We start from the raw sequence: 142,421 nt of genomic DNA, 5'->3' as shown, positions 1-142,421 counted from the left end.
CGCTTCTGCCAAGTAATGTGTACAGAAATGCTTAATACTGGGTTAAAATGTGCAATACTGAAAATAACCTACAAAAATGCATTTTATTTGGCAAAATTGTTTTGCAAAAACGTTTAGGAGAAATTCATGGTAAAATGGTGAAATTCCATGAAATAAAATGGAATAGAAATAAAATGGAATAAAAAATAATAATACTGCAAACTTGTGGAGAACTGAAGCTAAGATTGGAAGAAATGAGAAACATAGAAACCAAAATTGTCACATTTGTCCCTTTCTAATCAGGACAGAACTTTAGAAGAAAAGTCCAGGGCCCTGCTCTAAGGAGTAAGTGGGAGAGTCCTCAAATTTTTAATGGACAGAAATATTCTTGCAGACAGAGGGGTGGGAGTGTAAGCACACTTTTGGACCTGGAGCAAACCTTGTCAGGCATCGCTATCAGGTTTGAGAATTAAGCCAGCCAGAGATGACCAGTCAAAGCACAGGGGGCCAGAATGAATGCAGTGCTGGCCCATTAGGATGGCTTCACACATCCCACACAGTGTGGTTGTCATTATATCTGACATTCCTTCCGGCCCAAGTGCACCATCAGCCACACCTATTAACATCCTTTATTTAACAAGATGAAGGGGGGAGTTGGGAGCTGTCTGCCTATGTGAGTGACAGACCAGTTCACAATATTTCTCTGATGAAAATGTTTAGTTATTTAGTCGTGTCCGACTCTTCGTGACCCCATGGACCAGAGCACGCCAGGCACTCCTGTCTTCCACTGCCTCCCGCAGTTTGGTCAAACTCACGTTGGTAGCTTCGACAACACTGTCCAACCATCTCGTCCTGATGAAAATAGGGACATCCTGCTCCATAGTAATAATAATAATAATAATAATAATAATAATAATAATAATAATAATAATAATAATATTGTTTATACTCCCCCCATCTGACTGGCTTGCCCCAGTCACTCTGGGTGGCTTCCAACAAATATAAAAACTTAGTAAAACATTAAACTTTTTTTTATAAAAAAAAAACCTTCCTTATATGGAGCTGCCTTTAGCTGTCTTCTAAAGATTGTACAGTTACTTATCTCCTTGGCACAGGGGTCACTTAACTCCATACCTGCCAACATTTCTCTGATGAAATTGGGGGCATCCTAAGGAAAAGTGGGACATTCCTGGATCAAATCAGAAACTTGGTCGGCTTCTGTAAATCTGGGGCTGTCCCTGGGAAATAGGGACGCTTTGGAGGGTTTGAAAGAGTACATGTGGCACAAGTCCAAGCAAAAACGCTGCTTACACTGAGGTTGTTTTAGGCCTCAGAAGCACGGAGCTGGTCAATGTAGCTGGCCAAACTGTCTGGCTAGTGTGCAGGACAGGAAAGGAAGACCATCATACAGGCTTTTTGTGTTAAACAGGCCACAGCTTTATTTGAGGCTTTCGCAGGAGCATCATGGTTCAAGGTGTACAGGTTAGCAAGTCAGGAGCAATACAGTGGTACCTTGGGTTACAGACGCTTCAGGTTACAGACTCCACTAACCCAGAAATAGTACCTCGGGTTAAGAACTTTGCTTCAGGATGATAACAGAAATCGCATGGTGGCGGCATGGCAGCAGCAGGAGGCCCCATTAGCTAAAGTGGTACCTCAGGTTAAGAACAGTTTCAGGTTAAGAATGGACCTCTGGAATGAATTAAGTACGTAACCAGAGGTACCACTAATTGGTTATTCATCCAACATATTTCCCCCCTGTTCCCCAGATGCCATTAGCAACAACTTGTAAGACAATGCACATGCAGCAGGTTTGGGTTTTTTTAAGAATTTGCACTGATCTAAGAGGATAGCTGCATACGACCTTCACTTCAGAAATGAAGAAATGCAAACTCTAAGTAGGTTTCCCAAGAGCTGAAGTGGAGCCATCCTACACATTAGAACTGCTCAGAAAATGACCCACACTCTTGGGATCAGCATGCGAATTCTAGTGCTTCAGTTTCCACATTCAAACCCGGCTTCGCTTCTCTTCCCATCTCTCCTTGTCTCCTTGCCCATGGTGTGTCAAGGCACAGAACAGCTTGGCAGAGAGCAAACATCAGCAGCTGCATCAAACTCACAGCACATTCGTTAAGCTTAAAGAGATGACGGGAGGCAAAGTGAGGAAGGCCAAATAGGCTGACACCACATCCATGAGACAAACATCCGCTGGGGGCCAGAGGTCGGGAATCTTTCCCATCCCTGTGAATCAGAAGTGACCTCCCAAAGCATGCCAGGCCGTGTTGAAGGGTAGGAATGAGTACGGGAGGACCTGCCTCCCCACCCATCCAGTAGGGTTGCCATAAGCCTGGAATACTGCAGTTGGCAGCAGTGTCTGGGCAGAAACCAGAGAAATGTCTGGGAAAATCCGGGCGTATGGCAGCCCATGTCAGCAGGGCCGTTTTTGCCCTTTCTTCATAAAAATAGCTCAAAAAAGTCTTGGGGTGGTTTTTTGCAATTTTGCTCAAAAAGCTCAACAACTTTCACCGTTTGAAAAATGGCAACCCTAGACTGGCCAATAAGTTTTTGGTGTATGGTTTGAATTCTCCTTCCCCCCAATTGGTCTTTATTGTCGTCTCCTACAAAATCTGTCTCTGCTCACCCAACAAGGTCACCAGGCTCCCAATTTCCTGCACACACAAGCCCTGCATTCACACATATCATACAATCCCGCTTCCAGTAATCGCATTGCCACGCATATTAAAATTTTGAGGAGGAAGGTTCTATCGTTAGAATGTGCTTCGGGAAGCAGCACCGATGTGCAAGGGGAAGGCAGGGGCAATAGAAATACAAAATCTGGTACAAAACTGGGGCTGCAGCCAGAGCTAATCCGTCTGCTCACTGCGCACACCGGCAGCTGGTTTTAACTTGTTTATTAGAAAAGGGGAGAGCCAATCATGATTTGGTCATCAGCCTTTTAGAACATGTCAATGCCACAGTCTTGCAGAACGGATTGGCAAAAACATACTAAAAAGAAGCACTGCTGGGAATGTTAAGAATTGTATGTTGATGCTACGTGGCCACCTCCAGCTGTTGCTCCTTCTGTGGTGCTGTTTATGTGGCTTACGAAACTGAAGCCACAGAAAACAGACACAGTGCTTCCAGATAGGCTGTTTATTGGCACAAAATCTGACTGCCATTCCACACTTTTTTGTGCAATTATCCTGTTTGTTTGTTTTTCTAACTGCAAAAAGTCCAACAAGAAAAGAGATGGAAAATTGTGCGGGAAAGTGCAGGATAATAACTACTAACTGGCAATGCAATGAAACCTCTACCCAAAATTATCAGGATGAATGCTCAATAAACAGATGATGCATCAGATCCATGCAAGTTTGGTGCGAACATTATCAACATGAGTGCTCAATAAGCAGCCAGTCTGGAATCACCCACAATCCCACTGGGCAAAGTTCCTTCTAGCTTCACTTTACAATAAAGAAAGCGGTCCGTATCACAAGTGGCTTTAAAAAATTCTACTAGTATCTTAAAATTAAAGAGTAAAGTAGCTGGCATTTTTAAACCCAGGAAAGACCTCCTCAGGCAGTTTTGCTGGGGCTAGATAGGCCTGGGAATCCCCTCTCTGGAGGAATTTAGATCAGGCACCACAACTAAGCACTGAAGTGATATGATGTAAGAAAGATTTTCACAGGGATTGACACTTTCCCAACACATGATGACCGGCTTTGCTTCTAAAAGACAGAAAGTGTTGTATGATTGTAAAATCCAGAGCAGCGTGAACATGCAAAGGTAACAACTGTGGGTTCTGGGCAACTGGTTTATTTCTGTGTAGGCAAAAGACAATGAAAAACTCAGGCATGTCCATCTACAGATTTTAAGGCTTTCATGCAGGCTGTTCCAGTGTATCCAAGGCACTTTCACACAGAAATCTATTGTGGAGTTGGTACTGCTAATGCATGCACTATTTTTTTATGACATTCACATAACGGTCTCAAAATGCATCATTCCCCCCCCCTTTAATCTGTTTGAAGGGAAAGGATTACTTAACAGACTTTCCATAGAAACATTAATTTTGGATTAAATTGGAAGATAATGTAGGGCAGCATTTTGATGAGGGTGAAGTCACGTGGATGCTGCACAAAAGTTGCACGCATGCTTCCACAACAAGCTGCCATGTAGAAGGACTCCCTCCTCCATCAACAGGAGCTCCGTGGCTAGTATAAAGAACCCACAGCGGCGTATCCCATTCCTCACTAGGCAGACACATTTGCAAAGGCACTAAAATGAGAGTGCAACATATTTTCTGAGGGATAGACATCTCCCTGGTCCTCCCCACCCTTGACATTCTAATCACATTTTGCCTTCTTCCTGTCTGGCTAAAGGTACTTCCAGACATGGACTTCCCTGCAAACAGGTCACTGGCAACAGAAGAGAAAGAGATAGAGAGAATATTTTGCACAGAAACAGAATATCCTGATGAAATGGACTGGTTTTGGGATGCCGGCAACTTTTGGACACGACAAAACGTGTATCCATGAGGAACACCTGACCCACAAAAAGCACCCACATGGAAACACCCTCATATGAACCTACACCTAGTATTTTGTTGAGCTAGAAGCATCCCACAGACTTCACATTGTGATATGTGGGAGGGAATGTCCTCTTGTATGTTCTGTGTTCTGCTCCCCACCCACCCCACCAGAATCTCAAGACATTTTAAAATGTTAAAAGTGTTCACTGCATTTAGGACTGTGTCCAGTGTTCCCTGTCTGCTAACTCAAGTGGGTGGGGTGAGTTTAAATGTTTATTTACTTATTTATGTCATAAAATTTCTATATCTCTTGGTTGTAAATAATAATAATAATAATAATAATAATAATAATAATAACAACAACAACAACAACAACAACAACAACAACAACAACAATACCTTGAAGTGGTTTATGTTGCACTAGAGAGGAACCCAACCCAAAGGTTGTGCTAGCGGAACCTCAGTGTGCAATCTGTTGTGCGACAAATTAACTAAGAGCCTCTCTTAGTTAATTAGTTAATCCGTGCAGCAAAACATTTCACCTGTGGAACAAGTACCACTAGGTGACTTTAACTTAGTCCTACATTGGATACAACCCAAAGGAGCGTCTCATGTGGAATTTTCACACCTCCAGTGAGGTACTCCCAATGTGGAGCCAATCTGGCACCTTGTTTACGGAGGTGAATGTGAAAAATTTCACTTTGGACTTCAGTGTGGCGCACATGGCACACAAAGGGTTGGAGGAGAAATTTGATTCAGTTCACATTTAAAGGCAAACCTACCTAATTCTCACTTTCTCAAACAATGCACAAACCAGAACACATTCATCCTTTAAAATTCACACTAAAAAACCACATATACTAAGGTAAAATGTGCATATAAATGCATATATTATTGAAAATAGCATGCAAAAATGTATTATGTTAGGGGAAATTGCTTTGCAAAAAAATGTGTATATGAGACAAAATTGCATACAAAATATGTATATGCAGATAAAATTGCACTAAAAGGCAGATGAATATTCATGAGGTTGGTGGGGTATAAATATTATTATTATTATTAAAATCACAAACAGAGGTGGAATGTGAAGAACTGAGTGTAGAACTGGAAAAATTAGAAGCTGACATTGACAGATTCTGCCATCCCTATTCATAAGCCGTTTGGTCTGCTACCCCATCCCATTTCATAGCACTGAAAGTCACTCTCAGTGAAGCTACATAAGAACTGGAAATCCTTTCTTTCTCTTGAAGCTAGACTTTTGTATAATGGCTTACTGCACCATAAAGCTTTCTGTTCAAGCTAAGCAGCTTCCCATGAGGGGCCAGTGTACTGGGAGGAGTCTGCCACAGGATATGTTAAAGCTATGCAGGTTTCACTGAAGAGACTATGTAACAGGAGAAGTCTGGCAAAAGGTGTGTTTTTCTCCGTGTTTCCATTAACTTGTTCATGTTTATACACTGAATATGCTTGACTAGCTATGAAAAAGGACATGGCTTGATTCATGTGGGCTGGGGTGGGGATGTTCCCTTCATTGCAAGGTTACCCTTGGCTTCTTTCCCTGGGAACTATTTTGAAACAGTGGCAGTGCCAAAGGTGGCTCTGAAGGAGTAAGAATTAGCACATGTAACAGCTATTAAAGACAGCCCACCAAACAAGATGCAGAAGCGACAATGCACTCTCCACAAAACATTTCCTTTATATAAACACATCTCTTTCCTTCTGGACATTTCCTGTCTCAGCGACAAAATGGCAGCTTAAGGAGGCTGCCCAACCTCAAGGTATCAGGAAAGGAGTGACCAGTGCCATAATCAAAAGCACAGAAGTCTTAGCAAAAGTGTTGTCACGCATGCGAGACGTGGCACTGTTGTGATTGCTTCCGGTGGCTCCTGCGCCAGGGGCGATGTTAGCTGCTTCTGGAACATGCTTCAGCCAGAGTTTGGTTGGCATCGGCGCTTCTGGCTTCTGATCATATTTGCTTCTTTCCATGTGACGGATGAAATCACTGTACAGCTCCCTGCACATCTCCCGCGCCACTTGCGTCACCACCCTGGCTTCCACCTCATCTGCCGTTTGGTTTCCGGTGGGCTTTATGTAATAGTTTGTGGTGGCATTCTCACAATCACTCGCAAAGACATCCTTCGTAACAAGGTGGCTGTAGTTTGGGTAGAAAACGGGATGGGTCAAACGATTGCGATTTTCGCTCCACCACTGCTCCTCATCGCTGTCATTGAAATGCAGGTGCATGTTAGACATGGAGCTGCCCAATTGGTCTTTCGCCACAGCGCCTGTTATCGCTTCTTCCGCCACAGGCTTCACTTCCGGCTTGGCCAGCATAGGCCCCTCTGGCCTACTCCCAGGACGTCTGAAGTCGCCTCCTGCATGGCTAGAGTAGGTACGATACTGCTCTATACACATTTCACGCACCACGTGCGTCACAACCCTGGTTTCCATCTCATCTGCCGTTTGGTTTCCGCTGGGCTCCGTATACTCGCGCACCGTGATATTTGTGCAATCTCTCACAAAGATATCCTGCGGGACAGGCTGGTTGTACTGTGGGTAGTAAACCTGGTCGGAGTAACGGTTGCGGTTTTCATACCACCACCGCTCGTCATCACGGTTGTTAAAGTGAAAATTGACATTGGACATGGCGCGGCCTAAGAGGTAGCCACCCACGGCTCCTGCTGCAGCTCCCGCCAGAGCTGATCCTGCCATATGTTTCATACTGGGCTTGGGTGGCTTGGGCTTCCATGGCTTACTGTCATATTTGCCCCAGCTGCCTCCTTCTCCATACCTCGGGTAACCAGGGTTTTGTGGAAAGCCAGGATTTTGTTGGGGATAGCCAGGGTTGTGTGGGTTACCAGGATTGTTTGGAGGGTATCCAGGGTTTTGTGGCGGATAACCAGGATTGTGTGGGTTGCCAGGATTGTGGTGAGGGTAACCTGGGTTTTGTGGAGGATAACCAGGGTTGTGTGGGTTGCCAGGATTGTGGGGAGGGTAACCTGGGTTTTGTGGTGGATAGACAGGGTTGCCAGGGTTTTGTGGTGGGTATCCAGGATTTTGTGGAGGAGGGTTGCCAGGATTGTGTGGGGGATAAGCAGGGTTTTGTGGTGGGTAAGCAGGGTTACCAGGGTTTTGTGGTGGATAGGCAGGGTTACCAGGGTTTTGTGGTGGATAGGCAGGGTTTTGTGGTGGGTAAGCAGGGTTACCAGGGTTTTGTGGTGGATAGGCAGGGTTTTGTGGAGGAGGGTTGCCAGGATTGCGTGGGGGGTAGGCAGGGTTTTGTGGAGGGTAAGCAGGGTTTTGTGGAGGAGGGTTGCCAGGATTGCTTGGGGGCTTACCAGGATTTTGTGGTGGGTAAGCAGGGTTATATGGAGGAGGGTTGCCAGGATTGCTTGGGGGCTTACCAGGGTTTTGTGGAGGGTAAGCAGGGTTATATGGAGGAGGGTTGCCAGGATTGCTTGGGGGCTTACCAGGATTTACTGGGGGATAAACAGGGTTGTGTTGTGGGGGAGCAGGATTGTGTACAGGTTGGTTGTGTACAGGTTTGACAGGTCGATGTACAGGTTTGCTAGGTCGATGTTCCACAGGTTTGCTAGGTCGATGTTCCACAGGCTTGCTAGGTCGATGATGTTCCACAGGCTTGCTAGGTCGATGATGTGAAGGCTTGCTAGGCTTTCTACTACTTCTACTGGATGAGCTTTTTCCCAAAACCGAGACAATGACATCCGTCTGCAGAAGAATAAAGAGAATTGCTATCGCGCAGGTCAGCAAGTACTTCCCCATAATGGCTATTCTGTAAAACAAAGTAAAAGAATCAAGTTTTTTTTTAAGGAAAAAAAAGAGACAGGGAGGATATAACACAAAATGCAGAATATATAATTGCAAGTAGGTGGTGGTGGTATTTCCAAAATGATTCTCTCTCACATTATATGTTGAGCAGGCTTTGGATGTGCCAATAATGTGAATCTGACAACTGTCCAACAAGAGGAGAGACTGTAGCCCTATGGAAGATCACACACTTTGTATGTAGAAGGACCATGGGTCAAACCCTGGCATCTCCAGGTAGGACTGGAAAGGACCCTGTTTGAGTGCAGACAATCCTGAGCCTGAGGTACCAATACTCTGATGGGGTATTAGGCAACTTTCTGTGTTCCCAAGTTGATGCTTGCACCAGCTGACAAAAGTCTATACAACTTGCAAGGCAAGTTTTTTGGGGGGACGGGGAATATAAAACAGCCCAGGTGTTTAAGTACTTGACTTACAGGACACAATTACATCAGGCAGAAGTCAGAAGGTAGCTCCACTTCAGCTATATATGAGCAGCAAACTTCTCACTTTCATGCCAGTTAGGAGCTTTTAAAAATTGTGCCACTTTCTTTGATGAATAATTCTGAGTCACTTGAAAACTTGACCATTCCAGCATCAATAGTCCAGTGAAAACCACCGACTTGCCAACACTACTGCATATACCAAAATATATACCATAGTAAATCCTCGCCCCAAAGTCCTCCAGCTCAATCTATCTCCTAGTTATATAAATTCCTGTTGAAGCTGTAGCAGAATTTTATTTTAGAAAAACACCACATTATAACTGTGATAGTCAGTATATAGATCCCAAAGTTTCGCAACATTTGAGTGCATACACATATGAACCACTATGGATTATAGTGCAAATGATTAAGTGTGTTGGCAAAAAGGCAGCTCTGGCGATCAAATGGATCAAGTATCTCAAACTCACTACCCTCCATCTCTCATTGTTAAAAGCACGCTGTGAAACGAGGTCCTTTTACAGAATTGCAAATGCATCCACAGACAGGGGAACCAAAATATAATAAAAAAATACGTTGGAGACTTCCGGGTTGGCACCTCCGGCAATGGCGGAGCTCCTCCGATCGGGAGGAACTTGCTCCGTGAAAAGCAGGGTCTGACCACCACGGCGAAGGCGGAGACCCATTGAAATCACAAGCGGGAGAAGCTTGTGAACCTGGGATTCGGCTGGCACCTTTTGCGCCTCCCCTACTCGGGGGAAACCCAGTTTCGGGGATCCAGAGCAACGTGGGGTGAGTGGCGCGGTGCTTCGAATTGACTGCTTCTTTCACGGAGTGAAGCCGCATTGCTGTTGCCGGAGAGCGCTGACTTTTTCCTGTGGACAATTGGATTTTAAACAACTACCCATGAGTAGAATGGAAATTTGGATCTTTAAATACCTTAATTTGGCACTGAAACGGGGAAGGTCTTAAACAGGAAGTCCGCCTTCCCCTTTTGTAAATAGATTGAAGCAAAGACGTTATAAGCTAAAGTCTTTGAAAGCTTTTGGCAAAGGATTAAATTTTCATCAGTTAAAACTACAAAACCCCCCTTGGAAGCAGGAGAAGAGGGGGGGAAATTTGGACTTAGCAAGCCTGCAGGAGAGAGTGAAAAACCAAATTACCACTGCTCCGAACCTGGAAAGGGCTGCCAGAAAGAGTGAAGTTTTGGGAGAGTTCATTGACTGCAAACAAAACATTTTTGACAGCTAGTTAAATAAGAGAAAGATACTGTTTCCATTGTCCTCTTCTGCGTTTAAAAAGGAGGAAAAGTAACTGGAAATTGAAACTATTTTTATGGCTTGAATTGTGTCTGAAAGGATTGATACAAGTGGAGACTGTTTCCCTCTAGAGGGAGTTTTTGAAACTGTCACAGGAGTGCAACTGGGGAATCACCAGCTGCTAGATAAGTAATTGTGAGAACCAGAGATTGACCTTGGACCACTCAAAATGTTGACAGGAGAAGCCATTGTGACGGTATTATGCAAGATAAGCTACTCGCTGGAACAGCTTCATAAGAAGACGGATGACATGTCTTTTAAAATTGACAACTTGGATCAAAAAGTGACTAATTGGAGTCAAAAAGTGAGCACCAACACAGAAATAATTCAGGACTTGGTACAAGAATCTACCTTGGCAGGACAAATTGTGGAGGAGAAAGAGAAAGCTGTGGTTGTTGAGCCTAAAGTAATACAAGCGGGATCCTTAGTCTTACAGAAGCAAATTGAGGATTATAAGTTGAGGCCTTCTATGATTGAATCTAGAAAAAGCCAGATTTTGAGGATTGGATCCTGGCTTGGACGGAAGAAGGAAAGTTGGAAAGATCCCTCTATGCAGGGATTAACTGACTTTTGGGACATGGACTTGGGTCTGGAGGAGATTGGAGTTCTGGGGGCCTTTGGATTTGGAGGAATTTTGAAACATGTCATGAAACATCTTATAGACCTCAGCTTCAACCATGGAAATTTGGCTGACCTGCCTGGAAGGAATAAAAGCATTGTTAGGTTGGAGTCTTCCCGAGATCTGCTCTTTGGCATTAAAGAATATGAAGAAGACCTGCAGAAGGGACCTGGAAAAGAGTTAAGAGCCTCGGACATAAGATCTCCAGGTTGATGGCAGATCCGACTGGCAGAATCCGAAACCAGGGAGAGGAGATGGTGGAAGAAGATTAGAGGATTTAAAGTTTATATATAGAAATACTGTAAAATTAATGAATGATAGAAAAATGGTGGAAAGAAATTTTATGGCCTTAGCAGAAATGTTATATTGAGTTAAGCATATATAAGTATTTTAGTTCTAATGATAAAAAATATGTCAAGATATTTATAATATGACAGAAAATAGAGAAAGATGGAAAGGATTTGCTGAAACAATTAATAGAAGTGGAATACAAAAAGGGAGGTGAGAGGAAGTCGAGGAAACAAGGGAATGAAAGATAGAGTATGGAAAAGGTGTGATGTATGTTTTTAAATGGTTATTGTTTTGTTTTGTTTAGGGTTAAGGTGGGTTAGGGTTAGGGTTTTGTTTAGTTTAGTTTACTGTGTTTAGGTTGTGTTTTGTATTGTTTGCCGTATTTTTCGCCCTATAGGACGCACTTTTTCTCCTCCAAAAATGAAGGGGAAATGTGTGTGCGTCCTATGGGGCGAATGCAGGCTTTCGCTGAAGCCTGGAGAGCGAGAGGGGTCGGTGTGCACCGACCCCTCTCGCTCTCCAGGCTTCAGCGAAAGCCTTGGGAGCCCGGCGGGAGCTCCCACGGAAGGCGCCCACTCCGTCTCCGGCAGGGACGCGGCGCGCGGGGAGCCTCCGCCTGGGTGGGAGACGAGGCGATGCCAGGGCATCTGGCCGAGCTCCGCAGTGCCTGCAGCTGCACTTGCTGCTGCTTCTGGAAAGGCGAGCTGCTCCTGACGCGGGGAGAACCAGGGACATGCAGCCGATACCCCTCCGGCCCCAGCCAGGTGAGCTGGCGGGCAGGTTGGGCGGCCAAGCGGGGTTGGTTGGGGGAGCAGGCGGGCGCGCAGCGTGGGGCCACGGGGCCACCCAACGGGAGAGCCGAGCGCAGCCCCTGCAGGAGGACAGCAGGGCGCCGCCCATGGAGAGCCCCGCCGCGCTGGAGGACGCACTCCTCGGCTGCCCACCCACCTCGGGGCTGCCTGACGTTGTGCGCCCGGCTGCCCCTCTTTCCTTGGAAGCGGTGCAGGCTGCGAGGGAAGGGGGGATCCCAGATCTCTCCCCGGTACAGCAGGCCTGAGTCCCGGACGCAGCTGAGCTGGGGTGGGCGGCGGGAGGCACCGGGGAGAGAAGCCGGAGAGGTTCGGGGGGGATCTCCCAACTTATTTTCGGAGCGCTGCGGAGGGAGGGGGACTTGAGCGCTTAAGGCAGCAAAGAGCCACTTGCAAAACAACCGCTGATCTTTCGGCACTTTGCATTAGCAGAGGGGGTGGCGAGGGAAAACATCTGCCCAAGGAGCAGCGGGAGGGGAGGCATTGCTTGTTCTTGTTTCGTTAGCCTTCCGGATTTGCCTGCTTCTGGTGGCGCTTTGGGGCTGATCACCGCGCGCCTGCTTATCACTTGTGGACTTGTTGCTTGGAGACGCCTAGCTCCAGCTGTGCTAACTTTCTCCGCTGAAGTGCAGTGCGCCTGAGTCAGCTTCAGAGCAGACGAAGAGTTCTGCTTGCCGCCTGTGACTCACCCGGATGGCTCATTCACGGGCAAGTCACTGCAAAAAAACCGGGGATATGCCTTCTTAGCCCCGCCGGAGTACTTTTTAAAAGGCAGTGAGCCTTAAGGCTAGAGAGGTAAAGGAAGCAACACTCCAAGTGAACGACTGCAGACGTCTTTGCCTTTGCAAATGCATCATTTGTCAGACTTCTGAAATGTCAGTTTATGCATCATTGCTTTGGCTATGGTGCGGACCCCTCCCAAAGTTTTTATAAATAACACAAAACAATTTAAAGTGTTTGGTTGTCAGGGTGCTGCCTCATTTTCAGGGACTGTCTCTTAATTCTGGACATCACTGCCCCATAAGGAGCACGATCCCATATTCACAACTGCTAGGCACTGTAGAGACTTCTTAGGATGGAAACCTTATCAGTGCTGGTTGTGTATAAACTTTCTGAGCAGTCAATTATTTGTAGCAAAGCTGTGCTTTGTGGTTGCTTTTTTTTAAAGGGGGTTAAACTTAAGACTCTGTAAAAGGAAGGTTTTACCTGTGGGTTCTGAGATCTTTTTTCTGAATTTTTTTTTTCTTTATTTCCCCCCAAAAATCTAGGTGCGCCCTATGGGCCGGTGCGTCCTATAGGGCAAAAAATACGGTATATATTGTATTGTATTGGTTTTTTTCTTTCTTTGTTTTTTTCTCTTTTGTCTTTTTTCTTTTTCTTTTCCTTTTCTGTAATCTTTAAAAGTAATAAATATTATTTTTATTTAAAAAAAAAATACGTTGAACCCATTGGAAAATCAAGGCTTGGTAAATAAAGTATAACAGAGATACCTTAAGCACATGCAAAGTGCATTTCCCTTACCCCTGAGCAATCACAATATGCCCACCCATATTTGTATTGGAAAGACGCGTGCTCGCCTTAGAAATTAAGCACTGGAGAATCCTCTCAAGGAAAAAAAATACAGTTCCAGACTCTAATGCTCAGAAAGACCAAAGCCCCCTGCTTTGAGGCAGTGTGTTTTAGCGTACAAACAAAGCTCCATTCCTCTTCTCCTTCCAACCTTTTAAATTGTTCCAAAGGCTTTGGGGCCAGTGCCAATGAGCTGCTGCAGATTGCCCTTTCCCACAAATTCACCATAATCAGCTTACACTTTTCCGGCATGCAAAGTGGGATTTTCCAAGTCCTAGCATGCTTTACAGAGAACTTGCACCACCTCACCTCACCAAGCCTAGGGGGAAAGTGTTGTTGCAATCAGGCCCCGCTGTGGGCATCCCATGGACATCTGGCGACTGTGTGGACAGGATGCTGGGCTGCAGGTGCCGTTGGTCTGATCCTGCAGCCAAGCACTTCTGATGCTCTGATTTTCTCAACTGCAAGTTGCAATGAGATGCACGCAATCACTGTTGGCCACAGCAGGTTCACAGCTTTGCTTCACATCTACAGTGGTACCTTGGTTCTCAAACGCCTTGGTACTCAAACAACTTGGAACCCAAACACTGCAAACCTGGAAGTGTTCCGGTTTGCGAATTTTTCTCGGAAGCCGAACGTGCTCCATTTTGAGTGTTACGCTTCCAATTTGAGTGCCACACTTCCGTTTTGAGTGTTACGCTGAGGTCTGTCTGTTTTTGCTATTTATTTTGCGTTTTTGTGGCTTTTTGTTTTGTTTTTGGGACTGTGTGGAACCCAGTTCAGCTACTGATTGATTGATTGATTGATTGATTGATTGATTGATTGACTGACTGCTGTACATTGTTTATTGCTTTCATTTTATGGATCAATGGTCTCGTTAAATAGTAAAATTCATGTTAAATTGTTGTTTTAGGGGTTGTTTTTAAAAGTCTGTTGTTGTTGTTGTTGTTGTTGTTGTTGTTTAGTCGTGTCCAACTCTTCGTGACCCCCTGGACCAGAGCACGCCAGGCACTCCTGTCTTCCACTGCCTCCCACAGTTTGGTCAAACTCATGCTGGTAGCTTCAAGAACACTGTCCAACCATCTCGTCCTCTGTCATCCCCTTCTCCTTGTGCCCTCCATCTTTCCCAACATCAGGGTCTTTTCCAGGGAGTCTTCTCTTCTCATGAGGTGGCCAAAGTATTGGAGCCTCAGCTTCAGGATGTGTCCTTCCAATGAGCACTCAGGGCTGATTTCCTTAAGAATGGATAGGTTTGATCTTCTTGCAGTCCATGGGACTCTCAAGAGTCTCCTCCAGCACCATAATTCAAAAGCATCAATTCTTCGGTGATCAGCCTTCTTTATGGTCCAGCTAGACCATAAGTCTAGAACGGATTAAAAGTCAAGAACGGATTAATCCATTTTGCATTACTTTCTATGGGAAAGCACGCCTTGGTTTTGGAACGCTTTGGTTTTGGAACAGACTTCTGGAATAGATTAAGTTTGAGAACCAAGGTACCACTGCATTATTATTTAGCATGATTTGGAGGGATGCTTTATTGCTTTGTTCAGAGCCCACAAGCTGATTCAGAATCAGCACATTTGCCAGGGGTCTGTATCCCGCAAGAGCCCAGGAAGTTCTGTCTCCATTGAAGGCATTGGTCCAAAGAAAAAGCCTAGCATATCAGCTTGAATTTCCATGAGGGCAAGTTGGAAGCCAGTTCAACTCAACAGCCTCCCATTAGACCTTTCCACACACTTTGTCTTGGGTTTGACTAGCTCAGGCTAGTTAGAAGGCTGGAGGCGACTTGCAATTCCTTGGAATCAATTCCTTGGAATCATCCACAGCCCGTCTCTGATTTGGAGCGTAATTTATGTTCTGGGTTAATCATCGCTTGCCATATGGAGCCATAACAGGAATGTCAAGGGCAAAGTGAAGACAAAGTGGCCCTCCTTCTATGGGCAAGGAAGATAAGACAGTGCTGTGGGGTTTTATTCTAGACAGCAGGGCGTCCTTGTATCATCTTGGTATTCCAACTTCCACTCAGAGTAGCTGTCAGGAAGAGCTTGTTTTGATTGCATAATGTTCCCTCCTTCCTATGCACTGTTGCTCTCAATCCGCTGTTTATCCCGCTCCCTCACCCCCCTTTCTTTTCACTTGCACCCTCCTAACAATGGGGACACTGTATTCCACTAAAAGTTCCTCCAGGATTGCCAGCAGGGCAGATATTCTGTTTTCTGGTCATGCCTCCGCTTGTTGAAGAGAGTCGTCCATTCTTGGTAAACATGTGCTGGGCCTGGATGGGGTGGAAGGGAGGGCCTTTGGCACTTAGCACTAAAGAAGTGTCTAAACTGGAGCAGAGGCAAACAAGTTTACCTTCCCGTGGGCTGTGGATGGTGACAAGGAATTGGAAGTCGCCTCCAGCCTTCTAACTAGCCTGAGCTAGTCAAACCCAAGGTCTAATGGGAGGTTGTTGAGTTGAATTGGCTTCCAACTCGCCCTCATGGAAATTCAAGCTGATATGCTAGGCTTTTTGTTTGGACCTTGATTGAGTTCTGGGATTTAGAATTGACCAGGGCTGTTGATACAATTTCTCCTAACTGCCCTCTTCCACCGTCTTCATTTTCTAGGGAAGCTGACGGAGATGAGCCTCTTGGGACAATGGTTAGCAGAGGCACTGGGTTGCCACCAAGATGGGGTGGGGCTGGCACTCGTTGCACATGTGTGACATCACACATGGCGTGCATTGCACCCATATGATGGCGCATGCATGATACAAGGAGCCGAGCACTTGGGAGAAGCCGGCCACTGGACCTGTGGTGCATGCCAGATGGGTGCAATGTGTGTAGGACCAATAGAAGATGGAGAGGGCCAAGGTGTCTTTGGCATACCTGGTGGTTAGAGTGCAAGTGATCGAAAACTTGGCCTGAATCTGACTGGCTATGACTCATAACTCATCTGAGATTCTATTCTTTGATGATACCAGTGGCAAATAAATCTTATTTATTCACCAGCATGGTGCCTGCAGAGAGTGTTGACCAGTAGAAAAGCATTTTACTGGAAAGCATGGAGGGAACAGTTTACAAAAAAAAACCCCAAAATGTGAATTAATATGCCTCTTTTTTTAGAGATGGGGAAACTCGCCATTCCCCAGCAAGATTAGGGCATTGATTGTGAACAACAGCCACAACCTAATGCTCAACTCCAGCCACCCTCACGTATCCTACTTTTACCCCTCAGCCATACAACTGACCACAAATCCACAGAATCCCATTGAATGGACACACCTTTCCAACAAACGACCAGCTCATAACCATCCAAACCATCTGTGCAAGCCAAACTTGTTTAAAGTACTCAAAACATGCAAAAGAAGAACCTGCGACAGGAGTTTCTAGACCAGCTGCAAGATGTATACTCAGCCCTGCCCACACTCTGTAGAAACCTGACTCTTGTTTACTCTTCTGAGATTTTGGAGGAACCATAGAATAAACCTGCCAGAAGCACCTCTGTGCTGAGCTTAGCAGCAAGATCCATGAGGTCTGCTTGTCACTGTAATATAAACATGAACACTAATAGATGATACGTACAATACAGATATGCCAGAAGTCTGGCTTTTGCTCAAATAACTGAATTGCTTTTCAGCCAAGGAGAAGAAACTCCACCCGGCTCTCCAGATGAAAACCGTAGATTTGATCGCTCACAATCCGAGAGCAGGGTTTTCCAAGTGGCAAGTATGGCTTGCAAGGTTACATATGGCCTTTGTTACATATCTTTAAGCACCAGGCAAAAAAACATTCATCTTCTCCCAAGCCTTTGGCAAATTAAACAATCTATGGCCTTTTAAACTGGGGGGTATTGTTTTTCTTTGTTACTATGTGATGTGTTTTTCTGTTTTTATATTGTGAACCACCCCTGGATCCTTGGATGAAGGGCAGCATCAAAATTTAATAAATAAAACTAAAATAAAAATTTAGGCTTGCACAGGTGAAGTGGATGGAAGTGCCCTGTTGCCCTAGTGTGATGAACCAGCTTTTTGCAATTATGTAAGTTACAGGGGAATGCAAGAAAAATGGGTGGATGAACTAAGGATTAATGTGAAGACATGTGAATCCCCTGCAGGCAAATCAGGCCAAATTCTTATCCTGTGGTATAACCACCATGTAAAACAAACCAGAATGAATGTTCATTAAGGACTGGACACAATCTAACCATCACGTAAGTTTTGTGCAAACACATCGAGATGAATGTTGTGTATAAACAAGTCATTTATTGTGATGTGTGGGGATTTTTATTTTATTTTTAAAGTTAAACTTGATACTTAAAAGGGTGAATGAAACCCTAGATTTAGGGATTGCCAACCTTCTTGAGTCCATGGGCAAAGCGCGACCTGCGTGCAACAGCCCTCTACCCGCTTGTGATTCCTAGCATACTGCCTCTGACTGTGGAGGGACAACATATAGCCATGAGGGTTAGTAGCCACTGACAACCTGATCCTCCATGAATTTGTCAGATCCTATTTGAAAGCGTGGCGCTGTGGGTTAAACCACAGAGCCTAGGACTTGCCGATCAGAAGGTCGGCGGTTCGGGGTGAGCTCCCGTTGCTCGGTCCCTGCTCCTGCCAACCTAGCAGTTCGAAAGCATGTCAAAGTGCAAGTAGATAAATAGGTACCGCTCCGGTGGGAAGGTAAACAGCATTTCCGTGCGCTGCTCTGGTTCACCAGATGTGGCTTAGTCATGCTGGCCACATGACCCAGAAGCTGTACGCCGGCTCCCTCGGCCAATAAAGCGAGATGAGCACCGCAACCCCAGAGTCGGCCACGACTGGACCTAATGGTCAGGGGTCCCTTTACCTTTACCTATTTGAAAGCTATCAAAGGAGGTGACCATCACTGCCTCTGTGGGAGCAAATTCCATAGTTTAGCTATACGTATGGCATGTTAGGGGCGGATGGCTCTGTTAATTTTAGTTCTCTCTGTTTCTCATTTGTCTTTTGTCTGTTCTGGATTTTCCAAAATTCAGCTTCGTTGAATGTCCACAAATCCTAGTGGCGTGAGAGAGGGAGAAAAACATTTATCTGTTCCCTTTCTCCGCTCCTTATGCCATTTTATACACCTCTGTCATGAGGAGAGAGGTGATGAGGGAGAAACCCAAGCAAAAGGGGACTGCAGCAGATCAGCTCCCCAGACAGCCACGCCATAAAATATTATCTAATCGGTTTAGCCTCCCAGTTCCCCGAAATCATGTTGTCTCCTCCACTGTCTAAAATTAGATTGCAGGCACCTCAGGGTTCGTTTTGAGTTTGTTTGTTGCTTATGTTGCTCTGGAAATTGCACCAGTAGAGCTAGATTAATAATAGCATTTCCATCTAATTCTGCACTTAGGTTTGGAAGCAAAATGGAGCCACCAAAAAAAGTAAAAATAAAGTGCTTCTATAGAAAATAGATCTTCCCAGGTATCCACAAGTATATTAGTTTGCAGTGGCGTAGCGTGGGGGGTGCAGGGGGAGCCGGCCGCACCGGGCGCAACATCTGGGGGGGAGTGCGCTCGCACTCGCAGCTCTCTGCCCCTACTAAAATCCACAGGTTAGGGGGCGCAAATTACTTGCATTGCCCCGGGTGCTGACAACCCACGCTACACCACTGTTAGTTTGTAAAAATCAAAGAAGAAGAGATTTTAGGCAAAACACAGACACCACAACAGCCTGACAAGGACCTTCCAGGACCTGTTGAATGTTGACAGCAGTAGAGGTACAGCCTGTTGAGGATGGCAGATGAAAATGAAAATAGGAACTGGTTATCAGTTTTCCTTAACAATGTACAGGGAGTGTTCAGGTGGTAGAAATTTGCAGAGGTTCCCTACCTTTTGGAAAGCCAAGAAACTGTCATAAAACCAAAAGAAGAAAAATGTGATGCTCAGAACTCTTCCTCCAAAGCAGGGGTAGGCAACCTAAGGCCCGGGGGCCGGATGCGGCCCAATCGCCTTCTCAATCCGGTCCAGGAATCAGCGTGTTTTTAAATGTGTAGAATGTGTGCTTTTATTTAAAATGCATCTCTGGGTTATTTGTGGGGCATAGGAATTCATTCATTTCCCCCAAAAAAATATAGTCCGGCCCCACACAAGGTCTGAGGGACGGTGGACTGGCCCACGGCTGAAAAAGGTTGCTGACCCCTGCTCCAAAGCAAGCAGAACACCTACACACCCCACAAAAAAGCAGGGAGGCAGGCAGCACACAAACCACCAAGAACATCCCCTCCCCCAAAAAACTGATTTAAAGGGAGGGGCAGAGGGCACTGGTGATAATTGCGGGTGCCATGGTGACCATCAGTGCCATACTAGGGGGGAGGCATAATTAAAGGGTTGCCCACCAGGAAATAAAAAACTCCCACCATCCTTCTGCATAATCTGGTGAGACTTTGAAACTTTCTATAAACCTCCCATGTGCCACTTGCACCCAATAAAGTAGTAAGTTTCAGGGCTGGTAGTAAAGGTAAAGGGACCCCTGACCATTAAGTCCAGTCGTGGCCGACTCTGGGGCTGCAGCGCTCATCTTACTTTATTGGCCGAGGGAGCCGGCGTACAGCTTCCAGGTCATGTGGCCAGCATGACTGAGCCGCTTCTGGCGAACCAGAGCAGCGCACGGAAACGCCGTTTACCTTACCGCCGGAGGGGTACCTATTTATCTACTTGCACTTTGACGTGCTTTTGAACTGCTAGGTTGGCAGGAGCAGGGACCGAGCAACGGGAGCTCACCCCGTCACGGGGATTCGAACCGCCGACCTTCTAATCGGCAAGTCCTAGGCTCTGTGGTTTAACCCACAGCGCCACCCGCGTCCCTAAGGGCTGGTAATCGACTCCAAAACTGATCCCATTAACACTTCATAGCAGAGCAAGGGAAGGTTTCATGAGGATGGTAGAGGAAAAGAGGGCGTCTATTCCTCCTCTTGGAGCTCTTCCCACCATCAGTAGCAACACCAACCCAAATGGTGCCTTCTGTCTGAGGCTGGCTGGAGATCTTCCAGGAACACTCCTCTTAGGAGCTGGCAATGCACTGCACCATTTTGTTGCAGCCGGCCGCACTTGTTATTGTATCAATAACTCCACAGGCAGAGAAGAAATGCATTGAGACAGAAACCAGGAGAGCAAGCACAGTGGCGGAGCTTCATGCTCTGGTACCAGGGGCTGAGAGCAGGCGGGGGCATGGCTGGCGCATGTCCCGGGGGCGTGGCATGCTGCCCACAGGGGCAGGGTGCCCAGCATGGTGGGGCAGCCACGATGGCACCCCACCGGGGACGTGGTGCCGGGGGCTGTGCGCTCCCCCCCGCCCCCCCTCTTCCTCCTCCAGTGAGCAAGCGTCATCCTGTAAAGAATTGCTCTGGGAGGATCAACAAGTTTGTTGGCGCTGTATTGATCCATAGATCACCTGTAGATGCCAAGAGTCTGCACACAGCCTTCTTTCTTGTTACCCATTGGCTAATGTTCTGGCCAGTTAATGCTTTGTAGCTGTGGCTACTGGCTGAACCCTTAGATGAAGATATATACAGTGGTACCTCTGGATATGCGGCAGCTAGACTGGTGACTGGGAGCGGCTGCCGAGACCACATAACACCGGTCTTGAAAGTCCTACATTGGCTCCCAGTATGTTTCCGAGCACAATTCAAAGTGTTGGTGCTGACCTTTAAAGCCCTAAACGGCCTCGGTCCAGTATACCTGAAGGAGCGTCTCCACCCCCATCGTTCTGCCCAGACACTGAGGTCCAGCACCAAGGGCCTTCTGGCGGTTCCCTCGCTGCCAGAAGCCAAATTACAGGGAACCGGGCAGAGGGCCTTCTCGGTAGTGGCACCCGCCCTGTGGAACGCCCTCCCACCAGATGTCAAAGAGAAAAATAACTACCAAACTTTTAGAAGACATCTGAAGGCAGCCCTGTTTAGGGAAGCTTTTAATGTTCAATAGACTATTGTATTTTAATATTTTGTTGGAAGCCACCCAGAGTGGCTGGGGAAACCCAGCCAGATGGGTGGGGTAGAAATAATAAATTATTATAAATTGTTGTTGTTGTTGTTGTTGTTGTTGTTGTTGTTGTTGTTGTTGTTGTTATATGAACTCTTCTGGTTCCGGATGCGAACTTTGCCCCAGAATGTGAGTGGAAATCGTGTGCCAGAGGTGGCACCTCATGTTAAGAACAGTTTCAGGATAAGAACGGACCTCCTGAACAAATTAAGTTCATAACCAGAGGTACCACTGTAGTTCCTAAGAGCTAAGATGACAATCAAGCAGGGAATTATAGAAGGTCATTTTGCATAATCTGGAGACAGATTGTTGGGCGGTGGGGATGGTGAAGGGTATGGTGAATATATTGTAAGGTAAATGCATCAAATATAAACTGTGTCTAGAAGCAATACAAGCATGCCATTGAATACAACCCCACACTGGTGCCCTAATTGCGTGGCACACAATTGGTGGAAAAGCAGTAAGATTTGGTGTGTAATAACAGTGCGGAGGGGTGGGGTCAATTTCCTCCCATTTTTACAAAACCAGGATTAATCTAATCAAATTTTCCTGCAACTATTTGGAATGTGTGTGCATGCAGGCGTGTATTGTATATCTCAAAATGGTGGGAAAATAAAATGTGTAGAATTCTGCTCTTTCCCCTGAGTTTAGAAGCAGCTACAAAGGCAGGTTTTATTAAAAAACCAAACTGAAGGAACCTTGTGGTCATGTTTATATGTCATGCTCTATCTTACCTTCCATTTTTTCCTTGATATAAAAGGAGTTCCTCTTTGCTCAGAAGTCTCTACAATCCGACATTGTTTCAGAAATTTCTTGCACCCCATATATGCTATCATTTTGGGATATGTTTATAACAGCTGGTGACGATAACAAGGATTTAAACATCCTGTCAACAGCTGCCTTAAAAGCTTTGTAAATGCAGAGCACTCAAAGAATAAACCCCCAGACGGTTTATCTGTTGCGTTATGCAATGAAATACGACCGCCTCAAACAGCAAACCAAGGGAAATCCTTTTGCCTCCATTGCTCATTTAGATGCTATGAGATCATTAGGCAACCCGGCACTCTGATCCTAACATGAACGGACACCCTTGCAAATAATGTCTCCATTCGGAGTAGCTTAAAAATAAAAAGAAATTGGCAGACATGTCTACGATTTATGCAACACAGCAGCTGCAAGGAGTCAATTTAATTTAATGAAGCAGATTTAATAAATATGAACATTCAGGACCTAGAGAATGACAGCAGAATGTTGAAGAAAACCACAGCGTCTAGAATATCAGCCTCTTCTGCTGCTGACAACTGAACTGTAAGTATCTAAGAGGTAGAAATTAAGAGTAGCCAGGATGTGACTGAGCAGCTGTAAGCCCTGTAAATTCATTTTAAAAGATGAAACAACTTACCCTTATTTGGACTGTCTGGACGAGCTTTTCAAAGACCCTCTTCTTTTGTACGTCAGGTCTCTCTGTGTGCCCGGAAATCTATGCGCCTCTCAAAATAAGTAGCAGTAGGTGGGGCGTGCTGAACGCCTAACAAGAACAGTTGTTTTTCTTGGGAGATACGTCACTTGAGAGCAGCCTCTGAGTCAGCCCACCCTTCTACCAGTAAACGCATTAGGAAATTAGAGTTTCTGGATGGTGGGAGGGAGCAGGGGAGCAGAAACCTCCCCAGTCAGACTCGGGCTTCAGGAAAAAGTTGTGCTTTCAGAACTGGCTTCTAACTTTCAAACATGAAGTTGAACAAAGTCCACATTTTCCAGTAGGATTCTAAAACTAGGACTATATTCCATGCAGTGTGTGATCACTGACTGTGGACATCAAAATCTTTTTTGCACTCTTATCAGCTTCTGGTAGAATTCTACCTTGTTTCAGATTGATTCAGCCTCTATTTAAAAATGGATGTTTTCTCCCCTCTGGTGGTAAGTGTGTTTCAGTATGAAAGGGAGAATGTTTGCCGCTGACCACTGTCAAAACATGCCATTGGTGGTCCTTAGGATATTTTATTCCATGAGCTCTCAAAACATTTTCCTCTGGGCCACACACTCAGAATAAAGATTTGCTTGTGCTGCACTGATTTTCTAATTGATAATAAATAACATTGGAAAACAAAAAGAAACAACAACTAGCAGTGCTTGATTTATAACATAGAACACAAATACTTTATAGTGTTTAAATGTTTCTTTGATTGTTGTCAAATCTTCCCTTGCCATCCTCTCCTCCCACATCCTCTGAGAATTACAGTTCTGAAGCAAAATGGGCAGAAGCGGGCCTGGTTTTAGTCAACAAGTGAAATCACCACCGTGACTGGTGGGTAGGGAATGGATATACTGCATTTGTCCATTTCAGTTCCTTTTGGTTTCTCAGTTTTTTCAGTCTTAAATCCAGTCCCCCACATTACTGTAGTAGAGCTTTGGGGCGGGGGGGAAGGGGGAGAGAATCTTCATGAATTTTTGTCAGCATTTTTGTGTGCAATTTTCCAAGGAAACATGTTATGTACTGAGTTGAATAGGATCCAAAAGGCAGCAGTCTGATTGGTCCTAGAACAATAGGATCCAAAATGCAGCAGTCTGATTGGTCCTAGAACAATAGGATCCAAAATGCAGCAGTCTGATTGGTCCCAGAACAATGCAGCAGTATGATTGGTCTGCAGGAGCCACCCAATCCAGCTCCAGGTGGAAGTGAATCCACAACCTGATTGGCCTACAGGAGAATTCCGGAATTAGCCAATCACGTGCAGCCCATTGTGTAAATAATGAATATAAGGTAGATACTTTGGGGAAACTTTTATTCTTCCTCACCACTATGAGCTGAATAAAGAGCATGAAATCCACTATTGACTCTGAGTATATTTCAAAACACATCTTTGTATGCATTTTGGGATAATATATATATTATATATTATATAATACATATATATGTGTGTGTGTGTGTGTGTGCGCGCGCGCGCGCAATCAGTTTTTCCCAGGGAAAGGTGGTGTATTTGCAGATGAAGAATGTGAACAGTAGCAAGTAATTTCTGAAGTGTCCTGTCTCCCACACAGGAGTGATTTAGAATGTTCAGATCCTGAGCAACTTTGCTAGCTGTCGCCCATTGCTTCTGGTATAGTACAAAACCTCTGGCAGCAATCACATCTCTCTCACCACACTTGCAAGCTAAAATAATTGTTTCCTTCCTGCATAAGCTTATAGTGGTTGACACATAAAAGTGTATAACAGCTCTGAATGGCATTGATATAGTTGAGTCTAACCTTCCACTGTGCATTATAACTGAACCATTCAGATTTCATTTAGATTAATCTTATGGCCTTAGATCTTACAATAGTCTTGAAAAACCTTTAGTGTTTTCTCAAGATAAATTTCTTGATTTTTCACTATTAGCAGTACATTGTCAGCAATAAAGGCTGGCCTTACAGATGTTGGTTCCTATTCTAAGACCTTCATTCTCTTAGCTAAATCTTACATTCTCTACCAATGACTCTATCATAGTATTGAACAACCAGGGGGATAATGGACATCCCTGTATTGCTACTCTAGACTGCCTTTTTTATCTTCTGCTGTCTACACATACAGTAGCAACTGGATTCCTGTATATTAACTTAACCCAAATAACAAAAGTAGGTCCCAGTCCCAGTTCTGCTTAATTTGAACCTGTTATTCCCAGTTGACTCAGTCAAATGCCTTTTCAGCAGCAATAAATACTAAGCCAAGTGGATCCTGTTTATTATTACAGGCAACTCCTGATTTACGCGGGTCCAACTGACATGCAACTGCGACTGCATGCACTGTGCCAAATCCAGAAGTGACTTTAAAAATGGCCCTCAAAGAGCCCAGAATGGGCAAAAAGGCACAAAAACAGTGCCTAGCAATCCCACGATACTTTGCAAGTGCAATCCCAGAAGCCCTTGCACTGACCATTGAGGCTGACCATTGTGGCTGGACTTTCCAGACTGATAATGCTTTCCTTTTTCCCATTTATTTTTTTATTTGCATTTTCAAAAACAGGAAAAGAGCATATTTAACCCCCTCCCCTCCTCCTGTCCTACTTACAACTTTGTACAAAATACAGCATGTATACATATACCATATAACTTCCCTTCCACCCTTTTCCTGGTTCCTTTGCTTTTCTACTACTCCGCATAATCCACATCTTTTTAATCATCCAATTTGTTACCTATTAAAAACTCTATCTATTTCAATTCCGCTGGATTTACGTGAGACCTGCTAAGCTATGTACCGGTATTTGTTTTTAAAATATTCGATAAACATTTTCCCTTCCTCCTTGTATTCCTCATCTTTTTCTCTTATCCTGTTCGTCAAATCAGCCAGTTCAGCATATTCAAATATTTTATACTGCCATTCTTCCTTAGTGGGTACTATACTAGTTCTCCACTTTTGTGCCAATAAGGTTCTAGCTGCAGTGGTGACATATAGTAATAAACCCTTTTGGTTTTGGGGGGACCTTCGTTGTTACCATTCCTAAGAGAAAAATCTCAGGTGTTTTAGGGAAAGTTTTTTAAAAATATCTTTTTAAATTCATTATATATAATTTCCCAACATTCCTTAATTATTTTACAGGACCACCACATGTGAAAAAAGAACCCTTATTTTCATTACACTTCCAACATATACCTTTTTCTTTTTTATACATTTTTGCCAATCTGGTGAGTGTTAAATACAGATAATGCTTTCCAATGCTCTTTAAAAAACAAAACTTTGACATTTAAGTTCCAGCTTTAACTGACATATATTGGTGGCCCATTAACTCATGTTCATTCTGCTCATTAAAAAAAAATATGAACTAATGTTTCCCAAATGACTTTGTGGTTCTAAAGTTTCTAATTACTTTTAAAACATTTAAACATTTAAAACATTTTTTAAATAGCACTTAACAGTAATATCTGGGATTCTAGTTGCTTTTACAGGTTTTTAGCCACTTTTACATGGCGCTGTGGTCTAAACCACTGAGTCTCTTGGGCTTGCTGATCAGAAGGTCAGCAGTTTGAATCTGCACGACAGTGGTGAGTTCACGTTGCTCTGTCCCAGCTTCTGCCAACCTAGCAGTTCGAAAGCATACCAGCGCAAGTAGATAAATAGGTATTGCTGTGGCGGGAAGGTAAATGGCATTTCTGTGTGCTCTAGTTTCCGTCATGGTGTCCTGTTGCGCCAGAAGTGGTTTAGTCATGCTGGCCACATGACCCGGAAAGCTGTCTGTGGACAAATGCTGGCTCCTTTGACCTGAAAGCAAGATGAGCGCCACAAACCCATAGCCACCTTTGACTGGACTTAACCATCCAGAGGTCCTTTAGCTTTTTTTGCATGTAAAGGTAAAGATGCCCCTGACCTTTAGGTCCAGTCATGGACGACTCTGGGGTTACGGCGCTCATCTCGCTCTATAGGCCGAGGGAGCCGGCGTTTATCCGCAGATAGCTTCCGGGTCATGTGACCAGTGCCACCCGTGTCCCTTCTTTCTTTTTACCTTAAGGTCCATAAATAGCAGCACCCTAGAGGTCCTGGGCTCTAAGAAAGTTAGATTAGCCTCAACCAGAGCCAGGGCCTTTTCAACACTGGCTCCAGCCTGGTGGAACGCTCTGCCTCATGAGACCAGGGCCCTGCGGGATCTGATTTCTTTCCGCAGGGCCTGTAAGACAGAGCTGTTCCACCTGGCCTTTGGCTTGGAGCCAATTTGATTCCCTCCCTCTCTTTCTTTTTTTCTTTCTCCTTCTGTGTTGGAACTCCTATTTGGGGACTTCCCTGGCTTTTTTCTGGCCCATGTAGGACCAGTCTGGATAGTTAGCCTTGGTGGAGACTTGACGTTTTTATCCCCAAAAAAGTTTTTGATTGAGTTTCCACTGAAATGAGGCTGCATTTTAATGTTTTAATGTTGTATTTTAATCTTGTTTTTTAAGCAGTATTTCAATCAATTGTTTTTATATTTGGTGTTAGCCGCCCTGAGCCCAGTCTTTGCTGGGGAGGGTGGGGTATAAATAAAATAATTTATTATTATTATTATTATTATTATTATTATTATTATTATTACATGTAACAGCAGCTAAAAACAAGCAAAAGGTCTTTAGAAGTATGTCTGTAGGAGGGGAAATATTATATAGAAAAGGCACTAAGTATCATGAAGATAGCTGTTCCACCAGCATTTTCTTCAAGCAGAAACAAATCAAAGAAAGGACTAGTTGATAACGCCACAAATTATTGTCAAATGCTGCTTGCTTGGGTATATACACCCCCAAACCTAAAGGAATATATGCCAGAAACATAGGCTCAGATTATTTGGGGGTGGTTCAGAAAGATGGCTGGTCTAGCTAATGTGCAACAAACAAACAAGCAAACAAACAACCCTGACAACAAAAAGTTAGAAATGTGATCTGTTTTTGCAGCTGCTTCTGTTCTAATGCAGAAGCCAGGAACTTCCATCCCATGGGTCTAATTAGGTCCACCAGGCCTCTGCATTTGGCCTGCAAGGCTATTTTGGCCAAGCCACCCCCACTTGCTTTACAAGTAAAGGCACAGCCACAGCTGGGCAAAAAGGGGGCTTGCAGGCATAATCCACTGGTGTATCTGACTTTAATTCTGCACGTGCTCAGTAAACAGACAGCTGCCACCATATGAGCCAAGGTTACTTAAAAGGTAAAGGTACCCCTGCCCGTACGGGCCACTCTTGACAGACTCTGGGGTTGTGCGCTCATCTCACTCTATAGGCCAGGGGCCAGCGCTGTCCGCAGACACTTCCGGGTCACGTGGCCAGCGTGACAAGCTGCATCTGGCGAGCCAGCGCAGCACACGGAACGCCGTTTACCTTCCCGCTAGTAAGCGGTCCCTATTTATCTACTTGCACCCGGCGGTGCTTTCGAACTGCTAGGTTGGCAGGTGCTGGGACCGAGCAACGGGAACGCACCCCGCAGCGGGGATTCGAACCGCCGACCTTTCGATCGGCAAGTCCTAGGCGCTGAGGCTTTAACCCACAGCGCCACCGCGTCCCCAAGGTTACTTACCTCTGTGCAATTAGGATAATCCCTCAGCCTCTCCCCTCTGCAACACCCTAAACCCTTAAGAACCAGTTAGCTGTGGGGTTTCCCTTAAAGTTCTGAATTTCCCAATATTGTACAGTACGTTCCTTGTCTGTTTATGTTCTTTTATGTTAGGGCCTCTCTGCACTTGCCACTTATAGTCATATACAGTGGTACCTTGGGTTAAGAACTTAATTCGTTCAGGAGGCCCGTTCTTAACCTGAAACTGTTCTTAACCTGAAGCACCACCGGAGCATGATTTCTGCTCTCATCCTGAAGCAAAAGTTCTTAACCCGAGGTACTATTTCTGGGTTAGCGGAGTCTGTAACCTGAAGCGTATGGAACCTGAAGCGAATGTAACCCGAGATACCACTGTAGTTGCTTGCTTGATCTGACATTTTTAAGAATGAATTTGCTGCCAATGATCTGCCCCTTTGGCTGCATGTTGCTGTTATCAGAGAATGAGCAGAGATATAGTGGGCAGGGTTGAAGGGGGGGGTCAAATATCTGTTACTATTTTTGCAGTGCAGTTTGTGCTGATTGGAGCCAGTCATAGTGAAAGGAACTGAGTCATCCACAGATAATTTGCTCCTAGGGTCACTCTGGAGAAGGTGTGTGCGGAGAACACTTAATTGTTCTGTGCGCTTCAAAGCTAGGTATTTAGGAACACTGGAAACACAAGGTGCTTCAATTTCAAGAGCATGGTGTGCAAGTTCTGTTGTGTACTATGGAACATTGGGGGGACGGAACCACAACTTAAGTCACTCTGAAAGAAGATACAGTCATACCTCATGTTACAGACGCTTCAGGTTACGTGTTTTTGGGTTGCGGACTGCAGGAAACCTCGAAGTACCGGAATGGGTTACTTCCGGGCTTTGCTGCTCGCGCATGCGCAGAAGCGCCAAATTGCACCGGCGCAGACATCCAAGGTTCCACTGTATTGGGCACTCCAAATCATTTGCCCACATATGTGTACAGAAAATAGTAGAAATAGATCTATTTAAAGGATACTTGCAAAACCATATTGAAAAATCAGAACTCCTATTAGAATAAACAAGTTCCGTTTTAAATACTGAAATACTAAAAAAAGATGGATAACAATGTGTAATAGAAAAAGAAGCATGAAATTAGGTTAAAGGTGTGTGAAAGAAAGTAATAGAAGTGGAAAGAAATTGCAATTGAGTAGATTGGAAGTCTAACACAAAGCTGGGGTGAGGGGTGGTGGATGGTGATGGGAAAAGGAATTATCTGTGGGACTGAATGTAGGTATGTTTGTATATATTGAAGGATTGTATGAAATGTATGTTTGTATGCTTGTATATTTGCAATATGTGTGTATTTTATAATAAAAATTTAAACAAACAAAAAAGATCTACATCGATTGTTGCAATGCATCCTTAATTTCCCCAGAATGGCTGGAGAAACCCAACCAGATGGGAGGGGTATATTATTATTATTATTATTATTATTATTATTATTATTATTATTATTATTATTATTATACAGTTGTTGTTTTGTTGTTGTTGTTGTTGTTGTTGAATGTGTGGCCCATGGATTCTATGTGGAAATATTCTTGTGGCCCACTTTTTTTGAAAAATTGGCTGTTCTACATCCAAGTGTTCATAGCAGACCAGCTTTTTTCAGCTGGTCCACATCACCCCCTGGTGTTCAGAGTGCTTATTACAGTGAAATGTGAACCCAATGGGATTTATTCCCAGCTAAGTGCATATCAGATTGCACCCTTAAACATTTTAAATATATTGATAGCTTCTTTAACTGAACTGTTTGGAGTTGCAAGATTTAATTAAATACTTTGATTCCACATGATTAATGGACACCAAAAACATTCAGCAAATATTTTTATTTCCTCTGCTGATTATACGTATTCTGCTGTTCTAGACCTTTGTATTTGAAGATACATTAATTCTGCCAACATCATGTATCAAAGGACAAGTTTCTCAAATATGCACAGCTCTCATTTCTCAATTATTCCTTGACTGCTTTGAAGTCAGTATGTGAACAGGATTTGTGGGAAGAAATTGATAAGATGATCCACAAAAATGGTCCACAAAACAATTCTATTTAGTCTCAGCCTCTATTATAGAAAACTCGATGAAAATTGTTCATAAATGGTTCCTCCCTCAGTGTTGGAAGTACAGGGATCAATCAGTTAGTAACCTAAGGGTTAATTCTGTTTACATTCAGCCAACTGAAGTGGGGGTGAAGGTGTTGCCTAGCAACCACTCAGAATGACATGATCCTTGCTGGGATAACTTGTGCTCTGATTGGCTCTGTATATCTGAGAAAGTTTCTCCACTGTATGAGTTGCCCTGCTGTAGACAAGGCCTGAACTGCTAAGAAAGACAAAACATTTCTGTTTGTTTCTTCTCATATTATCTACCCTTTTTGTTCAGTTTACCCAATAAAGTATGGTCAATTTCTTTTCTCTCTGGACTCCATCTGCTTTATTCAAGTCACCCTGTTAACAATCAGTTTGATTTGGGTACTGAAAACAAGCCTCCAGTCCCAGAATGTGCTCACAGAGAACCCCCGTTTTCTAATTCTAACTGTATGCCTTTTGCACTGGGTGGTAGATCTTGTGGTTCTACTAAAAAAAATCCCCCCAAAATAAGGTAGATCCAGGAAGGCTGATGTTAAGTTGTGGGTGTGTCAACATATCAGATGACACAGCGATTCTTCAAACAGCTCTTGTTTATTCACAGGCCAGAACAGAACTGAACTGAAGGGTTCAGCCAACCTGCTTATATAGAGCTCCACTAGAATGCAACAGTAACCATTTTCTGTAACTATCCAATCACTGAACATCACTTTCGATCCCTTATTTGCATATGTGGACCTGAACTATCTACAGTATCCCCCTGCTGGCCCAGGGTGGGAACTTCAGTACATAACACCCCTCCCCACCGAGATAAGGTGTTAGTTAACAATCGTAACGGTTTCCTTATATACAGCACTACACGTAATGGTTCAATTAGGCACAGAAGCATATCAATTACATTTCACCTACTTCCATTAGACCGACAGTATTACATGTCCAACAACATAGTCCTTTAAATAAGTTGGGCACTTGGAAACTCTACCAGACCGCCAGGGAGCGGTAACCAGGTCCGGAGGGCCGCCCGATTCTTGCTGAGGCTGTGGCGCGACCCTAGGTGGCGTTGAAACCAAGTCCCCTGGATCCGCTGCTGTGGGTGGAACCTCCGCAAGTGGAGTTGATGGAATGTCAGGCACGGCAGTGGTCTGAGTCTGTGGTAAGTCTGGCAGACCCTCTGAAGTGGCTTGGTTCGGCTCCACGCCGGCAGTTTGTGAGAGAGGTGTAGGTGGAGCCTCACCATCTGTAAGTGTCTCTTCCGGAGCCACGAGCACAGTTGGGGGCACCACAGTAGTGTCCAAGTCCCCAACCCTGCGCCTAAGCTGGTCTATGTGCCAGTGCCACAAGCGTCTGTCTTCGAGTGCCACCTGGTACGAGTGAGGTCCAGTGACTCCCACTACTGTGGCTGGCACCCAAGGAATGTCCCCCACAAAATTCCGGGCAAAACCTGTTTTCCTGGAACAAAGGACCGTGGCGCGTTGGCACAGCCTGGGGGTTCGGCCACGGCAAAGTCCAGGTGCAGCCGGTCAAGCGGAGATCTGAGGTGGCAGCCCATAAGCAGTTCGGCAGGACTCCGCCCTGTGGCCGCATGAGGGGTGATGTGTTGCACGAACAAGTATTCGGCAACCCGCTCATGCCAGTCTCCCTGGTCCAGGCGCGCCAGTGCCTCTTTTGCCAAGCGCACCATTCTCTCCGCTCCACTAGAACGCAACAGTAACCCTTTTCTGTAACTATCCAATCACTGACCATCACTTTTGATCCCTTATTTGCATATGTGGACCTGAACTATCTACAGTATCCCCCTGCTGGCCCAGGGTGAGAACTTCAGTACATAACAACTGAAGTCTGCCTGTGCTTGCTCCAATAATTACCAGATTAATCTGAGTTATGTAGAATTCTACCAGATCCCTACATGGAAACTTCGCAAAAACAATGGGAAGAAGCAGAGTAGAGCCACTACTTGCATCCAGAAGACCTCAGCTTCAATCCCTCAGCTTCAATCCCCAGCATCTTTGGGTAGGGCTAATAAAGAACCCATTCTGAAATCCTAGAGTGTGGCTGCCAGTGTGGACAACACAGAGCTAGATGGAACAATGGTCTGACTCCTGTTAAGGCAGCTTCTTGCATTCCAAAGATATATGGGGCGGGCAAGGTTTTTATCAGTACTGCCAGTGTTCCTATTTCAGCAGCCACAGCCAGTGATGGTCCTCTGCCCTCTGCTTCCATCCTATTTTTAGAATGAACTATACAATCTGTACCAGAGAGAAGCAAACAGGGAAAGTAACACAAGTTTTGCTTGGAGCCTGTGGTCAGCTAGTGAGGCTTTTGGTGGTTGTTTTCTTTCTTTCTTTTTCCTTTTTCCACAGTAGGGGAGCGACCCCTGGGGAAAGTTTCCTGATGCATTTAGAACAGTGGCCGCAAAGTTGAGAGATGGTGTATGCTCAGACACAAAGGATTGGCTAAACTTGACATTGAAGGTTACCCCTCCTGCTGCTATATATTCTGAGAAGCACAGGCTTTTTGAGCTTAGAGACACCTGCTCTTCAAAAAGAACAGAGCCTCAGAGAAGCCTACCAGAAACCCTCTACAGAAGAGTAAGTTACTCCCATGTTTGCTAAGGGTGCCTTCAGATTGTCACTGGTTTGTGGGAGGGATTCAAGAGCATACTGTAAATTTAGGTTTGTGCCGTTAAGGTGAGTTAAAGTGCTCTGTTCCCCTAGCACAACAAATCCACTTTTAAAAACAAGGGTTGGACTTTTTGCAGTTGGGAACTGGCAGGGAAAGGGTGGGATAAATGAATGATTAACGGGAAGCAAATCAGGACGGATGCAGGATGCATGACCATTTGTCATATGCCCTCCCTGCAAATAAATCAGGATGAATGCTTAATAAAACCATATAATTTAACCTCTGCATAAGCTTTGTGCAAGTGAATCAGGGCAAATGCTCGACTTCTCTGGAGGAACCCTGAATCTTTGCACTGCTTAGAAGTAATTCTTTTGTATTGCAGTTCAGGGTCATGCCAGTCCATTTTTATTTACTTTTCATATGTTTAGATTCAGGATGCCAGACGCAAAGTGAGCTAATGATCTCATAGGATCCTAATGAGCAATGGAAGCAAACAGAATAGCCTTGGCTTCTGCTTATGGGAGCCGCATTTCATTTGATAATGGAACAGATAAGCCCCTGTTAAGTTTCACCTATGAGGTCTTGGCTATAACACTGGGAAAGTTTTTAAATGGTTGCAAGTGCACATTAAAAAGAGAAAAATATCCTTAATAAAAGGCAAAAGATTTATACGATCTGAAGAGAAACGAGAGACAAGACTCTTTACAATACATATCCTGAAAATATTATTTTTTTCAACTTAAAACTGTTTTTATTCAATTGAGTAGTTTCAGATTCCTTTATTGGTTTATAGTCCTGTTTAGACTACTCCAAAACAAAGTTTAACAATGTAAAAGTAAGACAAGGTAGCAGAAATAGAAACTAACTTAGACAAAGATAAACTACAAGTGAACAAATGTAGAATGCTGAAATTCCTATGCTTAGACATTAAAGGTGGAACGGTTCTTACCCTTAACAAATATTATGATGATTAAATTGATGATTAAATGCAGATCTGAGTAAAAATATGTAAAACCACAGTGAACTTAAAATTCTGAATCTCTTTCCCAGTTTTGACTAATAATTCCAGCTGCAGTGAGAAGATATATCATTATTTTGTCTATTGCTTGCTAAATTTAATGATTTAACATGCCAAAATAACATGGCTAATGGATCTAATGGTAAAGTTGTTGTTGTTTAGTCATTTAGTCGTGTCCGACTCTTTGTGACCCCATGGACCAGAGCACTAAAAAACAACATAACTTCCCTCAAAGAGTTAGGGGAATTGCAGTTTGTTAAGGCTCTTTGTCCATGAAGTTTTCTTGGCAGGGATACTGGAGTGGCTTGCTGGTTCCTGCTCCAGGTGGATCATGTTTGGTCAAAACTCTCCACTATGACCTGTCCATCTTGGGTGGCCCTGCACGGCATAGCTCATAGCTTCCCTGAGTTATTCAAGCCCCTTCGCCACGGCAAGGCAGTGATCCATGAAGGGGCTAATGGTAATATAAAGTATTTTTTTCTGGGGGTAACTAATAGGTATGCAGTAGCAGTACCTCCCCCCCCACCCCAGTGTTAAAAGTGTGGCACTTACTGTGACAACTTTATGGTGGGTCCTAGCACCCTTTTTTCTTTTTTTTTTAAAAAGGAAAGGAAAAAGCACTGGTAGTTTATCCAGTCATACCTTGCAGGTTGATCAACAGTCATTCCAGTGCTTCGTATATAATGGGTAGGCATTTCCAGTAATGTGAGCTATATCATTCAAGCAGAATTACACCAGTAATTGTCATTAAACCCCTACATAAATCCGATTTCATCTCTGTGCAGAATATTCTAAACATTTATTGCATAGGGAGTACAAGCAGACGGTTTGTATGGAGTCCAAGTGATTTTGGAAAACAAGGCATGATCTTGATCTTAGAGCTTCTCTGCAGAAAGGAATTAAAACAAACCAATTCGAACTGTACTAAAGAATAACTGAGCTACCAAAATGCTGGCTGACAAAATTCCTTTTGCTTGGATTTATACCACATGGAAGGATGAGTCATAATAAATTTGGACAGTCTCCTTAGATTAATCCTAATCTTACGAAAATAAGACTTGCTTAACTTTATTATTTTACTGCCAATTGTATGCTTAGGTACCAGTGTGGAAGACTTCCTTCTTTAAGTCTTCAAGAAACACATTTCTGATGCATTTACACTGAAGTGTCGCCATATTGCACAAAGTGTTCTATATTTTCGTCCCAACCTTCCTTCAAGGAGGTCAGGGTGGGGTACCTGGTTCACCCCAAACACACACACACACATTTTTATCTCCACAACAACCCTGTGAGGTAAGTTTTACTAAGAGATGGTGAATGGACAAGACCAAATTATAAGTGCTTATTTGAACATGGATTTCCACAGTCCTGGTCCAATATTCTAAATGCTAGACTACAAACTGTCTAAATCAAACTTAAAATATTTCCTGTTGTATTCTCACCTATTACCTATGATTTTCCCCACCCCATTACAGCATTATTCCTTTCGGGAACACAGCAATTAACCAGTTCATCACCACCAGTTTCTTAGGATCAACAGTCCAGAATAAACCAAAACAGAATGCAAAAAAAGTGTAACCACAGCTCAGCTATATAGAAAATAGCCAATAACCTCAGGCAGAGATGGTGGAGAAATTTGATTCAGTTCGGATTTAAAGGTGAACCTTCCTAATTTCCACTTTTTGAAACAATACGCAAAGCAAAACACAGCCATCCTTTGAAATTTGAATCCTCTGAATTTTGCAATGCTGTTCTCCGGTCAAGTAACACGTACAAAAATAAATAGTGAAAATAACATTAAAGTGCATTATATTAGAGAAAACTGCTTTGCAAGAAGGGATACGTTATGCAGAATTGCATAGATAAATGTGTATATTAGAAGAAATATTCACTAAAATTGCACTGGCAAGAGCCCCCCTGAACCTGCTCTTCTCTGTCATCATTGCAACCTGCCTTTCCACCTGCCTCTTGCGTGAGAACAAGGAGCAATGAATGCCATTGTCTGCTTGCTCAATGAGTCTCTACCTAGCAAGCAAACTGGGTGGCAGCCCTGACGAGGAAGAAAAGCAGCTGCGGTAGCGAGGGATTTGCATTTGAAAGAGAAACTACCTACCGTATTTTTTGCTCTATAAGACTCGCTTTTTCCCTCCTAAAAAGTAAGGGGAAATGTGTGTGCGTCTTATGGAGCGAATGCAGGCTGTGCAGCTATCCCAGAAACCAGAACAGCAAGAGGGATTTCTGCTTTCACTGTGCAGTGATCCCTCTTGCTGTTCTGGCTTCTGAGATTCAGAATATTTTTTTCCTTGTTTTCCTCCTCCGAAAGCTAGGTGCGTCTTGTGGTCTGGTGCGTCTTATAGAGCGAAAAATACGGTGATTTGCACTTCTCAAGTGAAGTGGGGGAGCATCTGCTTTGCATGCAAAAGGTCCCAGGTTCAATCCTCAACAGTTCCAGGTAGCACTGGGAAAGAACTCTGCCTGAAACCCACAGAACCACTGCCAGTCAGTGCAGACAGTATTTATTTTTATTTATTTTTATTTTTAGTGGTGGAGAAATAGGAACAACAATGCATATGTGGTGGAGGTGTGAGGAAATCAATAAATTTTGGATAGTAGTACATGAAGAACTAAAGAAGATGTTGAAAATATAAATAACAAAGAAACCAGAGACATATCTCCTTGGACTGATAGATGAAGAGATACCATGGAGGGGGGATGAATTTTTCTATATGCAAGTACAGTTGCTAGAATAGTGATTGCTGCTAGGTGGAAGTCACAAACTATACCCACAAAGGAGGAATGGATTTGTAAACTAAATGGATATTTAATTTTGGCAAAATTAACTGCTATAAGAAGAAATCAGTCGAATCAAAAATGGGGGAAAAAAGAGTGAAAATGTTTTGATGAATATATGGCAAAATATTGTGTAAAAAAAGATACGCTAATATGCCTAGATTAAAATGTGAAGTACTGGATGGAAGAAAAAATAGTAAGGAAAGATAATAAGAATATATAGATGATTTGAGAAGATTGTAGAATCCAAAGATTACTGTAAATTGTATAATGTAGAGGAAAGTGAGTGGGGGTGGAAGGAAGAGGGAGGAAGGAGAAAAGAATAATATGATGAACTGAGGAAATATAAATGTAAATGTATGGGGGGATGGGGAAGAAATGGTGTTGGCTTTGGTACATCTGTATTGTAATGTAATATGTCAGTGCAGACAGTATTGTGCTAGATGTTCATCCCCGGAGAACATATTACCCAACACCCTGCAAAATCTAGAGCTGGCAGCTGCACGTTCACTCTGCTGCCTAGTTCAGCCGTGGCTGCTGCTTCCTATTTGTTGATCTGACGCTAATGGAGCAAACCTCTTTTCTCCTTTCCAAGACTTTACGATGCAGAGAAAACTGGCAGCAGCCGTCCTCTTTGCAGCCCTGTGCATTTGTCTCTGCCGGAAAGTGGGCGTCTCCCCATCTAAGCGGAACAAGAAGCCATACACCAAGCGGCCCGGCAGGACCACCTCGCCTGTCCAGAAATACCTGTGCCACGGGGGTCAAATGATTGACGGTGTGGAACTGCAGCCGAACGACACCGACTATTACAGGGATAATTGGAAGGATTTTCCAGACGGACTTTATTACCCCAACTGTTCCTTGTATCGGGAGCCTAACGTAAGCAAAGAAGCCCTGGTTGGCGAGTGTGTCAGTTTTGTAACGCCTTCAACCAAGTTGAACCTGTCTCTAGGAAAGGATGCGAATGACCCCAAACAGAGAGTGATGTGGTTCGTGATTAACCACTTGTGTGCCAACGAATCGTGCAGTCAGCCGTGTCCGCAGCGCTCTAACGCTGGAGCCCTCCGTTTTTCCAGTCAAGCCCTGATTATTGGCCTGCTTGGTCGCTCTGTTCTTCCCACAAAATAAAGTTGCAGGCTCCAGGCTCCTGATGTGGAAGACAGAGCTGTGTAGTTCCCTCTCCCCACCCCAGTCCAGATCTAGCACTTTGGATCGTCCCCAATCTGACCTGGGCTGACCCAAGTCTAACCCAGATACAGGACTGGAATCACTCCGGGGTGGGGAGTCCTAATGCTTAATTAGGGTTTCAAGTCCTTGAAACATTGCGTCTCCTCCCGCCCGCCCCTGCTGCGTTAATGAGGTTTTTAAAACCCTAATTTAAAAATATGATCTGTAGGGAGCTGGGGGAAGGAGGAGACACTGTGTCTCCTCCATCCTCCAACCACAGTGCAGAGAACCTTCTGCACATCAACTGATGAGTGGAGGTTTCAATGCAGCTGGGAGCTGCTCCACCAGGGAATGTGCTGGAAGAGCAGAGCTTGGAGAGGCTGCCTGCCGCGCCTCCTTTCCTACAACTGTCTGTCTGCCTTTTGACAGCCCTGAATCACTCCAGCTGGACCGAGATGAGGCAATCCAGGGCTGTCCCAACAGCCAACCTAACCAAAGCCCAGATCCCCCAGAATTGGCATGATATGGTTCAGGACCTGGGCTTTGACCGGTTCTGTTGCTCAGCCCTTTTTGTTGTTTAGTCGTGTCCGACTCTTCGTGACCCCATGGACCAGAGCACGCCAGGCACTTCTGTCTTCCACTGCCTCCCACAGTTTAGTCCAACTCATGCTGGTAGCTTCGAGAACACTGTCCAGCCATCTTGTCCTCTGTCATCCCCTTCTCCTTGTGCCCTCCATCTTTCCCAACATCAGGGTCTTTTCCAGGGAGTCTTCTCTTCTCATGAGGTGGCCAAAGTACTGGAGCCTCAGCTTCAGGATCTGTCCTTCCAGTGAGCACTCAGGGCTGATTTCCTTAAGAATGGACATGTTTGATCTTCTTGCAGTCCATGGGACTCTCAAGAGTCTCCTCCAGCACTATAATTCAAAATTATTAATTGCTCAGCCCTAGTAGAAACCAAAGAGGAGACAAGCAGGCCGCAAAGGCTTCTGATAACCTTGCCATTTTCCATGCTTGAATTTCTACTGCGTCAGGCGCACCACTTATATTAGTTGTAGGTATGCATGAGTCAGATCTTTCCCCCACCATCAGCTTTGCCATTATGCCCCGCACATTTGAAGGAAGTATGCAAATTGCTAGAGCAGCACAGTGCTGAACTTCTGGCTTATTTGGAGCCACAATAGTCAAAGTTATTTGCATTTGGTCCTTGCCGCACAGAACAAGAAGCGCAGGGCCAATTGGATGGAATGTTTGCTGCTCACTCAGTGACTTTTGACATCTTCCCATGATGAGTGAGTGCATTCAGCACAGATGACAGATTTACAAAGGGCTGCTTGGAGCTGCTTACTATAAAACCATCATTCCCTGCAGTGCACACATTCCTTTTGCTGTGCTCTCTGAAAGGAGCTTTCAGCAATGTTCAGTGGTGTATATCATATACATGTATCTGCAATGATCCTTGATAGTGGTGTTTTTTAAGAAAGCTATTCAAAGTCCATCATTGTCTGTATTTCCTGCTGTGAAATGTCAAAATTGCATTGGCCATCTGTTTTAGCATATCTTTTATGTATTTTAAGCATTCACTTATAGTAGAATTCAAGATTTGTGTACTACATACCTCCTTTTGTTCACAATTTATTTTACTGCCTTCTTTTTTCCCCTGCCTTCCCTCCAAAGAATACATTTGCCCACCCTTTTTTATCCTCGCAACAAACCTGTGAGACAGGTTGAGAGATGGTGACTGGTCCAAGGTCAGCCCGTTTGTCAACCAAATAGTATGTGGAAAGATACACATACCAGAAGAAAGTGTGCATAAATGCGTATATTAGTTTTGAAAAAAACTTACAAAAATGAATTCATTTTTATTAGATTTTTTTCTCTTATAACAATATCTATAATCATTACATTACATTCAAATTTCAATTTCCCCCTTTCCTGCTTACTTCCCTCAACTTCCATCCCTGATTTATTGCATCTCATATTACATTCTGCTGTTTGTATATACTTCTATGTTGTCGTACTGTTATGTTTCTTATTTTTCATAAATAAAGTTGCAAATGTTTATTTAAATCCTGCAGTGGTTCGATGTTTTTTTATTGCTTCTGCAAATACGATGTAAAAGGTTCCCATTCTTTTTCAAAGTCACTATTGTCTTTTTCACGAAGTTTATCTGTTAACTTTGCCAACTCTGCGTAACAAAAATGAATTATATGATGGGGACATCGCTTGCAAAAATTTGTATATTGGGCAAAATAGCACACCAAAATATGTATATTGGAATAAACATGCACAAAAATGCTGACAAATCTTCATGAGGACTTTTTTAAAAATCTCAAGCTTTTGTGGAGAACTGAACTTAATGAGAAACCAAAATGGAGTGTTTCCTCCCCCTCCTAATTTGGGCACCTGTGGTAGAAAGGAGGGGGAGGAATGAACGCAGAAGCCTCAAGCAGAGACCTGAGAGGTCCACACACAAATGCACTTCCCTGTGCAAAACAGCAGATTATTTCCAGGTGCATGTCTAATGCTTGCCTGGAACCTTTTAATATCAGTAATGGAAAGACCAGCCTCAATTTTCCATGCACTATATCTTCGCTATCCTGCTGACCCCAGACTGCGCAGCAAGAATTAATCTTGCCTTTCTCATCAATCTCTTCTTCCCCAGCCAATACTTTCCTTCCCATTAACCTGAGCCACTTCTCTTAAGTAATCGCCAGATCAGCCTCCATTAGCAGAACCACAAAGAAAGAAATCGAGTCCCCACCCCCAAGGCATATGACTGGGCTTTGGCACGGCTCCCGTTCATTTTATTTGGAATTGCTCAGAAGCAACTGCTGGTGGGGTGTGGCTTGTTTGTTTACTTTGCTTAAATGTATAGCCCCATTCAAAAAAACCCAAACTGAACACGCAGCCTGGCAAGACCTGCTGCGGGGAGGCCCTGTGAGATCTGCTGCCATTGCAAGGCCCAGCAAAGCCCACAAATGTGTATGCTGTATGTTCATGAAAATAATATTCAAAATTGTGTTGCATTAGGGGGAATTGGTTTGCAAAAAATGTGGATATTAGGAGAAATTTGCACTTTAATCCTGATTACTTTTAATGAGGACTCAAAGACTGGAAAAAGGAGAAATCTGCCTGCTCACTGTGGGTTTTGCCTCTCCCACTCTTCAGAGGTTTGTTAAGGTAAAGGTAAAGGTAGCCCTGCCCGTACGGGCCAGTCTTGCCAGACTCTAGGGTTGTGCGCTCATCTCACTCTATAGGCCGGGAGCCAGCGCTGTCCGCAGACACTTCCGGGTCACGTGGCCAGCATGACGAAGCCAGCACCAGCGCAGCGCACGGAAACGCCATTTACCTTCCCGCTATAAAGCGGTACCTATTTATCTACTTGCACTTAGGGGTGCTTTCAAACTGCTAGGTTGGCAGGCGCTTTGACAGAACGACGGGAGCGCACCCCACTGCGGGGATTCGAACCGCCGACCATGCGATCGGCAAGTCCTAGGCGCTGAGGCTTTTACCCACAGCGCCACCCGCGTCCCTCAGAGGTTTGTTATTGCAAGTCAATTTGTGGTATTCAATTTTTCCCCTCATCCAGTTGCTCCTCACGACGTTCTGTTCCTTTAGGCTTCCCAATCTCAGACCCACAGAGAGGGTCTGCACCACTAATTATACAGGCACACAAAAGCAGATGAGTCAAACAGCATATTGCTATTTATAACACTTGATACAGTTTATTCTTCCTAACAGGGACGGGCAGACTTCAGGCTTGGCTTTGTATTTTACTGTAACTCCCCCCCCCCCATGTTCCAACCCAAACCAGGTGCAAAACTGATGCACAGAGTGGGAGCAGACATACACAGATAGCTATAAGAACAGAGTGCCTCTAAGCACCTGCTCAGCCCAATGAATTATTTGCAACATCAGAACTGAGTTCATTGTATCGTCATACAAAAACCTGTACATTGACACAGCAGCTGGCAACTGCCTCTCCATCCCCTCCCTGCTTTTTGGCCATGGCGAAAGACTGGGATTTCAAGACTCCATGCTACAGCTGTGAAGCAGGCCGTCCTCAGGTCCCAGTTAAGCTACAGGTGATGGCTTTAGTGTGGAAAGTGAGGCCTGTCGGTTCATTCTGAGTTCCACATGGGGATCTTAGCTTCTGTTTCAGGGGCACAGCCAGGCCAGTTCTGGAAAGAAGGTATCTTTAATGGGCACCAACTGCTGAGACAAGAAAATCAGGTCCTTTGGGGGGGGGGCACGTACAGCCCAACCCAGAGAGTTGGTACAAGAGAAATCCAAAGCAGAACTAAGTGAGATCCAGATGTTCAGCTCCACTCCTTTACCTCAAAGGAAACTCTATGGCAGGCATAGGCAAAATCGGCCCTCCAGATGTTTTGGGACTAACTTCCATCATCCCTAGCTAACAGGACCAGTGGTCAGGGATGATGGGAGTTGTCCCAAAATATCTGGAGGGCTGAGTTTGCCTATGCCTGCTCTATGGGCTCTGTTGCCTAGTGGGCACAGGCCAAAGGGCATCACCAAGAGGGAGGGCAAAAAATGCCACCTGAACCATCATGGCCCCACGGGGAGACCATGCTCCACCCACCTCTGGTGTCATTTGTCCTCAAACTATTTGAAATAAGGGAATGAAGGCGAGATGCATAAGATCAGGTTGGGAAACTTCCCTGCACATGCCAGCAGATATTGGATGCTGCTGATAGCCAGGTCCCTCTTCTCCTCAGCTTGTTATCATGCAAAGGCTCAGCTCTATAGGAGGAAAAAGCCCCTCAGAATCAAGACCACCATCCCTCTTGCACAGCAGGAGAGATCCCTTGCCAGAAATGTGGGGTAGTGCTGTTCCAGGGTGTTCAGCTTTGCCTGCCGGCAGTGGAAGGACCCAAGGACTGAACGATGGATCGTGAGCCTCCCTGCCAGCTCTGCTGAAATGAGACGCAACATCACACCATCAACACATTCACCTCAACATGCATGGTAATGTCTTGATGGTTGGGGCCTCTGAAAGGAGGCCCCTCAGCATCAATTTAAAGATATCTTGGTCATCCTGATGGCGAAGATTGTTTCCATAGAGATGGATCTGTAGATTCAGGAGAGGATGTGGAAAGGAGGGAGAGAGAACAGATTATGGATTTTTAGCACTATTGTATCAACCTTATCAAACCTCTCCGTATTCTCACTCACCCAGCAATGCCTTCTCAATCTTTATGCTCCTCCTCAGACACTTCACTATGCAGAAACCTCCTGCATGATCTGCCATTTCCATGAGACCCTGTAGTGCAGCCGTTGGCAAGGTTTACCGGCCATGGGCTGGATCACTCCCACGGAGATTGTCCGTGGGTAAGTGATTGACATGAAACTCTGTGCCCAACTTCTATACGGCACACCAGTGTGGATTTCAGGTGACCTCAAGAGGTTGGATAAATTTCACGCATCCCTTTTGAGGTCATTATTAGGACTTGCAAACTCTGTAAAATATGAAACAATATGTTGTGAGCTGGGAATACTGCCTTTATCAGTAAGGGCATGGCTGAGGACCTTGAAATATTGGATCTTCCTCCATTATAGAGCCCTATCCCCTAATACTATACTTTACGATCTTTTAAGTGATAGGGCAATCTACAATCTATCAGTGATTTGTAGGAGAAAACTGGATTCGATAGGGCTCACTTTAACTGATTTTGAAATCTCTGATCCCAAAGATATATGGGAAATTATCAGGAAGACCCTCACAGAAAAAAGTGTTCTCGCCATGCTTGAGGTTGCAAAGCGCAGCACCTGCTCTCCTATCCACCTAAATCTCCCTTTGTGTAGAGATTTCCAAAAGGGATACATGACAAATCTGAAGAAACATGAATCGTGTAGGCTGTTTATGTTGGCCAGATTTAACATGTTTCCCTCGGCGGTAGTGAGAGGAAGATACTTAGCTATCCCAGAATCAGAGCGTCTCTGTAAATGCAGAAAACAGGAACCCGATACTCTAGAACATATATTCTTTTCCTGTGATTTTGGCAGCTATGCCAGAAGACAATTATTTGAGGCCCTAAAATTTAATGGACAGTTTTTTACACAACCAACTTTTCAGGACCTGCTGGCGGACAGCGATGATAAAATTACTTTAATAGCGGCTGAATTTTTAAGTGCTGTCTATGAAGAAAGAATGGGCCATGATAAAGAGACTTAGTGGTTTTAATGGTAGGTGATGTTGCTGTGTTGTATTATATTATTTATGTACATTGATTTATTTTTTGGAGTTAAGAATAGGACTGGGATAAATTGTGTTCGCTGAGCCCGTATTTTATACAGTCTGTATATGATGTTTGTTTGTTAATGTGAGGTGTGATATGCCTAATAAAGGATTTTGAATTGATTTGGATTGTCCGTGGGCCAGACTGGTGCGGCACAATGCTGGAAATTGCTTCTGCCCATGCCGAAAATCGCTTCTGCACAGGCGTGATTTCCGTCTGGGCATGCGCAATGTGATTTCTGGTATCTGCACATGCGCAGATGCGATTTCTGGCGCCACTCGGTGAGTCCCCACGCCGCGCTGGTTTAGTGCAGCATGCAGGGGACTCGCCAGGCGGGCGGCTCAGTTTGGGGGCGGCTCGTGGGCCGGTACAACAGTCCATGGGCTGCATCCAGCCCATGGCCGCACGTTGCCGACCCCTGCAGTAGTGCATAAGCATCTTTAGCATTTTCACAGGGTAGCTTTACAGTTTAACAACCGCATTGAGGTAGACCCCCTTAATCCTTCCCTCACGCTTTTCGTTGTTATTTCGTGGTTGCTGCTATCCCCTTCACATACCTATTTGCTCCTTGCTTTCTGCTTGTTATTGGGATGCAGTTGGTTCATTTTTAATTCCCTATTTTTGCAGAGCAGACCAGTGCTGTTCACTCGGGTTTCAAGGCGTTGGCAAGCGAGAGTGCTTTTCATTCAGAGCGCTGAGGTTCTCCCCTCTACTCTTTGTTCAGTTCTCAGTTTTGTTGAAATTTGAGGAAGGGAAACCCCTTGCTGCGCCACCTGGAACTTTTGCCTCCCAAGATCTCCACTTGAGCATCGGGGCAACTTCGACTTCAGCTGCTCCCCCTTTTTCTCTCACCTTGCAACTTCGTCTGTCTAGAGAAAACAGGAGCACAAACTACAACCCATCATGGAGCATGTTAGTCCGGAAGTCTCCAAGGTGTTCAGCTTGCCTGCTGGCAGTGGAAGGGCCCAAGGGGTGAACAGTGGGTGATTCTGCTGACGAAATATGGGTTGGAGGGGTGAGCCGCTCTGCTGAAATGAGACGTAATGTCACGCCATCAACACATTCACTTCAACATGCATGGTAATGTCTTGATGGTTGGGGCCTCTGAAAGGAGGCTCCTCAGCATCAATTTAAAGATTTCTTGGTCATCCTGATGGCGAAGATCATTTTCATAGAGATGGATCTGTAGATTCAGGAGAGGATGTGGAAAGGAGGGAGAGAGAACAGATTACGGATTTTTAGCATTACTGTATCAACCTTATCAAACCCCTCCATATTCTCACTCCCCCAGCAATGCCTTCTCAATCTTTATGCTCCTCCACAGACACTTCACTATGCAGAAACCTCCTGCATGATCTGCCAGTTCCATGAGACCCTGTAGTGCAAAAGCATCTTCGGCAATGCACCGTCTAACTCCAGGGAAGCAGTGACCACACTCTTCCTTTCCTTTCTGTTTTCCAGCAGTTTGACAAAGTGGGGGTCGTCGTCATTCCCCCCCCCCCGACTACTTGCAAGACTCTAATCTAAAATACCCACCTTAGTAACATGACCTCATCTCTAAATATCTAGCTAAAAGAAAGGACAAAAACATGAACAAACAAGGTATAAGGAACAAAGTAAAACCAAGATCTAAACAGATTATAAGCAGCAAGATAAATAAAATAAACAAAATCTCCTGTGCTCTCTCCTCTCTGACAAATACTCAGACTCTCACCCTAGACACCCCTGGGATAGTGGATTTTAAGACAGCAGCAAGAGATGTCACAAAGGAAGGCAAGTCGCTGTTACCTTGACATCCCACCAACCTGCGCAGGGTGACTTGTTCCTCCCGAGTTTGGATGTTTCTTCAGAACTTTTAGGGGCCTCCTGTTCCGCCTTGCTTCCATGTCTCCCTTCCTTTTCCCGTCCCTGTTTCTCTAACAAGTAAGGATATTCTTCATTAAGCAATGTTTCTAAAGGGAGAGCATTCCAACCTCCTTTTACACATAGCAGAAAACCCGTAATTCCCGGGTTTAGAGGAAGGGGCCTATCTCAGTAGTAGAGCACCTGCTTTGCATGGGAAAAAACCCATTTTGATCTCCAGGTAGGCCTGGGAAAGAAAGACCATCTGAAATCCCAGAGATAGAAAGCCAGTCGCTGCAGACAATACTGAGCTAAACTGACCAATGGTCTGACTCGCTAAGGCAGCTTCCTCGGTATATCACTATTTTGCCATTTATTTATTTATTTTATAATAATTTTTATTAATTTTAACATATAAATTATAATACATACCACAAAACCTCACCACTTATACAATCTTGTTTTGGACTTCCATCAGCACCTCTAATGATCCACCGTTTTAACCACTTCTTATGCATTTCTTAAATTCATATTGCCTTTAATTATCTTAACTAACCATCCATCCCTTTATCCATTTTTGCAATAGTTCCAATAATTCACCTCACAAAACTTCTTGCAAACCTACAAACGTAGTCTGATCATCACAATTACTTTTCAAATAATCAGTAAATCTACACCCAGTTTTCTGTGAATTTCTGGTCCCGCAGATTTCGAATCCTTCCTGTTAGTTTATCTAGTTCTGCATAGTCCATTAATTTCATCCTCCATTCTTCTTTCGTTGGTAATTCTTCTTGCCTCCATTTTTGTGCCAATAATATTCTTGCTGCCGTCGTTGCATATAAAAACAGCTTACATTCTTTTCTATTTATATCACTTCCTACGATGCCCAGTAAAAATGCTTCTGGTTTCTTTATAAAACTATTTTGCCATTTATTCTAAGAGCAAGCAACCTTCTCCACAAGACATGAGGATGCCTTCCTTCCTGTAGCATACTATTATGAGCTTTGGTGGGGGGAAATCCCCCTAAATTATTAAATTAGTAGATGTTATAATTTAACTAATATTTGGAGTATTAAGGGAAATATTAGGACTAATATTTGGAGTATTAAGGTAAGTATTTGGAGTAATATTTGGAGCATTGAGGAATGTATTGGGAGTATTAGGGGAAGATGCCAGGTACAGTGTAAAAATACAGGCTATGGTGGTTTCCAGTGTTAGAAACTCAGGTATATAATCTAGACGCCAAATGGCTCCTTAAACCAAGTTGCCAAAATGGAATGTCTAGTTGCCATTTTTAAAGCAAGACTGCTCTGAGTCTTATTTTTCAAATGACAGACTGACTGATTATCAGTTAAAAATCTGGCTAGTTCGGATGACAACCTTGAGCTAGGTTATGAACGTTGAGAACTGAAAGAAACTTGATCCAGGGACAGTCCACATATATATTGGCCTGTTCCAACCTCTTTTTCTTAAGGGTGACATGGACCATTCACAATGCAAGAATATTCTTCACAACTGTGAGCAGGGCACTGGGGTGGGGCAAGTGAAGGCAAGCGACAAAAATTAACTATAATGTTGTTCACTGCTCCTGCTCAGGCTGCACAGAAAAATCATTTTGATACCTGAAATTCATTATGATTGTGCAGATAAAGTGTAGCTGATAGAATTCTACAGGATGTGGTGTTAGTGTGTGAAAACAGTCCAATGATCCCCAGGTGTTGCAGCGCTCATCTCGCTCTATAGGCCGAGGGAGAAAACGTTTGTCCACAGATAGTTTTTCCGGGTCATGTGGCCAGCATGACTAAGCTGCTTCTGGCAAACCAGAGCAGCGCACAGAAACACCGTTCACCTTCCCGCTGGAGCGGTACCTATTTATCTACTTGCACTAGTGTGCTTTCAAACTGCTAGGTGGGCAGGAGCTGGGACCGAACAACGGGAGCTCACCCCGTCACGGGGATTCGAACCACCAACCAATAGCCAGGTGTAAAATGTGCCTGGCACCTGGCTAATTTCGAACACTGCCGGTTTTCCTGTTCAGGAGACTGGTGACAAAGAGAGCAGAGCACTGGGCCATTAAGGGCAATTGACAACGCAAATACTTAGCAGGTAGACAGGAGGAGGAGGTTTCCAGGCTCACAGAAAGCAATGATGTAAACGGAAGCGGGATTTGCATTTGGCAAGGGGTTCTGGAAAGAAGCAGCAGGGGAGAACTCCATGTGGGTTGGCTGGGAGAGGCCATACTCAAGAGAGACTGGGAGCATGGTTGACTTCTGATTCCAGCTGGCTGGAGTTATGGGAGAAGCAACAAGAAACACTCTTTGGCTGCAATGTTCTGCACGCCCCTCCACTGAAGGCTTCAGGTTGTAAATATGTGTAAATACACCATCTTTCATAAAGACACTATAGCCTCTATTGTGCCTTAATCTTCTGAAGATTAAAGGGGTCAGCAGGGGCCGTATTTTGAAAAAAAAAGAAAATGAATGAATTCCTGTTCCCCACAAATAACCCAGAGATGCATTTTAAATAAAAGCACACATTCTACTCATGTAAAAACACCAGGCAGGCCCCATAAATAACCCGGAGGTGCATTTTAGATAAAAGGACACATTCTACTCATGTAAAAACACACTGATTCCCCAACCGTCCGTGGGGTGGATTTAGAAGACAACTAAGGCCTCCGGACCTTAGTTTGCCTACCCATGGATTAAACCCTAGTTAAGTGCCAATACCCTTGGTATCTCATGCACTGCTCAGCAGAGACTGGGTTGGACAGTAACCATACCACATAGTCAAAATAAATAAAAAATTGTCCAGTAGCACCTTAGAGACTAACTAAGTTTGTTCTGGGTACAAGCTTTTGTGTGCATGCACACTTCTTCAGATACCACACAGAAAAGTCATCTTACATAATAAGACAAGTACAAAGTTTCTGAATAAAAAAAGGAAGGGAGCTTTGTACCTCTTTAGCAAAGCCACAGGTGCTGCAAGGCTTCCTGCCCCAATGCAAACAGAAACAGACCCTCTAAAATTTAACAGGTGGAAAAGAGACTCAACCCAAATGACAATGTACTTGGGAAGAAAGGGGCAGGGCAGCTCTGTAAGGCTGCCATTCTATGCACCCTTTCCAGGGAGGAAAGGATTCAGTGGGGCCTCATTCTGACCTAACCTGCAAAAGATGGAACAGTAAGTTGTCTTCAGTGTATAAGTACCAATCCCATGTGCAGGCTGTTAGACAACAGTAGCTATTTGTGCTGGAGGTTCTTTGGCACAGTCAGCTTTTCTAATTAACACCAAGAGAAGCACTTACCCAAAGTTATGTCCAAAATCCTAACTGGCATCCCAAAGGGTTACTTTAATAATTAAACATGCTGAAATCTGGTAGGATTTTTTCTTATGAGGTCAAACAGACAGGAAGATAAACCTCAAACACTGGCTTTAACAGCACAGAGCCGAAGAGTGCAAACCCTGCAAGGAATCCATTAGCCTCCATAATTGCTTTGCAGCGAAATTAAGCAGCTACCAAGTCCAGAGTGAATTGTTGTTTATTTCATCACTGCCAAAAAAGAACATGTAATATTTTCCAGACCCTGAGCAGAGATGGAAAGCAGTGTATGTCTTAAAGCGATGAGCAAAGCAAATGTGGTTGAAATGGACCTTTGGGAAGTTGCCTCTATAACAGAGTGTCTGATGTGTGGGCTTGTTCCTTTTACATATAATCTTAGGCTGAGGTTTAGTGCCACAGGGTTGTGGGATGGGGTTAAAGTCCCATTTCTATTTCTGTGGCAGGGGCCCCGTTTCAAGCATCCTAGAGCCACCAGTCCGGCATGAAAGGAGAGCTTTTTAACCACTGAATGAGAAGCCCTCTCCCCCTTTCTGCTGATTGGAGTCAATGACTATGAAAGGAAGTGAGTCAGCCACAAAGGACTGACTCCTAGGGTCACTTTGGAGAAGACGCGCAGGAAGGACACCAAGAAGTCCTTCTGTATGCTCCAAAGCTATGTACCTGAAAACACAAGGTACGTTAGCTTCAGGAGAAGCACCAAGGAAAACACAACTTACATCACTCCAAAAGAAGATACTGGAGCACTCCAAATCATTTGCCCAATCATTACTGCAGGAAATAGCAGATTTGGCTTAAAAGCAGCACGTGGACATCTGCACCGAACTTTGCAATGCATTGCTAATTATTACTGTCTAATTATATTATTGTATGCTTTTAGAAGGCTGGATAATCTTAGAAGGGTGGGTGGCTGTGCAGGATTTGTCCTGTGAGTGTGAAGGAACAATACACATCTGAATTTGCCCCTACACTACTGATCCAAGGCCATGCCCCCGTGGTAGAGTTCCTCCAGAGAAACCTGTTTAGTAATCATTCCTCCCAGTTTGCTACCAGGAAGCTTACGTGCTGGTTAGACTATATCTGGTATTTACTGAGTATTTGTCCTGCCATATACGACAACGGGTATTCCTCTTGTTCTGTATCTGTGGTGTTTATACATCTTCCCACTAAGTGTTCATCCCACACTTTTCAGTGTATTTGCCCATCCTTTTTTCATTTTCTTTTAAAAAGTGAATTTGCTGTGCATGTTCACCCACTTTAACTGCACATGCTTAAACATCTGGCATGAATGCCTCCTACAAAACATCTGGAGTTCCCCAGTTTTTTTAATAGGACGGCAACTGCATTAAGAACCCATTGATACCTCCAAAGTGCAGAAGCCCTGTAAAATTTCTGTTCAACTTGCCTAAGAGCAGAATAGCTGAAGGACTACTTGCCCTCACATGGAGAATCATGTGGTTTTAGAAGCCGGAAGCAGCAGTTGCTGGTGCCCATGAGGACACTGAGACTGAGGAGGAGGAACCTGACTGACGCACAGTGCCACCCCATGGACAGTCCCCACGGACCCCATAGTGCAGTAGTCCAGCTTCCTAGGGCTCTCTCCACACTGCTTGCCCCCAAAGAATCCTGGGAACTGTAGTTTGTAAAGGGTGCTCTGTGATAGGTGAACTACAATTCCTAGGTGCTTTAAATGATAGATAGATAATACTTTATTCGGCTATAAGCCCACAAGGTAAAACCAATCAAAATAGCATTTTACATTCTAAAATATCAACTAAAATATTTCAACGCATAATCTCCTTCACGTTACATACAATCTCTAGATGTACCATATTGTGGCCTTGAATATAAAGATGGTGGATAGAGTTTACTAGATTTTTAATAGTCATGCAGCATTCCATGAAGTCTTTTATATGAAAGAACTGAATTCAGGAATCTGGCAACCTGTAATGTTCTATAAGAGTCAATGTCCTGGAGTAGATAGGCTAGATGTAATTCAGGTGGTTTAGCAACAGTTTCCAAAATGATTGAACTCAGAATCCTTGATCGGGGAACAATATATAAAGGACAATTAAACAAGATATGATAAAGGGATTCTATTGATTTGTTGTCACATGCGCATAAAACAGAGGTTTTACCGTTAGAAAATCTATTGCTCAGCACATTTGAGGGGAACACATTAAATCTGGCTCTAACAAAAGCGAATCTATGCGACGCAACTGATAAGGTAGACAGATATCGAGGTATCTGGGACATAAATGTAATGCCCTGATTTATCGGGGAACATGTACCTCCACCTGTAGTAAGATTTTGTTGCAAATCAACCTCCTCCAATCTTTGTTTGATGACCTTTTTTGCTGTAATTAGATCTAAATTTAGTATATCGGAAGGCGAGATTCCATAAGACAACAGTTTGGAATGGATTTTTGTTGCCCATGGGCTGGTAAATTCATCTCTCCAAAGGCACTGAATAAGATGGTAATTGGGCAATTTATGCCAAAGGGACAGCCAGTAATTAAAGGCATGTCTCCACATCAGGATCTCTAAGGAGGGGGTCTTAAGTTCTAAGCGAATAGCCGAGTTGCTTACACAGGAGGGTAGTTTCAAAAGGCGTCTGAGAAAAATATTTTGCAATGTGACCAGAGGCATGAGGTTTACAAAAGCGCCCCATAAAGGGACCGCATAGGCCATAGTTGCAACCAATTTTGCTCTATAAACTTTTAAAGCAGATGGAACATGCATAGCCCCCTCTGTAAAGAAAAAGCGTAATAGAGCGTAGATAAGGGCTTTGCCCTTATTTTGTAAGTATGTGATATGCGCTTTCCATCCCATATTATGCTGGAAGTAAATTCCTAGATATTGAAATTTGTAGACTTGTTCAATTGGCTTCTCCTCGAGTTCCCACCTATACAATTTACGACTCCTGGAAAAAATTAGGACTTTAGATTTGGAATGGTTAATAGTAAGTAAATTTGTTTGGCAATATAACGCGAAGATCTTAAAGGCCCTCCTCAAACCGATTCTTGAATATGAGAGGATCACCGCATCGTCAGCGTACAATAGTAAGGGGCAGTGATAGTCTGCAAGCCTGGGTGCGTGAATGGTGGTTTGGGCCTCAACTAGGGGAGTTCTCATGTCACTAATATAGAGGTTAAAGAGATAGGGGGCAAGGATGCACCCTTGTCGTACCCCCTTATTTATTGGTACAGAGTTTGTGAGATTGCCCTCACGTGTTAACCTCACCCTAGCGGCCGTCCCTTCATGTAATTTGATCATAAGCCACAACAGCCTTTTATCTATGCCCCACTTTGCCAATTTTCCCCATAGCAGCTCTCTAGAGATACTGTCAAAAGCCGCCTTCAGGTCTATAAAAGCAAGCTTTAAATGAACAAATCCATCTTATTCGTAACAACCGTTCAAATATTTGAAAACCTACTAAAAAGTCTCTTCATCTTCTCCTCTTCCAGCTATTATACCTGACTCTTTCAACCGTTTCCCATCTTGGTTCCGAGACCCCATAGCATACTCCGGACATGCTCCCTTTTCTTCATAAAATGTGCCACACAGAACCAGCCCAAGACATAATGGCACCTGAGGTGAACCACAAAACGGCAGTTCCGCTTCCTTGCCAGGCACAGGCGCCTGGTTCTGCCTAGCTTTGGAAGGGGGCGGCATCCGTGTGTGACATCACGTGCATGACGCGCATGCATGCAGTGGGAGGAGGCTGTGAGGCCCGCCACAGCTGCAGGGAGGCCCCGCACAGCCCAACAGGACCCCACCACCTGATGAGGCCAAGCCCCTCAAGACTGGGGGGGCTCAGCCCAGAGTTGGTGCCTATGCCTCTAGGGAAGATGGGGTGACCTAAGGTCTACATCTGGAACACGAGGGTGGGAGGACAGAGACCTGCATCTGGATCTGTTGCCCCAACTGAGGTGGTGGCTTTACCTTGCCTTATAGGCAGGGCTGTCTTGGCATATGGGGTCCCAGGGTGCAGAGATCCGCCTGGCACCCCCCCCCCAGTTGCCCAGTCCCAGGCACACAGGAGGGTGGAACCGGCCGGCTGCCTCAGCGTCTTGCTGGCTCGGCTGCCCCCAAACTTGAGGCCCAGCGCTCCGACGGGTGGGCTCGTCCCCAGACTCAACTCTCGGGCCCCGGGCTCTCGGCCTGGTGCCTGGCACCCCTGGCACCTATGGGCAAGACGGCTCTGCTTATGGGTGCACCAGCCCTGTCCAGACGCAGCACAGGTGAACCTGGTTGCCACCACCAGCGCAGAGCGCAGGACAACGTCGGGCGATCTGGTCCCAAGGGTTCCGCTGATGGAGAAATGGCACATGGGCATAGCCAGGGGGGGGCAGCTGCCCCCCAATCAGTAAAAATCAATATAAATCTGAGGTTCCTGCCCCCCAAGAAAAGCCTGCCCCCCCCCAAGAAAATCCTGGCCACGCCCGTGGGCAGCTCCCTCCAAATCAATTAAATCAATACCAAACACTTAACTATGTGAGGTTCTGCTCCCCCTAACATAAAGCCTGCGCCCCCCCTTACCTAAATCCTGGCTACGCCCATGAAGCTACCTGGGCTTTTGCAGCAGCAGCTGCAGCAAGGAGCACCGTGCCCCGCGCCGCCCCTTCCCTTTCCACCCCCGCGCAGGCTTGCCGGAAGAGTGCGGCTGGGCTTACTCGGAAGTAAGTCCGTCTCCCCTGCGCGCCCCGCCCTCTCCTCCTCCCCCCAGAGGAGGCGGATCCTGGCCGGGCAGGAGGGCGGCGCGTGGCTCCCGGGCCGCACGAGCGGAGATGCGGCGGGTCCCGCGGGCGGGGCTGGCGCTGCTGCTGCTGGAAGTGGGGGTGCGCGCCGCGCTGCTGGGGCTCTTCCTGTGAGTGCAAAAGCGGGCCGGGATGGGGGGGGGGGTCGCGAGGGAGGCGCGCCAGGCGCGGGCCTGGATCCCCGGGGAAGAGGATGCGCGGAGATCTCTCTCTCTCTGCCGCAATGCACGCAGCAGGGAGCTTCCTTTTTTAGCAACGCGGCGGCGCAGCAGAAGGCCAGCTGGGCGATGCGCAGGAGAGGTGCCTCCCTCCGGATGTGAGAGCCAGGCCTGTCGGTGCCGCTTTTGGGGCATGGAGCGATATGCGGCCCCCGGTGGACACCCTGGCACGTCTGGTCGTCGGTATCTGCCTGTGCATGTTGTGTGGCTGGCAGGAGCTGGAAAGAAAATCCGCCCCTTTGCGCCCCATAGATGTCTGCCCTGCTGCGCGGTGTGCACTGCATGGGCCAAGGGCCCCAGACGATGTCTTACTTCATATCTACGTCTACATGCCTCTTGTGCAGGTTTCGTAACATAAGGGCCTGGAAAGACGAGGAACGGGAAGCTGCCTTCTGCAGAATCGGGCCCTTGGCCCATCTCAGCTCAGTTTGCCAACCCTGACTGGCAGCAGCTATCCAGGGTTCAGGCAGGGGTCTCTGGCCGGAGATGATGGAGAATCTCCCTTCAAGGTGGACGCCATACTAGTACAGTGGTACCTCGGGTTACATACGCTTGAGGTTACAGTCTCCGCTAATCCAGAAATATTACCTCGGGTTAAGAACTTTGCTTCAGGATGAGAACAGAAATCGTGCAGCAGCAGCGGGAGGTCCCATTAGCTAAAGTGGTGCTTCAGGTTAAGAACAGTTTCAGGTTAAGAACGGACCTCTGGAACGAATTAAGTACTTAACCCGAGGTACCACTGTATTCAGGAAAAGCCTTATATCTACAACACACTCCTGGCTCTAATTGCTGCTGTGCTTGATACTTCCCCAGTGCATGGGAAATATCATCAGAGGCTGTGTCTGACACACCCCTTTCCACATGGTTCCTTCGCTGTGGGTATAACACAGGGGTCTGCAGGAAGCAGCCTTATACTGAGTCAGACCATAGCTCCATTGAGCTTAGTGTTGCCTACCCTGGCTGGCAACAACTCCCCAGAAAATGCCAGTGGAAAGCAGCTGATATGGCAGGACCTGCTGGCAGCACCTGGTCAGCTGACGTTCCCCCACCCCTTGTGTTGACACAATGAGAGGAGTAGCTGCTCCTGTGTTTTGGCAGTGCTGTTGCCACTTGTCTGACATTTGGACTGACAGGAGTCCAAGGCTGATGTGTTCTTTTTGGATTTGGCTCCAGAGACGTGGGGGTAGGGCTGTTCTCTCTGCACTTGTAATGATGAAATGGTTCCACTCACCATTGTTTAAATAATTCTGCCCAGGCTTTTTCTTTAGGGAGAGGCCTCCCTCGCCAAGCAGCCCCATCTTTTCTCTCTAGCTAGGCTGTTGAAAATGAACCCCGTGATCCTGTTAATCTCACAGATGCCTCAACTTTTAAAATCAGTTTCTGATTCATGCCCACGGGAAAGGAGAGAGGAGTTGCTATTTTGCAATGAATCAGAGCAGACTCCGAGGGCATTTCCTTGCCCTTGCGCTAGGACAAAGCACGTGTTTTAACCCTCGCATGACTCTCAAGCCTCTGGTCCAACACTATTTTACGTATTAAAATTCAATTTCAAAAACAGTGGGAGAGATGAAAAGTATCCCTTGTTGTTCGTTCCAGTTGTTTTAACTGGTTTTAAATTTGTATTTCTACATTGTTGTAGGACCTGGGACCTTATGGTGAAGAGCAGGCAATTATTATAATCACCATCATCATTATTGTTAATAGTTCTGTTGCAGAGAATATCCAAGAGGAGCCCATGTTAACTTTGTTAATCTCATTGCATGCACCAATTTTAAGAGCAGAGGATTGGCCAGGGTGGGTGAGAAGAGAATCACATTTTCACATATACAAAATATTGCTCTTCACTTAGAATAGGGATAGGGGAACTGTGACTCTCCTGTTGCTCTTAGACTACAGTTCCCATCATTCTTGACCATTGGCTGTGCTGGCTTAGAGGTAGTCAGAGTTGGACTCAGCGACTCTCCTCATTCCTGACTTGGAAAACACAAAATGCACGGCTTCAAGGGGAAGTCATATAGACCCTATGCAACAAATAAGTAGAAAATATGAATTTATCATGTGTGCATGTGCACACACAGTCTTATCATTAGACAGGCCTGAGAATGCTGAACGGCCCAATGCTAATTTGCAGGTTTCTGCAGGATCAGGGATATCAAGCCTGCTCAAAATTAATTGCTTAGAAACATAGCCACTTTCCCTGCCTTGAGAGGACATCCTCTCTCCTCACTTATATGAGATAAATGCACCCTCCAGGCTGCTGAAATCTGTAGTTCATAACCTGCAGAAATCCAGCTCTAGAGCTTACACAGGTTATTCCCCTCTTATCAACCACTGTGTAGGTCAGAGGTGGGGCAGAGTCCCTTACATGTGTGTGCATACAGTGGGAACAGCACGCCTTGAAATTTATCGTTTATTTACACACTGCTTACACGCTGACTTTTGTCACAGGTGACCTCAAAGCAGTATTGAAAAAACATCATACTGATTCCAAATCACAGAGCACAATTAAGATAACGGTAAAACATCATCAATATCAGTACTAAAACCGTGAAGCAGATTCAAGACTCGGAATCAGTTTTACCAAACCTGCAGCAAAACAAAAGGGCAGTGAACTCCCAACAAACTCATGGCTTGTCCATGCCTAGAGGAGGAGGGTGTTCCAGGACGGGGGCACCTCTGCCATGCTGGAGACATTTGGTTTTTCCTCCCTCTCCATACGCATCCTGCCTGGACTGGCAGTCCATGAATCCAGTCCTCTGGGCGCAGGGAGCCAAATGGAGGTCAACTCAGTGACTGGCTGCCTGTTCCTCATATGATTGGAGCTCCTGTATTATTTGGAATTTTGGTTTCTTTACGAAAACAATTTGATATTTCAAGTGATAATTGTAGACCGCTTTGAAAATGCCTGCTGGAAATGGTTGCATCATTCTTGTTGCTCAGATCTCCCTGTGACCATATTGGGAGGAAACCCCAGTACTGGCCTTCTGCTTTTTCTTTAAAATCACCAACACCCAAGAGGTGTTCACACATGGCATCCAAGGGGTGCACAGTCTGCGTGGACAAGGGTTGTACACATGAGCAGGCGCACACTCTTTCACACACTTAACGCATGCATGGAGGCGGCTTGTACCTGTGTTCAGTGTGTTGTGCAAACGCGCCTTTAGTCCTTGGGTTGTGCTTCCTCTCCAGGTTCACTGAGCTGCTGCCTCCGTTCCAGCGAGTCATACAGCCGGAAGAAATGTGGCTTTATAAAAACCCCTATGTGGAGTCCGACCATGTACCCGCTAAGCCCATGTTTGTAAGTATCCGTTCATGCCAGCCGTCTTGTACAGTTTAGGCTTGTAGTTACATGTCCATTGCAGGCAGATGCCGCTTCAGATTTGTCTCCAGTGCATGGTATGGTCAGTGAAGCACACATCTCTGTAAGGGTTAGTCAGTGGGATGCCCTCCAGATGTTGTGGATTGCAATTCCTATCATCATCATCACCATCACCATTTTATTAAATTTAATAACCATCACCAGAAGCTTTTCTTTTGGGAATGATAAGGACAGAACTACCTAAACCATGGGTAGGCAAACTAAGGCCTGGGGGCCGGATCCGACCCAACCGCCTTCTCCAGGAATCAGCATGTTTTTACATGAGTAGAACGTGTGCATTTATTTAAAATGCATCTCTGGGTTATTTGTGGGGCATAGGAATTTATTCTTTCTTTTCCCCAAAAAATATAGTCCGGCCCCCCACAAGGTCTGAGGGACAGTGGACCGGCCCCCTGCTGAAAAAGTTTGCTGTCCCCCTGACCTAAACTGTATAGAAATTTATTCATGTATACAACTAAAAAAAAGGTAAAGATACCCTGACTTTATCTTTACCTTACCCCTAACTGTAAAGTCCAGTCGCAGACAACTCTGGGGTTGCAGCGCTCATCTTGCTTTATTGGCCGAGGGAGCCAGCGTACGGCTTCGAGGTCATGTGGCCAGCATGACTAAGCCGCTTCTGTTGAACCAGAGCAGTGCATGGAAACGCTGTTTACCTTCCCGCCAGAGTGGTACCTATTTATCTACTTGCACTTTGATGTGCTTTCGAACTGCTAGGTTGACAGGAGCAGGGACCGAGCAACGGGAGCTGAACTCATTGTGGGGATTCGAACCGCTGACCTTCTGATTGGCAAGCCCAAGGCTCTGTGGTTTAGACCACAGCGTCACCTGTGTCCCATATGTATGTGACTACAGCGGCAATAATGTTACTCGCCCCAAAATGGAAAGAAACAGAAATCCCAGCGAAGGAAGAATGGATACAAAAACTTAATGGAATATGCAGAATGAGAAATCAAGATAACAAACTTTTTATAAAAGAATGGAAATGGTTTATTGAATATTTACAGATAAATTGTAAAAAGATAAGAACATTGGCAGGATTATTGTAATAACCTGCAGTTCTATAAGTGTATATATTTAAAGCAGATGAATAAATGAGCAAATTAAGTTACCGTATATTTCGCTCTATAAGACGCACCAGACCACAAGACGCACCTAGTTTTTGGAGGAGGAAAACAAGAAAAAAAATATTCTGAATCTCAGAAGCCAGAACAGCAAGAGGGATCACTGCGCAGTGAAAGCAGCAATCCCTCTTGCTGTTCTGGCTTCTGGGATAGCTGCGCAGCCTGCATTCGCTCCATAAGACGCACATACATTTCCCCTTACTTTTTAGGAGGGGAAAAGTGAGTCTTATAGAACAAAAAATACGGTAATTTGGACATGCAGAAGATATTAAAAATACATTTAAGGAACCACAGAAAGCAAGGGAAAGAAGCCAAGTTTTGAAATGTTAAAATGATTGTAAAATGAAATGGAAAAATGAAAAGCATAAATAAAATAATAATAATATTAATCATCATCATCCCTGGGCATTGACCGTGCTGACTGGCACTAATGGGAGTTCCTCTTAGTCCCCTTGGACATAGGATTACAGCCTTAATCTAGAAACTCTTCCTAACTGGAATCGATGACGTACGAGGTCTTTTCCCAATAGGTAAGCGGTGGGGATCCTGTCTCCCTCCCAAAGTCGCTTGATTACAAGTCTCGTCATCCCTGACCGTTGGCCAGGCTGCTTGTTGTGGATGGGAGACAGGGTCCAAAACACTTCGTGGAACCATGGGTTTGTAGCCTTGGGAGAGACCTTAAAGGTCATCCATTCCAGTCCCCTGCAATGCAGGATCACAGCTAAAGAATCCCTTTGCTCCAAGGATCTCCTATAAACTGGAGAGCCTTAAATACCTTAGTAATTTAGTTAATACTGAATATTGACTACGATCGCAATGTTTAATTGATTAAAATGAACGGTTTTCTCTTGATTTATCAGGCAGCATAAATTTTAATATAGTACTTACAAAATTATGGGTGGCAAGCACCTTTTTCCTTGATAGGTTGTATCCAATGAAGATCTACCCAGAATAGACCCTGTGAACTTCATGAGCATCATTTAGGCCTGTCCATTATTTTCAATGGGTCTGTTCTAATGCTGGATACAACCCTATATGTTGCTCTTGCAGCGCTGCTGACTCTATTTCTTGTCTCTTCCCATCTCATTCCAGGTCATTTCCTTTTTGTCTCCCCTGATCTTGATTCTCCTGGCGAAATTCTTCATGAACGCGGACCAAGAGGATACACGGGAAGCCTGCTTAGGTGAATACATCTTTGCACGCTACAGCTGAACTGTGGGGGTTCGCTCCCACAAGATGTAGCCCTGGCCACCAACTTGAACAGCTTTGAAAGGGGGGCTATACACATTCACAGCGGATAAAGCTATCTGTGGCTGCTAGTCGCAAGAACCTTGTATTGCCTACAGTGTCAAACCCAGTACTAGTTTCTGGGCCAGGAGACAGAGATGCTTTTGGGCTCATATCCTGCTTATGAGTTCCCTTAGACATCTGGATGGGCAGAAACAGGATGCTAGATGTGAGGGGTCCTTCGTCTGATTCAGCAAGTCTAGAGACCCACTTGTCTACGGGTCCGCCTCTCCTGGTCTGCCCCGCAGAGGACCTTAAGGTCCATGAATAGCCATAGTTTAGAGGTCCCGGGCCCTAAGGAAGTCAGACTATCCTCCACCAGGGCCAGGGCCTTTTCAGTGATGGCTCCGACCTGGTGGAATGCTCTGTCCTATGAGACTTGGGCCCTTCAGGATTTAACCTCCTTCTGTCGGGCCTGTAAGACAGAGCTATTCCACCTGGCCTTTAAATTGAATTCAGCCTGATCTTTTATTTCCCTTCTCTTCCCTCCCCCTCCCCTTTTATGAAGATCACCCGCTCTGAGACCCCACAGCTAATTCTCCCCTGGCCCCCTCGCTGGCCCAAGTAGGACCAATTCAGCCAGCTAGCCCTGGGGATTATCTAAGGCTTATTTCCCCTAAATTGATTTTTGAATTTTGAATTTTATTGTTATTCATGTTTTTATACTGTATTTTATGCTGCTTTTATAATTGTTTTAAATTTGTTGTTAGCCGCCCTGAGCCCGGTTTTTGAACCCGGAATGGCGGGGTATAAATAAAATTTATTATTTTTATTAATAACTAATTCTAAGCTTTGAGTCCAACTTACCCCCTCCACAGCAGAAAATGCAAGAATACATCAATGGACCAAAAGAAGGATCATCTATAAACTTAGAACTGATTTGAGTGTTCAGATAAACCATGCAGTCCAGTCCGGATGGGCCTTTTCTGTTTACTTCTTAGGGTACAGCAGCACCACATATTTAAAGTGCTTTAGCAATCTTCCCAGGAAACTCTGGGAATTGCAGTTCTGTGAGAGTGAAAGGTGTCTCCTAGCAATTCTCAGTGCACTTAACTACACTTCTAAGGATTCTTTGTGGAAAGCTCTGACATTTAAGGTCCTACAATAAATTGTTTTAAATGTATACTGTGGGTAAGGCCCTAAACCCCTAGCTGCCCCCTGAAGCAGTCAAAGAAGTAGACTTTTATCGCTTGTTTAATTTGTATTCCCCCAAATGGTGGTCGAGGTCGACTAACAGCAATAATTCAAACAAAATAAAATAACAGTAAAATATAAAGTAAAAAAATTAAAGCACATTAGGTGCAACATCAGTAAAGTCAATTTCTGATGGTAAAATTGTTTTAACTGATTTTATCATTGTATTTTTATATTGTAGTAACCTGTCCCAGGACCTTAGGGTGAAGGGTGGATAATAAGCAGTATATAAATCCTGCTAAATAAGATGAATGAATTCATTTATTCCATGCAACCCACACAAGCCAATGGCAATGTATTTCCAGGAAGCTTCCTGTCCACATAAAAATGTATTTGCTTGCCAGTGGAAGATGCTTCAGAGAGGGGACTGGCTGAGCTTCTGAAGGAGTTCCAGAACTTGGGGGCAGCTACCAAGAATAGCCATGTACTCACCTGTTCTAGCTTTCTGTCTGGGGTACAAAGGCACTGGGATAACTTGAAAGAGTAGCTTCTTATTTAATGTTACAAAATAGAATTTTACTTTATTTCTATAGAGTGCAATTCAACCACTTTAAACATATCGACCTTCTTGGGTGGGGTCCAGTATATCTGAAGGAGCGTCTGCACCCCCATCGTTCTGCCCGGACACTGAGGTCCAGCATCGAGGGCCTTCTGGCGAGTCCCTCACTGCGAGAAGCCAAGTTACAGGGAACCAGGCAGAGGGCCTTCTTGGTAGTGGCACCCGCCCTATAGAATGCCCTCCCACCAGATGTCAAAGAGAACAACAACTACCAGACTTTTAGAAGACATCTGAAGGCAGTCCTGTTTAGGGAAGCTTTTAATGTTTGATGCATTACTGTATTTTAATATTTTGTTGAACGCTGCCCAGAGTGGCTGGGGAAGCCCAGCCAGATGGGTGTGGTATAAATAAATTATTATTATTATTATTTATACCAGCCCCATTACTGGAAGTCCTGAGCTAAAATTTGTGCAATGGGGCTTTCCCTCCCATCCCCATCCATTCCTCCCAGGAGAAGGAGAGGGGGAATCTCTCTCTGACAAACTTCAATCCTTGTGCAGATGGAATGATGGGAAGACCATGGCTTGAATTCCACGATTGTCGAGGGACTTCCGGTTAGCGCCAGCGCTTAATGGCGGATTCCCCTCCGAGCTCCGGAGGGAGTCTGCTCTACAGGTTCGGGTCCTGCTGTTACGGCGAAACAGGGACCCCCAAAAATCACAGGTGGTGAAGCCTGTGAACAAGGAGACTCGGCGGGCACCTTTTGCGCCCCCCCAAACCTGCAAAGAGCCTTTTTAAAGGCTTCCGAGCAGCAGCGGGTGAGCGGCGCGGTGCTGAGAGTTACCCAGCCTGTGGAGTGAAGCCGCATCGCCATTAGCGGAGAGCGCTGACTTCTTCCGAAGAATTGGATTTAAAGAAAGCAACTACCCGTGAGTAGGTTTAAGGATTAAATTGAAGCTAAATTGGAAATTTGAAACCGAGACGGGAAAGGTATAAAAAGGAAGTCTACCTTTCCGATCTGCAGAGGGATCAAAGCAAAGAGACTGTCAAGCTGTAACGGTAAGAGAGCCTTGTTTTTGACAAGAACAAAGCCATCGCCAGAAAATAGACTTCCCCCCCGTAGGCAGGAGCCGGGGGGAGGCAATTGCACGTTATTTGCCTGCATGAAAGAGGGGAATTGGAACTTTGTTGCTGTTTTAACACCCTGGGGACGGGCTGCCTGGACAGGGAAGCCGGCAGGAGGCTATCTGCACGCTAAGGCAAAGAAGTAACTTTTGAGCAACTTTGGAACTAACTTTTTTGATACAGTGTCCCTGTTACATAGACTGTGTTGCATTCAATTAAATTTGAAGATAATTGATACTGTGATTTTTTGAGGAGATATGGGGGAATTTTAAAGAACATTTTGTTTCAAAAATTTTAAAGTGAAGCTAGTGATTTCCCCCTCTAGAGGTGACTGGATTGTAACAACAACAATTGAACTTCTAGCTGCTGAGCCACTGGAAAATTCCTATTTCAAACAATCCTTTAAGTACGTGACTGACCTTGACTTGGCATGAGAGTGTTATGGCAGATGGTAAAGGGAAAGTAGAGCTACAGGAAAAAAGCTTAAGATCTGGTAGACAATACATAATTGATATCTCACAACAAAGAAGGGCCTCTACATCTGGAGGCATAGGAGCAGCTGCTGCCCCACAAACAAAAGCAAGAACTATGTCATCTGAAGACGCTTTGGCTAAGGCACTTGGAAAAATTAATGAATCTTTGGAACATTTAACGAAACGGGGCAGAGACAAGTAAACAAGTGGCTGAAACTAACAAGCAAATTGCAGAAACTAACAAGAAAGTAGCTGAGATTTCAGCAAAAATTGACTTAAATACTACAAGTATAAATGAACTTGGAAAGAAGGTGAATTCTAATACAGAGACCATTGAAAAACTACTAGAGGAATCGTCTACAACCCGAAAAATTGCAGAGGAGGCCAAGGAAATTGCGACTGCAGCACAGGAAAAAATCCCACCGGTCGTTAAAAAATTGGAGGATCATGAACTGGCATTGTCTATGATTGATTTGCAAAGGAAAGAGAGAAATTTAAGAATCAGAGCAATACCAGAAATTGAAAAGGACAATTTGGCGGACTTTCTCACAAAAGAATTTTCTGATTTCTGGCAACAGGATCTTGAGAAGGAAGAAATCAAGATAGTGAGCGCATTTAGACTTGGTATAAGACAAAGAAGAAACAAGGCAAGAGATTGCCTGATAACTTTAAGATCAAAAGAAGAAAGAGATAAAATTTTGAACTTGCACTACCAAAAAGCATTGCAAATTGAGGATTCTTATGTGGAGATTTTTAAAGATATTCCGAAGTACATTTTGGATGCAAGAACCTACTATAGAGATCTGGTTGTTCTATTGAAAAGAAACAATATACTCTTCAGGTGGGAATTCCCTCAAGGCCTATCTTTCAAATATAAAGGAAGGAAAATAAGAATAAGGACAGTGAGCGACAAGGACAAATTTTTGAGTGATCACGAAGAGGACCTTCAGAAAGAGGCCGAATCTGGACAAGAACCAATCTCATCAAGAGAAGGAATATTGGATATAGCAAATTTATCATTCGGATTGAAACTACCGACTGAAGAAGAACTACTTGGAGCAGTCAGAGGAAAAAGTAAATAATCCCATCATGGCTCTGCGACTTCTAAGCTGGAATTGTAATGGTCTGAACATACCCCGAAAAAGAAAAAGTGTTTTTCATATATTAAAGAAAGAACAATTGGACTTGATTTGTTTACAAGAGACACATGTTATGAGGTCACACAGGAAAATACTTATTAATAAAAGATTGGGTCAAGAATTTATCTCATCAGACAGAGTTAAAAAAAGAGGGGTGGTGATATATGCAAAGGAAAGACTGTCGCCGAAATTTATCTTTAAAGATGACCAAGGAAGATTTTTGGCAATTGAAATTCAAGTCCAAGGAGAGAAATTTTTGATTGTAGGGATTTACGCACCAAATGAGGGGAAATCAGAATTTTTTAAGAAGTTGCATGAGACATTGTTGGACTATTTGGACTATAATTTAATCTTGATGGGTGACATGAATGGAGTAGTTTCTACAAATATGGATAAAGCACAAAGACTGGTAGTTACTAAAGATGGAAGATTACCAAAAACTTTTTTTGAAATGACCGACAACATGGACTTGGTTGACATCTGGAGAACAAAAAACCCGTTAGAGAGAGAGGGAACTTTCTTTTCTGAAGCCAAAATGACATGGACAAGAATTGACCAAATTTGGGTCACTAGAGGAATGGCTCCAAAGATTAAAAAAGTGGAAATCTGCACAAAAACGTGCTCCGACCACAATGCTGTGAAGATGGAGATGAAGCAAGTAACAGCTGGCTCTTTTAGATGGAGGATGAATGACACCTTATTCAGAGATGAAGAAGTTTACAAAAAGGCCCAAAAAACTTTGAGAGACTATTTTGAAATAAATATGAAGACTGATGTTGAAAAAAGAGTAATTTGGGATGCAAGTAAAGCCGTTATGCGAGGGTTCTTGATACAACAAAATGCCATAAAGAAGAGAAGACAAAATGAGAAGAAAGACAGGATCTTAGAGAAGATAAAAGAAGGGGAAAGGAAACTAAGATTAAAACCAAAATTGCAAGAGATCCTGAGAGAAATAAAGTTATATCAAACACAATATATGGAACTGATGAATCAAGAAATAGAATGGAAAATTAAACAAATGAGACAAAAGACTTTTGAATCAGCGGATAAATGTGGTAAATTGTTGGCTTGGCAAATGAAGAAAAGACAAAAATTGAATACAGTGACAAACTTAGAAGTGGAAGGAAAGAACATTTGCAACCCAATTGAGATTAGAAATTGCTTCCAGAGATATTTTAAACAACTATATTCACAAGGGCCGCAGAAAGAACTGGACATAGAACAATTCCTTGAGAAAAATGGATTAAAAAAAATCTCTCAAGAAAATAAAATAGTTTTGAATCAGAAAATAACTGAACAGGAAATAGATGGTGCCATTCAAAATATGCAATTGGGCAAATCTCCAGGACCAGATGGGCTGACTTCCAGATATTATAGATCTTTGAAAGAATGGTTATTACAACCTTTGAAGGAAGTCTGCAATGAAATTCTGGAAGGGAAAAAGGCACCTGAAACGTGGAAAGAGGCTTTTATTACACTTATACCGAAGACAGAGACTGGAAAGACTCAACTTAAGAACTACCGCCCTATTTCCTTATTAAATGTGGATTACAAAATTTTTGCTGATATTTTGGCTAAGAGACTGAAAAAAGTTTTGATGGAGGAGATTCATGGAGAACAAGCAGGCTTTCTTCCAAGAAGACATTTGTCAGACAATGTAAGGAATATAATTGATATTTTGGAAAAACTGGAAGTGAATATAAACACTAAAGCAGTCCTGATTTTTGTGGATGCGGAGAAAGCCTTTGACAATATCTCTTGGTGTTTTATGAGAAAGAATCTCCGGGGGATGGGGGTAGGTCAAAGGTTTGAAAATGGTATAGGTGCAATTTATTCTGAACAAAAAGCAAAGTTAATTGTTAACAATGTGGTCACGGAAGAATTTAAGATAGAAAAAGGGACACGTCAGGGTTGCCCAATCTCTCCATTACTTTTTATATCAGTCCTGGAGGTTTTACTGAATACGATTAGAAAGGATCAGCTGGTTAAAGGGATACAGGTCGGAGCTAAACAATACAAACTGAGAGCTTTTGCAGATGATCTGGTACTTACTTTACAAGAGCCAGTATCTGGTACTAAAAGGGTTTTAGAATTAATTCAAGAGTTTGGTCAAGTAGCAGGATTTAAACTGAATAAGTCAAAAACTAAGGTTTTAGAGAAAAATTTAACAGATATTGAAAAAGAGAGGTTCCAGAATGAGACAGGTTTAACTGTGGTTAAGAAAGTGAAGTATTTGGGCATTAATATGACAGATAAAAATGTGAACTTATTTAAAGATAATTATGAGAAATGTTGGGCTGAAGTGAAAAAAGACTTAGAAATTTGGTCAAATTTGAAGCTTTCCTTGATGGGTCGAATTGCGGCTATAAAGATGAATGTATTGCCTAGAATGTTGTTTTTATTCCAAACATTACAAATTGTGGACAAGATGGATTGTTTCAAGAAGTGGCAGAAGGATATTTCTAAATTTGTCTGGCAGGGCAAGAAGCCCAGAATAAAATTTAAGATTTTAACTGATGTAAAGGAAAGAGGGGGATTTGCCCTGCCAGACTTTAAATTATACTATGAATCAGCAGCTTTCTGCTGGATGAAGGACTGGCTGCTTCTTGAGAACACTGACATTTTGGATCTAGAAGGTTTCAATAATATTTTCGGATGGCATGCATATTTGTGGTATGACAAGGTTAAAGCTCATAAAGCCTTTAAAAACCGTATTGTCAGGAAAGCATTATATAATGTCTGGGTAAGATATAAAGATTTGCTGGAAAATAAAACTCCTAGGTGGCTTTCGCCAATGGAGGCAAAAGCTGTGAAAAAGCTCAATATGGAGTCTAGATGGCCGAAGTATTGGGAAATTTTGGAACAAGAAGGGGACAATTTGAAATTGCAGAGCTTTGAAAAATTAAAAGATAAAGTGCGAGATTGGCTTCATTATTATCAAATAATGGAGGTCTATAAGTTGGACAGGAAAATTGGTTTTCAGGTGGAAAAATCAAAATTGGAAACAGAACTGTTAGAACCCAATACTAAAAATTTGTCAAAAATGTATAACTTGCTGTTGAAATGGAACACACAGGATGAAACAGTGAAGTCAGCTATGATTAAGTGGGCACAAGACATTGGTCATAATATTATGTTTGCTGACTGGGAAAAGTTATGGACCACCGGTTTGAAATTCACGGCATGTAATGCCTTAAGAGAGAATATTATGAAAATGATCTATAGGTGGTACATGACCCCAGTCAAGCTCGCAAAAATTTACCACTTGTCTGACAATAAATGTTGGAAATGTAAGGAAAATGAAGGCACATTCTTTCACCTTTGGTGGACGTGCCCGAAGATTAAGGCGTTCTGGGAAATGATATATAATGAACTGAAAAAGGTATTTAAATATACCTTCCTGAAGAAACCAGAAGCCTTTCTCTTGGGTATTGTCGGCCAATTGGTGTCAAAGAAGGATAGAACTTTCTTTATGTACGCTACAACAGCAGCAAGAATACTCATCGCGAAGTATTGGAAGACACAAGATCTACCCACCTTGGAAGAATGGCAGATGAAGATGATTGACTACATGGGACTGGCAGAGATGACTGGCAGAATCCGAGACCAGGGGAGAGAGACAGCGGAGGAAGATTGGAAGAAATATAAGGACTATCTTAAGAAACATTGTAAAATTATTGAATGTTAGTATGACGCTGGTTTAGTACGTATGTGGTTTTCAGCTGTAACGGATAAGTAAAAAAGAAAAGAAAGTTAAAAAATTATTTGAAACTTAGGGAAAGGATTTGCTGAATCAACAAATTGGAAATTGGAATACAGAAAGGGGAGGCATGAGGAAGTCGGGGAAGCAAGTTTTAAGAAAATAAGGGATAGAAAGTATACTTGTTTTATTTTTGTTATTTTTGTGTTTTTTGATCTTAGTTTTGTATGTTTGTATTTTTGTATTTTTGTATTCTATGTTCTGTTATGTTTTTTATACAATTTGTGAAATTTGAATAAAAATCTCTTTAAAAAAAAAATGAATTCCACGATTGTCTTTTACCTTTGCAATAATTCTCCCCCTTAAGGCAGCCCTCTCGCCACAACATTTCTGACAATGAGCCTGACTAGGGTTGAATCAGTAAAGATGATGAAAACGATGGGTTCTTCCTTCTTCTTTCCTCCAGGTGCCAGCCTGGCTCTTACCCTGAATGGTGTCTTTACCAATGCTGTGAAGCTGGCCGTGGGCAGGTGAGATCCTGTTTCTCCTTGTGTGTGCTTGTTCTAGTCCTTTCTGTAGAGAGTGTATTTTTGCATTTCGACTGCCGGTTGCAGAAGGTTGGACCGGGCTGTCTGTGTTTCGGAATGAGATTCCATAAATATCCTGAGAGTGGCAGAGTGGAGAGTAACATTTCAGACTGCAATGGGTTTGTCTCTGCCATTTTTGAATGCCCATCCTAAATGTGGAATACTTCCCTAGTGCTAGAGAACATGGCACAATTTAGGTATTTATCTATTCATTACAACTCTTTCTGCACATATATACACAGTATATAATGCCCTCTTTCATTATGAGAAGTGGTACCATGGTGGTTCATATTGAGCAGAAAGCTTGCAGCACAGCACAGGGCCTGTCCTGCTAGTTTTCTACTTGCAGGGACATTCCCACCACCACTGATTCTGTAGGGGAGTATTAAAAAAAAAGGGTTGTATCCAACTAATTTCTACCCAGACTATAGAATCAAACCCCTGCAATGCAGAAATTCTTTCCATAGCTATCCCTGGGTGGGCCCGAACCACAAACCTTCTGGTTCACAGCCAGACACATTGAGTAGGCCTATTGAAATGGATAGACAGGCTAACTTAGGTCCAACTCTGGATTTAGATGGGTCTACTCTGAGTGGAAATTAGTGGGTCTACTCTGAGCATGGCTGACATTGGATACAATCCATGATTTTCCTCCACCGCCGATCCAGTAAGCCACCTCAGGATTCTGCTATCACTTGTCACCTAGTTCTGCTCTATGGGTAAGCCAGGCAGTCTGTTTCCTAGTAAACGTGGCTCCTGAAATCCCATTTGCCTTCTGTTCTTTCATCTTTCTTTCTTAGCTGCTTCTAGGCTACTGCCTGGAGACTAGAGAATGAAAAGGCAGGGTTGGGCTGGTCAGGGGTCTCCTAGATGTTGCTGGACTCCAGCTCTCATTCTCTGTCAGCATAGTCCATGCCAGCTGGAGGTGATAGGAGTTGGGATTTGGCATTTATGTCCTCTGCTGCTGCTGCCTTCTCCAGAGCAATTTTCAGCCAAGCAAAGGCCATTACTTGCAAGACGCCAAGATGGGTTATGGAAGGACCAGTAGTTGTGGAGTCTGCAAGAGGAGCTGCATGGTCAGGTTGTGGAGCACAGTGTTAGATTTCGCCTTGCTTCTTCCTCTCCACACTTATCGTTCAGAGCCCCACGCTTTGCGTCTCTTCCTCACTCCAGGCCTCGACCGGATTTCTTCTACCGCTGCTTCCCAGATGGCCGGGAAACCCTTCAGCTGCTGTGCACGGGGGACGCGCAAATAGTGACCGAGGGGCGCAAGAGCTTCCCCAGTGGACATTCCTCTTGTGAGTGTGCAAGCTGCCTCGTTTGGGGGCTGCAGCCGGGGTGGGAAGCACCAAATGGGGGATGGGATGGATCCAGGGTGAGTTCAAGGCAGCCATGCACAGATCTCTTCAGGGTGCATCTGCAGAGAGACTTTTTTCTGAGCAGAAGAGTGTCCTGGCTACAACCATATGATACACTTGCAGCATTATAAATCCCCATGGCGGCTCCTCTGCCCCATCTCCACCCCTGCAAACAGGTGATCTTCATGGCTTCTGCTTTGCTTGATCTCCACCCCTACCCATGCTATCTCCAAAGACTGCTCGTTCGCCCGATCCCCAACCCACACAAACCCCAAACATTGCTCCTTCACCCGATCTCCAGCAAGCACAAGATCCCCAAAGACTGTTCCTTTCCTCCATCTCCACCCTTCCACCGGCACAATCCCTAAAAACAGCTCCTTTGCTCATCCCCACCCCACCGATGCAATCTCAAAAGACTGTTCAGTTGCTCAATCCACATCCCCCTACTCATGCAATCCCCAAAGTTGCTGCTTTACCCAATCTCCACCCTCACCCGTACAGTTCTTCGCCCATCCCCCCCACCAACCTGATCACCAAAGATTGCCCAGTCCCCACAAGTGCAATCCTCAAATACAGCTCCCATTTGTAGCCTCCACATGTGCCATCCCCAAATATTGCTCCGATCTCCACCCCCCATCGTGATCGCTAAAGACTACTCCTATGTCCAATCTCCAACCCCTCACCCACACAGTACCCAAATACTGCTGCTTCACCTGAGCTCCACACACACACTCCCCAATCTGTGCAGTAAAAAGGTGAAGGTAAAGGTACCCCTGACCGTTAGGTCCAGTCGCGGACGACTCTGGGGTTGCGTGCTCATCTCACTCAATAGGCCAAAGGAGCCGGCGTTTGTCTGCAGACAGCTTCCAGGTCATGTGGCCAGCATGACTAAGCTGCTTCTGGTGAACCAGAGCAGCGCACGGAAATGCTGTTTACCTTCCATCGGAGTGGTACCTATTTATCTACTTGCACTTTGACGTGCTTTCGAACTGCTAGGTGGGCAGGAGCAGGGACCGAGCAACGGGAGCTCACCCCGTCGCGGGGATTCGAACCGCTGACCTACAGATCGGCAAGTCCTAGGCTCTGTGGTTTAGACCACAGCACCACCCGCGTCCCCCAATCTGTGTGGTGCGATCTCCAAAATCTGCTCTGTCGTCTGCTCCTTCACCCGATCTCCAGCCCCCAGTCCCCAAAGACTGCTCCTTTGCTTGATGTCCACCCCACACAACATGCCTATTAATATACAGGCCTCAGTTTCCCCTTCCACTGTTCTCTGTCCTTATTCCTCCCACTGCCCTCATCTACCCCCTTCCCCCTTCTCTGCAACTGGAACAACTTAATCATCTCCCTCACTGACAGTGAACTCTCAGCTGACCGGAACCTGCAGCCAACCAGCAGACTAATACACCTGATCCAGGCCCTGCCTTAAAGTGATCACATTTCCTCTGTTAGAACCTGTCACCACAGCCCTTTGCAGTCACAGAATGTTTCTTCCTTCAAAACATGGAACAAAACAAACCACATAGAGTTTCTCTACAGACTCCAACTCCCATCGTGCTTGACCATTGGCCATTCTGGCTGGGGCTGCTGGGAGCTGGTCTCCCTGTTGGCTTCCGCTGCTCTGAATGTTCCCCTCAATGTGGGTCACCTGAGAGCCTGTGCCATTGAAGTCAACAGAGCTAACTTTTGAGAGCTCTTGTATAGTGTTGCCTTGCCAAGGCATTGCCCACCTTCTGAGCTCAGCCTCTGCTATATCTTGCCGAGAGATCAGGGACTATTAGTTCCTCAGGTGTTTATGGATCTGTCGCTGATGTTAGCGGGGACTCTTTGCCTTGCTGGGTCTTGCAGTGATCATTCCTCTCTTCCAGTTGCCTTTGCCGGCCTCGCCTTCGGCTCCTTCTACATCGCAGGGAAGCTCCACTGCTTTGCGCCTGGCGGGCGTGGGCAGTCCTGGCGCCTCTGTGCCTTCTTGGCGCCCCTCTTTGTGGCGATGCTCATTGCTTTATCCCGCACCTGCGATTACAAGCATCACTGGCAAGGTGAGTGAGACGTTGATGGAGAAGTGAGGCACATGCCACGAAGATGGCAAGTGGCTGTCTTCCTGCGGCTAACCTGTGATGTTGCTTGACTACATTTCCCATCAGCTGTAGCCAACGGGCAGTAGTCAAGGAGGATGGGAGTTGTAGTCCAGCAACCCCTGGAAGGCTTCAGGACCCCCAACCCTGGAGTAATGGGTGGAGGTTGGCTGTACTCCCTCCTTAAGTGCATGCCTGCGTCCAAGCCAGGGTTTGGAACAGGATAGAGGGCTGAACCCCCTCCTGCCCATTACAGGATTTTTCCTCTGGAAAAAACCAGCTGACAGATGTCAGGAATCCCTTGGTTCCTGCCTTCAGGCTTACAGTGTAAAAGACGCAGCACACAGGGAAAAGTGATTGGGAGGGAGGAGGGGAGAAGCAGACTATGGCACCGGTTCTTACAGCAGCAGCCAGTTGCTCTTGCCCCTGCTGGACTTCTGGGTTTTCCCTCCCTGGCACCCAGTTAGATGAGCTGCATATCTGACCAAGCATGGTGCCATCTTGTATTTTTCCATTCATTCATTTGGAGAGGAAGCATAGGCCAGTGGCAGAGCACATGGCTTTCTATGCAGAACATTCCCTGCTCAGTCACTGGTATTTCCAGTTTAAAAGGCAGGTAGCAGGTGATAGGAATGACCTCCCTTCGCTTGTAGAGCTTCTACCAGTCAACAATTCTGGGTTAGATGAACAAATAGGCCAAACTGGTATGAGGCAGCGTCCCCTATGAGGAAGGAAGGGCATTGCTTTGCATGCAGAAGGTCCCAGGTTCCATCCCCAGCAACAGACAGGGAATGTCCCATCTGAAACTCTGGAAAGCCACTGCCAGTCAGGGTCAGGAATACTGAGCTAGATGGACCAGGGGCCTGACTCTGTATGAGGCAATTTCCTACTCTTCTCCCTACACATGGAGAGGATAGAAGCAGAGTTCTGTGCTGTTGCTAGCCAGCCCCAAGCTGAAACCATCTTTGCATTCTCTCCTCTTTGTGTTTTCTTCCCAAGATGTGCTGGTCGGTTCAGGAATGGGCCTTGCATTTGCCTACCTGTGCTACAGACAGCATTACCCTCCTCTGACGGATCCCGAGTGCCATCAGCCGCTGCAGCGCAAATCCAGGTTCTCTGCCCCAGAGAGACAAAAGCTGACAGTCTCTGGTTTCAGCCTCGATGTATAAAGACCTCAGAATCCCCACCTGCGTGTCCTGGGTGCTGGAAAAGGAGGGAGGCCACAGCCTTCGGTGTTACTTTGTGCCTGGAGGAGGAGTGCGGTTGGATCACACCATTTTAAAATGCCGGCAGTCCAGTTGGGGGGCTTTGAGATCTGCTCTGGCCCTACCAGTCTGTTTACACAGGGACCTAGGGAACAGTGCTGGGCATTGCATGGCAATTCTGGAGGCAGTTCTCTCCTACTAGACAGCAGGGCCTGGACCACTCCATTTCCAGCCCAGCCCATGCCACTCTTAATCATGCAGTTGCCCTAAGTCAAAAGGCAATCTGGTCCAGTCCTTTGCTGCAAGGCAAAACCATCACCTGCCACTCGCCTCCACACAGATCATCAGAGCGCCATCCCAGCCAGGGTGTCTCTCCTACACTGAACACCACTCCCTTAAACATGACCCACATTTTATTGACCAGCAGTGGGACACGCTCCCTCCCATTTATTCTGGATGGAGGAGAGCTGCAGAGAGCTTCTCTCTGTGAAAGGGTGTGGTGATGCCTTTTCCCCCCTCATGGATGAAAGGCGGCACGCCAACACGATTTGGGGGTCCTGCCTCTTTCTCTGCCCTTTTGTGTTATGCCACACCCAGTGACAACCATATTGGGACCAGAGTTGGTGGCACATTGCAAAAATTTCAGATGAGCTCACTGGGCCCTGAAGGTTTGGTGACCTCTTCTTTAGCGTAGACAGGGTCCCTGAATGGTTTTCTGCCCTTCCAGCTACCTCCAGGCTTTCCCCATTCAATCTGTACATTCCCCACACAGGTCGGCTGGCTTTTATGTTCAGAAGCCTAGCAAGCCTAAAAGTGTGTGGGAGCGGAAGCATTTGTGGATCTGAGCCCACCTCCTTCATCAGATGCATGAAATGTTACCCTCGGCTGGTGGGGTGTACGGTTCTTGGGGAAGCGGCATGCAGCTTAGTTGGAGAGCATCTTCCTTGCATGCAGAAGGTGCAGGATCAGCTCCTGGTGTCTCTAGGTGCAGCTGGGAAACAGCACCTGCCTGAGACCCTGGGAGGCCACTGCAGGTCAGTGAAGACCTGAGCTAGAGGGACCCAATGATCTGACTTGGTATAAGGCAGCTTCCTATGTCTCTATAGTCCTCTCTCATATATACAAATGAGAGCCTGTCAGTTGAACCTCAAGCATGTCTACTTAGAAGTAAGTCCCTCCCAGTTCACAGGTGTTTACTCACCAGTGAGCGTGTTTAGGATTGCAGTTGAGAGCAGAGCAAGACACTTTTTGTGCAGAGTTGCAGCTAATGCATGTATGATGCAATGGACTAATGAATGAAAGTTCCTGCCATGATGCATTTGATACCGTTTTTGGTACCAGAAGACTCTCTCTCCCTTTGTTTGCTGCAGCAGATAAGCCCCGTTTGCCCCTCTGCCACTCAGAAGTATCTGCTCCTTTGACCTCCTGCAAAAGCAGGTTCTGTGCTGTGCAGACCAGCTCTTCCTTAGATGGATGTGCATATTCCAGCGGATGGGTGCACAGAGATGCAGCCTGGCGCCCTGAGAACTGCAGCTTCTATTCTGAAAAAGGCAATTGTGTCCCTAGAGCTAGGAAGAAAAGCATAGAAGCTTTTTATCTGTTGTCCACTTAGAAAATCAAACAGTGCCCCATGTGGCCTTTAGGTGGGCAGGGCTTCAATATACTCCTGGTTTTAGACAGGTGGGGAACTTGTAGCCCTTCAGATGTTGGACTACATTGGCCACTATTCCTGACCAATGGTCATTCTGGCCAGGGCCGAGGGGAGTCCAGCAACATCTGGAGGGCCACAGACTCCCCATTCCTGCTTTAGGCTGTGACGAGTGTTTCCACCACCCTCATTGCACATCCATTCTGATTTTCCACATTTCCTTCCCTTGATCCCAGCCCTGAAAAATCTAGACTATGAAAACCTGAGTCTTAGCAACATTAACTTATTATATAGAATGTGGGTAATTTATTCTAAATGTCAAATGTGCACTTTTTCAGTGTAGAGTCAATCCTGCTTTTATCAGGTCATTGCAGACTATGGACTCCAGGCTTGTAGTGATGTGTGGAACTTTACTGTGAGAAAATCATGTTCTTTATCTGTTAATGTTTTATCTTCCTAGTAGCATATCTTGATTTCAACAAGATTCCCCATAATATTCTTGTTGACAGATTGATAAAATATGGGCTAGATGATGCTACTGTTGGGTGGATTTGTAGCTGCTTGACAAACTTTACCCAAAGGGTGCCCATGTAAAGTTCTGCATTAAGTTAGGAGGAATAAGGCACTCATATACAAGATGGGTGATGCCTCGTAAAAATGCAAAAGATTCAGGGATTTTAGTAGACCAGAAACTAAATGTGATCCCCCAGTGTTGTGCGGTATCTAAAAAGGCTAATACGGTAGTACCTCCGGTTACGTAATCCTCTGGTTACGTAAACTTCAGGCTGCGATAGCGGCAAACCCAGAAGTATTTGACAGGGTTTCGCCATGCACGCAGGTGGAGAAGTGGTCCTCAGGTTGCAGAAACCTCGGGATCCGACCGGACCTCCAGAACAGATCCCGTCTGCAACCGGAGGTACCACTGTACAATTCTGTTGCATCAACAAAAAGCTAATGTCCAGATTTCTGGAAGCAATAGTCTGATTTGCTCAGACGTCAGCTGGGGTACTGTGTCCAGTTCTGGGGTTTAACAAGGATATTGTTGAGCTGGACCATGTTCAAAGCAAGGTGACAAAGATGATAAGACTCCTGGATATCTAGTCCTCTGAGAAAGGGGTGAAGAAGTTGAGTATATTTCCCCTACTCTCTGGACAGTACTATTTAGAGGCAATATGAGAACCATTAATAAATACTTGAAGGGCTATCTCATAGAACAAGGGAGGGGAGAGTCCTCTGACCCTCCAGGTGTTAATTGAACTACAGCTTCCGTCATCCCTGGTGATTGGCTGTGCTTCCTGGGGCTGATGGAAGTTGTAGTTAAGCAAGCAACATTGGGAGAGCCAAAACCTTCCCACTCCTGACGTATAAGATGGAATGTGTTTGCTTACTTTTGCTTCAAAGGGTTGGCCCCGGACCAAAGGGCTCAAATTCTCAGAAGGGTTTTTGACCAGCTAGCAGGAAGAACTTCTTGATGTTGCAAGCTGCTTGACAGTGGAACAAACTGTCTCAGAAAGTGGTGGACTCTCATTCATTAGAGGTTGTCCAACAGAGGCTGGATGGCTTCCTGGGATGGATGTTGTTGCACCATAGATGATATTTGAGGGCCTAGCCAACTCTGTATGTTATAGCCAATTACGTTCTGTTCAGAGTAGACCCACTGAAATCAATGTCCTAAGTTGAAGGTACAGAAATAGAAACCCCGAAAGAGATTAGAAAAGGATTCTTGGACTTTTATAGACATTTGTACAAAAGTAAAGAAAAGAATAACATGAGAAAAATAGAAAGATTTTTAAAGGAAAAAGCAGTGCAGAAGATCCCGACGGGGAAAAAAGATAATCTGAATGCCCCCATTGAAATTGAAGAAATAAAAGAGGCGATAAAAGAGTTGAAAAAAGGAAAAGCTCCAGGACCAGATGGATTTACAGCTAGTTATTATAAAGAAATGAGACGCACCCTGCTTGTACCACTGAAAGAAGTTACGAATAACATTTTGAAAAACAGATAAATTCCGGAAACGTGGAAAGAGGCCTTCATTACATTTATTCCAAAACAAGATTCGGACTTAACGCAAGTAAAAAATTACAGGCCTATTTCATTGTTGAATACTGATTATAAAATCTTTGCGAGCATACTAGCAAAGAGAATGAAAAAGGTATTGCAAGAAATTATACATAAGGATCAGGCGGGTTTCCTTCCTGGCAGACAGATGAAAGATAATATAAGAAATATAATAAACATATTAGAATATCTGAATGCTAGGAATGAGAAACAAGCTATGCTGATTTTTGTGGATGCTGAAAAGGCCTTTGACAATATATCATGGGACTTTATGCTAAAAAATTTAGAATATATGGACGTGGGTACAGAATTCTTCAACGGAATAAAGGCAATATATACAGAGCAAAATATATACAGACGCGGGTGGCGCTGTGGGTAAAAGCCTCAGCGCCTAGGGCTTGCCGATCGAAAGGTCGGCGGTTCGAATCCCCGCGGCGGGGTGCGCTCCCGTCGTTCGGTCCCAGCGCCTGCCAACCTAGCAGTTCGAAAGCACCCCCAGGTGCAAGTAGATAAATAGGGACCGCTTACTGGCGGGAAGGTAAATGGCATTTCCGTGTGCTGCGCTGGCTCGCCAGATGCAGCTTTGTCACGCTGGCCACGTGACCCGGAAGTGTCTTCGGACAGCGCTGGCCCGCAGCCTCTTAAGTGAGATGGGCGCACAACCCTAGAGTCTGTCAAGACTGGCCTGTACGGGCAGGGGTACCTTTACCTTTACCTTTATACAGAGCAAAAAGCAAAGTTGATAGTAAATAATACTACAACAGAAGATATAAAAATAACTAAAGGTACAAGACAGGGATGTCCATTATCGCCACTATTATTCATTCTGGTACTGGAAGTCTTACTAAAATCAATAAGGAAAAATGAAGAAATAAAAGGGGTGTCTGTAGGAAAAAATGAATATAAAGTTAAAGCGTTTGCGGACGGCTTAGTAATAACGGTAGAAGAACCATCGGGAAGTGTTAAAAGAATTTTAGAAGAAATAGATCAATTTGGTCAAGTTGCAGGATTTTATTTAAATAAAAAAAAGACCAAAATTATTGCTAAAAATATGAATCAAGAACTAATAGAGGTAATGCAACAACAGACAGGGATTGAAGTGGTGAATAAAGTGAGGTATTTAGGAATATGGTTAACCCAAAAAAATATTGATTTGTTTCAAAACAATTACTTACCTGTGTGGAATGGAATAAAAAGGGATCGGGAGAAGATTGAAGTTATCTTTTTGGGGAAGAATATCAACAATTAAGGTGAGTGTGCTGCCAAAGATGTTATTTTTATTTCAATCACTACCGATAATCAAGGGGGCATCAGTATTTAAAGAATGGCAAAAAACAATTTCAAGATATATCTGGCAGGGCAAGAAGCCAAGGATTCAGTTCACGTTACTAACAGATGCAAAGGAAAGAGGTGGCTTCGCTCTGCCAGACTTGAAATTATATTACGAAGCATCGTGCCTCTGTTGGTTAAAGGAATGGATTAAACTAGAGAATGGGGAGTTGTTGGACTTAGAAGGGTTTGACAACAGATTTGGTTGGCATGCATACTTATGGTATGAAAAGAAGAAAATTCACAAAGGGTTTGAAAACCACATCTTTCGAAGATCACTGATAGAGGTATGGGAAAGGTATAATAATTGGTTTGAACCAAGACTCCCCCACTGGATTTCACCATTAGAAGTATTGAGTGTGAAAAAGATTAACATGGGGGGGATGGATAACATATGGAGATTTGATAGTGAGAGGGGAGGGGAAATGGAAAATGAAATCTTATGAAGATGTGAAAGAATTTGTTTATGATTGGTTGCATTATTACCAGGTTAATGAAATGTTTAAAAAAGACTGTAAAGAGTGTGGATATGAAGGAAAAGATTCAAAATTTCAAACAGAGGTACTGAATAGTAAGTATAAAAATTTATCAAAAATGTATAAAATGTTGCTGGAATGGCATACAAAAGATGAAGAGGTTAAATCGGTAATGATACATTGGGCCAGAGATTTTGGGTACAATATACAATATGATGATTGGATGAAATTATGGAATGAAAGGTTAAAATTTACGGCATGTACTGCGTTGAAGGAAAATATAATGAAAATGGTATATAGATGGTATATAACGCCAGTAAAACTGGCCAAAATGTATAAAACGTGTAATAAGTGTTGGAAATGTAAAGAAAAAGAAGGAACATTCTATCATATGTGGTGGGAGTGTAAAAGGGTGAAAGGCTTCTGGGAAATGATATATAATGAACTGAAAAAGATGTTGAAATATACGTTTGTTAAGAAACCGGAAGCCTTCTTACTAAGATTGGTAGGTAATGAAATAAATAAGAAAGATTGTAAACTTTTCCAATATGCAGTAACAGCAGCGAGAATACTTCTGGCTCAAAGATGGAAACAAGAAGAAATTCCAATGGTGGAAGAATGGAGAACGAAATTGACTGAATACGCAGAATTGGACAAACTAACAGGGAAGATTTGATACCAGAGAGACCAAAAGTTCATCGAGGACTGGGGGAGATTTACAGATTATCTGAAAAGCATATGTGATGAACAGATAACGCTTGTTGGTTTTCAAGAGACTCTGAAAAATTAAGAAATATTGTAAAAAAGAGAGTAAGAAGGGAGAGGTGATATTTAAAGACAATATTAAGTTTAGAAATGCGTTAACAATATAAATTTAAACGAAAGATTGGCAGAGAAACTGAGGGAAGTCAAAAATAGACAAATGTGTGACAAAATGTGGACTGATTGTATAAAATTGTTTTGAAAATGAATAAAAATATTATTAAAAAAAATAAAAAAAAGAAATCAATGTCCTAAGTTAATCATGCCCGTTAACTTCAGTGGGTCTACTCTTAAGTAGGACTAGGATTGACTAAACCTGCTTCTAGACCTTAGCAGGTTGCAAAAAATGAAACCCATTGACCCATTATAGTAGACTTTTGCAAAGAAGTGCCCCAAAATGACTACCTCTCAAATAAATCACTAACCTGTTCACCAACATTGCATGTATACAACCTGCTGCTCTATGCACCAGGATTTGTGGAACTGGGGCATAAACCCAACAGTAGCATTGCAAAAGACTCTTTAACAAGGTATCTCAAGGCTACTGTTTAAAATCGGCTTAAGAAGCAAAACTCAGGAGGTGCACATTTGCTGTGAGCTCCCAAATTCACCTTCTGCAGCTTGCACCATTTGCAAGGTGGTTTGGGTGACGGCTGTGATGAGGTCTCTGCTGCAAGATCTCACTCTCAGACTTTTGCTTCCTCCCCTTTGAAACCGCCTTGCGCAAAAGCAGCTCTTAGGTGGCCAGCTGTCTACTTTGCATGTGCATGTGCCATCACACTGGTGATCTTTCCCTTCCATGGAGTTCAGGGGGAGCTGTATATAGCTGTAGACTTAACTGCTTGTGACCCCTGCTCTCTCAGTGCTGGAGCTTGTCCTTCTTCAAAGATGCACTGGCCTTCATCCAGGCCCACAGCTTTTGTTGGTTGGTGCCTGTGCTAGGATTCCGCCGTTGTTAAGTTGGTGTGCTTGGGACAATCAGAAGTTTCTTAATGTTGAGAACAGATGGCTGCACCGTGACCACAGGCTGGTTCAACTCTGTTTCTCTGGGATTTGGGACCTTAAATCTGGAGAGGTTTCCCAATAGGTGTTTTACTTTCAGGGGACTTGGGATGGCATGGGAGAGACACCAGCAGCATCAACAGCCCTTTCTGCAGGGTGAGCATCCATTGGAGTGCCCCCATAGAAGGGGTGGGGGAGATGTGATTAGCACAAGGCTTCCCTCCCTCTCTACAGAAGTTGTTCCACAAGCAGAATGTCACCTTGCTGCTCTTTGTCATACTGGATGTACCACATTTTCTGCTTGTTGTCACCCAAATAAAATGGTCCCCTCATACCCCTAAATAGGATAGCAGAAGGCCATAACTGGCATTTACGTACATCAGGAGTGGCAGGCTCCCAATGTCAATTGACCTTTCTGGCTAAGGCTGATGGAAGCCCACCTACAGCAGAGCTGGCTGCCCAGATGTTGTTGAACTGTGGATTTGAGGCACATCCCCAAGCAGTGCCAAGTGCTTTTCTTTTCTTTTCACAAGGGTGATAATGGTTGTGGCTTCAAAAGACTAAGGCAGGAATAGCCAACGTCGTGCTCTCCTGATGTTGCAGGACCACAACTTTCATCATCCTTGACCTGTTGGTCAGGCTGGCTTAGACGGATGGGTGTTGCATGCCAACAACATCAGGAGGGAAGCACACAAGCTACTTCTGGTTTAAGCAAGGTAACAGTGGCAGGGAGATGGCGGTGTTTCTGTGCAAAATGGCAACTACGCATAACATAGGCTAGCACATCAGTTTGTCAGCTTGTGGTTTGGTACCCAAAACTGGGTCATGGGCAAATGAAGGGGACACAGTCTTCATTTTATTTTAAACCTCTTTTTAAGAGCAAAGAGACAAGCAAAAAGGCAGAACACCGAGAGAGAGAGAAGGGGGAGAAAAGACAGGCATATATCTAGCTAATAAAAAAGAAGTTTCATCCAGCAATTGGAGGTTAAAGGGAGGCCCCAGAACTAAAAATGTTGGGGGACACAGTGAAGGAAAAAAGAAGACTTGTGTCTCTAATGAAAGCAGTCATGGTATTTTAGAAAGGTGATGAGTAATATTAAAATAATGCAGGAAAATCTGGCTCAACCAGCCTCCTGTTTCCAACAGTCAGTCTTGGGTGACCTTGAGCCAGCCACTAGCAGCCTAATCTACCTCAAAGGGTGGTTGTGAGGATAAAACCAGCCGGGATCATGTAAGCTCCTAGGAGGTAGAATAAAAATGTGGTAAAAGGGGGAGGGGAGCAGAACGAAATAGTGGCCAAGCAGATGTCTCAGGAATACTCAAAACAATTTATAATGAATGGTGAGTTTTCCTCTGTTTACCCACGTGGGAATCTCAAGGTTTCGCTCCCATCATAGTTAAACCACTATCATTCCTGGTATGGCGCATTTTCGGGCAGTTAATTTTGTGCCTGCTTTGCAGATTGGGCTAGTCTGAACCATTAGTAGGTATGGAAGGATTGTTGCTGTGATAAAGATTATTTTACCTTCGTTTTTCACATTTTGTACATTTTTAGAGGCCAAATCAATGGAGTTGTGTTTTCATTGTTTCACAGTTTTTAAAACTGTCTTAATAAAAATGCTAAAACTTCAAAAGAAAAAGCACTGCTGTATCACTTCTTTGGTCCTCAGATTAGGACTAAATGGGACATGCGAGGCATTGCTGAATGTGAAACACTAACTTCTCGTTCTCCCTTACCTTGTGCACTCTGTAAAGTAGAAGTACTTGCAATCTGTCTTTCATGTTGCTCATGAATGACTGCAAGGTGCTATAAACTCGGAAGCTATCAAACTGGACCTCACAGAAAATATTTACTTCATTTTAGGCTTTCCCTTCAGATAGTTAAGACTGTAGTGTATGGCAGGGATTGGATTTGGCAAAGGAGAGATTAACTATAAGGTTACAATTCTGCATGCTTACACCAGAACACTGCAGGACTTTAGTTTGAGCAAACATGCATCAGAAGAGTGCACTAAATGAGACTTTATAGCTTGCTCCTAACCTGTTTACTGACGTCTGTTTTTCACATTGTGCTCAACATGTTTTGCATTTACCAAGCTTAAACGGAACCCTATGTGTAATCTCTGGAAGAACAGTTGTGTTTCCTTATACAAAAGAAAAACTAAATTCATCATCCACACATTTCATTACTAAGACTCTTTTTGGCCCACAAGATCACAGAAATTAGACACTCTCATCACTAGCACCTGCAGATCTTAACACTGGGGTGCAAGCTTGCAGCTAAAGCTGGTCATACTCAGAGTAGACCCACTGAAATGGCAAACAGTTTCATGAATTTCAATGGGTCTACTCTTGAGAAAAAACTGGTTTGATACAAACCATGGTTCTAAGAGAAGTGCTACTGCTTTGACTTATTGCACAGTACAACTGCACTGTGGTATAAAAAGTGTGACAAAAAGGTTTAGGTATGTAGCACAGTCCTAGAATGAAAGCAAGAATTTTTACTTCTGCAAGTATCAAGCTAATGTCTATGATAAAGACACAGTATTTCAGCATGTTTTCCTGATGTATGAAGCATCTACAATATGGCAACTTAGATTGCAGTGAGTGGTGAAACTTACAGATGTACATCCTTAAACATTCATAATTTTAAGGACCATTTCTGTCATTTGCACTTCAGGATTTTCCTACAACACAGACAAGATGCACACAGAGCAAACACCAACTACTGCCTCAAGTCTAGAGCTATGGTATTTGGCCTCACAGAGGGGAAGTGAGAAAAGGGAATAGGAAATTCAGGCAAGTTCTGTATTTGGGGGCTGCTCCTTGTGGTATTTATCTTCCAACACAGGAACATGCTGGGGAAAAGGATGTGCATCTTTTGCAAGTTGACAACTGCTGGATGAACTGCTGATTTCTGTCACAGTGCACAGAATGACAGAAGTCAGGGATCTGGCTAAGTAGTAAGCTATAATCACTTGTGGACATTCTCTAATTACACGAGAAAAGCATATTCACTGCTTTTTTCCAACCTTGCTTGGGTTCCCATATTGGGACACAATAAAGTGTCATTAGGCCACTCAGACTTCCAAGGTTCTCCTTACAGAGGCCAATAAATGCACCAAAGTCAAATATTTACTGGAAAAAGAATTAAATAACTTTTAAAATAGACATATTTTACAAAGTGCATAAACTTCAACAGCTGTTTGGGAATTGATTGACCGAGGCTGGACTCTTCCTATAACTGCTGCTAGAGATTCTAATCCAGAACTTGGTTGTGTCAAATAGCATCGCTCAGGGTCACCCAGACTTCCTTTTGTGTTGTATTTCTATGCAGAGGTCCATGCTTTAAAGCTCCAAAGTGTGCTTTTGTTGTTGTTGTCCCCAGCACTTTCCCTGTGAAAACCTGCTCTTTACCACTGAAAACAATTCCGCAGAAAACCTGAACTGCTGTTTGTGGGTTTTCCTGGGGAAAGCAGTGGGGGGGGGTGGGCTTGGGAGCTTTGACCTCTACCTAGGAAGCACAGGGCAAAAGGTGAAGAGTGGATGAGCCCTCAGCTGCAGCACAAGTGGATGAGATGATGAACAATGCAGAAACAAATAGTGCAAATACATAGGATGAATAACCAAACTGAATACTGACAAAGAGTTTTGATACACAATACAGAGAGAATAATAGCACGACACATTGTTTGCTGTTGCCTTTGTAGAAGGGGCTCTCTGAAAATATGAGCAAATCCTCCGAGGCCATGCTGAGACACAGGTGAAGTGAGCCCCTGCTGCATCTGGACTCACCTGACGGTTACCTGTTTCAGGTTACAGTTCCACATTTTTTTCCAGCAGCAAGTAAGTTCCCCTTGCCCTTTAGTGTGGGCCACCCACCACCAGCAGTGCATTCAGCTTAGAGAAACAGCACTGTTTCTTTCCTTACTCAACTTTCAAGGGCAAGTGAAGCAGAAATCGCCTTTCTCCTTGCTTACTACAGGACTTGAAGAACTGGTAGCAAGGAGAAAATGGAGGTGAGTAAATATATTAGTGGCCTCCTGTATTCAATATACAGCACGGCATATCAACTTGGTGAGCAGTTAGCCAACCACCTCCCTATGTTTTGTCAGGAAAAAAATATGATCTCCTGTGTGAAAAGTGCAGGTGCAGAGCTACTGCTACTCTGTTTTAAAACACAACCTACTAAATGGGCACAGGCATAGTTTTAATTCACCACCAGGATCTCTTGGTAAGTAGGTATAGGTTTAAAGGGTTGGGAAACATGATTCCCCTTGACCCAGACTTATCCCACTCACCCGCTGACAAATGAGATCAGAATTAGCTGTAAAGTGAGTGGATGTTCAGTCACAGACACCATCTTTGCGATGCATAATCCTTTCCAAACACTTGTAGTAGGGCATCCTATTCTTATTGAACCTAGCTCAGGGGAAGAGCCAGCCAACAGCCCAGGCTCTCTTCCTTATTGCATAGCTGCTGGATCACTGCAGCTCTTAACACAGCATGGACAGCAAAGATACAAATGAAATGGAGCTTCTCCAGTATGCTAAAGCTGTTTGGATAAGAACTACACTAAGCAGACAACAGAGACAATTTCAGAATCTGAGGAGTCACCTGAGCCAGATACAGATTTACAGGGTTTTTCCAAGCACCTGTCTAGTTTATTCCTAAGTGAGTGCCTATGTGCTTTTCCTGTTGTAGCAAGGTTGGTACAGGACGATACATGGGAATTACCAGCACAATAGCGCTTGCTATGGTAGGGACAGGAACTGGCCTTTTTGCTTTGGTCTGTAGCTCCACCTGTTGGGCAAAGCAGCAGCAATAAGGTTTGAAGGAACAAAAATCTACTCAAAACAAAAACGTCTGGTGCTGGGTGTCCAGTGCAGCCACAAAAAAAGCATTTCCGTATGCCCACATTCCTCACAGCTTTACTCAGCAAAGTGTGGTATCTCCCCAGTTTGGTATCAACGTCTTGTATCATGGCTTTCCAACTCAAGAGGAGGTGTGAAGTTCTAGCACCGATTCTTGGCCCCGCCTAGTGCACCACTAGACCTGATGCGGGTGGTATTGCAACTTGACACACGCTCGCCTCTAGCCAGAGGACACAGCCCAGAGAGTCAAAGTGCTTGCTGCACTTCTCACGGAATAAGACTTGGGTGGTGAGTTCTCCAGAGCTCCAGGCAGTGGGGGTGAAGCATGCTGGGCACAGCAGCAACAGAGGAGACAAGAGGAAGGTGGACAGGAGCCTTGATGAGTTTTCAACATGGAGCAAATCTAAGGAAGCAACAGGTAAAGATTAGCTAGGCCAGTGATGGATGGATGGATGGATGCAGAAATCAAAGCGGGATGGGAACTACGTTATGGCTATTTCAAAACTGCAAACACTGGGTAAAAAAACATTTATGTCACTTATGTCAACATAAGTGACAATTAGGAAAAGGATAGTACTGAATGCATCGTGTAGCTCTATGAGAAATCTCTGAAAAATATAGTAGCATTCAACAGTGCAACTAAGACTTAAAAAAATTGAAAAACAAAAGATAATGAATTGTTTTAGTGACTTTTGGCTAAAATATTAAATTTGCATTGTTTAAACAAAGTATACTCATTTGGGAGGAGGTTATGTGGCAGTTGTCTACGCTTCTTTCACAGTTAAGCAATCAGAAAAACAGGAAATAGGTCTGGAGAAAGGAGAGTGCCTCTTTCTGCCCTGTACTATCAATGGAAAAAGAGATTCACTCAATCATGTTATATTCTGAGAACAACTCAAGACAGCCACTGCTATTCCCACCATGTTTCTTGGATGATAATGGGTGCACCCCGCTAAAACAGAAAACTACCAGTACATAGACATGCCCCTACACCAGCTAAACATCAGTACAGTATGATGAAAATAAAGTTTGCTGCAATCAAAAAGATTTTGATTCACTGTAATGAATTAACCATTACTTCACTGTATTGTTTAGGATTGTGGAATTAAGGCTGTTACTGTTCCTTCACGGCCATTTGACTCTGAGCCACTTTAGCTGTGGACAAACAAGAATGCTGAAGGTGGTATGAGAAACACATATTAATTTGTGGCTTACGCATTCATTTCTTGAGTCCTAGGGTCATGCTTGGCCAAACCGGATTGGTAGGTTTTTGAAGCACCACCAACAACCCACAAAATCTGCAAACAGCATTCATTGTGAGTTGAGTGCACGCACCACAGCCAAAATAGTTTTTTGCACTTTTCCCAACTGGGTGATGAGTAGAAAGACAGGGCAACTTACATTTGGTGCAGCTGGTTAGTCTGGCTTTATGGAAGGGGCTGGTCCATGCCAATGCCCATTGTTTGGTAAATCTCTTTCAGCAGCAACAGCACTGTGTCCTCTGACTCCCTGGAAGTTAAATATTTATACAATGAATTACTTATTAGAACTACATATAGAGCAAGTGTGCCCAAGTGGCAGATTTACTCAGGCACCAGGAAAAAGGACAATCCTAACACTAACACACACACACACACACACACACACAATCATTTCACCCACAGCTATAGTTTTGATTGTTGAAGACACAACTTTGAATGAATGAAGTGTTCAGGACAATAATAAGGATGTTTGCATTACTCTTGTCAGTTTCCTATCTCCTCCCAGAAGTTATCACTCCTGAAAGTGGTTGGAAAGTTCTAAGACTGTCCCACCCCACCTCCTTGGCTGAAAGTGGTGGAAACCCCTTGTCTGGCGCCTACTGGAAAGTCTTCAGAGAACCTTGTTCTGCCTATTGATAGATCTTGCCCCCAGTAAGGGAGAACATATATATCGCTCTGAGCTTCTTGGAAGATGAGGGAAATTGCTAATTAATTTAAAGACACATTTTTTAAAAACTTGTTTACCAGTAGCAGAGATGGCCTTGCAGTGCAAACAGGTACTCATTAAAGCTTTCGATTGGCTTCTCTTGAAGCACGTAGTCAATGCGGTGGCCACCATTGAGCATACCCACGTTAACTGGGGCAGACTCTTCTTTCACTGGTGTGGTTGGTTCCTCAGGTTTCCTATCTGAATTGTTTAAGAAAGAAAGACAGCATTAATATACACAGCTAAAACTGGTTACCAGCCTGGGTTGGTGAAGGCATGACTGTCCAATGCTAACAGGTATTGCAAGTCATGTTTCCTGCCTAAGGAGGAGTAAGATGCTTTGTCACACACTAGATGCAGACAACTTTGCAAGCATCTCCATAGGCAACTGAAAACAAGGGGTGACTGCTGCCAAAGCAAAACAAATTAATTTGACATTTTGGCAAGAGAGTTACACCAGTCCATGTGCAGGCCCAGAGATTACAGAGCACAAATTCAAAGGGAGCAAAAGTTGTCAGTATCTGGCCAAAGGATACCTAAATTAATTGACAAAATTATTCAAAACTCTCACATGGTTGAGAGTCTAAGGAGTAAGAGACCACCATCTTGCAGAGAGCTGAGCAAGTTCGGGTCAGGTCAGTGCTTGAATGGATGAAACCCAGGAACCTCATTTATGTTACCTTTAATGTGCTGTACATAGGGCTGTCCTTAAAAACTGTTGAGAAGCTGCAGCTGGTACACAAGGCTGCTGCCAGTTTGGACTGACTCAGCCAGCTAGAAGCATATAACATGGGTTGTGAAAGGTCTGCGCTGACTGCCTATATGCTACCAAGCCAAATACAAGGTTTTAGTGCTGATGTATGGAACCCTGAATGACGCTGAACCCAGTTAACTGAAGGAGCATCTCTCCCTGCCCTGCCAAGGAATTAAAATCTGTTGGGGATGTACTGGTCATGTCATCTCTGTGTGAAGCCTGTAGTCTGTAGCTCTTTGGCTCAAGACAAGGCCTTCTCAGAGGTGGAACCCCAGCTGTGGAACATCCTTCCCCTTAATATACAACTGGTGGTGACACTGCTTAACTTCCAGTGCCAATTAAAGACTCACCACTAGCCACCTGGCTGGGGCGGAGTCGGACATGATTGAGGTTACTTATTTTAACACTGAATAGGAGCAGGTTAAGTGAGTTCATGAACTGCTTTTCATTCTGTTTTATGTTGTTCACTTTTATGTCACATACTTTTATTGAATGCTGATGTATACATTTGTTTTTACTGTATATCCGGGCAGGGCAGTACAGATATTTGTTTTAGCCAGCTTAAGATCACTTGACAATGAAGGGCAGAACAGAACTTGTATAAATGCATCAATGGAAGCATCTTGCAAGGACCTGTGCAGAGCAACAGGCAAAAATTTCCCTTGGTTGCAACAGGAAGAATGGGTGGGTTCTGCCGGATTCTGCACCTTGTTCTTCTGTTTACAAACTACAATTAAGCCCCTGCTCACCGCTCTGTTTCTCTGAACTGGCTTCAGCTTCCAATACTTGCTCCGTGTCTCCAGTGGCTCCTGCCTCCACAGCGGGAAGCGAAGTCCTGGTGAATGACTGCCAAGCTGTTCTCAAGGAGCCGAGTAAATTGTTTTTGAGGTCCATGCTCATTCGCGTGAGGCCTTCCTTCAGTTCTGAAAAGGAGAAGGTAAAAACAGCCTTACAATTAAAAAAGCAGCCTGTTCTGAAAGCCTGCAATTAAAAATATGTCATCAACAGGCCAGGATACATCTATCTGACCCCTTATGGCTTATCCCCATGGCTTCAGCACCAGTCAATTCCTAACACCCTCTTCTTTTTCTTCCCCCGTCTCCTCAATCCTATCCTTGATTCTCACAATTCCACCATCTCTCTCTCGCCCCTTCCTCCCTGCCCCACTGGAACTTTCCTCAACTTTTCTCCAATTCTCTTGTTTCCCTGGATTATTTCTCACATATTGTTTTATTTCCAGAAGATGGATGGCTGGAATGATTCACCTTTGTACACAAGTGAAAACATTATTTCAAGAATCATTTGTATCGCTTGTTGAGGTTGCCAGAGGATTGTGGCTAACATTCTGAGAAAGTAGAATTATCTGAAGAGCAACTTTGGGAGGCAAAATGTGATATGGGAACTTGGCACCTAACTCTTCTTTTGTCCATGGTAGCATGTAATGAGTCATAATTATTAGTCTGAATTATAGCATGTGAATTGTAGCATATGTAGATAAATTGCAGAAAGAGCATCTTCAGTTTTGATACCTAATTGCATAAGCTCAGTTACAAAATTCTCTTCTAAATTATCAAAAGCTTTGAATGTTTTCAGTGTCAAAATGGTAATTGGTGTTTCGTTTTGTTCAATTTCCTATAGGAAAGAACATTCAAAACATTTCTAATTAGGTCTAAAATTTATTATTTTGTTACAAATCCCACTTGATCTGAGTTAGTATAATTATAAATAATTTATCAAGTCTGCTAGACAATAAAATATTTTTAGACCCAACTCTTGAATGTCTCCAGGTATATAATATTTGATCAATTTCCACATTCCACAAAATAACCTTCAATAATTCCAGAAAATTATTTCTTTAACTGAGCTATTTAGATATTGTTATGTTTTTAAATAAAACATTTCCCTGTATGGACTAGGGATTTGTTATTTAATCAGGTTGATGGTTGCTTTTTAATCATGAAGGGCTAGCACACAACTTTCTAAATGAAACCTGGGTCTCTCTGGATTCTTCTCAGAATCAGGACAGGTGTTATGATTTCCCCAAGGGGAGCAGAAGACAATCTGTATGTCTTGTGTTCAATCACTAGCCAGAAATATAAGGAGGTTTTTTTGGAGCATACTTAGATTCAAAGGGTGATGCAAGCAGAAGGAAGATTCTATCTTTTACCTAAGTGCATTCTCTTCCTCCCCTTGTGGTGCGGGAGCAGCATCGGATCAAACTCCACATCAGGGACAATCATGGGCTCAATTCTGTATGCTACTGGATCAAACTGCAGAAGAAAGCAAGCAGAGACACTTCATTCTAATTTATATATAACATCTCCTATCCAACCTTTTGGTTCCAAATGACCACTAAGGTGGCTTATAAACAATTCTAAAAACAATATAATGATTAAATTCAAAACAATTCTTAAAATATACTAGCAAAACCAGTGGCAATATATAAATATATAAATCACATTGCATTAAAAAATAATATCTAGCAGCAGCATATTAACCCTAAAAGGTTCAGGACTAGGATTTCTGAAGGACCCATTCTTGGCTTGAACCTGCCTGCCAAGACCTTCTTCCAAGTTCAATTGCTTTCTGGTGTATGTTTGGTTAAGACAGTGATGGCCAAACTTGGCCCTCCAGCTGTTTTGGGACTACAAGTCCCATCATCACTGGTCCTGTTAGCTAGGGATGATGGGAGTTGTAGTCTAAAAACAGCTGGAGGGCCAAGTTTGGCCATTGCTGGGTTAGGAGATGGGACATGACAAATGGGTTATTTATTTATGTTTCTCACATTTACACCCCACCTTTCTTTCGTCATGGCACCTAAAAGCTTATAGAAAGCCCCTCTACTCCTAGACTGCTCCTAGGCCAACAATGTACTGGAAAAACTGCCGAGTTGCCCTCACATCCATGAAATCCTGAATTGCTGCTGACAAGGCAGCTTCAGCATGTTCCCCATACAAAAGACTGTTGGATAGCACAATAAGTACACCAAGAGAATCCCAGTTCTGTCCCTCTGGCGCAGCATCAGTATCTGGTCTGCAAGAAGACTGGTCTCCTGGCAAAGAAGATGGGATTTCTAGTGATGCCACCCTGCCAACCTTTGTTGGTGCTGCACTGGGTACTTAGAAGGATAAAGGATTCCTAAACTCACTTATCATGATACTTAAAATAATGAAATAAAAATGAACTTCAGGCACAATTGTCCAAAATGGTCACACTTTATGTTATTTTCAATGAATGAATACTTGATATTTAACTGGGCACAGTAGGGACACGAGTGGCGCTGTGGTCTAAACCACTGAGCCTAGGGCTTGCCAATCAGAAGGTCAGCAGTTTGAATCCCCGCGATGGGGTGAGCTCCCGTTGCTCGGTCCCACCTCCTGCCAACCTAGTAGTTCAAAAGCACCCCAAAAAGTGCAAGTAGATTAATAGGTACCACTCCGGTGGGAAGGTAAACGGCATTCCCGTGTGCTGCTCTGGTGTCGGTGTTCCATTGTTCCAGAAGCGGCTTAGTCATGCTGGCCACATGACCTGGAAAAACTGTCTGCGGAGCGAACAAACACCGGCTCCCTCGGCCTGTAAAGCGAGATGAGCGCCGCAAACCCGGAGTCGTTCGCGACTAGACTTAACTGTCAGGGGTCCCTTTACCTTACCTTTAACTGGGCACAGAACTGGTATGTATCTGTTAGTGGTTTTGTTTTCTTCTGTTTTCATTTAATAATTTATATACTACACTTAATGCCAAGTACCAGGATATTTTCCAATTACAATCCACTGAAATTGGGGTGGAAACATGTGGCCTTCCAGATGTTGTTAGACTCCAAACTGCATCAGCCCCAGTTGCATGGCCAATGATCAGGGATAATGAAAGGAGCAACCAGTTCCAGATTCCTGCCTTTAATGGAAGCTTTGTGGATCCCATGACAGCAGTGCATTCCACATTTAAGTTCACATTCCACATTATGCAGTAAAGCCACTGCAGGGTATCTAAATATCTTGAGTTGGAATCAGACCAAGTTAATTGCACTTAAGCCCCACTAGAATTAATGAGACCTAATTTAGTCATTATGAATCTTATAGAGATTGCACAAAAATAGATGTGTGAATAACTTGGGACAGCACCCAATAATTTGACCCTCCGGAGGGGGTGGGAGAACAAGACATTGCTGCTCATACATACAGGATGGAACACATTGAAGAAGCCTTTGCAGGTAGGCAGGCTGTAGTTTGGATCGATCCTTTTCACCCCTCGCACAGTGAGAAACATCCCAATAGGGGAGCCAAAGGCAAAGAAGATCTCTGGTTTGTAGATTAGCTGAGGATAGTTTGCAGAGACCTAATGGAGTTTAAATACAACATACTGTTTTTGTGGGAAATAAACTTCATGCGGCAAATTTATGAGAGTGTATTACTTGAAATTAAGCACATAGCAATTGTGAAACAAGCGATCCCTCCCTGCACATGACACACAGCTGACCTGTGGAACTCACTGCTGTAGGACATTATGATTTTTATTTTACAGGCGACTGGTGGCAGCAGCCAGCAGGAGATTTGCAGTGGTGATTGGATGTGTGCTTGGTTGCTGTGGCAAGGCCTGCTGACAGTTGTTGCGGTCCCAAAAAATAGGGGGTCATCTTATACATGGGGGCGTGTTATACACAGAAAAATACGGTACTTTCTTCTATATGTTCTGAATCTTCCAACACTCAGTGTCATCAGATGTCTCCAAGTTCTAGTACGGTATATATTGAGGGGGGGAAACTTATCCTAATTCCTTTTTGTTTTAAACACCCTGAACCATTTGGTATCACCAGCAAACCAGGCTACCTCATGGCTCTGCCCTAACTTTAAATTACTTATGAGCAAGTTAACAACCACAGCGCCTAATACTAATCCTTGGAAGATTCCACTTTCTGCATACCACCTTTTACACAGAACCCACCATATACCTGTGGCAGCGATTTAACAGCTTTTATTTCTAAATTTCAAACTGTGGTAATCTACCTAGGAACCAGCTAGTGAAGGGTTTAATCATTACCAAAACTCCGTTGGGAGAATTATCCATTTATTTCTACCCTTTGCCTGTTTTTGAACCAGTTTCCTAATAGATAAGAGGACCTCTCCTTTTATTCCATGACTGCTAAGCTTACTCAGGCTTCTTTCACAAGGTACTTTGAAATAAGCTTTTTTGAAAGACTAAGCACACTATGTCAACTGGGTATGCTTGTTGACGTAATATAGGAGAATAATAGAAGTTTTCCCAACCTAGCTGTGAGACTGGGCCAGGTAAATTCAAAACAAATTTGGCCTGGACTTGGGGAACTTAAGTAATACTTTCTTAAAACAGTTCAAGAGTCACTCAAAGCCCAACAGGTCATCTGTTCATTTATTATGCTCTTAAATTGAGGCTGGCACAGAGTTCTGTGGGAGGTGGGGGTTACCTGCCCTGTCACAACATCCAGACGCCGGCAACTCGTCTCAGCATTTGTAGGCTTTACAGGTACCTCCTGCTTGACATTTCCACCTTCCCCAGCAGCTGCAGGTGTCTGCCCTTTAGAATTCTGCAACAAAAAATCAGACAGCCATCTCCTGTAGCATTCCCTTTAAGCACACTGCTGGCACAACTGCCCAACCCACTAGGCTACTGCAAGAGCAGAAGGTTCACTTTGCAAAAAGGTTTCAGTGTTGCACAATAATTACCATTTAGCATTTCTACAGTATAAACAATATGCATTTGCCAATGTCGCTGGTTGCTCAAGTAATTGTATTATTTACTTTTTGCCCATGACATTCAAAGGCTTGGGTCAGTTTCCACACAAACATGCACTTAAGATCAATCTCTAATTTAAAAATACAATAGTAACAAATGCAAATGCCTCTACCTTAGTTCTACCAATTTCTATGCTATTTCCCAATATGAACATCTCATCTGGAAAAGCTACTGGAGGCAGAGACAATTTTTAATGGAAAACATAGCAGACAGGGAAATATTAAGCACATCTATCTTATCACTCACTCCAAAGTTTGGTCTCATAACAGCTTTTCATTTGAGAAATCAAAAGGGGGAGGGGACACTGGGACTTTCTTGCATGCTTGTTTGTATAACATGTAGTCTGTCCCAAGGTACATCAGATAGTAGCACACACATGAAGAAAAACTGTCTCCCTTCCAAAGTGGTAGTCCAAAACAGAAATAAAACCAGCAAAACTTAGCCCCCTCCACATCCTAAAGTATGTACGCATAAGGTGTCAGAAATTTCTCAATTTCCACTTCCTCTCCAATAAAGAAATAAAGAAAAACACACAGAGAGAGATAGATTCAGGTAGGTGGGGTAGAAAAACCCCACCCCACCCTCCCACTATATATAAGGGTCTGGTGACTTCTGTTTCAATGTATATGAAGAAGTGTGCATGCACACGAAAGCTTATACCAATAACTAACTTAGTTGGTCTCCAAGATGCTACTGGACAATTTTTTGGACATAAAGATGTATTGCCCAACTTACGTATGTATACAAACAAACCCATGCCCCCGCCGCCCCCACCCCAAGAACAATGGCAGATCAATGCAGAGCCATCTGCAGCTGTTTTCAACCAGTTGTGCTTCCTGACCATTCCAAGATTTTAACTTTAAAGCAGGAAATATATGTAAAAGGCAGCCTGCTCAGATCACCTTGCAGAAATCAAAGTAAAAGGAAAAAAATGGGTGTGTGTGTGTGCAGAATTAAACACACACATATTTATGAAGAAAGAGGACCGAATGGCAGCGTGGAGGGAACCAAGCGAAAGAGGAATAGAACTGGATAGGGCTGGTCTGCCCAATCCTACCCCAGAGATTATGAAATGTCCTTGCACTGGAGCTGCCTGCCTGCTAACGAACTAGAATAGAATAGACACACAGAAGGAGGAGAGAGAAGATACGATTGCCAAAAGTGTTGGAGGAGAGAGAGCAAAGGGCTGGATGTTCCATTTGGTTCAAGTCAGTAAATATTGCCAATATCCGCAAAATTATAATACAAGGAGATTCAAAGCATTCTGCATTTTTCCAATCCCTAACGCTGAAGGTATGGATTTAAATCACTTGAACAATTACCCCAAACATACCTGGTTGTTGCTTTTGTTCCTTAAATAATGCAGAATTTTCATTCTGGGTCCCAGGGGAATTCCCATGTCTTTAAGTTCCTTTTCTGTGCATAAGGCCTGTTAGAATAAGAATCACACACACATATATGAGCTGTTCTACAATAGATAGTAATTTAAATGAAAAGAGCCCTTGGACTTTAGTAACTTGTGTTTCAGTGCTATCCTTTGAGAAACACAGAGGGTTGAATATGGTCAGGTCACCCTTATAAAAAAATACAGCAATACTGGTAGATGCAGCCTCAGAAACTCTTCATGCAAATATTCTTCCACCACTAACCATCTGTAAGACTTGGGCAGCAACTTAGCTCTGTCTTGGTAACACTGTTGTCAAGTAGTTGTCTCCTTCACAGATTGAGCAAGTTCTAGTTGCTCAGCCCACTCTGTAGCTTCAAAGGACTTCAGTGGGACCTGCTGTCTAGTTGTCAGAAGGAAACACCGGAGAAGATCAAGAATGAGGGCAGGAAATGCCTCCTGAAAAATCCTGGCACCATCTGGACACAGGGTTAGTTTTGCTGCTGATACCGCACTTGAATGCAGTTGTCTTGTGGGCACTCCTTGCAAGCCGCTTTCACAAGAGATCTGAGCAAAGACCTGAATGGATTTGTTCCCTCCCCATTCCCCCACAAACTACCATTATTGATCTTCATGAAGGAGCCTAGAAGCTGAAGAAATACATACTGGAGCAAAGCAAGTAATGCAAAAGTTCTATATTTACCAGTGCTTGCCTGTCCACATTTTCCTTCTCGAATACAGCGCAATATTCAGAAAGCTCTAGCTCCGTCAAAATGTCTGTCACAGATCCAATGCCTTCTTGGCCGGTTGCTGATATTTGTGACTCCTGTTAAAATAGATACCACTTCTGTACAGCTTTTCATTTGCATTGATAAAACACTTAAGACAGGATAGTTACCAATATATAGCTACTGGACTATATTGCTAGAGTACTGATTGTATCACAGTGTGTACATTTCTTTTATTACTGTTATAAATGTTATATTTTATTATTTGTTTATTTATTTCTTAGATTTATATACTCCCTTCATTGTAAGATATAGTATTATAAAAGGGTGATTTTAGGCATTTGCTTAACTTACCTGCTGTAAAAGAGCAAACACATACGTGATCCTTCTTTATTAAAATCAACATCTTAAAAGTCCTTAGCTTTGGCTATACCAAGGATTTGGAACCTGTGACCCTCCAGATGTTGTTGGACTCCAACTCATTACCCCATTCAATGTTGATGAGAGTTCTAGTTCAAAACATCTGGAGGCACCAGGCTTGCCATCTCAGGCTAGACTGTGCAGACATTTCCCCCTATTTTCTGAGAAACATGCAAAATAGGAAAACAGCCAGCCCTGACACAGGAGCTTAGGGGCACTTTTTGTGGAGTCTCCTAGCCTTTGAATAAGTACAGAATGCTGAGCTTTGAAGAATAGCAGGCTAATCTGCACAAAAGCAACAAAGATTCCCCAAAACACAGGGAACTTACAAGGCCAGCTTTAAACTCAGGAAGTTGTTGAATCATGTTAACGCATACCTCATTTTTATCTTCCTCTCCATCAGATGTACATTTTTGATTCGTGAGAAGATCAAACAATATAAGTGATCCTAAGAAAAGAATACAGTCAGTGTCTTGGCGGAAAGGTCATGAATATAACATCTAGGGCACCGCAAATGTCTCGTCTTCCCTTTCTAGGATGGAGCTAGTTATTGTCTGTAAGCTTGTGATTTAACTCCCCGCCCACCTTTTTTAAATAAAATGCAATTATTGAGGCTGAGATTAGGAAGAGGGAGAATGACAGGGAAAACTGCCTTTGTATACCTTTCCCCACCGGAAATCCTACCCCCAAGCTGCTTTTTCTCCCCCAGAGGAAAATATGCGGCAGTGTTCTTTCTCTTTTTCTCTTTCCCCTTTGAATTGCAACCTCAGCAGTGTAGTTTGTTTCATTAAATCATTATATTTGCACCTTGAGTACAAAAAGAAGAATAAAAGGGGAGCTACACTTGTTAAAAATTCAGAGAGACGTACAAGGCTTCAAAAAAGGAGAACAAATTAAGCTTATTGCAGCTTTATTCAGCGTTCCTATTAGCCTTGAGGCAAGATGTTGATCAGATGTTATCACGTAGGAGGAGCCCCTGCCCTCTTTGGGCACTAACATCTTGTGTTTGTTGGGACTGATGTACTGATGTAAGTAACACAGGGCAGGTGGGCTACTCCTCTGTAGCCCTTGAGGATCTGCCAAGCCCAAAAACAGCAACAAGAGGGCTGAGAAGAGAACATTTCTAGAGCATTGTACTCCCAGCACCTCCACTGAGACTTCTGAAAGCTAGGAGGTTGTGGTAATGTTTTCCCCATCATGCTCCAAATGAAAATTGTCTTACACTATGCATGGTAGCCATTACTTAAAAACAGCAACAACACTATGGCATGGCATGTTTGGCCTTCAGCGGATGCATTTTATATTTAAAAAGAAGTCTGTTAAAATAATCATGAAACTAAACATACCATGCAGCTCTGCTCTTAATCATATTTTTTTTTAAAGTTTAAACTTTAGACTGTAAAATGATAAGGGTTTTGAAACATTTGAAATAAAAGCCAGAGGAAGCTGCTCTGGAAGTCTGATTTCTGCACTAACAAACCCTCTCAATCCCATGACCTCATTGGGGGGGGGGATGCATTTAAATCTTTGTTGTTGTTGTTGGAAAGTGGAAGAGCGAAGAAGTTGGATATTGCAATGAAAGATATTAAACAGAAATATATTCACGTTTTATTTATTTCCAAGTATAGTATGTTGGAGTTCTGGTTGCAGATTTTTGAGACAGATTTTGAATGTAATTCAGCCTTCCCAAACCTTTACGCAGCCAGCAGCTGATCAATCTGATAAAGGTAAAGGACCCCTAACCATTAGGTCCAGTCGTGACCGACTCTGGGGTTGCAGCGCTCATCTCGCTTTATTGGCAGAGGGAGCTGGCGTACAGCTTCCAGGTCATGTGGCCAGCATGACTAAGCCACTTCTGGCGAACCAGAGCAGCGCATGGAAACGCCGTTTACCTTAGCGGTACCTATTTATCTACTTGCACTTTGATGTGCTTTCGAACTGCTAGGTTGGCAGGAACTGGGACTGAGCAATGGGAGCTCACCCCGTCGCGGGGATTCAAACCGCTGACCTTCCGTTCGGCAAGTCCTAGGCTCTGTGGTTTAACCCACAGCGCCACTCGCGTCCCTAATAGCCACAAAATGAGTTATTGGCTTGTGAATGGCTGCTTTGATTGGCAACCTATCTTTAAATGGGAGTGAAACCTTAACACTATGAAACTATAGGACAGGAAAAAAATGGAGTAACAGGTTACAAGGATACAAAGCATATTGTATTCCAAGACACAAGTGTCTCCATTCAATTAAGGTGCTAGAAAAGGAAATGGGAAAAGGGAATTTTGACCATATACCTTTACGTTGTTCAGGAATAGGTGACCTGGTCAGGTCCCACAGAAACAACACCTCTGTGAGGAAGGATGTGATGATAATAATATAATAAATAAATAAACATGTCTGCATGCATCAAAATAAGAGAGAGGTATATATACCTAAGCTGTGACCTGCTATTGAGACTCCCCCTTTAAAATCAGGGTTCCTCTCCAAGAAGAGCAGGTAGATACGGTTCATTTCTGAAGCAACTGTGTCCACAATGGTCTGGCAGTAGGTGGAGCTATTATAGAAGAAAACATCTAGGATGGTGTCATTGATGAAATGACGCAGGCGATTGATGCTTGGCAAGGTGATTCTCTCCAAGTCTCTGAAAACAAAACAGAGAAGGGCATGTAGCCTCCCAGATGTTCTTGGACTCCACTGAAGCTTTATTATCCTACACAGATACCTGATCTTAGAAACCAGATAAAAATAAAGTTTGCCTGTGAACAGTACAAATCCAAATGCTGGATCCTTCAAGCAAAAAGTTACAAACAACTCCCTTGTTCCGGTGCTAATTTACTACAGGAGAATTGTAATTAGGCACTCATTCGCTGAAAATAAATGCAAGTGCCTCCATAACCATTGCCAATACAGAGATTGATCTAGGAGATTGTGGGAGCAGCACTGGGCATGTAAAAAATTTGAATAGCGGGCAACTATCTTCTGATCCCTTATTTGCAAGGCTATTCTAGAGCAAAGTAGCAACAGCAAACTTAAAACACCATTTTTGGACACGCTGAACAGGATTAGGGTATGTCTAAAGTCCATAACATGCACTTCCCATTCTGTCCCCACTGCTTTGTCATTATTACCAGGCATGACAGCTCACACATTGTAGGAAATAGGAGTATTATCATTATTTAATAAATCTCTATACTGCCCTTCACCCAAGGATTATAGGGTGGTTTGCAATATAAAAACACAAAAATAAATAACATAGTAACAAACAAAAAACAATAACCGCCCCCAACAGTTTAAAAGGCCATGGATTGTTTAATTAGCCAAAGGCCTGGAAGAAGAGGAATGTTTTTGCCTGGCACCTAAATATATGCAGTGAATGGGGAGAGCATTCCACAGTTGGGGAGTCACTGCAGAAAAGGCCTGTTCTTGTGTTGCCACCCTCCAGATCTCTTGTACTTTGGCAAACTCTAGGCTGTCGACATACAATGACTGGCAGGCTTGCTGGGAACACTCTTGGTTCACTTACACATCTACTCCAGTATGTAAAGTACTGTGCCAGTTCACTGGGAGGAATTCTACTCGGCCAATCTGTTGCTGCTCCTGAGCGTTCTTGAAGTGTGCAGGCAGCATACTCAATGAAACATTGCGGAAGTCATTGACTGTAAGAAAAAAAATCAATTCTGCATCAAGGCACAGAGAAACCACTCCACATTGAGGCCCCGACTAAATGTAATGATGGGATATGGATAAACAGATCTCCCACGTTTTTCCAAATTAGGAACATCCATTGTGGGGGGCAGGGGTGGGTGGAAAAGAAGGAAGGAGTATTTAATAAATTCCCCCTGCTCTGTTTTCCAAATCTGGACTGCACCCCAAAGCTGCTATTTGACTGAGGAGAAGGAAGATACACAAATATCATATTATACTTGTACATCCCCCTATCAGTGGTCAAATAGCAGCTAGGAAGGGGATTCAGATTGGGAAAGCAGAAAAAGAGAAAGGGGCTAACCCCGACCCCTCAGGCCCAACCTCATGTCAGGGCTTCTATCTTTAGAAAAAGAAGGATGGGAGATCTGATCATGGATGCCACAGCATCTCATCTGATATGTACCCAAGGAACTTATTAAGTTTATACATATTTAATTCAACAGTTCACATGTGGAAACTCAGTGTGTTAATCCATTTCCTGATTTTGTGTTTCTACATATACTGCAATCAGCTTACAAAGCTCATGGAGCATAAGCATTTGGGAATCATAGCATTGGCCTGTAATTGTAACAGGGTAACTTCATACTTTTTGAGATATAGCCCTTCCAAGAAGCATTTTACCCATCTTATATTGCAAACCAAGATGAACTGGAAACCAAACATTGATAGACAGCTTTGCACCCAAGGTTAACTTCTGAAAAAATATACTCTCTTGTTTTCCTAAAACTAGTTTGGTTGCATATTGAATCACACCTTATTGCATTTTGAGTTGCAACTTAAAAGGGAGAAGTGTTAGGTAAGCATTTCACTGAAGATGCACCTTTTTACCCTGGTCTCTGACACCCAAGATTATATGTTTTTAGGATTCACCCTATTTGGATTCTAAATTGTTTTAACCAGTTTTAATACTGTAGTTTTACACTGTTGTAACCTGCCTGGGTTAAGCCATTTAAGCACTGCAGTGCCCTTCATCATGACCAAGGAGGAGCTGCTGCTAGGCAAGTCCTGTTACAGGGAAGAGACTGCTGGAACCATAAGGGGCAAGCAAGACATTCCCAAGGCAGTTTACAGTTAAAATAGAAATACAATAATACAGCAAGACAGTAAAATGAATACAACAAAACAGCAGCAATGGAATCTTGGTCATATTAAATTATTATTAAATATATAATAAACCTAAAAAGCCTCAACAGTGTGTAGCCTGTTCACACCAAACAGGCTGGCACTGCAACTGTATTTTATTGAAGAAGAAAAAAAGCCACACATCAAGTCTGCAAACACACAATGGGTAATGCAGAAAACACAAGAATTCAGCATTTTTGCAATGATGACAACTGGATTTCTCATAAAAAGAAAGCGAGCAAAGGTTGGCAATTCTAGAAAAACACCTAGTGCAGAAGCAACCTACGACACAGTAAGCCCCAGTGATTTGTTACATCTGTAAACTACATTTGTGTTTTATGCAACTTTTGCATCCATCTTGATTACAAAGCAATGTCAAGCAAAGCTGTACTACTTGCAGAATAAAGTGCCCTAAGGTGAAAGGATTTTGAAAAACTTTTGCATCTATAGTCTACTCTTTTAGTACCATCACCAGTTTCTGTTGAAAGTATCTCAATTTCCAATATAATTCCCAGTGCCAATGAGGACTTATATGTAATAAAGATCTGTAAACGACATTCTCTAGAGACTGTTTTGGCCCACCAAGCCTTGCAATTTTCCTATTTCAACCTTGATGGGAAGAGAATTATATATAATTTAAGGCTGCTATAATATGGAGGAACTACTGTACTAGTTTAGTTTGGATATATCCTCCTTGGCAATCTCTGTGAGATCTAAGTGCACATAAAACCCTTAGAATCATTAGCCAATTGATCTTGTGGACAACTTGCTTCTCCCTCTCAAACAGAATCAGTCTGACTGACTTTCTAGTCAAATACAGTCATCAGTTAATTTCCTCATCATATGAAAAAAAAAAAACAGTAGCAGAAATTCACTGAACCAGTGGGCTCTGACATCAGCTGTTTTAAATTCCACTGCTATTGTTTTATTGTATTCATTTTACTGTTTCTGCTGTATCGTTCTATTTCTATTTTAACTGTAAAGCTGCCCTGGGAATGTCTCTCTGAAAAGTGGAATACAATTAAGTAATATATAATGGAATAAAATGGTTATAAGACATCACAATAACTCTGTCTATACAACAGACCCACATTTTTGTGTGGATCTCCTGGGATGCAGAACCAACAAGTATCTTTTATACTGCAGACTTACCACACTGAACAATGCTCCGGAACCGAATATCACATGCAGGTCCAATTCCATGAACAACAAAAACCAAATGGTCTATCTGCAAAGGTTCCCCTGAAATAAATAGAAATTACATCCTTATCAAGACACTATTTTCAAATGGGAGTGACATTCTCTCAAAATGTAAGTTTTGGTTCCCCCCCACAAAAAAAATCTTAAATTTTTCAAAGAAAAGTTATGGATTCTATACTTCAGCTAAATCAAATATTTGATTATGCTTTGGCTTCCCTAATTTTTAAAAAATAAAAAATCATTAATAGATAAAATATATATATTACAAACATGACTATTTACTTTTCAGTTATAGTATAACATCTTTAAGAATTATGTTCAAGTTTGGGTATAGTTTGGTTTGAAGCAAGGGCAGAAGTACCAGGAAGTTTTCTAATCATTTTAGTCACATCTGTCTATCCTGTTTAATGAACAATCCCTGTGTAAAATCATATCAAGAAAGGAAAAGCAGGTAAGTTTAAAATAAGCAGGGGGGAAAAACGCATGTCATCACCATTAGGAATTTCAGCAGAAATATTTTCCACTCCTCTCTTCACAGTTCTTGGCCGGCCTTGCTCTGTGGGACTTGCGCCCCAGTCATCAGTGGTTGTTACTGGGTGGTAATGTACCATCAACTTTAAAGGACCACAGAAATAAAAGATGTTAGCACTACATAAATAGGAGAAACAAACCACAAAGCAGAGAATCAGTTTCAAGAGTGGGTAATAATTTAAATGCAACTCCCAAATATGGACATGCAGGAACGCTGGAGGAGAGGCAGACATTCTCCTCTCCCAGTGCACACACATTTTATTTATTTGGAAACTTTATATACTGCTCATATTTACGCAAATCTCTAAGTGGTTTACAACATAGATTAAAACATTTTTTTCCAATGACAAATACAAAGATTGCCAGAAAATGTCCGCATTCTATCAGAGACAATTAGGAAATAAGCAGAGCATCTTCTTTAGCATCAAAATAAACATTACATAGAAAAATTAGCTACAAAAATAGAAGGAAAATGCCACATTGTGAAATACAGTACATAGCTAATCAAAATACCCTTTAAACATAGGAAATGAAATATTACAAATGAAAACCAACTAAAAATATATAAATTCCACATTTTAAAACAGCATGATTGACAGCTAGACAAAAGAAAAACCACTTCCCATTTGCAAAATATCATATCCCCATCGATCGTATAATTAAGCAATTAAATTCCTAACAATAAGCACAACATAAATTACAGCTAAAAATGCCTTCCATTTGGTTCTTCTCAAGCACACCTTTTCATGATCAATACACTCACATCAATTCAGCATATACATATTATAAACCAATATACGTATGCCTACCATTTTGACACTCCCTCAAATCATACTCTCCACACTCAGCAACCACAGGCATAATTCAATCTCACACCTTCAAACAACCCACACGCATGTCTACACCATAAGACCCAGAAAATGGGTAGAATATAGAAACTCCTTTCTCCAATTTTCTAACAGACCAGGCAATAACACTTCACCTATTCTCCCCTCTAGAAATGAACTTTTCTTTTCAGAAGTTCCTGATTTCCTGAAACAGAGTCAAAACTGTTTATTAAAAGATAAACGATGCTTGTAATACTTGAGAGGCGCAATGAGCAAACTTTTAAGCTTCACTATACCTTTGGGTTATGCAATATGATGATTTCTCTGGTCGGAGACTCCAGTTTCTTTTTCCACTCATCTAAGGTGACACAGATCATATAGGTGTCCTGAGAAGAAGACGAAAATCTTTAAAGAGTCAAATATATGTCTTTAAAAAAAAATTAAAAATCTATCAAAGCACAATCCTATGCATATTTACTCATCTTTAACTGGACTACTATTCTGAGAGCACAGTGTACAAAATTAAATGACTAGAATCAGTTCCAAAACTATAGTTTGAAGAACCAAGCCAATAAAGTCCTAATTAGCCTCTCAATAATACATGCCTTCGGGGGGGGGGCACTTCAATCGAGACTATTAAGAGAAAAAGCAAATATGTAGGTATTTTATTGTCTGGGAGATGGTGAGGCAGCAATGAGGGAACAATCACCAAGAATGCTTGTCTATGTCCTTACAATATAAATCTGGGGGCCAAACAAAATACAGCATCAGGAAATTAGGCCATCTGCTGTAACTGACATTATTATCAACTGAGGGGAGAGATGATTAGAAATGTAGAATGATGGGGGGTAGCCTTTCTCCACACACACCATCACCTTGGCCATTTGACTTGTAGGTGAAAATTTACAGATACTGGCATCATACATGTAAGTTTTCCCACATAGTGGCCTGTGAGCTCCCATGTCGTTTTGCAAAGTTACAAAACTTGGCATATCCAAGATCAAAAAGACTTGCCAAAAATGGAAACATTACAATCAAGGTATGCATGGTGCCTGCCGGAGGCAGCAGTTATCAGCAGTTATAATTTACGGTTACCTCTAGCTCTTCACTGAAGCTTTCAGGGTATGGGATATATCTGTTGTCTTTGTCTCCCTTGTAAAACCAAGTGCAGCGCCTCACTTCAGATTCATCTTCTTCCCAGTAAACAGCATAGCGTAACCTCTTCTTCAGATGTACATCGTATCTTCCCCCCTCTGTTGGAACAACTAGCTCATCACAGTACTTGCCTGCAAAATAAAAGGACTACTATAAAGCAGGACTTAAACCCAAGATAAGGGGACACCTGACCTACACAGCCACACATTATTAATGGAACTTTGTAAAAAGGAAAAGCAGGGCTAAAACCAGATTCTAAAAGAATAAGTAGCCTTTTCTTTTTGTTTGCTTCCTACAAAATATGGTATCTAATGCAGAATTCAGAAGACTGCAGCTTTATTCTTTAAAGCAAGTGCGTCGTCTTTGTAGTTGACAAAATAGCTATGAAAGCATACCAAATAATGATTACAAAATGACAACAATTTGTGGATAAATTCTGTATGTCCAGCATATTTTCCTGTCCTTCCCCAGGGACCTGCAGTTAAATTTCTCCACTCATTTCTCACACATTTACTTCCAGCCACCAACACTCTCAATGAAGTACAATTGTAGAAGGTAGGTCATTTTTTATAATTCCCTGCTTTTGAAACACACCCTCTGATCCCTTGGTATTCATAATTATACTGCAGATCTTAGTCTTCAGAGTCACTTAGTTAATAAGCCACTATATTAGTAAATCACTGGCTTTCTTCCTTATCCTATACCAGAAGAACTTTGAGACATCCAATGAAATTGATTGGCAATAGATTTATGATGGACAAATGAAAAGTACTTATTTGCACAACACAAAATTTATAGCATGCACTGCCACAACATATGGCAATGACTATATGGAGTTGGGGAAATTTATGAAGGCTACCTCTGACTTTTATGCTTCCCTGCTTTCTGGGCTTCCCAGGAATATCTGATTGGCTACTGTAAAAAACAGAATCCTGGGCTAGGGGATTTTTGGCCTAATCGAGTGGGGCTCTTCTTATAATCTTAGGTGCAAAATAGCCATCAAATTAATTAAATTAGTTGGGAGTATATCTCATTGAACTCAATGGGACTTATGTATGAGTAGTGACATACATAGGATTGTACTATAAGAGTGGCCATGACAATTGGTTTCTGGCTGGAAACGCTCATATTTCAAACCCAGTTTCAAGTCGTCATCTGATGATTTAGTATTTGAGTGAACCATGCAACCACGCCAGTTAGAGAGATTATTTTCAAGGGAAGATGATTTAGTATTTGAGTGAACCATGCAACCACGCCAGTTAGAGAGATTATTTTCAAGGGAAGATGACTTAGAATTGGATATAGTCATATTGTAGGAAACCTCTGAACACCACTAATGCAACAGAGGATACTGGGAAAGATTGCTAACTAAGAAGGCTTAGTGTTAAAGGATAGCTCCCACCTCCCCAGCATTTCAACTTACTGGATTTATGAGCATTTTCTAACTTCTCTGAATCTTGTCCACTGAAGGGAATCCACCTCTCTCTTGAATCTACTACCTTGCAATAAAACCAATGAGGGCAAACTGCCTCATATTTATTGGCTGCATCTGTTTCCAGTGCTTCAGATGAGCTGGCTAAATTAGGCAATGGAGAAGGCTCTGTCGGTTGATGCTCTGCTGCTGACATTGCACTGCCTGGAAGAACACAAGACAGGAAACTGAATATGGTTTAAAATACCTACAGTTTATTTGATAGCAATGAATGAAAAGGTTACGTAGGAATAAAAATGACCCCAGACAGCACAGTTTCTGAGAAAATGAGCAAGATAAAATTGTAAATTGCTACAAATGAGCCAACAGCAACCACACAGACATCAAGCCTCTTAAACCAAATCAAACTTACAATTTGGACTGCAACTTCAGCACAAAGCAATTCAGTGGGACCACTAACTAAACATCTAAGAGCCCACAACTGCATCAGAACTACTTTCCCTTCTGCAGCTTTATAAATTATTTTTAAATGCATCATTCTAAAATTCATGGACAGACATATTACCATCCCTTTGAATTACACCTCCACATCTGAGAACCAGAAGAGAAATTATAACTGAATGAAAATAGCTAAGTGAATCAAAATACAAATGAAAATAAATAAAACTACATCACTCGCAGACAGGTAGGAATCCCCACCTAACTGACATGAAAATGTACCCCCCAAATGATAATTTAAATAAGATACTTACAGCCACAGAATCCTAACTGCTCAGACTTTACTCTACTACAGGGTGGGGAACAGGTTTTATTGCTTTAAAGAGACCCTAGGCACTTGCTAACACATTAAATTTCAGTCTTGGATATACATAATGATAATTAAATAAGCTAATATTAAGACATTTTGACTTCTTGCAGTTGCTAACTATAGATGGCTTCACATATTCAGTTTTGTGATGGTTTTGCCTCCACATGGCAAAACACACTAACCTGTCACAAGACAATTGTTCAAAAATATTTCTCCAGAAATCTCCAATAGAGACAATGGTTTCAATGAACATATGGGCAGTGACAACTAGACTGGTGCTTTCAGCATCAAAAACAGTAAGCTAAGCAAAAATATGAATAATGATCCTAGTCCTTGCAGAAAATTGTCAGAAGGGTACGAATTAGACATGCAAACACTGCTCCAAATTCTTAGTCAGCAAAATAACAACACTTTAGTCCCTGTCAGGCAGTGACCCCATCTCCTTTTAATCACAGGGTATTTACTACTAAGCACCCAGATACCAAATACAAAAGCCACAAGCTTAACCAATCATTTCAGCACATGCTTCCAGTTTCATAATACTGGTTGCGCCGAGAAACAAACAGCAAATGTGACAGATTCCCCTTAGGAAGAAGAGGAGGCTGGATAAACACCCATTGCTACAAAATGAGTTGTGCACACAGCTGCTCCCAGCCATTACTGACGCTACGGATGCCACGTTCCAAGCCCTGCTGCCCCCCTGATCCAGTAACCCACTGTTGCCCTTGTTAGTCTAAAGGCCACCCTGTCCTCCTCAGCACCTTCGCAGCACCCGCCACCTCCTAACTAATCTGTAACCAAGGTACCATCTGTGACCAAGGTTTCTCCTACCTGGTACCCAGCCTTTGAGAACACCTTACAGGAAGGACCCAGGCTGTCTTTCAGCTTCCTGACACCCAAACAATCGCAAACCATTTGATGGTCCCCTGACACCATCCCTCCCAAAAATAAAAATAAAATAGAGGCACGTGGACACTGGGCAGCTCCCTCCCCCCAGACCACTGCTGGCTGGGCAGGTATTGATAACCTCCTGTCCGCTACACCCAGGGCGGCAGGTGCAGGGCACAGATAAACCTGCGTCTATCTGCGTGTGCAGGCACACATCCTTCCCCTGCCACCACATGGGCATCGAGGACCTCCCCGCCCCACAGAAACACACACGCACACGTCCCTCTCCATCCTGTCACTCCCCGCAGGAATTCGTGACATTTTGCATCCCCGTCCCCCCCGTCCCTTTTACCCATTGCTGGCGAACACGCCTGGACATCAGACGCAGCGACCGCAGAACGGACCGCGAGTCCCCGCCCTCGCCGACACGCATTCGCTGAACGTCCGAACGGGGCTCATCGTTCCACAAGCCACGGGAGGCTGCCCCCAAACCTGCCCCGCCCGCCCCTCTTCCTCCTGACATCAGGGAGGTCAGAAAGTCCCCTCCTGTTCCATGATGTCCAGCGGAGGCGGCGGCGGCGGCGGCAGCAGCATCCCCTTGGCCGCCCCTTCCGCCGAGACAGAGAATCGCCTCAGAGAGGCACCGCGCTCGGCCCTCCGCCCCGGGCTCGCCTGTCGCGAGCAGCTCCAGCCCGTCCTCCCCGCCGCCTTCCTCTCGCACTGACCCCGGGCGCCCAGGCCGCGACGTGTCCTCGCCTTGCCGCTTCCCCGGCCGGCTGAGCTGTCCACAACAGCGGCGGCGGCGGAGGAGGAGGAGGAGGAGGAGGAGGAGGCTGGCTGAGGCGAGGCGGGGCCGCCTGGGGCGCGCGAGGCAGGCCGGCTCTCCTCGCAGCCCGCCTCCCACTGGGCCGGGCCTGGCCGGCCTGGCCCGCCTTCCGCCGCGAGCCTTGAGGGGCCTCGCACCTCGGCAGCGCCCGGCGGGGGAGCCTCTTCGGAGAAGGAGCGCGGGGAGAAAGCAAGGCCCCGCCTCCGCCCTCGCGTGCCTGTGAGAGGCCGCGGAGGAGCCCCGCGCGCAGAGCCTCCCTTCGCCCGGCGAGCGGGCTGCGCGCCCCTCGGCCCGCCGCGCTACCTCACAGGGTTGCTAGGAGGAGGAGGAGAACGCAAGAGGAGGCCCAAGGCCGCTCTCGCCGTGGCCGGACGGGTCGTTTTAAGACCCCGCCTTTGTTATCCCAAGGAGCTCAAGGTGGCGCAGTGACCCTCACAGACAACCCTGCGAGGTAGGCCGACCAGGTGGGGATTTGAACCCAGGTTCTGACTGCGCCACAGTGGTCCTGGGGCGCATATGGGGAAGCCCGTCAGCAGGACCTGCGCACGAAATAACACTCCCAACTTGTGATTCCCAGTCCCTGACATGGAGAGACATACTCAGGTAGAACCTAGCCACCAAGAGCCTTAAGAATAAAGGGCAAGAGGGAGAGTAAACTGTGTATTTTCCCTGTTGCTGGTTTTTAGTGGAGAAGGATATAGTGTTCTTCTCTTAATATTAGAACTGAGAGTCATTTAGGACTGGCAGAAGGAAGCAATTCTTCATACAGCACATTGTTAAAATTATGGAATTGGCTCCCACAGCATTTAGTGACAACCACCAACTTAGATTGCTTTGAAAGAGGATTATACAAATTTATGGACAATAAAGCTGTTGATGGCTGCATAGTCATGGCTGTGTGTTACCTCTTGTATCGGTGCTTCTGAATACTGGTTGTTGGCATTCACAAGTGGGAGAGTGCTGTTATGGTCCCATCCTGCTTCTGGAGCTTTGCATAGACATCTGGGGAGCTGCTGTGTTCTGCAATTGCTGTTCTTCATTCAATAAGCTTTACTCCCAGGAAGTGCGTAAAGGACTTCGGTCTTATGTTTATATCCCTCCCTCCAAGGAGCTCAGGGCAATATATTTTTAGGGGGGGTATTTACTGGTACCATCCAGTTAATCATTCTCCACTGGGCAGTTCACAAATTAAAAGCAATAAAATACAAATACAAGCAATTGACAGCTGAAACAATGCAAAAGCTGCACCAGCACAAAATTAGCATACAACCATATGAAACTGGGGAAGTTCCATAACCAACAAGTCCTGTTACCCAAAGACAACCTATACTTTTCCTTCAAGAAATTCTGGTCCCTAGCTTTTTGCCCTTTGGACAATTCATTGTTAAAATGCTGATTGTAAGAGCTGCTAGACTTGGGTGCAGGATTTGACTCACTTAAGTCTTTGTGGGGGGGGTGCATCTTGTCTCTGGCATGGGCCAGGGAGGGGGACATTTGGCCCTCCAAATGATGAGACTGCTGGGGCTGATCAGAACTGGAGCCCCAGCAACTGGAGGACTGACTGCAGATTCCCTACTCCTGCACTGTCATACATAAAATGCATGTGTATGCACAGCCTGCTATTACACATAGAAACTGAGCAGCCCTAATACTAAACAAACATAATGTGACTGACACTTAGACTTGTGTATTCCACTTCCCTTTCAGTGCTTCAAGGAAGAGAGCTGGAACATCTCTATTTTCAACTAACCACATTTTGACCTTTCATCCGAACCAGGACAAAATGATTAATGTACACTGGTTTGTTGTAACAAAATGTGATTTCTGGTCCTACTTGTTTCAGCTAAATCTTCATTAAAACTAACCACAGTTGGACCCAGTTAGACAAAATAAACTGCACTCAGTTGAAAACATTAGTAGATACCTTGACTGCTTCCTAGAAGTCACTCTGGAGGAGGGAGATAAGAACAGGCTTGCTCATGGTTTAGTATTGTGTCCAAACCAGTTCATTACAGCTTCAGAGGTACATTGCGAATTGTTGGGAGCATAGGACAGTTATGCCCCCCCCAACTGTGAGATGTGAGAGGGCTTTTCACTTATATGTTGGTTATTGGCTTCCCAAAAATTGGCCATTGTGGGAACAGAATAGCCTTTGGGGTGAACCAGTAGGTCTGTTTTTCTTTGCTTGACCAAAAGAACATCTCACTTGCTGAGGTTTTAAATCCATGGAAGACAGGAACCATTTGAGGGCATTCAAATGGACAAGGAACGTGTGTGTCCTCTGGCAAATCACCATCAAGTTTACAGCCCTCTATGACTTTCAGGGCAAAGGTCTGTGACAGAATGTCTCCTTTACTCATAGAGGGGCCCTGATTGCATTTTGGACCTTTGCCCTTATACTTGTGCAGAGCTGTAAATAGGATGGATGATGGCCATGCTTTGGAAAGGGTGGGGCTTAGCTGCATGCTCCTATTCTCCCTTGCATGATTGTTTGCACATAAGTAGGGATGGAAGGATCTGTCAGTTTCACATTTTTCCCTTCTTAAATTCGGTTTCCACATTTCTGCAGCAATTTGCTAAAGAAAGAAACAAATCCTCATGAAACTGGTATCATTTTAGTGAAAAATTCTCCTAAACATATCCATTTTAATGCAGTTTCCTCTAATAAAGGCATTTTTATAAACATTGGTTGGTTGGAGACGTACATTACAAAATTTGAATAGGTGTGAATTTCGGAGGATGGCTCTGTTTTGGTTCTGTTGTTCAGATTTGGTAGAGTCATCTTTAAATATGATCTGAATCAAATTTCTCCTTACCCTAGCACTAACCCATGTGTAATCTGAATCCCGCAGTAAGGCGTTTGTTTCCAAGTAAACCAATACAGCAGGCAGAGAACCACATTCTGTAACATGGCATGCAAGGGAGAAGCCTAGGCAATAATTTTAGTGTGGAAAGTGAGATGTTGCAATCACATCCCCATTTTTGTGGAATGTTGGGGTGGTGTGCAGCTGTTGCTTTCATGTACTGCCATAGGCTTTCAGGTAGAATTTATTGGCCTGGTGTGGAAAACCAAAGCTCCATCCCAAATCAGAGATGCAAATTTGGAGAAGGGTTATAGCCCTGTGGTAGAGCATCTGTTTTGCATGTATAAAGTCCCAGGTTCAATGCTCAGCATTTCCAGATTGGTTTGGGAATGTCACCTGCCTGAAACCTTGGAGAGCTGCTGTAGACAATACTGACCTAGATGGACCAATGGCCTGACTTGGTATATGGCATCTTCTGGGTTGTATCCAATGTTTGTTCTACTCAGAGTAAACCTATTGAAATTTGTGGACTTAAATTAGTTATGTCCATTGGTTCAATGGGTCTACTTTGAGTAGAACTAACATTGGGTACAAGCCTATTTCCCTAAATTTAGGACAGCTTGGGAATCAGAGGCAAATTCTGGTTCTTGCCATCAGGGCTTAGTCTTAGCTATAGAGCTATGACAGGATTAAGTACCAACACCCACAATCTGTTGACAAGAACAGATAGGCTAAAACAGGTTTGGTCCAACATCAGTGTAATCCCTAATATCACCACCACCCTTCTCTTAGGAAATTCCCTCAAAGTTTCAAAAAAATAACTGCATTCAGTTAGTTACCTCATTGTTGACCCTTCATATACTTTAAACTGCTGACAAATACAGCTTGCACCACACATTGTTATTTCGGATCCACGGAGCCCATTTTAGAAAGAAATGCTTTGCAATTTGATGCTAACCTTCCTTTTCCAACCACAAGACAATTCACAACCCTTCTAAAAATAGATCCTTTTACCGTCTCAGCCCAAAGTCCTACCAATGACAACTGTGTTGGACCTTATCTGCAAAAACAGAGAAGAGTTAATGGCTAACCAGACTATTACGTATTGCCTATACAGAATTTTTTCATGAGCTCCTGATATTTTGGGGATAGAACCCAACTCCAGCTAAACTGCATCCTAGGCATATAAAGGGGGCTCTGAAATTCAGAAAGGTGGATATTATCAGGGACCACATGCACACACATCCTCCATTAGAAGATTATTTGAAATCATCAGAAATAGTCAACAAAATGGACACATTAGTTTTACTTAAGGTGTGATACATTAAAAAATATATACATATTGATATATGATTGTATCCAACACTGGTCATACTTGGAGTAGACCCACTGAAATTAATATACAGTGGTACCTTGGGTTATAAGTACTTAATTCGTTCCGGAGGTCTGTTCTTAACCTGAAACTGTTCTTAACCTGAAGCACTACTTTAGCTAATGGGGCCTCCTGCTGCCGCCACGCTGCCGGAGAATGATTTCTGTTCTCATCCTGAAGTAAAGTTCTTAACCCGAGGTACTTCTGGGTTAGCGGAGTCTGTGAGCTGAAGCGTATGTAACCTGAAGCATATGTAACCCGAGGTACCACTGTACATGGCTAACTTAGGTAGAGAGTAGCAGTTGTATACAACCTTTCTTCTACCTTTGCATATACAAGATGTTTCTAATGCAGTTGGGTGGAATTAAGCCCAATCACAACTGCTCACTGCCTGCTTGTACCATCACCACACACCACAAGTCTTAGTAGCAGAGCTCTGAATATTTCCCTCCCTAGTGACTGGACTAAATTGAACCTGGGGAGTAGAATAACTTGACAGAGGAAATATTCTGTCCCTTCCTTGGACAGAGGTAGCTAGTCTTTTTGGGCCTGAAAAGTTGCATTTGTTCTTGGCCAACCCTCCATTGGCCTCTTGCCAGTGAAAGGTGAGACCAAGACTAAAGAGAGTGTGGAAACTCTCGAGCACAAGTCACACGCGCACACACACACACACGAGGGGGCAGATGTTGAAAACTCTCAGCTTAGCTCATTACCATATGGGGATTAACTAGTCTAGGTGACTGAAGCAAAGAGGAGAACTGTTGAGGTGTTTCCCAATTTAAAGCACCCTAATGCGGATAGTTACTTTCCCGGTCTGGAGAGTTCTACAGGTCGTCAAGGGCAAAGCAGCAAGTTAAAAATACGTAGCTAGGCAGACTTGTCTCCATAGTATACATCCCTTTGAGTCTCTGGCTGGAGTCTTGTACGTAAAACATAATTGTACCTAAATTGTGTTTCAAAGTTGGCATAAGTAGTGCCAGAGTTGCATTGAAATTCAGTGATACTGCCTTCTGACTAGGCTGGGTGGGGAACTTTAGGTCCTCCAACTGTAGGACTACACTCCCATCATTCCTGGCCTCTGGCAAGACTGATTGGGGCTGATGTAAGATGGAGTCCAACATCTGGAGGACCAACAATTCCTCATCCCTCTGTAGGCTGTTGTATTCTGTCTCTCTGAAATAAAACTTATGATTTTAAGTTGCTGGTCTACTTTTTATTATTGTAAAACTCCACCTCAATTTAGGAAAGCAGAATTGAAATTGAAATACTTTATTGTCACTTGTACAACTTGGAGCTCATCAAATGTTGATTGACATTGTTCTTTCACAATACTCTGAGGAGATGGAGAATACTAAGGATCTGCCCTCTCGGTTAAAATACTGAAACTATTACTCAGCAGAAAACATATTTGCCCAACTTGTGATTCTTAGTGTCCAAGACCAAAGTGGCAAATATACTCAAAAAGATGCCCATTTTTTTCTTCCATTGTATTTTTTCTTCCTATGCATCCTATCTATAGTTGCATCTGCCACTCAGTCTTGTGACTCGCTTGATCAACATGGGATGCTAGATTTTGTCCTTCACCACAGGTTGATTTCTAAAATGTTTGTGCAGTGGCTGGTGACTTGGGAGTATACATACAATTCACGTCCAGGTAAGTGAATAACAGGGGTATTAAGAAGTAGGAACTACAGGGAAAAAGGAAACATATTGGACCATTTCGATCGGATACTGCCTGCTGATGTGGATAGATTCCTCCAAGTTGGTAGGCCCACCACCTGCCTCCTTGATCCGTGCCCATCTTGGCTGATTAGGGAGTGTCCAGATGTTGTGCGGACTGCCCTGGTTGAAATTATCAATTTGTCCCTTGACACGGGGACATTCCCAGGGGTACTGAAGGAAGCAGTGGTGTGTCCACTCTTAAAGAAAACTTCATTAGATCCCTTAGACCTATCCAATTACCACCCAGTTTCAAATCTTCCATATCTGGGTAAGGTAATTGAGAGAGCGGTTGCTGAACAGCTTGGTAGGTTTCTGGAGGAAACATCAGCTTTAGATCCATTTCAGTCCGGGTTCCGTCCTGGTTTTGGGACAGAGACGGCTCTGGTTGCCCTAACAGATGATCTCCGTAGACAACTGGATCGAGGCGGGTCAGGACTGCTGATCCTTTTAGATTTGTCAGCAGACTTTGACATGGTCGATCATGATCTTCTGGACCACCGCCTCGCAGACGTGGAGATACAGGGCATAGCCCGTAACTGGCTGTGCTCTTTTATCTCTGGTCGGGCACAGAGGGTGGCACTAGGGAGGGAAATGTCGTCGCTCCATTCCTTGGTGTGTGGAGTGCCGCAGGGCGCAATTCTCTCCCTGATGCTTTTTAACATCTTTATGCGCCCCCTTGCCCAGATTATCCGGAGCTTTGGGCTGGGCTGTCACCAATATGCTGATGACACTCAGCTCTATCTGCTGATGGATGGCCACACCGACTCGGCCCCGAACACACTGACCAGATGCTTGGAAGCTGTGGCTGGATGGTTTCGTGGGAGCCGATTGAAACTAAATCCTTCAAAGACAGGTCCTATGGCTAGGTCGGGATGGCATGGGGATGAGGGACCAACTCCCTTCTCTTGCGGGGGCCCAATTAGTGCCATTGCCTTCCGTTAAGAGTTTGGGTGTAATCCTTGACGCCTCCCTTTCCATGGAGGCGCAAGTTACAGCAACAGCCAAGGTGACATTTTTCCACCTTCGCCGCATCAAGCAGTTAGTCCCTTACCTTTCCCGCCCCAACCTGGCCACAGGGATCCATGCGACGGTCATCTCCAGGCTTGACTACTGTAATTCGCTCTACGCGGGGCTGCCTTTGAAGCTGACCCAGAAACTCCAGAGGGTGCAGAATGCTGCAGCGAGGTTCCTCATGTGGTCTCTGCCATGGGAGCATATTCACCCAGTGCTTTTCAAACTGCACTGGCTCCCGGTGGAGTACAGGGTCAGATTTAAGGTGCTGCTTTTGACCTTTAAAGCCCTTCACGGCCTAGGACCCTCGTACCTACGGGACCGCCTCTCCCGGTATGCCCCACAGAGAGCCTCAAGGTCCATAAATAGCAACACCCTAGTGGTCCCGGGCCCTAAGGAAGTTAGATTGGCCTCAACCAGAGCCAGGGCCTTTTCAACTCTGGCTCCGGTCTGGTGGAACGCTCTGTCTCCTGAGACCAGGGCCCTGCAGGATCTGATTTCTTTCCGCAGGGCCTGTAAGACAGAGTTGTTCCGCCTGGCCTTTGGCTTGGAGCCAATTTGATTCCCTCCCTCTCTTTCTTTTTTCCTTTCCTTCTCCTCCTGCGATGAGGCTAAATTTTAATATTTCAATATTTCAATATTTTAATGTTGTATTTTAATTTTGTTTTTAAGTTGTAATCATTCAACTTGTTTTTATTATTGCTTGTAAGCCGCTCTGAGCCCGGCCTTGGCTGGGGAGGGCGGGGTATAAATAAAATTATTATTATTATTATTATTATTATTATTATTATTATTATGATTATGATTTGTACCTCACATCTTCTAGATCAGTCAAAGGCTTCTTTAAGAGCAACACTTACAAGCAGTGGTTGCATTATTTTGCAACATGGAGGCAGAAGATAAACAGCCTTCAGATCTGGCCATGGCAATGACAGATGCCTTAGTTACATCACATCTGGATTACCGCAGTTTGCTCTACATACAGCCTTTGAAGTATGCTCAGAAATAACTTGTCCAGAATGTGAGATATATAATTTGGCAATGAATATCTGGCTTTTTTGATTATATAATTCGGAATCTTTTAATGCGGTTTTTACTGGATTGTTAAAACGGAAAACTTAAATATTATTTTTTTAAAAACAAAACAGAATGTGGCAGCCAAGCTGTTAACAGGAGCTGCAGATAGGGAGCATGTAATTCCCTTGTCCAGCAGCTGGCTGCTGCCGCTCTGCCGCGAGTTTGTGGGGAGGACCGCTCCCCCTTGAAGCCCCCCTGGGCTTGGGGGTGGGCCCTATACTCCACCACAGCATTTAAGTCTCCAAGGAAGCCCGGGACATTGCTGCTGCCGCTCTGCCGGTGAGTCTTGGGGAGGACCGCTCCCCCTGCAAGCCCATTTTCCACCTTGGGCCTGGGGGCTGGCCCCATACTCACTACCGCAGTGTATAAGGCTCCAAAGAGGCCTCGGGTATATGGGGTGGGGTGGGTGTTTATTTGGGTGTGGAAATTTGTTTAATTTAATTTTATTTAATTATGTCGTGTTTGTAACTTTCTTTGTATTTTGTTTTTACTGTTTTATTGTTCTGTTGGTTTGTTTTTTGTATAGGTTTTATTTTGATTTTAAGGGGTGGGGCTAGGGCTGCTTGGGAGTGGGTCCCAGCAAACAAAATGGCTGGGGCAGGTTCCACAGGACAACCGACCTCAGTGATCACGGGTAGGAGGAGGAGTTACGCTAAGACCAGACCATGTCATTAAGCAGGCTTAGTCGTTGTCTGAGGACTATCCCTGCCTCCAGGTCTGGTCCTGACCGGATGGGTACTGGAATCAGCAAGGGATACCCACACGACCTGAAGGTGCTGCTGTGCAATGCCAGGTCAATGATCCATAAAACTACTGTGATCCATGACTTGATCGTGGATGGAGGATTTGACCTGGCATGTGTAACGGAGACTTGGTTGGATGAAGCAGATGGGCCTGTCCTTGCCGCTGCTTGTCCACCAGGTTTCTCTTACGCACAACAACCCAGGCCTTGTGGGCGGGGAGGGGGGGGTTGCAGTGATTTTTAGGAAGTCTTTAGTCTGCACCAGGCGTCCTATTGGGAAAACCCAGTTTTCTGAGTGCATGTTCTGGAAGTTGGGCAATAGGGGCAGTACAGGATTCCTATTGGTGTACCGACCTCCCCGCTGCACCAAGGATTCCCTGCCCGAGCTGCTTCAGGTCATGGCGGATGTTCTCCTGGAGACACCTAGTTTGGTTGTCCTAGGGGATTTTAACATCCATGCCGACACGACCTTACAAAGGGCCGCTCGGGACTTCATGGAAAGCATGGCCTCCATGGGGCTGTCCCTGAATAAGTCTGGCCCAACCCATAGCTGCGGACATGCCTTGGACCTGGTGTTTACCTCTATGGATGTTGGTGATCTGACACTAAGTAAAAGCAAAACGAAAGAAGTGCCATGGTCAGCTCACTTCCTGGTGCAACTGGACTTCTCCGTGACCGTTCCCCTCTGCAGGGAGGTGGGACCGATTCAGATGGTCCGCCCCCGCTACTTAATGGATCCAAATGGTTTCCAGAGAGTGGTAGGGGATGTTTTATCCCATGTTGATGGCCTCTCAGCTGATTCCCTGGTGGCCCGCTGCAATGTGGAGTTAACCAGGGCTATTGACTGTTTGGCTCCGAAGCGCTCTCTCCGATTGCATGGAGTCCGAACAGCCCCGTGGTTTTCCATGGATCTGAGGGCAATGAAACAATCGTTGAGACGGCTAGAGCGCCGGTGGCGGATGACCCATTCTGAAGCTGACCGGACACGGGTTAGAGCTCAATGTCGAGCCTACCAAGTGGCGGTAGCGACGGCGAAGAAGGCTTTCTTCACCGCCTCTATTGCATCTGCAGAAAACAGCAGCAGGAGACTTTTTCAGGTGGTTCGCAATCTAGCGGAACCACCTGCTACATCGGGGCCCAGTACGGGCCACATGATCTCCTGCAATGATTTTGCAAAGTTTTTTGCAGATAAAGTCGCTCAGATTCGGGAAGAGGTAGACGCCACCATGGGAGCAGGGCCGAGGCGAGAGAGTGCCAGAGTCCTGTCTAGTCAAATTGCGTGGGATCAGTTCCAATCTGTTACCTCCGAGGCTGTGGACAGGCTGCTTGGACGAGTGAAACCAACCACCTGTCTCCTTGATCCTTGCCCATCCTGGCTCATAAAAGCTAGCCGGGAAGGGCTGGGCGATGGGCTTCGTGGAGTGGTGAATGCTTCCCTCCGTGAGGGAGCCTTCCCAGACCCGCTGAAAGAGGCGGTTATTAAACCACTTCTTAAAAAACCATCTTTAGATGTGGCCACGATGGCCAACTATCGCCCAGTCTCAAATCTTCCATTCTTGGGCAAGGTGATTGAGCGAGTGGTTGCTGAACAACTCCAGGCACGCCTGGAAGAAGCGGACCATTTGGATCCCTTCCAGTCGGGATTCAGGCCTCATCATGGGACTGAAACTGCCTTGGTCACACTGGTTGATGATCTCCGGCGGGCTAGGGACAAAGGTGAGAGCTGTTTCCTAGTTCTGCTGGATCTCTCAGCGGCATTTGATACCATCGACCATAACATCCTTCTGGACCGTCTTGAGGGGCTGGGAGCTGGGGGCACTGTCATACAGTGGTTCCGCTCCTTTCTCCTGGGCCGTGTTCAGAAAGTGGTGGTGGGGGATGAGTGTTCAGACCCCTGGGCTCTCACTTGTGGGGTGCCTCAGGGTTCTGTCCTCTCCCCCATGCTTTTCAACATCTATATGCAGCCGCTGGGAGAGATCATCGGGGGTTTGGGCTGGGTGTTCATCAGTATGCGGATGATACCCAGCTCTACCTCTCTTTCAAATCAGAACCAGTGAAGGCGGTGAAGGTCCTGTGTGAGTGCCTGGAGGCGGTTGGAGGTTGGATGGCGGCTAACAGATTGAGGTTGAATCCTGACAAGACAGAAGTACTGTTCTTGGGGGACAGGAGGCGGGCAAGTGTGGAAGATTCCCTGGTCCTGAATGGGGTAACTGTGCCCCTGAAGGACGAGGTGCGCAGCCTGGGAGTCATTTTGGACTCGCAGCTGTCCATGGAGGCACAGGTTAAGTCTGTGTCCCGGGCAGCTGTTTACCTGCTCCATCTGGTACGCAGGCTGAGACCCTATCTGCCTGCGGACTGTCTTGCCAGAGTGGTGCATGCTCTGGTTATCTCCCGCTTGGACTACTGCAATGCGCTCTACGTGGGGCTACCTTTGAAGGTGACCCGGAAACTACAACTAATCCAGAATGCAGCAGCTAGACTGGTGACTGGGAGCGGCCACCGAGACCACATAACACCGGTCTTAAAAGACCTACATTGGCTCCCAGTACGTTTCCGAGCACAATTCAAAGTGTTGGTGCTGACCTTTAAAGCCCTCAATGGCCTCGGCCCAGTACACCTAAAGGAGCGTCTCCACCCCCATCGTTCTGCCCGGACACCGAGATCCAGCGCCGAGGGCCTTCTGGCAGTTCCCTCACTGCGAGAAGCCAAGTTACAGGGAACCAGGCAGAGGGCCTTCTCGGTAGTGGCACCTGCCCTGTGGAACGCCCTCCCACCAGATGTCAAAGAGAACAACAACTACCAGACTTTTAGAAGACATCTGAAGGCAGCCCTATTTAGGGAAGCTTTTAATGTTTAATGTATTAGAGGATTTTAATATTTTTTTTGGAAGCCGCCCAGAGTGGCTGGGGAAGCCCAGCCAGATGGGCGGGGTACAAATAATAAATTATTACTATTATTATTATTATTATTATTATTATTATTATTATTATTATATGTTTCTGGACATTAGTGAAAAGTGCTGGTAAGCTTTAAAGGTCTGAACCATTTAGGACTGGGATATTCAAAAGGCCACCTCACATATGAGCCTACTTACCTTTTGAGATTATCTTCAGATGCCCTCTTGTGTATCCCAACCAGGAACAGAGGAGAAATGAGATTCAGTTTGCAGTTTAAGGCAACTGCGTTCCCAGCATTAGGCTTAGTTGTGAACAAGGCAGGGGCTTTTTTCTGTAGTTACACCTAGACTTTGGAACTCCCAATGGAAGTCGCATCTCTTCTCTCATGGTCTGCTATATCCTTTATTATAATCTCACCGAGTGTGTTGATGAAAGCTGTATTCCAAGACATCTAGAGGGCACCAAGTGGGGGAAGGCCATTGTAAGCTGTTTTACACTGCTGATTTATGGTTTCCCCTTGTTAGCCACCTTGAGTTATTGAGAGGAAAGGCAGGAAATAAATCCATTTTCTTTCCACACACACCCAAAGGCAAGATGGGTCTTTACTTGACAGAAATTCAATGAGTGGCAAACTCATTGTGCTAATACATACTGGCATGGAATTGATGTAAATGATGTCATAAAACCCTGGTTTACAAGGAACTGAAGACCAGCCAACAATGCACAATTTTCATGCCCTTTTCACTGTACTGCCACTGAGGGTTACTGCAACAGGGCTGTTGCATAAAAGGTACCAGCTAGTGCTAAGATGTTTCACTGCCATCCATTCATTCACAAAGGCTCATGGCTTTCAAAACAAATCAGTCTCAGACCAGTTTTTGGCAACCCTGCTGCTCTTTCAGTTTGTTAGAATCAAGTCCGTGAATTGCATGACCCTGCACAATCTTTCCGCTCAACAGTCTCAGCAGAGTTATAAACGGACTGCCATGAAGTGTTGGTTTGATTGATTGTTTGACCCATCAGCTAGTGCAAGATATTTAAGACAATGTTTTACATAACACATACTCATAAACCACATCACACAACAGCAAGTCCATTAAGGATTATTGTATTCCATGCTAGTCCAATTCTGAATAGACCCACTGAAATCAATTGACTTATTGACTTAAGTTACTCATGGTTTCAATGGGTCTAGCATGGGCTACAACCTGGAATTATAAACAGTTGTAAGTTTGTGTCAGTATTACAAGAACGTAAGAGAAATGCTGAATTAAACCAAACATCTATCTAGTGTAGTAGTGTGATCCCATAGTGGCCATCCAGATGCACATGGGAAACCCGCAAGCAGGACACGAGTATATTAACATTTTCCCACTCTTGTTTCTCAGAAAATGGTATTCAGAGGCATACTGCCTCTGATGCTGGAGGTAATATGTAGCTATCGTGACTAGTTACCATTGAACATGGAAATACAAATATTTAGGACTGGTATGGAGAACCTACGGCCCTCCAGATGTTGCTGAACTACAACTCCCATGGCTATTGGTCATACTTTCTTGGGCTAATGGGAGTTGTAGTTCAGGGACATCTGACATGGTTTTTGGACTCTGGGGTCCCATGAGGCTCAATTCTGTCTCCTATTTAGCATATGTGTGAAAAGGTTGGGAGCTCTCATCGAGGAATTCAAAGGAGTGTCAGTATGCTGGTAACACAGTTTTCTCCATCAGAATTGGGAGAGGCTGTGAAGGTGTTGATGTCTGGAAGTAGTGATGTGACTGGATATGGGCCAACAAACTTGAGGCTGAATCCTATTAAGATGGAAGTGCTGTGGGTGAGTGCTTCCTATGTCCAGGAATTTAGTGTGCCACGTTCTAGGAAATGTTGTACTCCCCCTGAAGGAACAGGAATGTAGCCCAGGAGTACCCCTGGATTCCAACTTGCCAACAGAGTCTCAAATGTCATCTTGTGACCCCACCAACAACCTCCCAATCTACAATTTTCAGCACCCATAACAGTTTCCAGGATTGTTTGGGGAAACTAATGTGCTTTAAAGGTGTGTTGAATGTGCTTTAAGTGATCTGCCCACAGTTTCTGAACTCTTTGCAATTAGCTGTTCCTTATGCTATGCACACCCACAGGAATCTTTCTTTTCAAAGGGTCAGGAATTCTCAGGGTTCTTAACAAGAAGCTAGTCTTCACATTCCTCAAAGTAAGAAAACTGAACAGACACAACTTATTTTTTCAATAAGCAATTTAAAATCCTGAAGTTCTTCCATTTTGAACTTAAATAATTTGTAAAGCTGTATGTTCATTTTAATTGTTTTACTAAACCTGTTAAGAAATTCCAATCTTATTTGTTCTAATAGCTACTTTAATTTCTTCTCTGGTGTTTTCCAAAAACTTTGATGGCACACAACAGAGAATTCAATTAACAGGTGAGGCTGCCAGATTAAAGTGGCCCAAGGTCATTAAGTAAGTTTCATTGCATAAGTTTCAGGGAACTGAAACCATGTTTTACCGTTTCAAGCGAAGACTATTTCCTAGGACACCAAAGTGACTCTTAATGGGAGCTGCCACCTTCAGAAGGGTTGCATTCACCACTAAATTTAAATTTGGCACCAGCTGTAAGCCCTGCTTGCAGAAAAATGATTCTACCACTCCCAATGGTTCCTTTACAACCATGACTTTTCTTGCCCCAGAACTGACACCAGTTGTGGGCCTGGTAAGGAAAACAACCTTGCAGGCAAATTAGGAACCCAGCTGGCCTAATCTGGCCCATAGGTCCGAGGTTCTCCCATGCCTGCTCTAACCCATCATCTAGAAGCAGTAAGAACAAGCACAGCTCATTTTAGCACCATCATTATACATCAACATCTTTGCATATCACTAACACCACTTATTGTACTTCCTCATAGTAAAAGCTTCAAGTTGCTAACATATTCATGCATACACTAGGGCTTGATGCCCCCGCTTGCCAACCCCACACTCCTGACCAACCCTGTCAACTATCCTCTCACAGCTCACCCAACCCCTTTTAAATGAGGATGGGTGGCACTTCAGAGAGCAGTTTGGCAACCTGCTCTCTGAAGCACCTCCTACTCTCCTTTAAACAGCTTGTCTCGATCTCTTGCCACCCACACTGCTTACCTGGTGGTTTTTCATGATGCTGGTGTTACCAAGGCCACATACAAATTTGTGTCCCCTCAAACACTACTTATAGAAGAAAGGTAGTGCAACCTTTTGAAATAAAACCCAACAAATCTAAACATAATATTCTGACATTTCATAAACTCACTGCCAAGACAGTCAATAGTGCAACTGGGCATTATGGAGGACTACACAAATTCATAGACACGCGATTCAGTAGCCAAGTATTAAAAACCAGGCCATACTTTCTCTTAAGAAAGACGTCCCAAGCATCATGCCACAGGAAACAACTAGTGTATCCAGGGTGTAATCCCATTGTGCCATTATAAATGCCCCTCTCATTTATACAGACGGGCATTCGCTCATAAAATTGGTCACTCAAAACAGAACACTGCACAATTCATTTAATACCCAATTCATCATTTTTAATGATCTGATACACCAATACTGTTCTTACTTGATGATGCCTTGCAATAAGTGTATGTTTTAAAACTAAGTGGTTTATTTCTTGTGTTTGGAGCAACAACCACTTTGTGAGGAGTTAAAAGATTCACAGCAGTAGCCCTCCCTGCCACCTATAGATAGAGTTGATCATACGGAATCAGTTACAAGATTAAAAGTGGAATACAAAAAACTGCAACATATGAAGTGACATCACAATTAAGTACAATTGTCCTGAAATGCCTCCGGCCCACAGTTCCTACAATCAGTCTTTTATTTGCAATGATCAAAGCATTTCCTTCTGTCTACCTTATGAAAAAGCAGTGTGGATTATATCTGCATGATAAAGGAGAAAATATAGCATAAAACATCTATTGGTTTTGGCTGCCATACTGTATGGTTGCACTTTAACAGAAAGTACCCGAAAAGTTACCAAACACTACACAATTTATATGGCAAGGAGTGAGGAAGGCGGAAATAATACACAAGAGCAGCAGCTAGGGAGACGAAGTCTTGGTTTTACTGGCGCTGGGTTGTGACTGAAAGGTCTTTGTACCTTACAAATTTTGGCATGTTACTTGAGCAGCTGAAGTCCTTGGTGTTCCAAGAGATCTCTTCAGAGATGCACGCTCTGGTACCAAAATGTCTTTTACTCAGTGTTTTCCTTCTGCGGCTGGAAAAATGTGGCAATATCCATCGAGGCTGCTATAGCTGAAGTCTTCAGTCACCAGGGTCAGCACTTCATCCCTTCTCCTGCATTCATTGGTAGGATCACCAAGACTTTGGGTTTGAAATCGTCATTTAGTCACAACCAACTAACCAGTGGTGTTACTTTAAAATTAAAATGCAAGTCCCCACTTATTGCTTTGGGTGGTAAAGAGGGCGGAGAATCGGACAAAGCTAGATATCTCTGGGCATTCAAAGACTGGAGGCCTGAGGATTATTACCTACATTAAAGCCCCTTTCTTTCCAGTTCTTCCAGTATGGCCTGGATTCTGTGAACGGCCTCTTTCCTTGCCTGCCGTACATTGTCCTGACCACCCGTCTCCACAGAGTCCAGCTCCAACAACTTCTTGGTCAGCATTTCCTCCAGCAGCCAGTAGTCCTTGTCTGTCTTTTTCCCTACAAATTCGTCCACCTCCTCCTCCAACTGCTCAACGCCCTCCATAACTTGCATAACCTTTTGTATGCCTGATAGCACATCTGGTATCTCTGATGGAGTCTGAATACTGGTTTTAGATCCTGGTCCATGGTCAGCAGTCACAGATGGTTTCCTATGTACATTATCATACAGCTGGGGCTGCGCACTATACTGCACTTTGGGGTTGGAAGCAGATGGCTTAGTATCAAACTGCGCCGGCTTGTAGTCATTCATGGTCCCAGAAGGCAGGTTATTGGCTTCAGAAAAGTAGCCCTGCTGGTTACTTCCTTGCTCCAATTGGTTATAAGAGTCCTAAAGAAGAAAACAAGAGCCTTCAGCATGGTGTCCAACTCTAACAATCCCATTACCCCACATCCTGAAGCAAAGGTGCTGTGCACACAGATCCTTGGGCTGCCAATACTGCCAGGCTGCCTCTGTGCTTATCAGTAAGGTCTGCATGCTCAGGATGTCAGTGCAAAAAGGTCCAAGCACTGAGAGACACTAGGGACAGGACTTGCACTTTGAGCCTGTCAGATTGACATCACAATGTGGAATGACATAATAACTTGAATCCCAGGTGACCTGCATAGGCCCTGCAACCCATAAGCAGTTCCAAAAGGTGGGGAAAGAATACTAGATACTTGGCAGACTAAGCTCTTGAGGTTTTTCTCTCTCAACTGAATGGCAAGAAACAGCTCAGCAGCAGGGAAGTGGGACCTTAAAGAAATGACCAAGAGGCTGCATCCAGCTCATGGACTGAAGGTTGCCCACTCCTGTAATTAATGAAGGGTGGCTTCACTAGCCACTAGCTCCTATCCTACTGAAAATGCAAACTAAATCTGTCTATGCTATGTCTACAGAAGCATAAGAGGGCCTATGTCCTAGCTAAGAAAATCCCTTGGCTGATAAAAGGAACAAGGGTACAAGTTGGCCAGGGGATAATGATGTAGACTGTTCTTGTGTACCTTACAATAACAAGCAAAGGGGGAAAGCACAGCCCTTCCAAGAAGGTCCAGGTAACAATTCACAGCTCTGGGAAACAGACAAAAGATCACATCTGTATGCCTATAAGCAAGTACACTGGGAGGGTTGAGGGCTGGAAAGCTTGCCTGTGGGTTCCAAGCTTAAGAGACACCAGAGGAGAAAGTTATATTCCCGTTTCAGATGGCTTATCAAGGTGGAGCTGGTCTAGGCTAGCACCTACCACTTTAGGCTTTGCTAGAGGTGAAAGTTGATCTACAGAAAAGAACATAAGCTTAATATAAAGGTAAAGGTAAAGGTAAAGGTACCCCTGCCCGTACGGGCCAGTCGTGTCCGACTCTAGGGTTGTGCGCTCATCTCACTCTATAGGCCGGGAGCCAGCGCTGTCCGCAGACACTTCCGGGTCACGTGGCCAGCGTGACGAAGCTGCATCTGGCGAGCCAGCGCAGCACACGGAACGCCGTTTACCTTCCCGCTAGTAAGCGGTCCCTATTTATCTACTTGCACCCGGGGGTGCTTTCGAACTGCTAGGTTGGCAGGCGCTGGGACCGAGCGACGGGAGCGCACCCCGCCACGGGGATTCGAAGCGCCAACCTGACGATCGGCAAGTCCTAGGCGCTGAGGTTTTACCCACAGCGCCACCCGCGTCCCTACAAGCTTAATATAGCATCACCAAATTATTCCTTCACTACTTGCATTAAGCAAAGGATGCCAGAACTTCAAGATTTGTTCATGTATGAAGGCCTGAAAGGTATGAGATGTAGGTACCTTAAGAACCACCTTCTTCCAGGGTGATTCCCTTCATATCTGTTCCATCAGCCCTACTCTGTATTCCTCAACCATGTGAGGCCTAATGGGTGGCAACAAGGAGTAGGATCTTTGTGGTGGCGGCATCCACCCTGTGGAACACTCTTAGCTAAATTTCATAAAATCTGAAACTTTATGGTTTTATGTGTTTGGTCAAAGCATGTTGTTGATTCAAGAAGAACTTTAGCTGGGAAAACTTCTCATTACAGTGGTACCTCTGGTAACGTACTTAATTCATTCCGGAGGTCCGTTCTTAACCTGAAACTGTTCTTAACCTGAAGCACCACTTTAGCTTATGGGGCCTCCTGCTGCCACTGCACCACCGGAGCACGATTTCTGTACTCATCCTGAAGCAAAGTTCTTAACCCGAGGTAATATTTCCAGGTTAGCGGAGTCTGTAACCTGAAGCGTATGTAACCCATGGTACCACTGTATAAGTGTTAAGGCAGTTATATTTACTCAATTTTCTTCTTTTGTGTGTGTGTTACAAATTACTTGTTTTCGGCATTTTTTGTTTTTATAATGATGGTTTTTTATTATTGTTAATTCCTTTTTTTGGATTTGCTCTTATTGCATGTATATTTTATTGTTTTAAACTGATAAAGAGTGTTTCTTTAATGATTAAGGGTGTGTGTGTGTATGAGAGACACACACACAAAAATACATATTTAAAACTGGGCTACAACATAATCAGATCAGCAGATTAACAAAACGCTATGAACTGACCAAAACAGTGCCAATTAACTGGGCACCATTTCTCTCCCCACTGCCCAAATACAGATGCCTTAAAAACTGCAGGTGGCAGGCATCATCCTAAGAAATATACTCTCTACCCTCACAATTAAGCAGAATTGCTCTTCTAAATATGATGCTTGCTACAATACATTTTGATCTAAAAACAAAGAATCCTGTTTTCTACAGCAATACTTTTACCCATATACAAATTTATTCAAAAGATAACCCATTAAATAAGCTAATACAGTGGTACCCCGCAAGACGAATGCCTCGCTAAATGAAAAACCCGCAAGACGAAAGGGTTTTCCAATTTTTAGCGGCTTCGCAAGACGAATTTCCCTATGGGCTTGCTTCGCAAGGCGAAAGCCCATAGGGAAATCTCCGGGGATAGCGGGGAAGCGCAGCGCGCCTTCTCTTCTGTTCCCGGACCTGTCCTGAAGGCTTGCGGTGGGAGGAGGGCTTTCCTCCCCACCGCCAACATTCAGAACAGCATTCTGAATGTTGGCGGTGGGGAGGAAAGCCCTCCTCCCACCGCAAGCCCCGGGAACAGAGGAGAAGCGCTGCGCGCCTTCCCCTCTGTTCCCGGACCTGTCCTGAAGGCTTGCGATGGGAGGAGGGCTTTCCTCCCCACCGCCAACATTCAGAATGCTGTTCTGAATGTTGGCGGTGGGGAGGAAAAACCCTCCTCCCACCGCAAGCCCCGGACCTGTCCTGAAGGCTTGCGGTGGGGAGAAAAGCCCTTCTCCGCACCGCCAGCCCGGCAAGCGGTTTCCATAGGAACGCATTAATTGATTTTCAATGCATTCCTATGGGAAACCGTGCTTCGCAAGACAAAAAACTCGCAAGAAGAAAAAACTCGTGGAACGAATTAATTTCGTCTTGCGAGGTACCACTGTACTGATGATAAACTTATTTGTTTCTTTAGTTAGGAAGCAGATTTTATATAATAGCCATTGATACAAAAAGCTTCCCAACAATGAACAGAGGACAAGCATTGGGGAGAGATTGCCTCCCCTCAAAAATTACCTTTGCATTGTTATTTGGAGCATGTGGAGCAGATACTCCACTAGGCGGCCAAGGAGGAGAGGATTCTGCAACATATTGATTCCCATGTCCTGTTGATGAAGGAGACCAACCATACGGAGGATGCATTCCATACTGGAGAGGAGGTCTCCAGTTTGTATCCTGAAGTCTTGGCTGAGGTGGTGGCGGGGGCCTCTGTTGTGGAATGCTGTGATTGCAGTCGCCATACGGATAGGGTGGGACTGGAAAGTTTGGTGTCTGCAGGCCGAAGGAAAAATGAGATATGGTTTCTTCATGTAGCCTATGAGAACACATTGATTAATTAAATGCTGAGACCCACCAAATAAGCTGGCAGTTAACTGCAGAAGCAGGGATCCACAATTCGGCTTGTCAAGGCAAGAGTTCACACGTTTTGGTGAGGGTGGTGAGAAAAACTCAAGCCTTGTGTCTCCAACTTAGAGCTGATGAATAAAGGCAAGGAATGTCCTTGTAGCTGGCCTGAGCTTCTGAGGGTACAATAAAACAATGGGAGGGAAACCCTACTGCTCTAACCAGTTCCAAACTGAAGACAGGCTAGGGAATATCGTTTGGGCACTGGGTGTAGACAGTTCTGTTTGTGCCTATATGACACCTAGCCAAGCCCCTGCTCCCCTCCACCACTATATCAGCAAGAATATGTAGCTTTTCACAATACAGTAATACCTTGGTTCTTGAACGTCTCCATTGACAAACATTTCGGAACCTGAGCGCCGAAAACCCAGAAGTAAATGCTTCGGTTTTTGAACGCACCTCAGAAGTTAAACGGCTTCCACTGCATATTTTTCAATTTCTCAATTGAATACGCAGACAGCCCTTTGTGATTCAGTTTTCAAACATTTCGGAACTCAAACGGTCTTCCAGAATGGATTACGTTCAAGAACCGAGGTATCACTGTATTTACTAAAGTGTGGTATTGTCCTGACATGACTAAACGACTAAACAACAACAACAGTATTGTCCTGTGCAGGGAATTTGCAAAAAGAGTTTAGTTTTAAAAGTATCTGATCATGCTGGATACTGAGAGTACAAAATAAGCTGTAACTTAAGACATGAATGCCAGGAAGGAAGTCCCATCACCTCAATCACCTCATGAACTCCGAGTAAGCTTGCAAAGGATTGGAATGGAGATAGTTACCAGGAAAAACAGTAACTTAGAGTTTTGGAGCTTTAAGAGATGATTGTATAAGCATCTGGCATAACAGATTAAGGTCTATGAATGTTGAATACAATAATAATTTAATAGTATGTCAATGGTAGAAGGATGCAGCCAATCAGTTATATGAGATTATGTCACCGGCCCACACTAGATCCTTACCTGTGGAGGAGAATATCCTGGCATTTGCCTCCTCACCATGGAACCTTCAGCTGGGCAGTCTGGTGGTGGGTAGTTCCAGTTAGAAGCTGGTGATGGTGATCTATATGCATTGGGAGACTCTGTGGAATATGGTGCATGAGGATGCCCTGAGGAATAGTAGGCATTTGATTGTGGGATATTGGAATATGGTGGTCCAGTCCCAGAAGTAGAGTATGGAGTGCCATAAACACCATTTGTGTAGGAAGGATCAATTCCCTAGAAGATAAGAGGGTAAATTATTTAAAACCAACCTTGATTGCACAGCAAATCAAGTATTATGTCTCAGGAACTCCTGGACAAGAGCTAGTTATGCTATCAATTCCTGGGCCAAAGATGGTTCCTTTATTTTTTATCAAATAAAGCTCAGTAGGTGTCATTTCTGCAGTGAATGTAGAAGCCACATCCACTGAGCTTTTTCTTGACCATGCAGGCCTTTAGTTACAGGTAGCATAGAATGCTGTGTGGGCCCTGCTATGCACAATCCTGTTTCAATGCAGAATTTGTTGCATCCCTCAACATCAAGAAATCCCTTTGGAACCAGGCAAGGCAGCAATACTATTCCAACAGCGGCTAGTACAGACTCTGCTTACCTAAGCAACACGAAAATTGGCTGTCAGATTTCTGCCAAGTGCCGAAGGATCCTGAGAAGTCTGCATTCCTGGTCATTTAGACCACACATTTTCATAGGGTTTGTTATCTGGGCTTAATGAATCCACAGCTCTCTTATTCATATTGTAAACCCAAAAGGATGGAACCTCATCTCCTGGTACTCTGCCTTGCAGAGTCGCAGGACTCAATAAATGTGAAATGGTCGCTCTGCCGAAGAGATAGTAAACCACCAAGTGCCCTCTAGTGGGAATACATTAGAAGTTGTAGTGCCTCTGAGAAGAGATTTGCCATATTTCCATCAGTGATTTCTGGAAATGTTTGAACAACACTTACTTGCAAGAGATTGCGCACAGTTGCAGATTTTCTCTGCAATCACCCAATTTCTTGTTTGCATAACCGTTTTGGAAACAATTTCCCACCTATTTTGGTTGGTTGCTTTCAACTCACACGTTCTCCAGCTCTGAAGCAAGTTCTGCTTTTTAAAATGTATTAAAAATGCACCCTGCTCGTCCTCCAAAGAACTTAATGTGGCAGGTGGGGCAGCATGGTTTTATTCTTATTAACAAGCTGATGTGGTTGGCTAGGTTGAGAACTGGTATAAAGTAGTGACTAAGACCCTGGTTTAAATTCTTGCCTATGCCCAAATTTCACCTTAAACCCTTCCCATCTTAAATATGACACAATGCTCATCTATGTTATAGCCTCAGATCTGTACTAAAATCAGGCCCACTTGTTTAATCCAAATGGAAAATAAATGTTTGAGGGAAAGATTTATAACATAATTTAGTGCACAAGTTACAAATATAGCTTACATAAATATGTGTATGTATACGATATTTAAATAGCATATTTTTAAAAGTAAACAAAACACTATGAACACCCAACAGTGCAACAGAAATATGTAACAAGAGTGTACTTTGCCTAAATCCATTGGTTGAACTCAGATCTCCAGATCAAAGCTACTATGCCACAATTGCCCTTAAGTAGCATTTCTCTATTATTGTAGCCCAGCAATAATTAGCAAACTTCAGTGCACATTTACAAACTGAACTCTAGCAAGTTCTTTAGTAATCAGGTAACAACCTTCATCTGGGAGGTGGCAACAAATGAAATATTTATACTTAGGGATGCACTTTGAAAGGACTATTAAAGGAGAATGGCATATTACTGGTACATGGTGCTATAAGCTTGGGCCTTCAGGTTAATTTATCCTATCAGAATGTATGTAGAAGATGAGAGCAGCAAAGCCTTGATTTCAAAGACAAAGCTTAATGGTATTAATCATTGCTAAGGCATGCTCACTTTTTTACAATCCTTATTTCCCCAAGAATCAGTTATTAATGCTCCTATCAAAGTCTATACTAGTATTCTTATTTTAAAGAAGTAAAACTAAGATATAGTTGCTTCTGATGATATCACCAGTCTCCAGCAAGGCTGCCTTTAGTAGCAAATGCAACAAGATGTTTTTGAACCAATTGAAGTGTTTATTAGAACCACATGGGTACTCTGGATAAGGAAGAACTTGTTCTGTACAGAGCAAACAGCCTTGTATCAATATTATTCTGAACAGACTACACTGTTGTATGATAGATCTTTTAGTGGGGAATCTGAGACAGGTCATCTAATGAGCTTTACAGGCTGGTGTGTAAGGCAAGGGAACATGTGTAAAGGTCCTCCTTCACCACTGCAACATGATGGGTCATGGCTTTTCACACCCGGATGCTACAGCTACACAGGATAGTACAACTGTAGTTTACAAGGTCTTCCACAAGTAGTAAGCCTTATTATGATCACCACTTGTCAGTATGAAAATAACTTTAACATTCTTTTAACATTGGAGTGCTATCCACTCTGTATTCAATAACCAAATATTTCCATGAGAGACCACTTCTCAGACAAATTGTCCTATGACTATACCTGGCCTTGGAGCTCTGGTCCAACAGAATATGGGCTTGGGTAGGGACTTCTGGAAGATGAATTCCAGTAATGCGAACCATATCCATGATAAGGGGGGTGCTCCTAAAGAAAGAAACAAGATATTCACTTCCTGAAAATCATCAACATGTCTTGAAAATGTATCAAAATCTTAGAATCTTCTAGTTCCTTGAATTATTGTATGTAGCCTAAAAGGACTCTGGATGTAGAAACTGTTAATGAGGTTTTCAACAGACCTATGCATAGTCAAAAATTATTTTCTGCCAATCCATGGCAACAGAGCTAAATTCAGCAGACTTCTGGTAATAGGAGGTTTTGCTTCCTTCTTTCTCTTGCAAATACAGTCGTACCTTGGCTCCCAAACATTCCAGCTCCCAAATGATCAAAAACCGGAAGTGAACATTCTTTTGGAAGCTGAACATCAGCCAATCAGAAGCCGCGCTTTGGAAGTCGAACATTTCGGAAGTCACACTGACTTCTAGAACGGATTCTGTTCAACTTCCGAGGTACAACTGTAAAGCCCAGTTCTTCCAATAAGCAGCTGGGCCAGCCTCTTAGACAGTCTTATCAGTCAAGCCCCAGTGGAGAGGCAGGTTGAGCCTGACTAAAAATTTGTAGTGAATGGTGCAGTTTAAAGAGTAACAAACTTTATTACAGGCACCAGTTAGTATGCAGGGAATGATGCTATTCTAACTTCATATTCAGGGTCAAACTAGATGTGAATGCAAATAGCAGGTGCCAGGCTGCTATAATTTTTCTGCTCTGCTGTGGTTGTGACAGAAATCATTCTTCTTACACTGCTGTTTGCATTTATGGTATATAGATATAAAAACAGTAGACAGAATCATATCATTGTCCAAATAAGCAATTTCTGGTTCACATTAAGAAACTTTGTTTTTAATATTCCCAGGGGCAAGGATGAAAAAGATCTACACAAATGAAGAAATTCAAGTTTTTAAAGAAAAAAGAAAACCAAGCAGCTTCAGTGCACAGAATGCTAACTGACAGTTGCAGGAATGGTATGACTTGAAGCAAAACAGACTGTTCATATGACAATGTTTTGTTGCAGGAACCCTACTGGTTCTAAAAAAAATTAAAATAAGGTATCGTTTGTTAAGAAAATTAGGTGTCTATGGTTCTTTTTGTAATTTGTGTGTAATTTGTTATTTGTTTTGTTGTTGTTGTTTTTTCTTGTTGTATATTTTATTTATGTATAAATAAAATAAAATTAAATTAAAAAAATAAAATAAAATAAAATTTTAAAATAAATAAGGCCCTGATTCTCATTTCCAATAATTCTGTATTCACTCACCAGAACACTGGAAGGCAGGAGCATATTCACATCTCAGTGAGCAATTACAGAAAAGCTTGTTTGTACACCTCTTGATACATTTTGTTTTTAAATGAAAGCTAAAAAATCATTAAAAATTCCAATATATTATTATGGCTTTGGCATTAAGTTGGGTCAAGCAAGCTTAGCTACCCCCTCAAAGGTGTCCAAGTACAAAAATCCCAAAATATTAACACATTTTTGTATAATCCTTAAATTTATTTTTTCCATGGCAGTTCACAAGACTTCACAAGATACACAAAAGCAGCAAACAGCAATAAAACAGTGAACAATAATATACAGTATTAATAGCAATCCCAGCAGATATAAAATACCTTTGAGGTTAAAAGTTTGGGAAAATAAGATGGACTTTGCTTGGCTCCTAAAAAGTGGAAGCTTAGTGGTAAAGAATCTGCTTTGCATGCAGGAGGTCACAGGTTCAATCCTTGGTATTGCCAGGGAGGGAGGGCTGAAAACATTTGCTGACCTAAATGCTGCAAAGCCAATGCCAGCCGGTGAAAAGTACTAAGCTAGAAGGGCAAATGGCATGACTCTGTATAAGGGAGCGTCCTATGTTCCTAAAATACATCAACATTGACACTAGATGAGCCACAAGCTTGGCACTGTAACCTCCACTGTTGCCACCCCATTTCGCTTAAGACTGCAGAGGCAACTGGAGAACCTCATCTGGGGAAGATCTCTGTACAGTGGTACCTCGCAAGACGAATGCGTCGCAAGACGAATGCCTCACAAGACGAAAGAGTTTTCCGTTTTTTGAGTCGCTTCGCAAGACGAATTTCCCTATGGGCTTGCTGCGCAAGACGAAAACGTCTTGCGAGTTCTTGCGAGTTTGTTTCCTTTTTCTTAAAGCCGCTAAGTACCGTTAATAGCGAGTTTGTTTCCTTTTTCTTAATTGCGAGTTTGTTTTCTTTTTCTTAAAGCCGCTAAGTACCGTTAATAGCCGTGCCTCGCAAGACGAAAAATCCACAAGACGAAGAAACTCGCAGAACGAATTAATTTCATCTTGCGAGGCACCACTGTATATAGGTATCTTGATATGGCAGAAGATGTTCACTCAAGAATACAGTTACATGCTATGTTGGGCTTTTAAACATCAGCACTTTTGTGTTCAAAAACAGACTGTAAGCCAGCTGAGCTCTGGCAAATTGGGTTTCCAACATCCACTCCTAGTTAGTAACCTAGCAAATGTATTTTGAATGTAGTGCAGTTTCTGGACAGCTTTCAAATGCAGTCCTAGATACAAAGAACGGCAGGAGTAGAACCTGGAGGTAATCAGAGCTTGGTAATTAAACAACAACATACAAATCTGTGGGTAAAACTGCACTGTTGTATTTCATGCTGGCTTCTTTTTGCAGTACTTGAGATACCCCAAATACAGTTCACTATTTTATTAAGTCATAGTTCCTCCACTGGCTCCCTCAGACAATAAAGCGAGATGAGCGCCGCAACCCCAGAGTCATCCGTGACCGAACCTAATGGTCAAGGGTCCCTTTACCTTTAGTTCCTCAGTATAGATGACCTAACTAGGAATATGGGTTGGGAAAAATATACTCAAACCAGCAGAGAAAAACTTCATCTTTCCAGTGATTATATTCCCTATCACTGTAGAAAGTTACAGCAACCAAGGCCTATATGCAGCAAGCGTTGCTGTGACGAAGTAGCTTTAAATACAGACACAAAGCAGTCTTCCCAAAATAGCCATTGTACAAGAATCACACACAGTAATGGAAGGAATCAAGATTAGAGGTCAATCTTGCCAGAAAGCTTTGTAGCACCTGCCTGTTAACAAAATGATTTCTCAGTTTGGGGTTTTTTAACACCATATACAAAACATTGATCATAATTAAGCCTATACAGCACCTTTGTATCATTATGATACTATAAAGATAGGCTAACAACTCCAATTAAAATTTTAATAAGGGCAAACTAGCTTGGTTTGGGGTTGCTTCAGATACAATGCTAAAGGGTAGTTGAGCATTATGAGAACAAGTCATAGCAAGCCTGAGACTCACGCTCTGGTTACAGGTAAAACATTTGCTTCCTGGTTCGTAAATATTCCTGGTCAAATAAACTATGGTTTAATGTGAATGCGTTCATCACTGCTCCATTATTCCTACTTGTTTTCTCAGTCTGGAGGGAAATTACAAACCAGAGACTGGTTTCGTATTACATACAAACTATTGTCTTTGGTTTGTTCCCCTCCCAAGAAACCACTAGCAAATCCTGGCTTACTGCTCATGGGAGGAGAGGAGAGAAACAGCAAGTGCTGTTCATATGTAATGCGAAGCCAGCCTCTTGTTTGTTGCCAAACCCTCCCACTCCAGCCTAGGAAAGGCAGGAATGGAGCCCACAATTCCAGCAATGTGCACAAGCACATTAATATTACTTTACCAAGAGCAAAATAAAGATTCTGAAGGATATCATACACTCCTCGACTGAATATAATGAATAGCTTCAGATTCAGCCACATCTTCAAACTAAATAGGACTGGTGCCTTATGCACTTTTCTCACTGCAGGTTTGACAAGAATAAAATACAAGCTAAAAACACAAGTAAGTAGTTAAAACAAAAACAATAATACCCCCTTCCCACAAAGACATTTAAAAGGCTGTAGAATATTAATCAGACAAGGGCCTGGTTGAAGAGGAACATTTTTGCCTAGCTCCTAAAATATATAATGAAGGCGCCATGCAAACCTCCCTGGCGAGAGCGTTCCACAAACGGGGAGCCACTACAGAAAAGTGCTGTTCTTGTGTTGCCACCCTCTGGACCTCTTGTGGAGAAGGCACATGAAGAAGGGCCTCAGATAATGAATGCAGAGTCCAGGATGGTTTATATGCAGAGAGGCAGTCCTTGAGGTATAGCAGTCCTGAGCCATTTAAGGTTTTATAGCTCAAAACCAGCACTTTGAATTGAGCCCAGAAGCTAATTGGCAGTCAGGCTAGGATAGGTGTAATACGCTCAAATCATGTTGCCCCAGTGAACAACAAGGCCGCCAAATTCTGCAGCAGCTGAAGTTTCCACAGTCTTCAAAGGCAGCCCTTTTAAGTAATCCAGCCTAGAGGTTACCAAAGTATAGACAGCAGAAGTTAGGAGGGCAACGGGGTCACCAGCTGAAGCTGATGGAAGGCACTCCGTGCCACCAGAGCCTCAAACGACAGCAGAGTATCCAGGAGTTCTCCCAAGCTGTGTACCTGCTCCTTCAGAGGGAGTGTAACCCCATTAAGAGCAGGCTAACTCTCAACCATCCAGTCTGTTGGGAGGCACCCATTAGCAGTGCCTCAGTCTTATTTGGATTGAGCTTCAATTTGTTGGCTCTCATTATCAAGGCAAGAAAACGGTCCAATACATCCACTGCTTCATCTGCAGATGTAAAGGAGAGGTAGAGCTGTGTGTCGTCAGCAAATTGCTGACCAAGTATTCCAAAACTTCAAATGACCCCACTCATGTAGATGTTAAATACCGGACTTCCGGGTTGGCGCCATCGCCGAATGGCGGACTCCCTCCGAGCTCCGGAGGGAGCCTGCTCGGCAGGGGCTGGGTCCTACCGCATCGGCGACGCGGGGACCCTTAAAAACCACGGCCACGGAGGCCGTGGACATGGAGACTCGGCTGGCACTGCTAGCGCCCTCCCGACTCGTGAAGGAGCCTTTTTAAAGGCTACGGATCGGGTGCCGGGGAGAAGCGTGGTGCTTTGAGTCCTCTGCTATCCCTGCCGAGCGAAGCCGCATGCCATCCGGCGGAGAGCGCTGACTTCTTCCATTGAGAATTCGGATTTGTAACAACAACCCGTGAGTAATTTGGAAACCGGGTTTAAAAGGAGAAAAAAAGAATTTTTTTTTCGGATTTGATACGAGCGGGGGGGGGATCCAAAAAGGAAGTCAGTCCCCCTCCCTACTGTAAACCTTCCAAAACAAGGACTGGGAAACCAAGGTCCAAAAAGAATTGAATTGCTGATAAGAACTAAGAATTCCACGATGGGAAACTACAAGAACTGTGCTGGAGGAAGAATTGAGGGAGAAGGAAAACGTAACCCCCCCCCCTGGGAACCGGGGTGATTGAGGAGAGAGCCTGGCGAAAAGCGAAGGAGATTTTGACAGCTGTCAAAGTAGCTGTCAAAGTCCGAAATTTAAAGAGGACTTGATTATGAGGACTTTGCTGGTTAATTTTGCTACAATTTGTTACAATTTGTCAAAACTTGGATATAAAATGGCGAAAACATGGATAACAATCGGACTTTTGGACTAGAGAAAACAAAGTTACAACAATCCCCCTAGAGGAGTTTCGGGACATTACAAAGAAGGTCGTAAGTGGAAAAATACCATTGGAATTCTACAGGACTGGTTATCTTCTGGGAAAGCTGCGAAACGGAAACAATATTGTGTCTACAGGGTGTTTAGCTAAACAATAGAATTTTCTATTGAAGAAAGGAAGGGACTGAACGTATGTTTTTGTTCCTGAATAACAATAATCCCTGCAGACCTACTAAACTTCTGAATTAGAACGTTTTGGCAGCGGAACAAGAGGAAACTGGACTACAACTTGGAAAGAACAATGGGGGGAGCTTTATTAAAGATTGGAAATTAAATGGTTTAAAAATAACTTTAAAAATAATTATAAAAAGAAAAAAGCCAGCAAGGAATCGGGGGGAAAATGTGATTTATGGACTTTAAGAATTCCAGGCAGACAATATGGATTAGTGGTCAGGGGGAAATTAAACCGGGGACGGGGGGGGGGAGAACTAGAATCCAAAGGCTTGTCAACTATTTTTTGAATTGGCTTTTTTTCATTTACTATACTTTTTATTTCTTGTTTCTTATTTCTTTATTGTGTGAGGTGTCTTTATCACTAAAAAAAAGGGGAAATCGTGGAATGGAAAGGGGGTGGGCCCTGGGGAGAGAACTCTTGTCTTTTATTAAGGGTACTGGTGAGGACTGAATAATTTTAAATTTAAATTTGAATAATGGTTTAAACAAATTAAGTTTTAATTAGAACTGAGAACTTGTGGAGCCAACAATATGATAGGGGAATATGGTAGGGGTGGGGGAAGGAGGGAGTCCCGGAAAGAGGGTGTTTGAAAAGAAGGCTTTGAATGTATTCTATTCTTTTTCTTTCTGTATCTCTGAAAATCTTAATAAATATTATTTTTAAAAAAAAAAAAATAGATGTTAAATACCACGGGGGAGAAAACTGAGCCCCGAGGAACTCTACTGAAGGCTTCATGGGGCTGAAAAGCACTCCCCAAGCTACATCCTCTAGGAGCAACCATCCAAATATGACCAGAGCAGATGCAAAGCAGTGCCACCTAACTAACCCCAACTCAAGAGAGCCACTCCTGAAGGATACCTTGGTTGATGGTATCGAAAGCTGCTGAGATGCTGAGGAGAATTAACAAGGACATATTGCCCCTATCTCCTGACAAAGGCCATCCTACAGGATGACCAAAGCAGTTTCTGTGCCAAATTTCACACACCATAGCACAGCTCTGCCCTTACAAACTGTTTATCAGTTTTTGCAGGCCTCCCACCTGCACACAAGTGGCTCCAATGTATTTAAATGATGCTTGCGAGGGAACAGGATGGGACACGCCACATAATTAAAAGGAGACAGAAAGCAGCATAGACCCAGTATCATTCTTACAGCCATCAGGTTTGCTTCCCATCCTCCTCCTCCTCCTCCTCCACTTCCCTTCCAACTTCTTTTCCTTTTGTGCCATGCCATTTAGATTGTAATCCCGAGGGGCAAGAACTGTCAGTAACAGTTATCGGTTGTGGACTGAAGTGCAGGGCAAATCAAATTTTTTAAGTACGTAAGAAGGGGGAGGAAAGGGGGGAATCGCCTGGATTGAGAAGACAATTATACAGTACAAGACTTACCATTTTACTAGTGTCAAGTGGATTGTTATTATTTTTCTCTCCCCTCTTTCCCTTATGTGGACCCAGCCAGGTCGCCTGTCCCTAGTTCAGTATGAGCGTGAAATGAGGAAAAACCAATGCATCTGCCCTGCATTAACCAGCACACATTTTCCTTTCGGCGGTGGGGCGGCCCGGGCGGACCAGTCTTCCTTCCCTCTCGCCCCGCTTTGGCTCCCCCTCCCTCCCCAAGGGGGTCAAAGCAGCGGAGGAAACGTAACAGATGAGAGGCGCACGTGGCGACGCTCAAGCCTCGAGGACACGGGGGGGGGCCGCCTACGTCACAGACCCTCATAAAAAAGGAGGGGGGAGGACTCGGCCGTTACCTGAGAGGCGCCATAGCCGGACCGAACCGTTCTCTCGCAGCCGCCGCTGCGATGCCGCGGGCACCTGCGCCCCTCCGCGCCCCACGGCGGTGGCGGAGGAGGCTCGGGCTCAGGCCGGGCCCGCTCCACTTCCGCCCCGTGTAACAGTCTCCTCAGCGCCGCCGCCATTAAGGGCTCTTAATTCTCTCCTAGTCCCCTTGAGAAAGCAGTGCGCCTGCGCATCTCCTTCCTGTCATAGACACGCCTCCTCCCTGCCTTATCGTAAACAGGCGTTTCGCCAGCTGTAGCATTCCCGGATGAGGGGAGTTCTGAAAGATTTGCGTGGGGTGTTTTTTTGTTTTGCCTCTGAGCGACGTCACCAGCCGTTGCTGACGTCTTGCGAACGAGACCCGCAGAAGCGTCCCGCGCGAAAGCATCCAATCAGGAAAGCTTTCGCCTCCGTCAACCCGTTAGAGTAACCCTTGAAGACCTGGACAGAAATGGAATGGGTCAGCAGTGCACACCTTATCTGGGAGGAAGTTCCATTTACTTCAAAGGAGCTTGCTTTGCTGCCCAGTAGACACGGGCAGATCTGCGGTCTTTGGTGATTCTAGCCTACAATTATGCCAAAACAGGCATTCAAAAGCAGTAAACTGACCTTTAAAGGAGCATAAAAGTGAAACTACCACACTGTATTAAATATAAAAAGCATGAGGAATGCAAGTTTATTTCTACAAAGGCATACTGTACATCCAAAATTAGCCAGACTTCATCAGAAAGTACTGAGCTTTCCTGGAGTCCGTGCTGACTCGGAACAAGTTCTTGGAAAGCTATATTTTCAGAATCCCTGCAGGTGTTGCTACTACTATGGTACTTACAGCTTCCCTTAAAGTTTTAGAATGTATAGCATATATAAACACAATAAACCTTTGGGAGCTGTTCAGCCCTTCAGAAATTACAGATTACACACAGACCAATTTTGAGTATCTTAACCAGGTAGTCAAGGTGTAGGGAATCTTTTGCCTTCCAGATGTGCTCTGATCATGCCTGGCCATTGGCCAAGCTAGGACTCATGGGAGCTGTAGTTCAATAACATCTGGAGGGCCAAAGATTCCCCACACCTGATCTAGTCCATATACTTATTAAGGTCAGTTGATGATTTCTAAGTCCAAAATAAGCTCTGTAACAATGTAGTGGGAATCCTTGGAGTTTCATCCTTCCCAACAGCTTTAATGGTAGAATCTCAGTTTGTGAATATGCAACTTAATCCCACCTGCAAAATACCAAGCCTGAAAATAGTTTGTGGGGGGGAGTAGGTGACTACCAGCAATGACGACTGTACTCAGTGAAATCTTCTGCCATCATGAATGTGTTAGTCTTTGCTGCAAGTGCATTGGTGGTTCAGTGGTCGAATTCTCGCCTGCCACGCGGGAGGCCCGGGTTCGTTTCCCGGCCAATGCAACGTGCATTTTGGGATGCGGGTGGCGCTGTGGGTAAAACCTCAGCTCCTAGGACTTGCCGATCGCATGGTCGGCGGTTCGAATCCCCACGGCGGGGTGCGCTCCCGTTGCTCGGTCCCAGCGCCTGCCAACCTAGCAGTTCGAAAGCACCCCCGGGTGCAAGTAGATAAATAGGGACCGCTTACTAGCGGGAAGGTAAACGGCGTTTCCGTGTGCGGCTCTGCCTCGCCAGGGTAGCTTCG

At 44.0% G+C, this 142,421-nt stretch overlaps 5 protein-coding genes, 3 long non-coding RNA genes and 1 other non-coding gene across 19 annotated transcripts; 5 read left to right on the top strand and 4 right to left on the bottom strand.

The window, feature by feature from the left end:
• Positions 1 to 6,180: 6,180 nt before the first annotated feature.
• LOC128402427 (cuticle collagen bli-1-like) lies at positions 6,181 to 22,934 on the bottom strand. Of its 4 annotated transcripts, none has more exons than XM_053366528.1 (3): positions 22,768 to 22,934; positions 7,600 to 8,297; positions 6,181 to 7,563 (listed from the first exon to the last, which is right to left on the bottom strand). In XM_053366528.1, the coding sequence occupies exons 2-3, from the start codon at positions 8,285 to 8,287 to the stop codon at positions 6,278 to 6,280; spliced, it is 1,974 nt and encodes a 657-aa protein (XP_053222503.1). In that variant the 5' UTR covers positions 8,288 to 8,297; positions 22,768 to 22,934; the 3' UTR covers positions 6,181 to 6,277. The 4 variants fall into 4 exon arrangements, with proteins under 4 accessions (XP_053222503.1, XP_053222502.1, XP_053222504.1 ...); XM_053366527.1 differs by adding an exon at positions 19,051 to 19,112 and having other exon boundaries at positions 6,181 to 8,297; positions 22,768 to 22,933; XM_053366529.1 differs by having other exon boundaries at positions 6,181 to 7,679; positions 7,731 to 8,297; positions 22,768 to 22,933.
• A 9,789-nt stretch (positions 22,935 to 32,723) lies between these two features.
• On the top strand, positions 32,724 to 39,402 carry PRND (prion like protein doppel). Its single transcript, XM_053366530.1, has 2 exons — positions 32,724 to 33,089; positions 37,527 to 39,402. The coding sequence occupies exon 2, from the start codon at positions 37,535 to 37,537 to the stop codon at positions 38,057 to 38,059; it is 525 nt and encodes a 174-aa protein (XP_053222505.1). The 5' UTR covers positions 32,724 to 33,089; positions 37,527 to 37,534; the 3' UTR covers positions 38,060 to 39,402.
• Positions 39,403 to 41,797: 2,395 nt separating this feature from the next.
• Positions 41,798 to 46,563, bottom strand: LOC128402430 (uncharacterized). Of its 2 annotated transcripts, XR_008327690.1 has the most exons (4): positions 46,161 to 46,563; positions 44,913 to 45,538; positions 42,364 to 43,187; positions 41,798 to 42,079 (listed from the first exon to the last, which is right to left on the bottom strand). It is a non-coding gene; the product is annotated as an uncharacterized LOC128402430 (long non-coding RNA). The 2 variants fall into 2 exon arrangements; XR_008327689.1 differs by having other exon boundaries at positions 41,798 to 43,187; positions 46,161 to 46,562.
• Positions 46,564 to 54,200: 7,637 nt separating this feature from the next.
• On the top strand, positions 54,201 to 83,737 carry PLPP5 (phospholipid phosphatase 5). Of its 5 annotated transcripts, XM_053366689.1 has the most exons (8): positions 54,267 to 54,407; positions 57,705 to 57,813; positions 60,108 to 60,198; positions 68,899 to 68,962; positions 70,193 to 70,317; positions 72,246 to 72,416; positions 73,452 to 73,563; positions 76,707 to 77,663. In XM_053366689.1, exons 1-8 carry the CDS (start codon positions 54,328 to 54,330, stop codon positions 76,750 to 76,752), a joined length of 798 nt encoding a protein of 265 aa, XP_053222664.1. In that variant the 5' UTR covers positions 54,267 to 54,327; the 3' UTR covers positions 76,753 to 77,663. The 5 variants fall into 5 exon arrangements, with proteins under 5 accessions (XP_053222667.1, XP_053222666.1, XP_053222664.1 ...); XM_053366692.1 differs by lacking the exons at positions 54,267 to 54,407; positions 76,707 to 77,663 and adding an exon at positions 54,201 to 54,219 and having other exon boundaries at positions 73,452 to 75,850; XM_053366691.1 differs by lacking the exon at positions 73,452 to 73,563 and having other exon boundaries at positions 54,266 to 54,407; positions 76,707 to 77,666.
• A 329-nt stretch (positions 83,738 to 84,066) lies between these two features.
• Positions 84,067 to 109,325, bottom strand: DDHD2 (DDHD domain containing 2). Of its 2 annotated transcripts, none has more exons than XM_053366680.1 (18): positions 109,214 to 109,325; positions 106,784 to 106,996; positions 105,301 to 105,491; positions 104,502 to 104,591; positions 103,341 to 103,461; positions 102,800 to 102,889; positions 100,344 to 100,476; positions 99,253 to 99,461; positions 97,205 to 97,275; positions 96,383 to 96,505; positions 95,629 to 95,724; positions 93,967 to 94,086; positions 92,706 to 92,861; positions 90,696 to 90,798; positions 89,278 to 89,451; positions 87,813 to 87,975; positions 87,208 to 87,315; positions 84,067 to 86,209 (listed from the first exon to the last, which is right to left on the bottom strand). In XM_053366680.1, exons 2-17 carry the CDS (start codon positions 106,986 to 106,988, stop codon positions 87,234 to 87,236), a joined length of 2,127 nt encoding a protein of 708 aa, XP_053222655.1. In that variant the 5' UTR covers positions 106,989 to 106,996; positions 109,214 to 109,325; the 3' UTR covers positions 84,067 to 86,209; positions 87,208 to 87,233. The 2 variants fall into 2 exon arrangements, with proteins under 2 accessions (XP_053222655.1, XP_053222654.1); XM_053366679.1 differs by lacking the exon at positions 109,214 to 109,325 and adding an exon at positions 108,841 to 108,965.
• A 175-nt stretch (positions 109,326 to 109,500) lies between these two features.
• Positions 109,501 to 134,502, top strand: LOC128402510 (uncharacterized). Its single transcript, XR_008327724.1, has 3 exons — positions 109,501 to 109,765; positions 134,062 to 134,254; positions 134,425 to 134,502. It is a non-coding gene; the product is annotated as an uncharacterized LOC128402510 (long non-coding RNA).
• LOC128402511 (uncharacterized) lies at positions 109,772 to 114,687 on the top strand. Its single transcript, XR_008327725.1, has 2 exons — positions 109,772 to 109,917; positions 111,022 to 114,687. It is a non-coding gene; the product is annotated as an uncharacterized LOC128402511 (long non-coding RNA).
• BAG4 (BAG cochaperone 4) lies at positions 124,490 to 140,923 on the bottom strand. Of its 2 annotated transcripts, none has more exons than XM_053366684.1 (5): positions 140,741 to 140,923; positions 133,134 to 133,235; positions 130,569 to 130,823; positions 129,218 to 129,472; positions 124,490 to 125,980 (listed from the first exon to the last, which is right to left on the bottom strand). In XM_053366684.1, the coding sequence occupies exons 1-5, from the start codon at positions 140,906 to 140,908 to the stop codon at positions 125,480 to 125,482; spliced, it is 1,281 nt and encodes a 426-aa protein (XP_053222659.1). In that variant the 5' UTR covers positions 140,909 to 140,923; the 3' UTR covers positions 124,490 to 125,479. The 2 variants fall into 2 exon arrangements, with proteins under 2 accessions (XP_053222659.1, XP_053222660.1); XM_053366685.1 differs by lacking the exon at positions 140,741 to 140,923 and adding an exon at positions 140,379 to 140,602.
• Positions 140,924 to 142,109: 1,186 nt separating this feature from the next.
• On the top strand, positions 142,110 to 142,180 carry TRNAG-GCC (transfer RNA glycine (anticodon GCC)). Its single transcript has one exon. It is a non-coding gene; the product is annotated as a tRNA-Gly (tRNA).
• Positions 142,181 to 142,421: the final 241 nt, after the last annotated feature.

This window comes from Podarcis raffonei, chromosome 15 (genome assembly GCF_027172205.1).
Source record: "Podarcis raffonei isolate rPodRaf1 chromosome 15, rPodRaf1.pri, whole genome shotgun sequence".
In the NCBI taxonomy this organism is placed as follows: Eukaryota; Metazoa; Chordata; class Lepidosauria; order Squamata; family Lacertidae; genus Podarcis; species Podarcis raffonei.
The sequence above is the reverse complement of the archived record's forward strand: the minus strand, read 5'-3'. Positions and strand labels throughout refer to the sequence as shown.

Excerpts from the sequence above, each read along its gene's own strand:
- DDHD2 (XM_053366679.1), bottom strand. Across the intron at positions 99,462-100,343 it reads TTACATACTGGAGTAGATGT|AGACTTGGAGAGAATCACCT; the intron begins GTAAGTGAACCA and ends TTTTGTTTTCAG. Across the intron at positions 92,862-93,966 it reads TGGATGTTGTGACAGGGCAG|GTCTCTGCAAACTATCCTCA; the intron begins GTAACCCCCACC and ends AAACTCCATTAG.
- PRND (XM_053366530.1), top strand. The coding sequence starts at position 37,535 with ATGCAGAGAAAACTGGCAGCAGCCGTCCTCTTTGCAGCCCTGTGCATT.
- BAG4 (XM_053366684.1), bottom strand. The coding sequence starts at position 140,908 with ATGGCGGCGGCGCTGAGGAGACTGTTACACGGGGCGGAAGTGGAGCGG. Across the intron at positions 133,236-140,740 it reads CCGGCTATGGCGCCTCTCAG|GAGCACCCCCCTTATCATGG; the intron begins GTAACGGCCGAG and ends TTCTTTCTTTAG. Across the intron at positions 130,824-133,133 it reads GACCAGAGCTCCAAGGCCAG|GGAATTGATCCTTCCTACAC; the intron begins GTATAGTCATAG and ends CTTATCTTCTAG.
- LOC128402427 (XM_053366527.1), bottom strand. The coding sequence starts at position 8,287 with ATGGGGAAGTACTTGCTGACCTGCGCGATAGCAATTCTCTTTATTCTT.
- PLPP5 (XM_053366688.1), top strand. The coding sequence starts at position 54,328 with ATGCGGCGGGTCCCGCGGGCGGGGCTGGCGCTGCTGCTGCTGGAAGTG. Across the intron at positions 54,408-57,704 it reads GCGCTGCTGGGGCTCTTCCT|GTTCACTGAGCTGCTGCCTC; the intron begins GTGAGTGCAAAA and ends CTTCCTCTCCAG. Across the intron at positions 70,318-72,245 it reads CCCCAGTGGACATTCCTCTT|TTGCCTTTGCCGGCCTCGCC; the intron begins GTGAGTGTGCAA and ends CCTCTCTTCCAG.